This window comes from Nomascus leucogenys, chromosome 22a (genome assembly GCF_006542625.1).
Source record: "Nomascus leucogenys isolate Asia chromosome 22a, Asia_NLE_v1, whole genome shotgun sequence".
Lineage (NCBI taxonomy): Eukaryota > Metazoa > Chordata > Mammalia > Primates > Hylobatidae > Nomascus > Nomascus leucogenys.
In genome coordinates this window covers 27,815,721-27,944,080 of record NC_044402.1, presented here as the reverse complement: position 1 = coordinate 27,944,080, position 128,360 = coordinate 27,815,721, and the positions used below count along the sequence as shown (strand labels likewise).

The following is a 128,360-nucleotide window of genomic DNA, read 5'->3' as shown; positions in this document are numbered from 1 at the left end:
AAAATTATCTGGGTGTGGTGGTGCGTGCCTGTATTCCCAGCTACTCAGGAGGCTGATGCAGGAGAATGGCTTGAACCCGGGAGGTGGAGATTAAAGTGAGCCGAGATTGTGCCACTTCACTCTTGCCTGGGCAACAGAGCGAGGTTCCATCTCAAAAAAAAAAAAAAGAAAAAGAAAAAGAAAATTTTAGGGAAAGTGAACAGGATGAGTAGTGACCAAGAAGTAAAACAACCTCAAAGTAGGCAGACAGCATACCACTCCTGAGCAGAGTCCTAGAGGGAGAGTTCACTTCCTGCAGTCCCATAATGAGATTATAGCACTCAATATGTGCCATTTTATTTTCAAGCTATTTGTGTACCTGTTTGTGTTTGTTTTCTCATACACTAAGTAGGAACTAGTGAAACATGCTCAGTTATTACTGTGGGGTTATTTATGTATCTTTTATTTTCATGTATTAGGTTCATACAAAAGTATGTGCAGTCGTTGCCATTACTTTCAACTGCAAAAACCACAATTACGATTGCACGAACCTGATATTTGTATCCCAAGGAATCAGACCCGAAAATCTTGTGTTCAGGTTGTAGATGGTTCAATGTCTTCCTGCCTTTTGGTACTTCCCAGTTTTTTAAATGAGGTATCTATTTATAATTACAATAATTAAAAACCTCAAATTGACAGAGTGAGACTGTAGGTTGTTTTAATATCCAAAAACAATATGTCATCTTAATAGAATTAAGAATAAAAACTACACAGTCATTTAACAGACACGAAAAAGGCATTTGATAAAAAAATCTAACACTTCTTTGTGATAAAAGTCCTCAACACACTAGGAGTAGAAGAGGAGTTCCTCAACCTGACAAAGGACATTTACAAAACATGTACAGCTAACATTATTCTAAATGGTAAAAGACTGAATGCTTTCTTCTAAGATTAGGAAGAAGACAAGGATGATCACTTTCACCACTCCTATTCAACATTATACTAGGCTAGTAAGGAAGAAAGTAAAATAAGAAGCTTCCAGATTAAAAAAGAAGTGAAATGATCTCTACTCACAGATGACATAATCTTTTACATGGACTATCCCAAAGAATCTACTAAAAGAATGATTAGAACTAATAAACAATTTAAACAGGTTAAAGGATACAAGATTAATATACAAAAAGGAGTTATATTTATATTTTTTATTTTTATTTTATTTTAGTTTTTGAGATGGAGTTTTACTCTTGTTGCCCAGGCTGGAGTGCAATGGCACTATCTCAGCTCACTGCAACCTCCGCCTCCCGGGTTCAAGCAATTCTCCTGCCTCAGCCTCTGAGTAGCTGGGATTACACATGCACACCACCACACCCAGAAAATTTTTGTATTTTTAGTAGAGATGGGGGTTTCACCATGTTGGCCAGGCTGGTCTTGAACTCTAATCTCAGGTGATCCACCCGGCTTGGCCTCCAAAAGTGCTAGGATTATAGGCATGAGCCACAGTGCCCAGCCAAGAGTTATATTTTTATATACTAACAATAAACATTCTGAAAATGAAAGTAACAAAACAATCCAATTAACAATAGCATCAAACATAATAAAATAGGAAAAAATTAACAAAAGAGTGCAAGATTTGTGTACTGGAAAGTATAAAACATTGTTGAAAAATTAAAGGAGATCTAAGCTGGGCATGGTGGCTCATGCCTGTAATCCCAGCACTTTGGGGGGCCGAGGTGGGCGGATCATGAGGTCAGGAGATTGAGACCATCCTGACTTACACGGTGAAACCCTGTCTCTACTAAAAATACAAGAAAAATTAGCCGGGTGTGGTGGCAGGTGCCTGTAGTCCCAGCTACTTGGGAGGTTGAGGCAGGAGAATGGCGTGAACCTGGGAGGCGAAGCTTTCAGTGAGCCGAGATTGAGCCACTGCACTCCAGCCTGGGTGACAGAGCAAGACTCCATCTCAAAAAAAAAGAAAGAAAAATTAAAGGAGATCTAAATAATGGAAAAACATCCCATGTTCAGTGATTGGAAGACTTAATATTGTAAGATGGCAATACAACCCAAATTGATTTACAGACTCAATGAAATCTCTATCTAAACCAATCTGCCTTTTTTTGGAGACATTGCTGATCCTAAAATTTATATGGAAATGTGGGACCCAGAATAGCCAAAAGAATCTTGATAAAAAAAGGATAAAGTTAGAGAATTCACACTTTCCAATTTCAAAACTGACTATACAGCTGAAGTAATTAAGACAGTATGCTATTGGCATAAAGACAGACATATAGATCAATGTAATGAAATCGAGAATCCAGAAATAAACCCTAAGATTTATAATCAACTGGTTTTGGACAAGAATGCCAAGAAAATTAAAGGGGATGATGAATGATCTTAATTACAAATGGTGCTTGTAAAACTGGATCTCTACATGCAAAAGAATAAAGTTAGACCCCTACCTCACACCATATACAAAAAAATTAAGTCAAAATGGATCAAAGACCTAAATGTAAGAGCTAAAACTTTAAAATCCTTAAAAGAAAACATAAGTATGAATCTTCATGACTGTGGATTGGACAATAGTTTTGAGATATTTCACCAAAAGCATAAACATCCAAAGAAAAGATAGATAAATTGGACTTCATTAAAATGAAAAAAAAATTTGTTTTTCAAGGGATACCATCAGAAAATGAAACAATAACCCAGAGAATGGGAGAAAATTTTTGCAAATCACGTATCTGTTAAGAGTCTTGTATCCGGGGCCTGGTGCTAGGATTACGCCTGTAATCCTAGCACTTTGGAAGGCTGAGGTGGATGGATCATGAGATCAGGAGATCCAGACCATCCTGGCCAACATGGTGAAACCCAGTCTCTATTAAAAATACAAAAATTAGCCAGGCACGGTGGCAGGTGCCTGTAGTCCCAGCTACTCAGGAGACTGAGGCAGGAGAATGGCATGAACCCGGGAGACGGAGCTTGCAGTGAGCCGAGATCATGCCACTGCACTCCAGTCTGGGTGACAGAGGGAGACTCTGTCTCAAAAAAAAAGAGTCTTGTATCCAGGATACACAAAAACTCTTATAATACTCAATAATAAAAGGATAAATAACACCATTTTTAAATGGGCAAAAGAATTGAATAGACATTACACCGAAGAAGATATGCAAAAGGAATAGAAGGATGGAAGGAGGATGAAAAAGGAAGGCATTGATATGATTATGGTATTTTGGGGGTTCAAAAGGACCAAATAAATAACTCTTCCTTCCTCACCATGCTAGCAGCGGCAAATCCAAATGAGTCTGCAGCAACCTCAATTCTTGCCTCCTCCCAAGAAAGAATTTGAGCAAGGGGCATAAGGCAGAGGGAGAGACTGAGACATGTTTTAGGGCAGGAGTGAAAGTTTATTAAAAAGTTTTAGAGCAGGAATAAAAAGAAATAAAGTACACTTGGAAGAGGGCCAAGTGGGCAACTTGAGAGATTCAAGTGTGCGATTTGACCTTTGACTTGGAGTCTTATATGTTAGCATGCTTCCAGGGTTGAGTTACATCTCCCCTGATTCTTCCCTTGGGGTGAGCCATCCACATTGCAGTGGCCTGCTAGCACCTGGGAGGGGCCAAATGCGCAGTGTGTTTACTGAAGTTACATACATGCTCACTTGAGGTGTTCTTCTCTTACCAGTTGGGTGTTCCTAGAAGAAGGTCATATAGCAGTTAAAGTCTGCCATTTTGCCTCTTAGTGCAGAAGCTTGAGTCCACTTGCCCAACTCCTGAGATCTTATCAGGAAGGTGCTGATCACCAGTTTCAGGTGTTTCTATCTATTGGGAAACTCTTTCCCTGGTGCTGGCCTGCCACCACACTTGTCTAATTTTTTTTTTTTTTTTTTTTTTTTTTTTTTTTTTTTTTTTTGAGACAGAGTCTTGCTCTGTTGCCTAGGCTGGAGTGCAATGGTGTGATCTCAGCTCACTGCAACCTCTGCCTCCCAGGCTCAAGTGATTCTCCTGCCGCAGCCTCCCAAGTAGCTGGGATTACAGGCACCCACTACCACGCCCAGCTAATTTTTTTGTATTTTTAGTAGAGACGGGGTTTCACCATGGTCTCGATCTCCTGACCTCGTGATCCACCCGCCTCGGCCTCCCAAAGTGCTGGGATTACAGGCGTGAGCCACAGCGCCCGGCTGGGCTATTACTATTATTATCATTTTTTTGTAGAGCCAGGTTCTTTCTATGTTGCCTAGGCTGGTCTTGAACTCCTGGGCTCAAATAAGCCTCCTGCTTTGGCCTCCCCAAATGCTGGGATTACAGGTGTGAGCCACTGTGCCCAGCCCAGACTTATTAAGGAAACAACACGTGCTAGTGGTTCAAGTCACTATCATTTAGACTTTCTTACTTGTAGGCAAGTACATCTTAATTCATACAGACTATAACACATCCATTGTGAGTCTCAAGGGACCCAAGGGCAGCTCCTTCTGAAGATCAGGAGGCAGGAACTAGAAAGCCCTCATACCCCTAAGGAATTCCTCTTTCCTCCAGCCTCATCTCTGCTTCTGGGAATCTGGATCCTTTGCACTTTCTACAGACCAGTTTTCACCAATCCAATATTCACATGGCAAAGCCCTCCCTATCTACATTTCCTGCATCCAAGAGACCAACCAACTCAGGCTGCAGCCAGCTTCTCAAGCCTAATTCTAAAGTCCACAAAGGAGAATACGCTTGACCCAGTTGTGAGTCATGTACGCTCTGTCTCAGTTAATGCCATAGGGGCAAAGTCACACGCCCAAACATAGCTGCCTGGGGCCCACCCCTGCAGGGTATGCATCTGTGTGTAGGAAATTCTCAGAGAAAAGGCATGCATGGTCTAAAAGATAACCCTAAACTGTCTACTATATTTCATGAGGCAGAGAGGAAGGGAGATGAGTCAGGTTAGGAATGCTAGGGAGTGGGTGGGAAGGGGACATTAAGCTTGAGAAGAAGGAACAGATTCTTTTCCTTTTTTGAGATGGAGTCTTGCTCTGTCATCCAGGCTAGAGTGCAGTGGCATGATCTTGGCTCACTGCAACCTCCACCTCCCTGTCTCAAGCGATCCTCTTGCCTCAGCCTCCCAAGTAGCTGGGATTATAGGCGCATGCCACCATGCCTGACTAAATTTTGTATTTTTAGTAGGGATGGGTTTCATCATGTTGGCCAGGCTGGTCTCGAACTCCTAACCTCAAGTTATCCACCTGCCTTTGCCTCCCAAAGTGCTGGGATTACAGGGGTAATCCTTCTTGCCCCCGGCAAGAAGGAACAGATTCTAACAGCAGGTGGAAAGCTGAGAGAGGTAAGAGGTAGGTAGGAGGTAGCTGAGAAATTCCTCAGTTAAGAAGTCAAGATTCTGGAGGGTGTGGTGGCTCAAGCCTATAATCCCACCATTTGGGAGGCCAAGGTGGGCAGATTGCTTTAGTTCAGGAGTTTGAGACCAGTCTGGGCAACATAGTGAGACTCTTCTCTACAAAAAATAAAATACAAAAACAGTAGCTGCCTGGCACAGTGGCTCACGCCTGAAATCCCAGAGCTTCAGGAGGCCGAGGCAGGTGGGTCGTCTGTCAGGAGTTTGAGACCAGCCTGGCCAACATGATGAAACCCGTCTCTACTAAAAATACAAAATTAGCTGGATGTGGTGGTGCACACCTGTAGTCCAAGCTACTCAGGAGGCTGAGACAGGAGAATCGCTTGAACCTGGGAGGCGGTGGCTGCAGCAAGCCAACACTCCACCACTGCACTCTAGCCTGGGCTAGACAGAGCGAGACTACATCTCAAAAACAAAACCAAAAACAGTAGCCATAGGCTGGGCACGGTGGCTCACACCTGTAATCCCAGCACTTTGGGAGACCGAGGTGGGTGGATCGCTTGAGCTCAGGAGTTCGAGACCCGCCTGGCAACAGTGGAACCCCATCTCTACAAAAAATACATAAGTTAGCTGGGTGCGGTGGCACATGCCTGTGGTCCCAGCTACTCGGGAGGCTGAGGCAGGAGGATTGCTTGAGCCCGGGAAGGGGAGGTTGCAGTGAGCTGAGATCGCACTGAAACTGCCTTTGCAAAATTATGACTGAGATGGTGAAAGAGAATCTAACTTAACCGACTTCATCTTTCTTCTAATCTCCAAGCTATCCTTGTTCATTCCTGGGCAAACTAACTTTGGGAGAAACTTAGTTTATAGTTTAAACAAAGAGAGTAACAGCCTTTCCCAAAGCAGACCTCCTTCTTGCCTGGGGACTAGATTGCCTTTGTAGGACTAACGTTAGCCACAAGATTAGAAATTATGGTTTAGGCCGGGCATGGTGGCTCATGCCTGTAATCCCAGCACTTTGAGAGTCCAAGGTAGGTGGATTACCTGCAGTGAAGAGTTCAAGACTAGCCTGGCCAACATGGTGAAAGCCATCTTTACTAATAATACCAAAAAAAAAAAAAAAAAAAAAAAGTTAGCCGAGAGTGGTGACTCATACCTGTAATCCCAGCTACTCGGGAGGCTGAGGCAGGAGAATCGCCTGAACCCAGGAGTCAGAGTTTGCAATGAGCTGAGATGACAACACTGTACTCCAGCCTGGGCGACAAGAGCAAAACTCCATCTCAAAAAAAAAAAGAAAAGAAATTATGGTTTAGGAGTCATGCAGCTGAAAGCTACAAGATTCTGACCCTCCCTAAACTGCTCCTAAGATCAGTGCTTGAGATATTTTGCAGACCCTGCACTTAATGGATCAGCTGGCACCACCCAGATCAATAAACTGGCTCATCTCATCCTGTGGCCCCCCCACCTAGGAACTGACTCAGCCCAAGAAGACAGCTTCGAGTCTCTATGATTTCATCCCTGACCAATCAGCACTCCTGGCTCAGTGGCTTCCCGCCCCTCCCCGCTCCGCCCCGCTCCGTCCCCCAACACCAAGTTATCCTTAAAAACTCTGCTCCCCGAATGCTCCCGGAGACTGATTTGAGTAATAATAAAACTCTGGTCTCCCGCACAGCCGGCTCCGCATGAATTACTCTTTCTCTATTGCAATTCCCCTGTCTTGATGAATCGAACTCTGTCTAGTCAGCGGGCAAGGTGAACCCCTTGGACAGTTACAGCACCACTGCACTCCAGCCTGAGTGACAGAGTGAGACCCTGTCTGAAAAAGCAAAACAAACTAATAAACAAAACAGTAGCCAGGCGTGGTGGTGTGCGCCTTTGCTCCTACTTGGGAGGCTAAAGTGCGTGGATTGTCTGAGCCCGGGAGTTCTAGGCTGCAGTGAGCCGACATCGTGCCCCCGCACTCCAGCCTGGGCAACAGAGTGAGGCCCTAACTCATTACAAAAAAAAAGAAAAAAAGGTAAAGTCAATATCCTAAGGCCTTTTCTTGAATGAGGAATGAGGAAGTGGTGAGAAGAGAAATAAGGAAGGAAAGGAGTGGCCCTAGGGAAGAAAAGTTGTCACTGAGGAAACACTGGGTAGGATTAGACCATCCCCCATTCCTTCCTCTCCCCGCCCAAAGACTGAAAATCAGGCCGTCTGGTTATTTTAGGCTGAAGTCCCAAAGAGAACTGTGTTGGTGTGTGTTCCCGGCAATCGCTGGCAACAACCTTTCTCTCTAGAAAAAGGTCACTGAAACAGATTGGGGTCGGCCTTGATCCTGGTTCCCCACGGGGATCAGAAAACTGTACTGGAGGCCAGAACGTCGCCCTGAGGATGGCCGGGTTTCCAACGGGGCCGACTCTGATAAGGATCGCAAGAGGATCGCAGGGTGGTGAGGGTGGGCACGGAGTCATTCCGAGAAGGGCGAGCGGGAGCCGGGTCAGAGCGGGCAGAAGGGCGTGATTTCCACCCTCTTTCCCCGCTCCCCCGTGCTGGGAAGAGCCAAGGGCGGGGAGGATGCGCTGGCGAGAGGCTAGCCCGGGAAACTGAAGGATGTGTTTACAGAAAGCGCCGGAAGGAAGTCGGAAGCAAGATAGCGGGGGCTTTGGAGGAATAGCCGGACAATTCTGGGAACCCAGGAGCTGGGGTCTGTCTGGATCCAGCTTTCCCTCCCGCCCTCCGTCTTTCCCCGCGCTCCTGGGTGGTTCAGGCCGCAGCGCTGGGCGCAGGCACCTTCAGCCACTCCTGCGCCTGCGCCGTCTGCTGCGGAACATCCAGTCCTGGCCCAGCGCACCGGCGGCGCTCAACAAACGTTTCCATCATGAATAAGCGAATGAAATTTGGAACTGAAAGGACCCAAGACACAAACAAATGCACTGATGGTCAGGAAGGGGATGCTCAAGGAGGGCAATAACTTTTACATCTGTTTCACCTCTGCCCCATGAAATGTTATTGATGGAGGCAGGAAAAACGGTTGAACCCCGGACCAATTGGCAATTTCCCGAAAGTATTTGTAGGAAGAGTACTTTTTGTTTAAATGGAATTTTAAGGCTGGGAGCGGTGGCTCATGCTTATAATTGCAGCACTTTGGGAGGCCAAGGCTGGAAGATTGCTGGAGCCCAGAGCTGGAGACCAGCCTGGGCAACAAAGGGAGACCTCATCTCTACAAAAAAAATTAAAAAGTAGCCATGTGTGATGGTGTGCACCTGTAGTCCCAGCTACTCGGGAGGCTAAGGCAGGAGGATCACTTGAGCCCAGGAACTGGAGGCTGTAGTGAGCTATGATTGTGACACTGCACTCCAGCCTGGGCAACAGAGTGAGACCCTGTCTCAAATAAATAAATAAATAAATAAATAAATAAATAAATAAATAAATAAATAAATGTGTGTGTGTGTGTGTGTGTGTGTGTGTGTGTGTGTGTGTAGGAATGGAATTTTTGGCCAGGTGCGGTGGCTAACGCCTGTAATTCCAACACTTTGGGAGGCCGAGGTGGGCAGATCACCTAAGGTCAGGAGTTCAAGACCAGCCTGGCCAAAATGGTGAAACCCCATCTCTACTAAAAATACAAAAATTAGCCGGGAGTGGTGGTGGGTGCCTGTAATCCCAGCTACTCAGGAGGCTGAGGCAGGAGAATCGCTTGAACCCTGGAGGCGGAGGTTGCATTGAGCCAAGATCACGCCACTGCACTCTGGCCTGGGCAAAAAAGCGAGACTGTCTCAAAAAAAAAAAAAAAAAAAAAGAATAGATTGTTACCTGTAAGTCTAAACAGATAAAAGAGATGAAAAACAATAAAACTACAAAACCAACAGCTTCCCTCTTGTTCCTCCCTCCATCCCATTCTTACTGATGATCTGGTTTTGAAAAACACTCATCTACTGCCACTCCAGAGTTACTGGTAAAGAACTGAGGCCCAGAGAGGCTGAGTAACTTAGTGTCACACAGCAAAGAAGGAAAGAAAGAGGGGAACAAAACAAGACAGGAACTTGAGCAAAAGCCAACCGAAAACTATGACCTGCCAACCAAATCCTGCTTGCTGCCTGTTTTTGTACAGCCTGAGAGCCAATAATGGTCTTTACACTTTTGAATGGTTAAAGAGAAGTCAAAAGAATAGTAATAGTTCATGAAGTGTGAAAATTATATAAAATTCAAATGTCAGTGTCCAGCAATAAAGTTTCATTGGTACACGACCACATTCATTCATTAATGGCTGCTCCACACTGCAAAGGCAGAGTTGAGTAGTTGCAAGAGAAATTATAAGTGTCCTGGAAAACCCAAAATCTTTACTATCTGGCCCTCTACAGAAAAAGTTTGCTGATTTCTGGTCTGGAGTTTTCAGCAGTTCTTTTGGTTTTAAATGCTGGGGTCTGAGTCAGGTATGTGAGGGGTGAGTAGGGAGAGGAGACGGGACTCCGCAGATACTGGAGTCCTTTGGTTAAAGGCCCAGAAACTGGTGGGTGGTGGCTCACACTTGTAATCCCAGTGCTTTGGGAGGCCGAGGCGGGCGGATCACTTGAGGTCAGGAGTTCCAGACCAGCCTGGCCAAAATGGTGAAACCCCATCTCTACTAAAAATACAAAAATTAGCTAGGTGTGGTGGTGCACACTTGTAATCACAGCTACTTAGGAGGCTGAGGCCGTAGGATCATTTGAACACGGGAGGCAGAGGTTGCAGTGAGCCAAGATCGTGCCACTGCACTCCAGCCTGGGTGACAGAGCGAGATTCCATCTCAAAAACAAAGGCCCAGAAACTAAGGACAAGATCAGGGCCAGCTTTAAGCAGTATAGAAAAACAGGAGGCCTAATGTAAGGTATTCTGTGGTAATTACAAAATCAAGAACAAGCCAACTTTCTGAGGCTCTCCTATGTTCTAATCACTGTTCTGGGCATGGTAGGGGAATATAAACAAGTTTCTAGGATGCTACACAAGAGCTTACAATGCTGTACAATGCACACACCATAAATTATGAGAACAGTCCAGGAATTATGGTTGACACTGTCAGCTTCTCATAAGCCCCCGATCTTCCTCCTGTTATATTAGCTAACACTGAACACTTACTCTGTGTCAAGCACTATGCTAAGTATGTTTCAAGCACTATTTCCCCTACAGGATAGATTTTAATATTATCCTGACTTTGCAGATGAGGAAACTGAGGCTAGGAAATGGTTGGAGTCAGGATTCAAACTCCAGTCAGCCTACTTTTAGAATGAGTTTCATATGCAGCACACTGTATTACCAGTGACTAGAGCTAGATATATCATAGGGCACGTAATGTCTGCAAGAATTATATGGAGAATCATTCAGGGGTCAACCAGGAAAGGAGAAATCACTCTGAGCACTTGAAACAGAGAATGTTTAATGCAGATACTTAGTGATAGAAAAGCTGAGAAAGGCCAGGTGTGGTGGCTCATGCCTGTAATCCCAGCACTTTGGGAGGCCGAGGCGGGAGAATCACTTGAGCCCAGGAGTTCAAGACCAGCCTCTGCAACATAGTGAAACTCCATCTGTACAAAAAATACAAAAATTAGCTGGGCATGGTGATGTGCACCTGTGTTTCCAGCTACTCTTGAGGCTGAGGTGGGAGGATCCCTTGAGCCTGAGAGGTCAAGGCTACAGTGAGCCGTGATTGTGCCACTGCACTCCAGCCTGGACAAGAAAGAGAGACTCTGTCTCAAATAAACAAACAAAAAAATAAGTTCCCCAGCTCTATAAGTGACACCCATAGCTCAGGCTATCATTACTTATAGGCTATGTGGATTGACTACCAAGCACTCACAATGAGTTAAATTACATTTCTAAAATTGGCTGGGTGTGGTGGCTCATTCCTGTAATCCCAGCACTTTGGGAGGCCAAGGCGGGCGGATCACCTGGGGTCAGGAGTTCAAGACCAGCCTAGCCAACATGGTGAAACTCCATCTCTACTAAAAATACAAAAATTAGCCGGACGTGCTGGCAGGCACCTGTAATCCCAGCTACTTGGGAGGCTGAGGCAGGAGAATCCCTTGAACCTGGGAGGTGGAGGTTGTAGTGAGCCAAGATCGTGTCATTGCACTGCAGCCTGGGCGACAAGAGCGAGTCTCCATCTCAAAAAAAAAAAAAAAACAAAAAAAACAAAATTCAAGAAGGCAATGGCAGAGCATTAAATGAAACGCGCACAGTCCTTCTGAGTGGGGAGCCTGTGTGACTGTATCGGTAACACTCCCGTGAAACTGGCCCTGATAAGAAATTCCTCACATAATTACTTCTGAGAAGTGGCACTGCGGGTTAGGGAAGGGAGAGATAATTTACTTATCATGTATCTCTGGTATGCCTTTTTTTGCTATGTACATGTTTTACTGCAATAATTTTAAAATATTTCACTCACAGTGGATTTGAGCAGAGATACATATCTATGTTAAAGAGGTAGAATGGCTTCCAGATTTGCAGTACTTGACATAGTAGGTGGATCAACGCTATGGACCTACTTCAAGAAAGTTCATTGAAAAGGGGTTGACTGGCAACATATGCTTAGAAAAGGAGATACCAAAAAAGCCAACAGCGGCTGGGCGCGGTGGCTCACGCCTGTAATCTCAGCACTTTGGGAGGCCGAGGCGGGTGGATCACAAGGTCAGGAAATCGAGACCATCCTGGCTAACACGGTGAAACCCCGTCTGTACTAAAAAACAAAAAATTAGCCGGGCGTGGTGGCGGGTGCCTGTAGTCCCAGCTACTTGGGAAGCTGAGGCAGGAGAATGGCGTAAACCCGGGAGGCGGAGCTTGCAGTGAGCCGATATCGCGCCACCGCACTCCAGCCTGGGTGACAGAGCGAGACTCCGTCTCAAAAAAAAAAAAAAAAAGCCAACAGCTTTTTTGATTGACAGCTCTCATCTGAGCTTTGTCTTGGGGGGGGATCTGCCCCATAAACACCAGAATTTTGTCCTGAGAATTTCATGATTTTTACAAGCAGAACTTTGTTTTCAAAAATTTACAGAGACTGGCTGGGCGCAGTGGCTCATGCCTGTAATCCCAGTACTTTGGGAGGCTCAGGTGGGCGGATCATCTGAGGTTAGGAGTTCGAGATCAGCCTGGCCAACATGGTGAAAACCCGTCTCTACTAAAAATACAAAAAAAAAAAAAAAAAAAAAAAATTAGCTGGATGCAGTGGCACATGCCTGTAGTCCCAGCTACTCAGGAGGCTGAGGCTGGAGAGTCTCTTGCTCCTGGGAGGCGGTGGTTGTAGTGAGCTAAGATCGCACCACTGCACTCCAGCCTGGGTGACAGAGCGAGACTCTGTCTCAAAGAAAAAAAAATTTATAGAGACTGTATATATGTATATGTGTGTATACAGTAGTCCCCCCATATCTCCCAGGGTTACATTCCAAGACCCCCAGAGGATGCCTCATACTGCTTATGGTACCAAACTCTATATACACTACGGTTTTTCCTATACATACATAGCTCTGATAATGTTTAATTTTGAAATTAGATACAGTAAGAGATTAACAATAACTAATAATAAAATGGAACAATTATAACAATATACTAAAACGAATGTGATGTGAATGTGGTCTCTCTCCATCTCTCTCTCAAAATATCTTACTATACCGCACCCTGAGTAACTGAAACCATGGAAAGCAAAACTGTGCAAGGGGGGACTACTGTATATATATGTATGTATATATTATGTATCATATTGTATAGAGAATTTTATTAGTATATAATTATTTTATAAGTTTAAATTTACAACACTTCTCAATCAGTGAGAACAATTAGATCATGTTAATGAGTAGGGAAAAATGAAATTGGGTTTATTGCAATCTCCTGTCTTGTCAGCTTCAGCATCAGAGTTAATAGTTTTGGTTTGCTTGCATACATCTTGGTCAGGATAGGTTAGGTTATGCTGCTGTAACAATTGGTCCCAACATTTCAGTGCCATGTAACAACAAAGGTTTATTTCTCGCTCATGCCCTGTGTCCATCTGGGACAGCCACAGCTCTGCTACAGGTCGCCCTCCTGCCAGGGCCTGGCTGTCCTTGCTGTGCCAGAGGGAAGAGAGAACCATGTAAAACCACTGCTTGCTCTTAGAGCTCTGGCTCTAATGTTAACACACATCACTCTGCTCATATTTTTTGGCCCAAACAAATCACATGTTAAAAGCCTGATGTCAACAAGCAAGGAAATATGATCTTATTCCAGAAAAGAGACAAGAGGGCTGGGCATGGTGGCTCATGCCTGTAATCCCAGCACTTTGGGAGGCCAAGGCAGGAGGATCACTTGCCAAGGCAGGAGGATCACTTGAGGTCAAGTGATCAAGACAAGCCTGGCCAACACAGCAAAACCCCATCCCTACTAAAAATACAAAAATTAGCTGGGAGTGGTGGGGGCATGCCTGTAGTCCCAACTGCTCAGGAGGCTGAGGCAGGAGAATTGCTTGAACTCAGGTGGTGGAGGCTGCAGTGAGCCGAGATTGTGCCAATGTACTACAGCCTGGGCAACACAGCGAGACTTCGCATCAAAAAAAAAAAAAAAAAAAAGAAAGAAAGGATACTCATAAACAACAATAGAGTCCACCACAGCAAAATACCATAGAAATCTGCAGTAACAGAAAAGTTGTTAGAAATTATAAAAGCTAGCCTTGCAATCTTAAGAAGTCTCTGTTTAAATGAATTCCCAAGCTCAAAAGGAAAAGGAGAAAGTTTGTTTCAAAGTTGAATCCCTAAGCCCTGAGATTCTTACTTATCATAAGTTAGACTACAAGCATCTAATCTTTTTTTTTTTTTTGAGACGGAGTCTCGCTCTGTCACCCAGGCTGGAGTGCAGTGGCGCGATCTCAGCTCACTGCAAGCTTCGCCTCCCAGATTCACGCCATTCTCCTGCCTCAGCCTCTCCGAGTAGCTGGGACTACAGGCGCCCGCCACCACGCCCGGCTAATTTTTTGTATTTTTAGTAGAGACGGGGTTTCACCGTGGTCTCGATCTCCTGACCTCGTGATCTGCCCTCCTCGGCCTCCCAAAGTGCTGGGATTACAAGCGTGAGCCACCGAGGCCAGCCAAGCATCTAATCTTAAAATGAGTATTAAAACAACTTGCATGGCCGGGCGCGGTGGCTCACGCTTGTAATCCCAGCACTTTGGGAGGCCAAGGCGGGCGGATCACGAGGTCAGGAGATCGAGACCAAGGTGAAACCCCGTCTCTACTAAAAATGCAAAAAAATTAGCCGGGCGTGGTGGCGGGCGCCTGTAGTCCCAGCTACTCGGAGAGGCTGAGGCAGGAGAATGGCGTGAACCTGGGAGGCGGAGCTTGCAGTGAGCCGAGATCGCGCCACTGCACTCCAGCCTGGGTGACAGAGCGAGACTCCATCTCAAAAAAAATAAAATAAAATAAAACAACCTGTATTATTTATCACCATGTGATATGATAAGCATTCACTTTTTATTGCACAATTGACTCTTAATCTATGATAAGAGTGGGCCCCTAGGAGATACGCCTGAACTTTGATCAGCATTCAATTTAGGGCAGGGTGCATGCACTTCATTGTGCACCCACTTGGGTAATTTCTTATGAGCTGATGTGCCCAGGCATGGAATTTTTTAAAGGAACCAGAGCTACAGTCTTCCTAATCAGTGACACATTTCCAAGATGTCCAAATACACTCATAGACATGGCAGACAAATCCACCCCAAGGTCGTCTCCAAAGTCTAGCTGCACTGGTTATCATGTTGTGGTTCCAAGTAAAAAAGTAGAGGCCGGGAGCGGTGGCTCATGCCTGTAATCCCAGCACTTTGGGAGGCTGAGACAGGCAGATCGCTTGAGCTCAGGAGTTCAAGACCAGCCTGGGCAACATGGTGAGACACCATCTCTACTACAAATACAAAAATTAGCTGGGCGTGGTGGCACGCGCCTGTAGTCCCAGCTACTCAGGAGACTGAGGTGGGAGAATCGTTTGAACTTGGGAGGCAGAGGTTGCAGTGAGCTGAGATCATACCACTGTACTCCAGTGTGGGTGATAGAGTGAGGCCATGTCTTGAAAGAGAGAGAAAGAAAGAAAGGAAAGAAAGAAAAGGAAAGAGAGAAAGAAAGAAAGAAAGAAGGAAGGAAAGAAAGAGAAAGAGAGAGAGAGAGAGAGAGAAAGAAAGAAAGAAGAAAGAAAGAAAGAAAAAGAAAGAAAGAAAGAAAGAAAGAAAGAAAGAAAGAAAGAAAGAAAGAAAGAAAAAAGAGGGAGGAAGAAAAAGGGCTTGGGCTTGGAAATCCAAGAGTTCAGGCCAATAACTGGAAATCCAAGATCCAAGAGGTCAGGCCAATTACTTACATGGATTAGGAGGATGACAAAGAGCAAGTGACCCTCAGACACACAGTCCACAGACTATAGGGAAGGGAGGACAGTGATCCAGTGATTAACTGAAGCACCTGCCCCACTTCCAAGAGCAGTAACAGCCAAACAAAACACTTTCGTAGGCTGTGTTTGGAGTTATCAGTCTGTAATCTCTGAGATAGTAATGAGGGTAAAATTCTGGAGGAAGGAGGAGAAGTCTCAGATGAAGCAGAGGAAGAGTTCAAAAGGAAGGAATGGGCCAGGTGCAGTGTCTCACACCTATAATACCAGCACACTGGAAGGCCGAGGCAGGAGCATCACAGGAAGCCAGGAGTTCTAGACTAGCCTGGGCGACATGATGAAATCTTGTCTCTACTAAAAATACAAAAATTAGCCAGGTGCGGTGGCACAGGCCTGTAGTCCCTGCTACTCAGGAGGCTGGTGGGAGGATCGCTTGAGCCGAAGTGTTTGAGGGTGCCATAAGCTAGGATCACATCACTGTACTCCAGCCTGGGTGACAGAGCTAGACCTTGTCTTTAAAAAAAAAAAAAAGGAATGAGTGGGATGAAGTAGAGAGAAGGTAGAGGAAGGGCTTGTGGACAGCTGCTAGAAGAAGGAGGACTTTGGGGAAAAGATGTTGAAACAAAATGCTTAGGATGTTTTGTGATGTGTAACCTCTTGGCTCTTTCAGAAAACCTTTGGGAAAGTAGACTTTTGGCACAGAGGCTTTGGGAGTCAGATTTGTGCTTGGTTTGTGGTACATTGTTGTGTTGAGATGGGCTCCAAAAAGGCTCAGTTACGTCTGAGTTGCATTTAAGGATCTCCACTTAATTTAATGTCCCTTCTTCTGAGTCCAGATTACAATCTGGTTTCCCAGATGGGAAGAGTTACCATAAGTGAGCAATTCAGAGCTTGGGTCTTGGTGGCAGGCAGAACTGAGTTTGAATTCTGGGTCTCAACTTATTTGCCCTAAACATTTCTGAACCCCATCTGCAAAGTGGGGATAAAACAGTACCCACTCAGCCTGGCCAACACAGTGAAACCCTGTCTCTACCAACAAATACAAAAATTTGCTGGGTGTGGTGGCACACACCTGTAGTCCCAGCTACTTGGGAGGCTGAGGCAGGAGAATTGCTTGAACCTGGGAGACGGAGGTTGCAGTGAGCTGAGATTGTGCCAATGCATTCCAGCCTGGGTGACAGAGTGAGACCCCATCTCAAAAAAAAAAAAAAAAAAAAAAAAAAAGAAAAGAAAAAGAAAAGAAACAGTACCCACCACATAGTGTTGTAGAGAGATTTAGATGAGAAAATGAAGATAACAGGCTCAGCCCAGTACCTAGCACATAGTGTGCACTCAACGAAGAGTAACTCTTATTATTATCATTATATTATATACACTATTATTCTCATTTTTAATTATAAACCTATGGGAGAGAATATGATCAGTAAACAAAAGCAGCCAATCTTTTTTTTTCTTTTTTGAGACAAGGTCTCACTCTGTCATCTGGGCTGGAGTGCAGTGGTGCAATCATAGCTCACTGTAGCCTGGAGCCCCTGGGCTCAAGTGATCCTCCCACTCCAGCTTCCCAAGTAGCAGGGACTACAGGCACGCACCACCATGCCCAGCCAATTTTACAATTTTTTGTAGAGTTGGGGTCTCGCTATGTTGCCCAGGCTGGCCCACCACCAGCCTCAAGCGATCCTCCTGCCTTGGCCTCCCAAAATGCTGAGATTCCAGCTGTGAGGCACCATGCCTGGCCCATTTAAAAGTTGTATCTCCAGGCTGGGCATGGTGTCTCACACCTGTAATCCCAGCACTTTGGGAGGCCAAGGCGGGTGGATCACAAGGTCAAGAGATAGAGACCATCCTGGCCAACACAGTGAAACCCTGTCTCTACTAAAAATACAAAAATTAGCTGGGCTTGGTGGCAGGCACCTGTGATCCCAGCTGCTCAGAAGGCTGAGGCAGGAGAATCACTTGAACCTGGGAGGCGGAGGTTGTAGTAAGCTGAGATCATGCAACTGTACTCCAGGCCTGGTGACAGAGCCAGACTCCTTCTCAAAAAAAAAAAAAAAAAAAAAAAAAAAGTTGTATCTCTTGTTAGAAAACGATGTAACTGCTCTCCTGGTTTTTATGCATCAAGCTCTCATGAGTCCAGAAATGTGTCACAGTAATCATTGCTCTACCCATGTCTGGCATTTTACCTTCTATTGAGTACTTTACCCTTGATGCCGCTGGCACTCTGTGGAGAAGACGCATTATTCCCATAGCCTGTGAGCAGGAACCGCGATTATCATTGTTTCCTCAGCCAATGCTTGTGGAATGAATAAATGAACGTCTGCTAAAGTGAGTCCCAGCTGCCTCCCAGTACTCTGCCATCCTCTGCTTTGTCCTGAAGGGAAGCCAGCAAATTACCTGAGTGTGGTGATATTTTATTATTACAGGGGGAAAGGTGATGCCAACGGATCTCTTAGTTTTGGTAAATATGAGTAAACAGAAGTCTTGTTCTGGGGAAATGGTGTAAAAAGACTTTCCCATGGGTTAGAAAAGGCCATTTTATATGTGGAGTTTTCTTGTTTTTTTTTTTTTTGTTTTTTTTTTTTTTGAGACAGTCTTGCTCTGCCGCCCAGGCTGGAGTGCAATTGCACGATCTCAGCTCACTGCAACCTCCGCCTCCTGGGTTCAAGCGATTCTTGTGCCTCAGCCTCCTGAGTAGCTGGGATTACAGGCACCCACCACCATGCCTGGCTAATTTTTGTATTTTTAGTAGAGATGGGGTTTCACCATGTTGGTCAGGCTGGTCTCGAACTCCTGATCTCAGGTGATCCACCTGCCTTGGCCTCCCAAGTGCTGGGATTACAGGCGTGAGCCACCTCACCCAGCCTATATGTATCGCTTTTATGACTAGTGGCTCTAAGGACCTTAGGAGTCCACTGGAAGGAAACGTTCCAATACTCCCTTGTCTGATTCCTCCCCAACTGAAGCCAGAGCATTCTGTCGGAATCAATCTGGGTGGCTTTTGACCAAGACCTTGTAGCAGCATTGTGATTTCAACCTAGGGCTGCTGGAATAAAGAGAGACAGAGAGAGAGAGACAGATTTTCATTTATGATTCAAATTAAAGTAAAATGACAAACTAGGTTGGGCACGGTGGCTCACACCTGTAATCGCAGCACATTGGGAGGCTGAGGTAGATGGATCACTTGAGGTCGGGAGTTGGAGACCAGCCTGGCCAACATGGCAAAACCTGTCTCTACCAAAATACAAAAATTAGCCAGTCCTGGTGGTGCATGCCTGTAGTCCCAGCTACTTGGGAGGCTGAGGCAGGAGAATTGCGTGAACCTGGGAGGCAGAGGTTGCAGTGACCCGAGATCCTGCAACCACACTCCAGCCTGGGCAACATTGCAAGACTCTGTCTCCAAAAACAACAACAACAACAACAACAACAACGTAAAATGACAAACTCATGCACACACATGCTAATCTGGAATGCTATAAACCAAATTGAAAACACTGATTATCTTGTAGTGGGATGGCTGGCCACTTTCACTTCCTACTTTAAACATTTGTGGTTTTGTTTGTTTGTTTGTTTTTTGAGACAGAGCTTTGCTCTTGTAGCCAAGGCTGGAGTGCAACGTTGCAATCTCAGTTCACTGCAATCTCCCCCTCCCAGGTTCAAGCGATTCTCCTGCCTCAGCCTTCTGAGTAGCTGGGATTACAGGCATGGGCCACCATGCCCTGCTAATTTTATATTTTTAGTAGAGACTGGGTTTCTCCATGTTGGTCAGGCTGTTCTCAAACTCCTAACCTCAGGTGATCCGCCCGCCTCGGCCTCCCAAAGTCCTGGGATTATAGGCATGAGTCACCGCACCTGGCCTGTGTTTCGATTTTTTTTAAAAATATGTTAATTGTTTCTTTATCAAGACAAACTATTTCTAGGCCGGGCGCGGTGGCCCACGCTTGTAATCCCAGCACTTTGGGAGGCCGAGGCGGGCGGATCATGAGGTCAGGAGATCGAGACCACGGTGAAACCCTGTCTCTACTAAAAATACAAAAAAATTAGCCGGGCGTGGTGGCGGGCGCCTGTAGTCCCAGCTACTCGGAGAGGCTGAGGCAGGAGAATGGCGTGAACCCGGGAGGCGGAGCTTGCAGTGAGCCGAGATTGCGCCACTGCACTCCAGCCTGGGCGACAGAGCAAGACTCTGTCTCAAAAAAAAAAAAAAAAAAAAAAAAAAGAGAAACTGTTTCTTAGCCCACACATTCATGTTTCTAGTTCAAGAACACAAGTCAGTGACAAACTTCTAGGTAATTCAACCCAAATAAATTTTTTATATTCCCAAATCACTTTGCACTCTGAAAGATACCAGCCTTCCTCATCTCCTCAAAAATCTTTCACTGAACTCATAATTACTGTAGAAATCTGTGTATGTCTTTTTTCTTGGTTCAGCCACAGCAAACTTATAGAGAGCTGCAACCCCCACAGATACAATGAGTTCTCAAACAAGATGAAAGCACAGGTGCTTGGCCAGAAGTCCACGCATCTGGGGTTTCGTCAAAGCACCGGAAGCCATGGTAGTTACTGTCCTTGGTAGGTCTGCCAGCCTCAACAATGTCCTTCTTGGCTGATGGGAAAATGGACGGCTGTGTTTGAATTTTTTACAAGAAGACCGTAGTACTTTCATCATCAGGAAGAACAAAGAGACCTCGTGTTTCCACTTTGAAGAAAAGGAAGAAAAGGGCTGGGTGCAGTGGCTCATGCCTGTAATGTCAGCACTTTGAAGGCTGAGGCAGGTGGATTGCCGGAGGTCAGGAGTTCGAGACCAGCATGGCCAACATGGTGAAACCCCATCTCTACCAAAAATACAAAAATTAGCCAGGTGTGGTGGTGGGCGCCTCTAGTCCCAGCTACTCAGGAGGCTGAGGCAGGAGAATTGCCATGCGGAGTTCACACCACTGCATTCCAGCGTGGGCGACAGAGTGAGACGGAGACTCCATCTCAAAAAAAAAAAAAAAAAAAAAAAAAAAAAGGAGGAAACGGATGCAGCTTAGCAAATGAGCACTCCAGGTGAGCCAAAAAGGAGTTTATTTAATGCGTGTTGCCTAAATTAAAGTGAGTGAAGACAGAAGACAGGAAAGTGGCCAGAAAGGAAGTAAGGAGAGGGGGCAAAGGTAGGCTGCCCCCCCCCAGCCCCCAGCCAGTGGCAGGAGGAAGGGCAGCAGGGACGGGGCCCTGGGTCAGGGAGGCAGCCCTCTGGGACACGCTGGAGTCCTGAGGGAGCACCTGGGGATGAGCACCAACTCCTGGCCGGTTTGGGGCTAATTAGGTTAGAGGTGGGGAATGGAGGATCAGCTGTTTTAATAACTAGCCCCAATTTATACCCCGTCCTTACACTGCAAACTATGCCCACAGCTTCTGCCTTCATTTGCTAAGTATATCTGACTGGCTCGGTGCAGGGAAACAAGATTTTTTTGGCCACAGGTGGGAGATTTAGAATCAGGGTTCAGACCTAAAGGGCCTGAGAAAGATGGTAGTAGGCAGAGCTAGCCCTTCCTGCCTGCCATTCAATTCAGGAAATGCATGGTGGGTCTAGCAGGCTCCAAGCACAGGGCTATGGTGTTTCATGCTGGGCATTCAGAGGCAGAACAGGTCTCTCTCTGAAGGGGCTGTCAGCGGGCAGGAAGCAAGGGCGCCTGCTGAAGAGCGCTGGCCCAGGGAGCACGTGGGCACCACATAGCTCTTGCTCTCTGGGTCACCTCGGGCCCAGGATTTAGCCCCTCTCTTCTCCTTTGCTACATCTGTAAAACAAGGATGACAGCAGCGCCTGGCGTTGAGGGTTACTGTGAGACCACATGAGGTAATCCCTGTGGAACCTTCAGCTGGCGTTAAGGGCTCAATAGATGTTAGCGATTGTTCTGCACAAAAGTGCTTCAGGAACCAGCAAGGAGCCGCCGTTAACTCTCACAGGGGCTGGAGCAAGCCACAAAGAAGCTGTTACGTGAGTCTTTATGGAGGAGTCAAGGTTTATTGATGGACAAAGGTGGGTGGTTTATTGTCAGCAAAAGAGAGTCACAAGAATTGCTTGAACTCAGGAGGTGGAGGTTACAGTGAGCCAAGATTGTGCCAGTGCACTCCAGCCTGGGTGACACAGTGAGACTCTGCCTCAAAAAAAAAAAACAAAAAGGAGGCAGGGAATCTACGGTGTGTTCCGTGTGACAAACAGTGTGGCAGTGGAGGATGACAGTGTGTGTGTGTGTGCATGTGTGTGTGCAGCAGAGCGGGTGGGAGAGGGGTTGCAGAATTCAAACTTGTGTGTGTGTGCACTTTATGTAGCAGAGATGATGTGTATGTGTGTGCATAACAGGTGGTGGACAGAGGTCTGTGTGGAACAGGTGGTGGAGGAGGTGTGTGTGTGTGTGCATGTGTGCGTATGTGTGTAGCAGGTGGTAGAGGGAGGGGTGTGTGTGTGTTTACCAGGTGGTGGAGGGAGGGGTGTGTGTGTGTGTGTGTGTGTGTGTGTGTGTGTGTGTGTGTGTGTGCTGGAAGCTGGCTCTGAGCCGTCCTGGAGATATAGGCTGGCTTAAACCTGGAAGGGCCTCCTGGCTGGCCCTGGGATAACATAAAGCAGGCTAAGAGACTTGAAGGCATGTGGGAACGCAGGGAGCTTGGGAGGTTTTGCTTTTTGCTTTTGAGGTTTCTAAGCCAGGAACAACAGGATAAGATCTGTCTTCTGGAAAGCAGGCTCTGGAAGAGGTGCAGGAGAGTAGCAAAGAGCCTCTGGCTGTTGTCTCCTGACTGGTCACTAGAGGGAGGCCTGGGCTCAGAAGTGACACCACACCCACCTATTGTTGAGGGGCTGCTAGTCTTGGCCTGTGAAGAGGCATGCAGTCCCTGCGTACACTTGCTAGATTACAGATAAGAGGAGGAAGGAAAGGAACACCCCGATGTACTGTGGAGACCTAGACCTCCGTGCATCATCTCCTTTCCAGGAGGTGAGGCCTCCTTCTCCTCCTGCCCTGCCTCAGACCCACACCATGAGTGTGGACACTCCACAGCCCAGCCTGCAGGGGCAAGCTTTGGCCAATTCCCACCAAGAGCTGCCCTGGGCTTGGGGTGCGTTTTGTGGCCAAGAAATAAAACAAAAAGTAAATATGGAAGGTGAAATATCACTTTCATTAGTGATAAGAGGCCAAATTGCAGGATGTGGCTTAAGCCAATTGAGCCTGACAATCCCAAACCCCAGAATTTAGGTGGACACCCACACAGACCTAAGGAACACTGGGTGGAGCACAGACCTCCCCTTGCAGAGTAGAAGCATGAAGAAGGGGAGAAAACTTCTACTTAACAGGTGGAATCATGCCCAACAGAGACAGAAGTATGGATCTGAGCCAAAGATACCCAGGTATTCTTCTCAAAATTAACAGTGGAACAGGCTGGGCATGGTGGCTCACACCTGTAATCCTAGCACTTTGGGAGGCTGACATGGGCAGATCGCTTGAGCCCAGGAGTATGAGACCAGCCTGGGCAGCATGGTGAAATCCCATCACTACAATAGATAGAAAAATTAGCTGGGTGTGGTGGTGCATGCCTGTGGTCCCAGCTACTCGGGAGGCTGAGGTGGGAGGATCGCTTGAGCCCAGGAGGCAGAGGCTGCAGTGAGCCATGATCGTGCCACTGCACTGCAGCCTGGGCAACAAAGCAAGACCCTGTCTCAAACAAACAAACAAACAAACAACCTTCCTCCCCTCCCCACCAAAAAACCAGTGGAAACAGTCACTGCTCCTCCCCCATACCCACCAGGAGAGGAGGGAGCAGTGGGGCAGAGAGAGTTCCGGAAGTGCCACTCATTAACCTATGCAGGAAGGAAACATCAGAATTGAGGAAGACGGTTCCCCCGTCATATCCTTTCCTTACATCAGTGGTCCTGTCCTCTGCGCACGACATCTTTCTTCCTTGTGGCGTCAGTGCCCAGATGACTTCTGCAACCCTGGTGTTTTTCTGGTCGTCTTATTCTTCTGCCTGTCCCTACTGTGTCCTGGGAATTCTCTGTTAACTTCAGGCTTTCCACGGTGCTGCGTATAGACAAGGGCCTGACTCAGGACACAGGGAGAATCACGATGCTTCCAATGAAGTTGCTATTTTGAGAATAAGGTTTCATTTTCTTTTTTCCTGGCTGTCTTTGTCCAAGCCTTTGAGGCTATTGTTTTGTTAAATCATCCATGCCGATGGAACAAACCAACTTTGCAAGAATGTTGTATAAATGTGAAATCTTCACTTAAAAAAAAAAAAAAAAACAAATACTTTCTAAGGGAGGATCCTTTTGTTTTATGGGTGGGAATGTGGTTCTGGAATTTACTTAACGTCCAGCAAGAGGAGGCAGTGAGCCAGCAGAAAATGAAAAACCTACCATCCATTTTGATAGCTTGGTGATAATATATGCATCTTCTGCATATGTATAGCTATTTCAAAGGCTGATTACATTTATTTCCTGTAAAATGGGAATCCAGTGAAATAGCTATACTTTCTTCTTCTGCTCTTTAAAATTCATGCTTCTCACCCACTGAATCACTAGTCAATGTTGTCGCATCTCCAGCCTTGGATATTCCAATCTTCTCTTCTTCACAGTTGATTTAAAAAACAAAAAGCTTGCTATGAGTTAGTATTCAAGACTGGTAGCCTTTAGGTCATCTTTGATATTTCTATCTAAATTATGTGTCTACAAAGTCCTCATCGTTCTTCCTTATCTCTCTTAGATTCACTCTTCCACTTATTATTTTCTTCAAATTTACACAAGGAAAACCTGAACGCAAAGTACAGAATTGCATAGAGTAAAAAGTGAGAGGTGCCCACGACAGTTGTTTGTTTCATGGCTACAGATTCTCCCTATCCCAATCCATAGGCCCTTTGGCAACGTAGCTGTGCCATGCATGTCACCAAGAGTTTCAGTCTGTTTCCTCATCCCTTGAAACCGAGCTAACTTCTGACTTGCCTTGACCAGCAGAGCATGACAGACATGATATTGTTGAGTTCTAGAGCCTCGGCCTTCAGGACTCTTGCTGCTTCTGCTTTGGTGGTCTCAGAATGCTGTCCTGGGACCCCACGGAAGCCACTCTAGCCTCCTGGGTAATGAGAGGCCATGTGGGCACCTGGGGAAGCCCAGCTGGCAGCCAGCACTAGGTGAATGCAGCTGCATCTGTGAGTTCAGGGGAACCTAGTCGAGGAGCTACCAAGCCAACCCACAGAATCAGGAAAAATAACAAGTTATTATTGTTCTAAGCCTCTAAGTTTGTCATGCAGCAAAGGACAACTGAAACTGTCACCATCTCCCCTCTCCCGATCCCACTCTTCTTAGATCTTTTTCTTTTTTTAAATTTAATTAATTGTTTGGGGGGATAGGGTCTTTCTCTGTTGCCCAGGCTGGAGAGCCGTGGCACGATCATAGTTCACTGCAGACTCGACCTCCCAGGCTCAAGCAATCCTCCCACCTCAGCCTCCCAAGTAGCTGGGACTACAGGTGTATGTCACCACGCCTGGCTAATTTATTATTATTATTATTATTATTATTATTATTATTATTTTGTAGAGACAGGGTCTTGCTATGTTGCCCAGGCTGGTCTCAAACTCCTGGGCTCAAGCGATCCTCCCACCTGGGCCTCCCAAAGTGTTGGGATTACAGGTGTGAGCCACTGTGTCCAGCCTTCTCAGACTTTTTCTTCACATTATCAATATCCATTTGTATATACTAAAGTTAAAAAAATCTTAGGAGGCCGAGGCGGGCAGATTGCCTGAGCTCAGGAGTTCGCGACCAGCCTGGGCAATATGGTGAAACCCCGTCTCTAGTAAAATACAAAAAATTACCTGGGCGTGGCGGTGTGTGCCTGTAGTCCCAGCTACTTGGGAGGCTGAGGCAGGAGAATTGCTTGAACCCGGGAGGTGGAGGTTGCAGTGAGCTGAGATTGCGCCTCTGCACTCCAGCCTGGGCGACAGAGCGAGACTCCATCTCAGGAAAAAAAAAATTGGTGGGATCACACTTTACATACTGACATATTTTCACATGATACACATGGATTGCATAATTCTTTTAAACCCCATAGGGTCCATCATTATACAGATGAGCCACAGTGTATTTAGCTAGTTCCTGTTAACGGACATTTAGGCAATTTCTATTTTTTCACTACTATAAATAGTGTTGCAATAAATGATCTTGTGCTTTCAAGTCTCTCTTCTCTAATCCATCCTGTTTACCACTGCCTGGGTTAATGGAGGGGCAGAAACAGAATATCAGTAGGCATTGGGGGCTTCTGGGTAATTACTGCAGGAATTTGGTCCTTGTACCTGACCCCTAGAGGCTAACCTCTGCTCTCAAGAAAACAGAGATTTGTGCACCGCTGGCCACCACTGCTCCTCTCCCTCATTACCATCCTCTTGGGCATTATTAAAGGATTAGAGACGACACACAACGATTTGTAAAGGAAGACGGAGCTACAGTTGCATATTAGGGATGCTGAAGAAGCACAGGGACCGCAGCAGCCTTCATGGTGTGGGCCTATTTAAGGGGGTCTGCACTCACAGAGCACTCAAAATTCCCTGGAGTGGCCAGGCATGGTGGCTCACACCTGTAATCCCAGCACTTTGGAAGGCTGAGGTGGGTGGATTGCCTGAGGTCAGGAGTTCGAGACTAGCCTGGCCAACATGGTGAAACTCTACTAAAAAATACAAAAAAATTAGCCAGGTGTGGTTGCAGGTGCTACTTGGGAGGCTGAGGCAGGAGAATCGCTTGAACCCAGGAGGTGGAGGTTGTGGTGAGCCGAGATTGCACCATTGCACTCCAGCCTGGGCAACAAGAGTGAAACTCCGTCTCAAAAACAAAACAAAACAAAACAAAACAAAAAATTCCCTGGAGTGTTCTGTGCTGTCTGGAGGTGTTTTTGGAATCTGATTGGCTGAGGTGTTGTAGGAAAGGATATGAGGGAATGTGGGTGTCTATGATGAGAGGAGGGTGCAGGGAATGGGCTTTGCATCTTGCAGAGGGATTTCTACCAGAGGTGAATGTGTGCACATCACAGGGGCTGCTGACAGGGTGCTATATGTGCCTGAGTGTGGATGTGACCAAACTTGGGGATATGTTGCTGTTAAATGAAGCGAGGCATTGCCATGGCAACATAGCTGTCTGCTCCCAGACAGATGCCAAGCCCTTAAATTATATTTTTCTGGCTGAAAGCACCTCAATTGCCTCTGGTCTCCAAAGCAATGGGACCATGGGGGCACCAGATGCCTCACCCTTGTCTCCAACCTTTTGACAAAGCCCAAGAGGCAATAAGCAGGGGAGATGGCACAGGGGGCACGGGTAGATTTTGTTTGTTGGGGGTGGGTTGGGGCCTGGGAGTAGTGTCTGGTGAAGGGGGCTGGAGAGAGCCACCGACACACTCCACTTTTATCATCTCCTGGTCCAGTCACCTAGCACTTCATTCCAGAAGGAAAATGTGTATAACACCATTAGAGTTGCCAGTCATTTCTTCCACTAATTACTTCCTTTCCATCCATCCATTGTTCTTTGTTTGGTTTTGAAGAGTTAAGTCCTCTGTATCATCAGGGCCACAGGTAACTGATCTGGGGTAGACAACTAATCCAAAAAATGCCAAGCTGATTTTCTTCCAGCAATCTGGATTTAGGTCATCTATATGCAAGCAACCCGGAAAACTGGGGACTGAAGGTGCCATTTAGGGGCAGCCCTGTGCAAGTAAAATTAACAAAGAGGGTTGCAATAAGAAGAAAGCAGACAGGCAGAAAAAAACTGAGAGGGAGGGAGAGTCGGGGAGAGTGGGGAGAGTAGAATATGGCAGCTGCTGTGAGTCCTGATGTTTTTACCAATTCTAGTTCCCAGTGAGGCTTGGCTGCACTTCCCGCCCTTGGTTGTTTTTTGTAATTTAGTGGGTTTGTGTCTTGTAGTGGAATGATCCCTGATTAAGGCATTAGAGTATTTGGGTTAGGTTTGGCTGGTGATGCTAGCAGTGCCTTTTGGAGCCACATTCCCACTCAGGATAAACAGGGAATCCCTAGAAAGAAGGCTGCTTGCATATGTGTAAATGCTTAAAAAGATGCTGTCCCTCTTCTCCAGCCAACTATTTGCAAAGGACTTCTGTGATATACAATGTCACATTAAGAGTATGACAAAATGTTCTTCATTCAACAATATTTAATTGAGCAGCTACTACGTACCAATAACAATTCTAGGTGTCAGGGAAATAGCCCAGAACAAGACAGAAGAAAAAAAGAAAAAAGCCTGTTCTTTGGAGGACACAAATAATAAAGAGTAAACAAAAGATATAATAGCAGATAGTGCTAAGGGCTATGAACAAAATAAATGATTTTTATCATGTGGGTCATACAGAATCATAAACTATTAAGGCTAAAAAGGTCTTCAAAATTTTCCAGATGCTCTTATTCCCACAAGACCAATGAAACAAGAGAGGAGATAATAAACGGCCTTTAGCCAAATAGGAGGGTAGAGAAGCTAAGTCTAGCTCCTTCTTCGTCCGCTTTTATGTCACTTCCTACAGGAAGCCTGTCATTGCCATTTCTAGGTTAACTGCCCCTCCCACTGCACCTTGTACTTGGCCCACGGGAGCATACTTTTATGGCAACCCTACTTACGTAGGTGTTTTTCCCACTCATGGAAGGACCCGAGGGCAGAAACAATGCCTGTTACATTCACCTAACACAGTGACTCACTTCATAGATGCTCAGTAGTTGCTGGATGAATACCAAGGGCTTGATACCTAACTGACAGTAGCAATACTGATGTTTATTTCACTCCCTTAGGCAATTCTTACACTACGTGACCTTCCAAAGGCAAGAAGAGTTGGTTAATAACACAGACATAGCATCACTGTCTTCAAAGACAGAGAAAAATCTTCCATAGCCAGAAACACAGTTTGTTCACGATTTTCCTGTTGTTGAGCTTGGAGCACTTCTGCTGAGCACCTGTTAAAAATGAAGATATAAAGCCTGTAGGTCCAGTATCCAGTGGCTCTCAGGAAGTGCTTGATTACTGTGGATGAGAGCAGACGGAAGCAGACAGCCACTGGTGGCCACACTTGTAGGCCTACGCTCACTTTGGGGGATAGGACAATTAATACCTAACAAGAAAAGGGAATACACAGTGTACATGTGCACAAACACCCCTCAGTGTGCCAAAAACAGCAGTTTCCACCACTCCTCCCTTGTGCCATCGCCACAGAGAAAACAGAAATAATACACCATAGGGCCCTGTGGCTATCAATGCTATCTGCCCAGCTATGTCCCTAGGAGAATACAGTAATCTTTTTCAGAGGACTATAGCCCTCACAAGTGGCTCAACCTTAAGGTTGACTGTCTATTGCCTTAGCAACCAAAGCCTCCTATTTCTATTGGGGTTTCTGAGCACAGCAATGTACATGAATTTAGGATATAGAAAAACAAGGTAAGGGGCTGCTTCTCTTGCCTGAATAGGTACAACTGAACATTCTCTGGCTGGCCCATGGTGAATCCAACTCAGAGACCAGAACTAGTGTTTATGACAGCAGCCAAAATCAGCTGCTTTTCCCATGATTTAACATACTACCAGATCTTATTTATAACAACACAAAAACTTTCAGAGAGTTTGGAGAAAGACACATTTCCTCAATTTTTTTTATTACTGCATATGATTCTTTAAAGTTTGCTACATATAACTTAAATAATTAAAAAATATGTAAGTGGCTGGGTGCCGTGGCTCATGCCTGTAATCCCAGCACTTTGGGAGGCTGAGGCGGGCGGATCACTTGAGGTCAGGAGTTCGAGAGCAGCCTGGCCAAAATGGTGAAACCTTGTCTCTACTAAAAATACAAAAACAATTGCTGGGTGTGGTGGTGGGCCCCTGTAATCCCAGCCACTTGGGAGGCTGAGGCTGGAGAATCCCTTGAACCCAGGAGGTGGAGATTGCAGTGAGTGGAGATCGCGCTGTTGCACTGCAGCCAGGGCGACAAGAGCGAAACTCCTTTTCAAATAAGTAAATAAATAAATAAATAATAAAAATATATAAGTAACATGTGAATAATTCTCATAAAAAAACAAACAGCAGGCTGGGCATGGTGGCTCACACTTTTAATCATAGCACTTTGGGAAGCTGAGACAGGAGGATCGCGTGAGCCCAGGAGTTCGAGACCAGCCTGGGCAATGAAGTGAAACCCCGTCTCTACTAAAAACGCAAAAATTAGTTGGGCATGGTGGTGTGTGCCTGTAATTCCAGCTACTCGGGAGGCTGAGGCAAGAGAATCAGTTGAACCCAGGAGGCAGAGGTTGCAGTGAGCCGAGATCATACCACTGCATTTCAGCCTGGGCAAAGGAGTGAGACCCTGTCTCATAAATAAATAAATAAATAAATAAACGTAAATTTTAAAAAATTTAAAAAAATCTAAGGCCAAAAATCACATAGTAGAAAGTACCTTCTACAATCTTCTAATCTCTCTCCTCCCCACTCTTATCCTTGGACGTATCCTTTCCCCCTATGCATTTACAAACATATGTGCATATATAGATAAGACTTGTTTAGGCCAGGTACGGTGGCTCACGCCTGTAATCCCAGCACTTTAGGAGGCCGAGGCGGGTGGATCACTTGAGGTCAGGAGTTGGAGACCAAGCTGGCCAACATGGTGAAACCCTGTCTCTACTAAAAACACAAAAATTAGCTGGGTATGGTGGCTGGCGCCTGTAATCCCAGCTACTTGGGAGGCTGAGGCAGGAGAATCGCTTGAACCTGGGAGACGGAGGTTGCAGTGAGCCGAGACTGCGCCATTGCACTCCAACCTAAGCGATATGCGTGAAACTCCATCTCAAAAAAAAAAAAAAAAAAAAAAAACTTTAGTTTTTACATATTAGTTTATATATATATTTACATATATAATAGTTTTACATGTTTTTACACTGTATTTATTATTTTGCAACTTGTTTTTACTAACCAAAATATCCTGGAGCCCTGTTGATGTCAGTACATTCTTGTGAAGGAATACATATTCATACTATTCCATAGTGCATATGAACCATAATTTAATCTTTTTAGTACTGATTAACATTTGGGTTGTTTCCAGTTTTTCACTGTTATGAACAACACTGTGATAAATATCTTTTTACACATCTTGTGTCCATGTATTTCTATGGGGAAGATACTAAGGAAGTAGAATTGCTAGGTCAAAATTTATGTGAACACTGATAATTAGCCTCCAAAAGCTTTACCAATTTACATTCCCACGGTAGTACATGAGTGCCCATTTCCACACGTCCACACCTACAATGAATATCCATTCATTCAACATATACTGAGTAACTACTATGTGCCAGGAACTGTACTAGACACCAGGGCACGTCTCTGCCTTGTGGCACTTACAGTCTAGTGGAAGGTGACAATAATTAATTATCATTATTTCCTTAAAAGGATTATTTCCTTATTTAGTAAATTATGTAGAATATTATATCAGAAATGCTACGAAAAAACAGAGTATTTACCATACTATGTAAAGAAAACTAGGAATGGCAGCGGAATTGAAACTTTCAATGAGGGTAGTCAAGGAAGGTCTCACCAAGGTGATATTTGAGCTAAGATTGGAAGGCAGTGAAGGTGCAGATCTCTGGGAGAAGAGCATTCCAGGCAAAGGAAACAGTTCAGTGTGAAAGTCTCGAGGCAGGGATGTGCTTGGCATCTTCAGAAGTAAACCAAGGAGACCAGTGTGGCTGAGACAGAGTGGGTGAGAGGACCAAGAGGAAATGGGGGACCAGATGGGTAGGGGTTTGTAGGCAATTGACAGGACTTTGGCTTGTATTCAGAGGGAGGAGCAACATAAGAGTTTTGAGCACAAGAGTGACATGATCTGTCTCAGGTGTTAATAGCCTCACTCTGGCTGCTATGTTGAGGATAAAATATGGAGGATAAAAAGAGGGGGCCAAGCATGGAAGGAGGAGCTATTAGGACGCTATTGTAATAACCCAGTTGAGAGATGATAGTGGCTTGGGCCAGGGCAGTAACAGTGAGGTAAATACAAGTGGTTAGACTCTGGATACTTGAAAGGTAGAGCCAACATTTCCTGTGGGATTAGAAGTAGGATGTGAGTGGGCTGGGCACAATGGCTCACACCTGTAATCCCAGCACTTTGGGAGGCCGAGGTGGGTGGATCACTTGAGGTCAGGAGTCGGAGACCAGCCTGGCCATCATGGTGAAACCCCATCTCTACTAAAAATACAAAAATTAGCTGGGTGTGGTGGTGCATGCCTGTAATCCCAGCTACTTGAGGTGGAGGCAGGAGAATCGCTTGAACCCGGAAGGCGGAGGATGCAGTGAGCAGAGATAGCGCCACTGCACTTCAGTCTGGGTGACAGAACAAGAGTCCAAAAAAAAAAAAAAAAAAAAAAAAAAAGAACTAGAATGTGAGTGAAAGAGAGTCAAGAGATAATGTAATTAATTTTGCCAAATAAATGGGTACAAATGTACATCTATTGCTTTAACTTGCATTTCTGTCTGCTAGTGAGGTTAGCATCTTTTACATGTTTATTGGCTATTTGTATTGTTTTCTTCAGAAAAGTTCCAGTTTTGCTTTGTTCTCCTTTAGGTTTACTTGGTTAACACTTCATTTCCTTACCAAAAATCTTGCTGCTCATGAGGTAACTTTTGTTTGCTGTTTATCCAACTTCTGTGAGATTAACTTCTCATTTTAGAAATGTAGCATGGCAGAGGTGGTAGGTAACACAAGAATTACTTGGCAAGCTCCTTATAGATGAGATTAACTGGGGCTCAAAAAGGTTCACTGAGGCTCAGCTGAAGATTTAGTCAAGGTCACACAGCTAAGTGTTGGAATTTTTACTAGAATTAGCTTTTCTGGTAACCACTCAATGTTACTTTCCAGCTACTGTACCATCTTATCTTAATAAGAAGTCTGTTGTTTTTTTTTAAGACAGAGTTTCGCTCTTGTTGCCCAGGCTGGAGCGCAGTGGCCCAATCTCGGCTCACTGCAACCTCTGCCTCCCGGGTTCAAGCAATTCTCCTGCCTCAGCCTCCCGAGTAGCTGGGATTACAGGCGCGTGCCACCATGCCTGGCTAATTTTTGTATTTTCAGTACAGATGGGGTTTCACCATCTTGGCCACACTGGTCTTGAACTCCTGACCTTGTGATCCACCCGCTTCGAACTCCCAAAGTGCTGAGATTACAGGCATGAGCCACTGTGCCCGGCCAGAAATCTGTCTTACCAATAAAATTAGAGCCAACAAACCCATCTCCAGGAGGGCTCAAATTTGTATAGGTAGCTGATCAAAAGGAAAATCAGTAGAAATTTACCATTCAGGCTAAGACATTAGATTTGCATTGCTTCTACTGTGACCTTGGAAACAGGAGAAAACAGGTGAGGTGTCTTTTCTTCTAGGTCCTCCTGTTAATCACGTTGAGATCAAGTCACCCCAAGGGCTCCCTTCTGCCTAATTACCATTCTAATTTGCCTTACTGGATCCAGTAAGGTCTTTTTTTTTTTTTTTTTTTTTTTTTTTACCCTAATAAACCAAGATTTTAGATTAAGGGAAAAGAGAAATGGGGTAAGACCAGCTTATCTTAGTGACCAAAGAACTGAGAAAATGAGAACACTGGAAAGCCAAGTCTTGCTGAGTCTGTCCTGTTCAGCAGGACATCTATGTCTGAGGCCCTGGCACCCTTCCAGGAAAAACCAGACATGGGGTGCAAAAAAAGAGCAACAGGCAAGAGGCTCTACCAAAATAATAAGCAGAGAGTAGTGAGTGGATCCACCTTAGCCAGACATATTTTAAAATAAGAGGAAGTGCAGAGAAAATTCCTCTTCCAGCCTGGCCAACGTGGTGAAACCCCATCTCTACTAGAATACAAAATAATTAGCCAGGCATCATGGCACGTGCCTGTAGTCCCAGCTACTCAGGAGGCTGAGGCAGGAGAATCACTTGAACCCAGGAAGTGGAGGTTGCAGTGAGCTGAGATTGCGCCACTGCACTCCAGCCTGGACGACAAGAGCGACACTCCGTCTCAAAACAAGAAAAAAGTTTTTTGTTTTTGGCTGGGCGCAGTGGCTCACGCCTGTAATCCCAGCACTTTGAGAGGTCGAGGTGGGTGGATCACGAGGTCAGGAGTTCAAGACCAGCCTGGCCAACATGGTGAAACCCTGTCTCTACTAAAAATACAAAAATTAGCCAGGTGTGGTGGCGGGCGCCTGTAATCCCAGCTACTAGGGAGACTGAGGCAGGAGAATTGCTTGAACCCGGGAGGCAGAGGATGCAGTGTGCTGAGATCGTGCCATTGCACTCCAGCCTGGGCGACAAGAGCAAAACTCTGTCTCAAAAAAAAAAGTTTTTTTTTTTTTTTTTTTTTTTTTTTTTGAGACGTAGACTCGCTCTGTCACCCAAGCTGGAGTGGACTGCAGTGGCGTGATCTGTGCTCACTGCAACCTCCACCTCCCAGGTTCAAGCGATTCTCCTGCCTCAGCCTCCCGAGTAGCTGGGACTACAGGCACGTGCCATGATGCTTGGCTAATTATTTTGTATTCTAGTAGAGATGGGGTTTCACCATGATGGCCAGGCTGGTCTTGAACTCCTGAGCTCAGGCAATCCGCCCGCCTTGGCCTCCCAAAGTGGTAGGATTACAGGCATGAGCCACTGTGCCCGGTCTTAAAAAAATGTTTTAAAAAGATTTTTAATGTCAAAAATATCAGACAAGCCAGGCACGGTGGCTCATGCCTGTAATCCCAGAGCTTTGGGAGGCTCAGGCAGGTGGATCACTTGAGCTCAGGAGTTCAAGACCAGCCTGGGAAACATGGTGAAATCCTGTCATTACAAAAATATCAGAAAAGTTAGCCAGGCATGGTGGTGCCTGTAGTCCCAGCTACTTGGGAGGCTGAGGTGGGAAGGTTGTTTGAGCCCAGGAGATTGAAGCTGCAGTGAGCTATGATTGCACCACTGCACTCCAGCCTGGGCAACAGAGCCAGACTCTGTCTCAAAAAAAAAAAAAACAAACAAAAAAATCAAATAACTCTGGTGCCCAGTAGATGGGGCAGGGGGAGAGGGGGGTGCGCAGAAAGAGAAAAAAAAATTAAAAATCAGAAATACAGAAAAGCACAAATAAGTATCAACTGTAATTCCACCATCATTCATGTTTTGGTATTCACATCATTCCAGTTTAAAAAAATATGTAAACATTTCATCCCTGAGAGGTCTGAACAAAAAAATATAAAATAAAAATGTCAACATTCTATACAAAATTAGGTTACTATAGACAGCTTCATAATTGCATTTCTCACCTAAATATAGTATAAACATTTCCCCTCATCTCTAACTATTCTTGTAAAACATGGCCTTTAAAGGCTACATAGGGTTATGGCATATCCAGTATACAAGCTCCACAAAGGAAAGTACTTGTGCAGCCAAAGAACAGTGCTCAGTAGCCACGTGCTGAAAAGTACATGAATTTAACTCCCTGTTGCTGGATATTGAGTATATTTCATATTTTCTCTATTATAAATATTCTCACACAAAAATCTTTCTGGACAGCTCTGATTACTTTCCACAGACTCAATTCCTAGAAGTGAAATTTACTGGGACAAAGGGTACACATTTGAAAACATTATTAGGATGACCACATAAATTATCATGGAATGAGAGACCACTTCTGGGTAGAAAAGGAGATACAGGACTATCCTGGTCAAAGTAGGATAAAAAGTCACACATTACATGATGCCAAATCGTGCCTTAGGGGCTATAGCAATTTACATCCCTACTAACAGAGTATTAGAAAACCAATTTCTCAGGGCCTAACGTCTGTGACTTTACTTTTTTTTTTTTTTGAGACGGAGTTTTGCTCTTGTTGCCCAGGCTGGAATGCAATGGCGCGACTTGGCTCGCTGCAACTTCCGCCTCTCAGGTTCAAGTAATTCCCCTGCCTCAGCCTCCCAAGTAGCAGGGACTACAGGCGCCCGCCACCACGCCCAGCTAATTATAATTATGTATTTTTTTTTTTTAGATGAAGTCTTGCTGTTGTCACCCAGGCTGGAGTGCAATGGAACGATCTCAGTTCACTGCAACCTCTGCCTCCCAGGTTCAAGCGATTCTCCTGCACCAGCCTCCTGAGTAACTGGGATTGCAGGCGCCTGCCACCATGCCTGGCTAATTTTTGTATTTTTAGTAGAGATGGGGTTTCACCATGTTGGCCAGGCTGGTCTCAAATTCCTAACCTCAAGTGATCCACCCACTTCGGCCTCCCAAAGTGCTGGGATTACAGGTGTGAGCCACCCCATGCCCGGCCAATTTTGTATTTTTAGTAGAGACTGGGTTTCCCCATGTTGGTCAGGCCGGTCTCGAACTCCTGACCTCAGGTGATCCACCTGCCTTGGCCTCCTAAAGTGCTGGGATTACAGGCATGAGCCACAGCGCCAGGCCTGTTTTTAGAGGCAGGTTTTTGCTGTTGCCCAGGCTGGAGTGCAGTAGCACAATCATAACTCACTGTAACCTTGAACTTCTGGGCTCAAGTGATCCTCCCGTCTTAGCCTGCCAAAGTGCTGGGATTACAAACATGAGCCACTGCGCCTGGCCTACTTTTTTTTTTTTTTTTTTTTTCTGAGACAGAGTCTCACTCTGTTGCCCAGGCTGGAGTGCAGTGGGCGATCTCGGCTCACTGCAAGCTCTGCCTCCCAGGTTCACGCCATTCTCCTGCCTCAGCCTCCCGAGTAGCTGGGACTACAGGTGCCCACCACCACACCCGGCTGAGTTACATTATATACATCTTCAATTATATGTGCTTCACAAAAATATATAAATAAAAGTAGAGAGAGAGCCAGAGAAAGTGGGGAGGGCTAGAGGGAGGAGATGGGGTCGGGGAGAGAGAGAGCGTGAATATTTAACTGTACAAATTATCTGTTCACCATCCCAGGAGACAGGAATGTGCTATTCTCTTGGCTGGCCTGTTTCTACCTGCTTCTCATAGCATAAACATCTCACTTCATGGAGTGAGTCTACAATTTGGTTATGTGTTTTTTGTACATGGTTCCCATAAACAAACCAATGCCTTTATTTGACACACAAGTGAATAAAGAATAATCTGTCTTAATGGTAGACTGTCTCTGTTGGATTTACTAAATGACAGTATGTTGGTTTCTGTAGGTCACATTTAACATACATTGTAGAAAATTTAAGGTTACGGGGCCGGGCGTGGTGGCTCACGCCTGTAATCCCAGCACTTTGGGAGGCCGAGGCAGGCGGATCACGAGGTCAGGAGATCGAGACCATCCTGGCTAACACAGTGAAACCCCGTCTCTATGAAAAATACAACAAAAAAAATTAGCCAGGCGTGGTGGTGGGTGCCTATAGTCCCAGCTACTCGGGAGGCTGAGGCAGGAGAATGGCGTGAACCCGGGAGGCAGAGCTTGCAGTGAGCTGTGATCGCGCCACTGCACTCCAGCCTGGGCGACAAAGCAAGACTCCGTCTCCAAAAAGAAAATTTAAGGTTAACGGTGGTAATCTTATCCAGTGGTATTATTTAATTATATAAAGATTTCCTATGTATTAATTTTAGGACCTAGGTTGGGTGCAGTGGCTCATGCTTGTAATCCCAGCACTTTGGGAGGCCAAGGCGGGCGGATCACCTGAGGTCGGGAGTTCAAGACCAGCCTGACCAACATGGAGAAACCCTGTCTCTACTAAAAATACAGAATTAGCCAGGCATGGTGGCACATGCTGGTAATGCCAGCTACTCAGGAGGCTGAGGCAGGAGAATCGCTTGAACCCAGGAGGTGGAGGTTGCGGTGAGCTGAGATTGTGCCATTGCACTCCAGCCTGGGCAACAAGTGCGAAACTCTGACTCAAAAAAAAAAAAAAAAAAAAAAAAAAACAAAAAAAAAACAAAGAACCTAGCTTATACATGAGATAAATCCATAATTTTTATTCATTTAAAAAACCCTGCTATTACCATATGAACTCAATATTCAATCCAGTAATTTAAAAAAGGGGCAGAGCAGGACAGAGGAGACATGTAAATTTAATAACATGCATTGCAAACAGTAGGTACCAAATGGGCTTCCAGCCAGTCCTCCACACAAGGAAGTCAGGATGTGTCAAAGAGCCCATATAATAAACAATTGTGACACATCATGTTTCTAGAAAGGAGAACTTAATTCTCTTTCAAATACCAATATCCCTTTAGGAAGATGGTAGTCTATAGTATCTTCATCTTATGAATGAGGAAACCGAAGTCCAGAGAAATGTAAAGTAACCTGGACCATGATATAGTCAGTCAAATTGTTGGGGGTATAAAGATTAAAACTTGGTGTTGCTTACATTTTCCAAGCCGCCTACCCTCAGACAATACAGCAGTGACTGGAATATCAAGAAATGTTCTCTCTTCTGTGAGACAGCCACAAAGAATACTTAGGGCACAGCAGAATGGTATAAGGCAGAAACAGCTAGAGGGCTTCAATAGCATGAACAATACGGGAAAGGAAAACAAAAAAAACCTTAATCCCAGATAGATTAAACCCCAAAGACAGATATAGATCTTTAATTTAAAATCAAGTGAGTTTATTCACGGAGAAAACAGTAACAAAACACCCTTGGGACTTTTTTATTCCAACAATTAAAATTGCATTAAAAAGCCAACAGGGAGTTTGGAGACTGAAATGACATGTGGAGAAACTAAATTCCCCTTTCCTTGGGTTTACCTATATTTATCTTTTAGGCAAGAGAGATAGTTGTGATTAATTTCTTTTCTAAGAGACAAGATATTCCAGTTCCATTGTTTTCATGTGTAAAGGATTCTTCTGTGAGAGCCAGATAGGTGGAAGAGAAGATCAAAGAATTTGATGATGCCTGAGGGAGTTAAGAAGATGAGACTAATAGCTGGTTCACAGAACCACAATTTTACCATAAATTACCAGATAGAGTGGAAGGAAGGGTACTGTATTTCCCATTAATAAAATCTGAGGTATTTAAAAACTCTGCAAACATGGAAACTCACTTCTACCTTCCTCAAAGGAAACAGCAGAGGCTGAGAAGGCTGTTGTGGAAGAACATACCTCCTTGGACTGACTTCTGAACATACATTACAGCCAACACGTAACTAGGATCAGACCATGTCACACTTCTCTGAGCAAAGTGGCTGAGTTTACTTCTGCATGGGTTCCAAGGCAACAGTGTGATCAACAATGAGTTCTTCCCTGTCTCTGTTTTTGGCTTGTCTGGGTGCTGAACTCCATGGCAATACACAATAACATGGTCATTTATGGTAAGCAGGTACCTGAGTAAAAGGATGGGATCTCCAAGTCTCAGCTGTCAGGGTTTATCCTGGCCCGTTTTACTTCGCTATTCTGGTCATCTGGATGGCAGAAACCTTCTGTACTGATGTCTCTTTTTTTATCCTCGATGGGTTCTAAAGGGAAATTCTGGTCTGTGGCCAGGACCTGTCGGACGGTCATGTTAACACGAGCGGTCTTCAAGTAGCTGGCACACACCTGCCAGTCCTCCATAGAACAAGGCTCTATCATTGAATCTCTCGGGAGGACAGCAGGGAGAGGTGCCTCTAGGCAGTGAGGCAGGCCTTCCCCTTCTGGATTTGGAAGGACACGAGGGACTGCGTGGTTCAAGAGGCGGCTGAAACCCGACATTATCATGATGTCACCACTGTGCATAAACATGGCCGTGGGGGCCTCATCCCTTTGAAGACCACCAAGGAGAAAGATGGCAGACTGTCCAAAGCTACAAAAAATAAGTAAAAACAACACACAACAGTAAATTTTGTTTATTAATATGACTGGGAAAGTTACTGCCAACTGTGTTATTTTGTAATTTTAGCTTGATATTTATTGCTCCCAAATCCTCCTTTTTAAACTGTGCTAAGATCCTTCTCTTCTGGCTTGTGTCTATGACTGACCAACTCATGACCTTCTACCTATAGTTATGACAGCCCACAGAACTGCTGCAAAATAAAATTGGATGCAGTTAAGTAAGCAAATGGAGAACTTAGCTTTAACATTATCCATTTAAGTTTTATTGATGCTTTTTTTTTAAAGACAGAGTCTTATTTCGTCACCCAGGCTGGAGTGGCTGGAGTGCAGTGGCGCGATCTCAGCTCACTGCAACCTCAGCCTCCTGAGTTCAAGTGATTCTTGTGCCTCAGCCTCCAGAGTAGCTGGGATTACAGGCATGTGCCACCACACCTAATTTTTGTATTTTAGTAGAGATGGGGTTTTACCATGTTGGCCAGGCTGGTCTCAAACTCCTGACCTCAAGTGATCCACCGGCCTTGGCCTCCCAAAGTACTGGGATTACAGGTGTAAGCCACATGCCCAGCCTATTGATGTGTCTTTGAGTCTCTCAATAAAATCATTTGAGTTCTTTAGTGTGTTTACCACTCCTCATTTTAAAGATAAGGCAATTAATAAAAGGCACTTTCCTGAGATATAGGTGCAAAACTTGGCACAAATTTAAACTTACTTTTAGGGAGACAAGGAGAGTAAACTACTCAGGCTTTTGTGCTTTGCTCTATATTTTGCTCTTCTATACCAAAGGTCACTCACTTTGCTTTTATGGCCTTCCACTTGTCTATTATAAAAGGTAGGCTTTCATTATAAAAGGTAGGCTACGGCCAGGTGTGGTGGCTCATGCCTGTAATCTCAGCACTTTGGGAGGCCGAAGTGGGCGGATTGCCTGAGCTGAGGAGTTCAAAACCAGCCTGGGCAACACGGTGAAACCCCATCTCTACTAAAAGAAAAAAAAAAAAAATTAGCTAGGTGTGGCGGTGTGCACCTGTAGTTCCAGCTACTCAGGAGGCTAAGGCAGGAGAATCACTTGAAACTCGGAGGCGGAGGTTGAAGTGAGCTGAGATCACGCCACTGTACTCCAGCCTGGGCGACAGAGCGAGACTTTCTAATAAAAAATAAAAATAAAATAAAAGGTAGGCTCCATGTGTCTTAAACAGAGATACTAACTATAACTTGTTAAAATTCCCAGAAGTGGAAGATTATAGAGTCCAACCATTTTTTTAAAGTTAAATACCTGTATTTATTTTAGAGTAAAATGCCTTAGAAAAAAGAATTAAATGATAAAAAGTAATCCCAAATCCCTGGAACTAACTCACCTGAATGACAGCAAGGGTTTGGAGTGATCTAGCTCAGATCTGTCTACGTGGATTCCCAGTGTGGAGTCCAGGCGGTAGTAATTGAGGATCCCTGCTTCAGCTCGGAAATCCTCAAATCCACAGGCAGCGGCTACTTGCTCTGAGAGGAAAGCCAGGTCAGAAGGGAAAGGTGTGTAATGATCTGCTGAGTATTTCTTTGGTAAATGTGGAGAGAATAAGAAAAATAAACAATGATCTCAGGAATATAGGAAACTACAAGATTAATTACCACTTTAAAATAATCTTACTTACAAAGTCATATTAACACAGCATTATCTATCCATTCTTTTTTTTTTTTTTTTTTTTTTTTTTAAAGACAGGGCCTCAGTCTGTTGCCCAGTGGTGTGATCATGGCTCACTGTAGCCTAGACCTCCTGGGCTCAGTGATCCTCCTACCTCAGTCTCCCAAGTAGGTAGGAACACAGGTGCGTGCCACCATGCCTGGCTATTTTTTTTTTGGCAGGGATGGGGCCTCACTATGTTGCCTAGACTGGTCTCAAACGATCCTCCTGCCTCAGTCTCCCAAAGCATTGTGATTACAGACATGAGCCACTGTGTCTGGTCTATCCATCCATTCTTGGGGTATCCAATGATCTCATAATGAATCATTCAAAAACGCAAGCACCTGTTATATAACAGGCACTGTGCTATATACTGCATTGAGTCTATACACGAAGCAATTACTCCACCACCCTCTAGTTAGTATACTCTATCTGTAAATGAGACAGTTCTATTAGGGTAAAAAGGCAACTCAAAACTGTCATTGCCAAGAGGTGCCCAAGGAAACACAATGACTAAATATAACGTAGTATCCTGGATATTAGAAAATTAGATATAAGAACAAAGATATTAGTTAAAAACTAAGGAAATCTAAATGAAGTACAAATGCTATTACAGTAATGTATTACTATTGGGTAACTATTTGAGACAAAGGTACCATATTGAGGTAAGATGTTAATAATAGGGGGAGAGCATGAGCTCTCTCTGTACTATCTTCTCAACTTTTCTGCAAATCTAAAACTATCCTAAACTAAAAATTTAATTTATAAAAAGGCCAAATACTATAGCCAGTTTGGTTTTGGGACCTCTCAGCTTGCAACATGGCTTAGTGGCAATTTGACTGGTCAATCTGATGGGATGACATGCTCAAAATATCGGAACTAACTCTCATATATAGCATGGCCAAGATAGGCCTTTAAATTGGAAGTAATTTCCTGAACTTACTTCCCTGGGCTGTCTCTGTTTTTATACCTAAGGATCACAAATATCTTTTTATACTTAAATTCTCCTGCCTCAGCCTCTTGAGCAGCTGGGATTACAGGTGCCCGCCACCATGCCCGGCTAATTTTTGTATTTTTAGTAGGAACAGGGCTTCACCACGTTGGCCAGGGTGGTCTTGAACTTCTCACCTCAAGTGAACTGCCTGCCTCGGCCTCCCAAAGTGCTGGGAGTGCAGGGGTGAGCCACCATGCCTGGCCTGGCCATAATACTCTCTATAACATCTTTCTGCATGAGTGACACGGCTGCAGTTATGATTAAGACTTTCACTTACAGGTTCCTATATGGATGAATCTGAGGGCTATTTGGGCTACATGTACCTGACAGACTCTTCTTTTGTCTTGATGCTCCTCTGCTCTCACTTCTTTCTTTGCTAAATTAACCTCAAATCTGATCAGAAAATCTACTTTTGTCTCGTATCTCTACTAGTGTCTGGATGTATTCTAGCTGAAGCAGCAGAGTCACAGGTCTGGACAGCAAGTATTTACTTTGGCCAGAAGTGACCTTTAACTTCAGGTGTAAGGAAGACTCTTGATGAATGGCCTGGTCTCTTCAGTTGGAACTTTTCTTTTTTTTATTTTTTCTCCTTTTACTGAACTGCAAATTAGAAGAGTTCCTATTTATCAAAACTCAAAGTGTGGTTACGGAACTTTAAGTTTTCCTCTATCATTTTAAGCTTTAGTCCCTCTGATAATCAACCAGTCAAGGCTGTCATTCTAGCTGTAGATGGCCTCTGCTATAATGAAATAATCACCCTTTTAGGCTTTCAACCCTGTCCAAACTGTCTCTGCATTACTCACTACTTTTTCTTTTAAAGTTCTCTTTCACTTTTCTCTGACTACTCATTCAGTTTTTGGTCATTTTTACTATTTTTCTTAGTCAATGAGGTTAACTTTGAGGTCTTGGGGAATAACAGTATCAACAGTAAAAATATTATCACCAAAAAAAAAAAAAAGTTAACATTTATTGTGATAATGCATTTAACTGCTTAGAATAGCCAGACACCATTGAGATCACTTTACAGGCACTGATCACTTAATTTTCACAACTGCCTTATGAGGTAGGCACTATCATTACTGGAGGAAGGATTCAAACTCAGGCTGTCTAATCCAAAGAAAATCACATGGCATTTCCCTCCCAAAAATATCTAGTTTCCTACTGAGTCTATATCGCTGAAAGTAAAAATTATATCATAAATATTTTTAAAACAAATCTGTCATTTGGAGCAGTTAATGTATCTGTTAATAAGTTGGGTTGGTTGAAACTGTGGAGCCTTTAGAAAGTAACTGGTTACTGCGAGGCTGAGGTGTGAGGATAACCTGAGTCTGGGGAGGTCGAGGCTACAGTGATTGTGCCACTGCCCTCCAGCCTAGGTGACAGTGTAAGAACATTACAAAAAAAAGAAAAAAAAAAAAGATAGACAAAGAAAGTAACTGGTTAGTAGGCAAAGAAAATGGTCTATAACAATATTTTTTTCATTTTATTCTTATAATCAGTATATCCACTTGATGGCAAATGTCTAATTGAGACAAGAGGCACTGCACTGCTAGTTACGAGGCATTTTCTAAAACACAGAGGATGGGAAAGAAGAAATCGTAGCTCAAGAAAACACGAAACTGTCAATTGTAGGAAATTCTTTCCCACCTCCCTCCTTCCTAGACATTATAGAGCAGGCAAGTATCTTTTTTTTTTTTGAGACAGGGTCTTGCTCTGTTACCCAGTTGGACTGCAGTGGTGCGATCTTGGCTCACTGCAACCTCTGCCTCCCAAGCTCAAGCAATCCTCCCTCCCCAGCCTCCTGAGTAGCTGGAATCACAGGCATGCGCCACCACATCTGGCTAATTTTTCTATTTTTTGTAGAGATGCGGTTTCACTATGTTGCCCCAGGCTGGTCTGGAACTCCTGAGCTCAAGCGATCTTCCCACCTCAGCCACTCAAAGTGTTTGGATTACAGGCGTGAGCCACTGCGTGCGATCGGTATCCATATGTTGAAAGTTCTTTTGTGAGCTGACGAATGAACAATTGAAATACATGGAGCTTCTTTTACTCCAGGCAGATATTACATAGAAAAATAAGTGCTCTTGAATGTGGCTTTTGTTGCACAATAAAAATTAAAAAAAAAAAGAAAAAGAAAAATATATGCTTAACAAACTCTCACTAATAATGGAAATAAGGATGATGAGAACTGCTCTTGACAACAGTTCTATATTCCTGGAACCTACCGTGAGAAAGCACTGGTGACTTCTGATATAAAAAAATTCATTCCTCTTTAGATACCTGAAAGATTTTTTTTTTTTTTCTTTTTTGAGACAGAGTTTTGCTCTGTCACCCAGGCTGGAGTGCAGTGGTGCGATCTTGGCTCACTGCAACCTCCACCTCCTGGGTCCAAGTAATCCCACCTCAGCCTCTTGAGTAGCTGGGACTGCAGGCATGTGCCACCAGGCCCAGCAAACTTTTGCATTTTTTGTAGAGACAGGATTGTGCCATGTTGCCCAGGCTGGCAGCAAACACCTGACCTTAAGTGATCCGCCTACCTCAGCCTCCCAAAGTGCTGGGATTACAGATGTGAGCCACGGCACCTGGCCAAGTTGAGATTTTTTAAGGAATAAAAGAAAGGGATCCTCCCACAAATGTATAATCTTGATATCTTAAGCGTGGTTAGGAAGAAATATGGGCTAAAGAAGCCTATAAACAGAAAACAAAAGAATTAAGAAAACCTGAATACCTTACTGTCCCAGTTATAATGGTAGCCTACGGTCACCCAACGCAGTTTCTCCAGTAAACTTCGGGGTCTCCATTTAGTCACTTCTTTACACCTGCAAAGATTGGTGACAAAAGAGGAATTATTCATGTAAAATGGCAGCAATAGCCGTTTGTATGGACTCTGGAGTTAAATTTAGTATTACATGGTATAAGCTGTTAGCCAAGACTCAGTAGGAGAAATTAGAAGAGACAAATGAGTAGACCACAGATACATTAACAGAGAAAAACATGTTAGCACTTCTAATTTATAATCCTTTGTTCTAAATCCTCTGCTGAATGGGGTCAACTTTAAATCACAAGCCTCCAGCATCTTGGTAATGATAAAATAAATGACAACAATGACAAATGTCTTTACCTGTCCATGGGAAATGGTACCAAGAACACTATGGGCAATCAAAAATATGACTTACAGAACATTTTCAGTTTGGTTTGCTAAAAGCAGGGTACAGTTAATCACAATGATTTCTATGTCTATAATGATGGTGGCTTCCCAGAATTGCAGGTTGGGAAAAAAAAAGTTTTTGTTTTTTTTTTATAGTGTATAGTACAATAAAAAATAACTGGTTTAACATGACTTCTTTAACTCTGTATGACATAGCTTAGATAACCGAGGCTTAGCTAACAATTAAGGCACCACTGTAACTGATTTGGTTTCTGACATACCCTTTTTCAAACCACAGGAGGTTTCTGTAAAACCGAGAGGTGCTCTTTCTGCAATTACATATTGTCTGATCAAATCTATGTGATTAACTACTTTTTTTTTTTTTTGAGACAGAGTTTCGCTCTTGTTGCCCAGGCTGGAGCGCAATGGCGCGATCTCGGCTCACCACAGCCTCCGCCTCCTGGGTTCAAGCAATTCTCCTGCCTCAGCCTCCCAAGTAGCTGGGATTACAGGCATGCACCACCATGCCCAGCTAATTTTGTATTTTTAGTAGAGACAGGGTTTCTCCATGTTGAGGCTGGTCTCGAACTCCTGACCTCAGGTGATCCGCCTGCCTCGGCCTCCCAAAGTGCTGGGATTACAGGCGTGAGCCACCGCGACCGGCCCACTACTCTTCTTCTAAAGAGGAAGCTTGTTTGGCTCACCTCCAAATATCTAAAAATGTGAGAATGGTAGGCCTAATGATTTAATTTTTCTCTGTTATTTACATCATTGATCAATCAAAATTTTTTTTGTCCAAAACTATGGCTGTTTAAAAAAGAAAAAATCAGATTCCTTTAAGGAATCTGATTGTGACAGGAAATGGCAAATGTAATAGAAAGTCTAAGGAGAAATTAGAGGGAAACTGAACGCAGGATAAAGTCTACTACTAAAGTAAACAGCAGACTTTGAGGGGCACGAGAATTAAGAAAAAGGAGAGCTCAAAGTCAGCTGTCAAATCAGTTGGGGCTTCTTGGCAGAGTTGGGAGTTGAGCACGGCACTGAAGAATGGGCAGCATTTACATAGGGAGTGATGCAGTAGGCAATATGGGCACACAGCAAAAGCAAAAGCAAAGGATTTATTGATACCCACACTGTTCAGTGGCACTCATCTTGATGTCTGACAAAGACTTTACAGAATAGATGCTATCTGTCCTCACAGAGTTTACATTCTATCTAAGAAAGACATCATGACATATACATACATGAAGACCAGCAGATAAAAAGAAATGGACAAACACTGATTTTTTTAGGACAGATGTGCAGAAGAGACACAGCAGACTTGACTGATGGTCTGCTTACAAAGATGGTACTTGGCAAGGTTCACACAATTCTCTGAAGTGTTAAGAGTGGCTTACTGCACCTAACTGTGCAAACAATATGGTTTATGGTCAACACCTGCTTTGCTTCTGGGAGTTTGTGATTTTGGCATGTGTCAGGCAGAGGCTGCCTACACGACAAGCTCCTAGTAAAAATCTAGGCACTGAGTTTCTTTGGTAGACATTTCACAGATTTTGTCACAACCCATTGTCGTATCTGGTGTGACTTCTTGGGAGAGGACTTTTGGAGGCATGCACCTGATTTTTCCTGGACTTTGCTCCAGGCGCCTTTTCCCTTTGCTGATCTTGCTTTGTATGCTTTCACTGTGATAAATCTGTGAGTACAACCATATGCTGAGTCCTGTGAGTCTTCCTGGCGAATCATCAAATTTGGGTGTGGTTTTGGGGACTCCCTGACACAACAGGAGACAGACAACTAATAATTTAGGGAAAAATATAAGGCTTGGCCACTGACAGCAACTAGCTGATTTGAACAATTACAATATGGATAACAACCACACATTATTTAATATTTGTGCATAAAAGCTGAAAAATGAAAAAAATGTAATGTAGTTATTAACACAACTTGAGGTCTACCAATGTTTATTCAGCTAAAGGTACAAATAAAAGAACTCCCTGATGTTCTCCTCTAGAGAACATGTTCTATTTTAGTAGCCTGAGACAGAAAAATAAGTATGACTCATGTGGACTTTGTGGTTAATGGAAATATAAACGTAGTTCCAGAGTTACATAAGCACCCTACAGAGGTGATCCATTCTATTTCTCTTTCCAAGATATTACTTCGTAGCCAATTCCTTATTTTAAGATAATCTCTAGGATACAAGAAAATGCTGTTAAGAAAAGGATGATGATGATGATCTTATGAATATTGAAGCTATGTGTTTTTGAGGAGGGGGAAAAAGAGAGATGGTAGAAGTGGCAGTAAAAGATGAAAGAAGTTGGTCATCTAAGACTGGAATCCAGAACTCAAAATAGATGGCACCCTGAGTATCTAAATGGCAAAGAGTCTTTTCAAAAATTTTATTTTTTGGAGACGGTATCTCGTGTTGTAACCCGGGCTGGAGGGCAATGGCACGATCTTGGCTCACTGCAACCTCCGCCTCCCAGGTTGAAGTGATTCTCCTGCCTCAGCCACCCAAGTAGCTGTGATTACAGCATGCACCACCACACCTGGCTAATTTTTGTATTTTTAGTAGAGATGGGGTTTCACCATGTTGGCTAGACTCATCTTGAACTCCTGATCCCAGGTGATGCACCCACCTCAGCCTCCCGAAGTGCTGGGATTACAGGTGTGAGCCACTGCACCTGGCCTATTTTTACTGTTAAAACAAAAAAGAAAAATATAGAGATGTAGTCTCACCACGTTGTCCAGGATGATCTTGAACTCCTGACCTCAAGCAATCCTTCTGCCCTGACCTCCCAGACTGCCAAGTGAGCCACCGCACCAAGCTGCAAAGAGTCTTTTTTTTTTTTTTTTTTTTTTTACAAAGTCCAGGGGTATTTTAACACCTATTATGCTATGAATCCATAGAGAATAGGTTCCAGCAGCTCAGGCTCCCTCCCATTTGTTCTCACAAAGTGTGCTTCTCTGGGTGGGGCAGGCTGGCATTTCAGTTGAACTCAGGTACCTTTCTCTTTGGGTTCTTTTTCTGATTACTTTACTACACGTTTCAGGAAGCTATCTCGGCTCTTAAGAGTGCTTAATGTGCTCAATGCACACATTAATTCTCTTGGCAAGAATCTTGCCCTTAACTTACTTGTTCACAACAATGCCAACAGCATGCTGGGGAACACTGTAGACTCTTCCAGTTTTGCCATGGCAACATTTGTGGGCCATTCCTTTTTGAACAGTACCCATTCCCATTCCCTTAATGTCGACAATATCATCCTCCTTTTTTTTTTTTTGAGATGGAGTCTTGCTCTGTCGCCTAGGCTGGACTGCAGTGGTGCAATCTCGGCTCACCGCAGCCTCCACCTCCCAAGTTCCAGCGATTCTCCTGCCTCAGCCTCCCGAGTAGCTGGAATTACAGGCACGCATCACCACGCCCAGCTAATTTTTGTATTTTTAGTAGAGACAGGGTTTTCCCCTTGTTGCCCAGGCTGGTCTTGAACTCCTGACCTCAGGTGATCCAACCGCCTCAGCCTCCCAAAGTGCTGGGATTACAGGCATGAGCCACTGCGCCCAGCTGACAATATCATCTTTCTTATAGATGCGCATATACATGGCCAAAGGAACAACTTCGTTTTCTAAAAGGCCTAGAAAACATCTATCAGGTACCTCTCCTCTTTCCCTTTGTGTTCGTCATTTTGGCAAATTACTGGAAGATGGCAGTTCCAGCTGAAAGGTGCAAAGAGTCTTAAGAGCTCTACCGAAAGCCTTTATAGAACCTGTCTTAATTACAGAACCCACTTAATTTTTGCCGAGTGTTTCTCAAACTTTAATGTACATCAGAATCATCTAGAAGGCTTGTTGAAACTCACATGGCTGGGTCCAGGCCTAAAAATTCTTATTTAGCAGGTCTGGGGTGGGGCCTAAGAACTGCATTTCTAGTAAGTTCCCAAATGATACTTATGCTGCTGGTCCAGGAATTACACTTTGAAAACCACTATTCTAGCCCAAACTAAAAAACAAAACACAGTACCTTCCATTTCTTTCTAGCTCAATAACAGATTGTTTTATTCTTTTTCTTCTTTTTTTTTTTTTGAGACGGAGTTTTGCTTTTGTTGCCCAAGCTGGAGTGCAATGGCGTGGTCTTGGCTCACTGCAACCTCCGCCTCCCAGGTTCATGTGATTCTCCTGCCTCAGCCTCCCAAGGAGCTGGGATTACAGGCATGCACCACCACACCCGGCTAATTTTGTATTTTTAGTAGAGATAGGGTTTCACCATGTTGGCCAGGCTGGTTTCGAATTCTGGACCTCAGGTGATCCACCTGCCTCAGCCTCCTAACAGTCATAGCTTGCTGCAGGCTCAAGCAATCCTCCCCACGCTCAGCCTCTTGAGTAGCTAGAACTACAGGTGTGTGCTACCATGCCTGGCTAATTTTTAATTTTTTTGTAGAGACGGGGTCTCTCTATGTTGCCCAGGTGGGTCTTGAACTTCTAGCTTCAATCAATCCTTCTGCGTTGGCCTCCCAAAGTATCAGTATTACAGACATGAGCCACCGTGCCCAGCCTCATTTTACGAAGAATCCATACTATTATATCAATGTCAGACTGATCTGAAACAATAAATGTAACAATAATGCAGCTTTGGAAATAATTCAAAAGGTGACAGTACTTTAGACATTTGATATGGCCGCAACAAACTACTTTTCCACCAAAAGATTTAGTCTAATATTTAAGAACAGAGGATACATTACTATACATACAGGTTTATGTTATTAACAATAAAAACTATCGAAATTATAGTGACAGCATGAATAGAATCATCCTGTAATATACCTTTTCTAATTTAGTTCCTTTTCTAAGAAGCCAAAATAACATCTCGCACTGGGAGCAGTGGCTCACGCCTGCAATCCCAGCACTTTGGGAGGCTGAGGTGGGCAGATCACTTAAGGTTAGGAGTTCAAGACCAGCCTGGCCAACATGGTGAAATCCTGTCTCTACTAAAAAACCAAAAACTAGCCAGGCATGGTGGTGGGTGCCTATAATCCCAGCTACTCAGGAAGCTGAGGTATGAGAATTGCTTGAACCCAGGAGGCTGCAGTGGGCCAAGATCATGCCACTGCACTCCAGCCTGGGTGACAGAGTGAGACTCTGTCTTTAAAAAAAAAAAAAAAAAAGGACTCTAACTGTATGATTAAAAGAAAGGCTTGGAGCTGGGTGTGGTGGCTCACACTTGTAATCCTAGCACTTTGGGAGGTCAAGGTGGGCGGACTGCCTGAGCTCAGAAGTTGGAGACCAGCCTAGGCAACATGGTGAAACCTCGTCTCTACTAAAAATACAAAAAAGTAGCCAGGCATGGTGGTGCACGCCTGTAGTCCCAGCTACTTGGGAGGCTGAGGCGGGAGCCTGGGAGGAGAAGGTTGTAGTAGGCCAAGATTGTGCCACTGCACTCCAGCCTGGGCAACAGAGTGAGAACCTGTCTCAGGGGAAAAAAAAAAAAAAAAGGCTTTGAGTTTTTGCGTTATATTATAGAGGATGACTGGTCCAGGGATGTTAAACAAGCCAGAGTCAAGTCTTACTTTGAAAAGCATTAAGTTCAGTCCTCATAACAAAAAGAAAAAAAAGCATAGCTTAAAAACTTGCTTACTGCAAGGAAAGTTGTGATCTTTGAGTGTCTATGCCATTTTGGGGGCAATGACATACATATTTTTGTAACATATTAGACCTATGTAAGTGCATTAGACCCTCATTTTATATTCTCTTCTGAAAACCTCATTTCAATTCTTGCCTTTGTATTTTCTGAAAGGAAAGTAGCAACAACTCTTAATATCTGCCTTCAATATATTGAGAGCAGGACTGGCCAGCACTAAACATTTCTTGTCTTAGTACTATTTAAGGACCCTTCTGGTTAATCATGGGCCTCCTGGGTAACAAAAATTACAAGATTTGTTCTTGAACACTGTGAATAGTAAGGCCAAAACCATTTAACATGCTTCCGGATCATTTTTAAGCATAAAATACTGAATCACTGAACGGGGTGGGTTGTTCTCTTTTTAAACCTGACTTGTCCAAAAGGAGGTCAAGAAGGATCAGTACCAATACAACTCTCACCTTGAATAATGCAGGAAATATGTTGGCACCTAATACATCTTTATCCAACTATCCAAGAGAATGTGTTCAAGCAAACATGACCCTAATTATTAGGTCTCACTAAAAAAGAAACATGCTATGCTCCCTGCTGCCTTCTCTAGGCACTAGCAGGAGGATGATTTATGGGTGGGCTGGCCACCTTCTCCCCTGGTGAATGTGCTCATACAGCAGTTTGCTTGGTTTCTGTCATGGGTAAGTGCCTTACGTAAGCGTTGGCATTTCTCTTAGCAATCTTTTTTTCTTTTTTGAGACAGAGTCTCATTTTGTCACCAGGCTGGAGTGCAGTGGCGTGATTTCGGCTCACTGCAACCTCCACCTCCTGGGTTCAAGTGATTCTCCTGCCTCAGCTTCCCAAGTAGCTGGGACTATAAATGTGTGCCGCCACGCCCAGTTACTTTATATATATATATATATATTTTTTTTTTGTTTTTGTTTTTGTTTTTGAGACGGAGTCTCGCTCTTTCACCCAGGCTGGAGTGCAGTGGCGCCATCTCGGCTCACTGCAAGCTCCCCGCCTCCCGGGTTCACGCCATTCTCCTGCCTCAGCCTCTCTGAGTAGCTGGGACTACAGGCGCCCGCCACCACGCCCGGCTAATTTTTTGTATTTTTAGTAGAGATGGGGTTTCACCGTGGTCTCGATCTCCTGACCTCGTGATCTGCCCGCCTCGGCCTCCCAAAGTGCTGGGATTACAAGCGTGAGCCACCGCGCCCGGCCTACTTTTTATATTTTTAGTAGAGACAAGGTTTCACCACGTTGGCCAGGATGGTCTCGATTTCTTGACCTTGTGATCCACCCGCCTTCGCCTCCCAAAGTGCTGGGATTACAGGCGTAAGCCACTGCGCCCGGCCACCCCATTCTTTCAGTGTTTGAGTGCTTCCAGTTTTCTCTCCCTTCTCAACTTGACACTCCCAGTCACTCGCTGCAAATGGACATCCAATGCCACCTTAACTGCTAACATCCTTTTGCTATCTTGCAAATATTCAGTCTTATCTAACCGTCTTCTGTTCTAAACCTTTACCATTCATCTTAAGTCCTTAATTTTGTTCTCATTTCCTTCTATGTCAGTGAGAAAACAGAAGCCTGCTCAAATGATCCAGTGAACAATTTCAACTTTCCTCCCCGACACCACTAAACTTCTGTAAATTTTCACCTGATCCTCCTGGTTTCAGAAGTGGTCCTACTTCTTTCTTCCAAAGCTAATTCTCTACCTATACTATGTCCTATTTCCCTGACACAGCCTCTGAGGCCTTTCTCCATTAACAGAATGTTTCTTCTCATACTTTCAAGTCCTCTTCTGAACTTGTTTTTTCCTCTTGGCCTTCAAACATGTTTAATACTCCTACATACTTAAGAATAAACAACAAAAACATTTTCTCTGTCACTTATGCAAGCTACCCTGCTTATACCTCACCTCCTTCTACCCCCTATCTTTCCTTCCCTTTATAACTTTTAAAAAATTCAACATTTGCCTTTCTCACTCTCTCCCCTCACCATAATCTGACTTTTGTTTACGCCACTACTGAATCTAGTTTCTTAGTTTTCATTACACCAATTAATTGTCAAATCCTAGACCTATTTGACATGGCTGGCCCTTCTCTTGGAATATTTTCCTGTCTTAGCCTCTAACAGCATTTCTTCTGTTTTTCCTCATATCCTTCTGGCTGCTTGATGTCTTTTCCTGCTCTATTTTCTTCACCCTGTGCTGATGCTTTCTGGGGCCAACAGCCTTCTTTTCTACAGACGAGAAAGAAAAGTGAAAAGAAAAGAAGAAAGAAAATCACATCTATTTTCAGCGCTTCACTATGGCCTTTACGTGTAACTCCCTCATCTCATTTCCTTCTCTCCGCGTCCCTCTCACCCTTATGTTACTCCTAAGCTCAGTTCTGTATTTCCAAAATCATGCTGGACATCTCCACCTGGATACCCTACAGGCATTTCAAAAACAGTACGGCCCCAACTACACTAAGGATAGTCTCTGCTCATTCTTCTCTTCTTTCAATACTTATTTCCATTACAAGCCTCAGTATTACTCTCACTGCCATGTAAAAATCTGTAGATAATTGTTAACTTTCTTTTCTCTCACTTTTTATAATTGCTTGGTAACTAAGCTCTGTAGACAACATCTTTTTGAGGCCTTTATCATCTTTTGCATGGATTAAACTAAATTCATTTTTTTTTGGCCGGGTGCGGTGGCTCATGCCTGTAATCCCAGCACTTTTGGAGGCAGGGGCGGGCGGATCACGAGGTCAGGAGATCGAGACCATCCTGGCTAACACAGTGAAACCCCGTCTCTACTAAAAATACAAAAAATTAGCCGGGGGTGGTGGCGGGCGCCTGTAGTCCCAGCTACTCGGGAGGCTGAGGCAGGAGAATGGTGTGAATCTGGGAGGCAGAGCTTGCAGTGAGCCGAGATTGCACCACTGCACTCCAGCCTGGGTGACAGAGCAAGACTCCGTCTCAAAAAATAAATAAATAAAATAAAAAATTCTTCTTCTTCTTTTTTTTTTTTTTTTTTTTTTGAGACAGAGTCTCGATTGTTCTGCTTTTGCTCTGTTGCCAGGCTGGAGTGCAGTGGCGTGATCTCAGCTCACTGCAACCTCTCCTCCCAGGTTCAAGGGATTCTCCTGCCTCAGCCTCCCAAGTAGCTAGGACTACAGGTGCGTGCTGCCATGTCTGGATAATTTTTGTAGTTTTAGTAGAGACGGAGTTTCACCATGTTGGCCAGGATGGTCTTGATCTCTTGACCTCGTGATCCGTCCACCTCAGCCTCCTAGAGTGCTGGGATTACAGGTGTGAGCCACCGCGCCCAGCCTAATTCTCTTTTCTTTTTTTTTTTTTTTTTGAGACAGAGTCTCATTCTGTCGTGCAGGCTGGAGTAGAGTGGTGCGATCTTGGCTCACTGCAACCTCCACCTGCCGGGTTCAAGCGATTCTACCACGTTCAGGCGTTTCTCTCACCTCAGCTTCCCTAGTAGCTAGGATTACAGGCGGCTGCCACCATGCCTGGCTATTTTTTGTATTTTTAGTAGAGACGGGGTTTCACCATGTTGGCCAGGCTGGTCTTGAACTCCCAAACTCAGGTGATCCCCCCCCCCCCCCACCCACCTCAACCTCCTAAAGTGCTGGGATTATAGGCGTGAGCCACCACACCTGGCCTGAACTAAATTCTTAATTGTGCTTTTTGCAACCACTGCATTTTCAGTCAATTTCCTCCACTACCACAGAGTTATTTTTCTGAAGTGAAAAATCTGTTATTAATCCTGATAAATACCCACTGTTAATAGGACAAAGTCCACACTCTTAGATGGCACGTAGAGCCATTTATATTCTAGCTCTAACTAACCTTTCTAGTCTCATCTCCAATCATTTCCCACAAGGTATGCTATTCTCACGTTTTTCATGGCCGTGCCTCTGACTATACAGTTTTCTCTACTGAAATGCTCTACTCCACTCTCAGCCTAGCAGATTTTTCCAATTTGTTTTTTCATACAGTTTACACTCACTTCTTCTGGGAAGTCTTTCTCCCAGCCATTTCCTATATTGTGCCCCCAAAGCACCTTGTAACTTCTATTCAAGTATACATGCTTTGGTATTGTAAATTCCTTATTTAAGTACCTGGGTTCCTCCTTTAACAGTCCCTCCCTCACTGGCTTTTATTCTTCTTCACAGCTATCCTAGCATCACATATTTTCTAAGACACAAATGTACATTATTTAATAAATTAGTGAAAATAAGAAGAAAAGCTATATAGTCTCTAAATGATCCTTCTCAAATTTAGCACTGTTCTTATTGGACTAATAAAGAGGGAATATGAATTTAACTGAAATAATATTTACTGAGCACCTTCTAATATATACAAAGAACTGTGGTAAGAATCAAGGCTACAAAATTTTCAAGATGGGAGAGGAAGGCAATGGAAGGAGACAAGGATAGATGACTCAATTCACTAGAATAAATGCTATACTAGCATTATAAACAGTCTTAAAGAAGTAGAAAGAGGAGAGGATTAATTCTGCTTCCACAATGAGGGTAACAGTGGAAAAAAGCTTTCATAAAAATAGATAAGAGTATTTCATAAGCTAATTTACAGAATAAAGCTAAGTTGTTATTTGGCAACTATGTTGCACTTAATTAAAAAAAAAATCAAGCAAAAAAGTTTAGAAAACAAAAAATAGCGCCATCTTTAAAAAAAAGTGGCAATAAACAAACAAACCAAAGCAAGAAGATAAAGAATAAGGGGAAGTAGGAGATTCTTGTTGACTGAATGATAAGGGAAGACTTTCTTCTAAGATGATATTAGAACAAAGACTTCAAAGAAGCAAGACATTGTTGACCTAAGGGAAGAGCTTCCTAGGTATAACAGCCTGTACAAAACAAAAAAATCTTGAGCATGCCTAATGTGTTTAAGGATAGCACTGGAGGTCAATGTGGCAGAAAAGAACAAATGAAAACGAAATGAGGTAGGAATGGTAGGAAATGAGAGTAGAGAGGTAGCTGCGGGCCAGGTCATCTCGGCCTTACAGCCATGGTTAAGAATTCTGGATTTTTTCTAAATGTGATGATGTTATGTAACAAATAATTTGACTGGTCTTTGTCCCTGGCTCCTGGTAGGGAGCTTCTAAACCCTTGAAATTTCCTGAGTGATAAAAGTGTCACTGTTAATCAAGGTGGGCCCTTGGAAACACACCTGAGTTTGTGCTACGAAGGGAGGCTGGGTAGGAGGCTACTGCAGTGCTCTAGATAAGAAATGATGGCAGCTTAGACCAAGGCAGTTGTGATGGAGACGGTGAGAAATGACTGAATTTATTCTGCCTTGAAGTCTGGGATATATACTACTAGAGGGTTGCATTTAATGTTTATTTGAATCCTTGAACAGCGGCTGCATTCTGTGTCTGGGATATGCCATGTTAGATTTATCTGGTCTCCTGTTGATGAACTCTTAGGCTGTTTTGCATTTTTTTTTTTTTTTTTTTTTGAGACGGAGTCTCGCTGTGTTGCCCAGGCTGGAGTGCAGTGGCGCAATCTCGGCTCACTGCAAGCTCCGCCTCCTGGGTTCACGCCATTCTCCTGCCTCAGCCTCTCCGAGTAGCTGGGACTACAGGCGCCCACCACCACGCCCGGCTAATTTTTTTTGTATTTTTAGTAGAGACGGGGTTTCACCGTGGTCTCCATCTCCTGACCTCGTGATATGCCCGCCTCGGCCTCCCAAATGCTGGGATTACAAGCGTGAGCCACCACGCCCGGCCTGCATTTTTTTTTTCCTGTTACAAACAATGTCACAATGAAGATATTTACACATAACTTTTTTTTTTTTGAGACGGAGTTTCACTCTTGTTGCCCAGGCTGGAGTGCAATGGTGTGATCTCGGCTCACCGCAACCTCCGCCTCCCGGGTTCAAGTGATTCTCCGGCCTCTGCCTCCTGAGTAGCTGGGATTATAGGCATGTGCCACCATGCCTGGCTAATTTTGTATTTTTAGTAGAGACGGGGTTTCACCATGTTGGTCAGGCTGGTCTCGAACTCCTGACCTCAGGTGATCTGCCCAACTCGGCCTCCCAAAGTGCTGGGATTACAGGCGTGAGCTACCATGCCCGGCCTGCACATAACTCTTGTACATTTTTACAACAATCTCTAGCTATGCCATTCACTTTGAAAAAAAAACAGAACTGAGGTACTCTAATTTTTTGAACAGTCCTTAAGTTCAAGTATTTTTTTAAAATAATTTTTGCTTTTGCTTAAGTTCAAGTATTTCTTCTTCATTTCCTATTTAAAGTTTTTTCTTCCCTGACCATAGAATTCTAGAAAATTAAAACCAAAAGGATCTTAGAGGTCCTTTACTTCAATGGTTCTCAATGTCAGGGGATGTTACAATACCTAATCAAAATCTCCAGGGGAACTGTTTTGAACAACAAACTCTCTCCTGTCCTGAGAGACTCTGGCAAAGTTGGGAGAGCTGCCATGTACTGTCCACATGACCCTGACTGCCCATGATTCCATTACCCTGAATGGCTTATCCAGCTGAATACCTTCATTTCTCACATGAGGAAACTGAAGCACGTATCACATAGTGACACAATGAAAACTTGGCCTTAATCGATTTTCAATGCTGCCAGTACAATGTCTGAGCATATCAATTTCTTCCAACCCTTGACAACATATGGCATGACCATCAAATTTTTTATTTTTGCTAATTTATTAGACAAAAACAAGGGTATCTCACCATTGTTTACAGGATGATTTATTACAGAGATTCATCTGAGCTATCTTAAAAGACAGCTGGGATTTCTGCAGAGTCATATATCAGAAGGAAAAAAAATTACTTGAAAACACAGGCTGGTTTAATAGCAGTAGGTTCTCTTGGACTAATTTTACTGAACCACGATCTTCCTTTCCCTTACTCTCAGTTGTGAAGACACTACTAAAAGCTTGTGGACAGGGTTTTCCTCACTGCTCCTGTCGATACCATACCCTACAGACCAAGGTTTAAAGAAAAACCACTGAATTTTACTTCTCCTTTCCCCTTAAGAAAATCTTCTCTTTACTCTGTTAGAATCGGCATGACAGTTTCCGAAAACTACAACATTAAGGCCACGTAACACCAAACAGGACACAAAGTTGGTAAAATGGTTTTAACAGGCACTTTGAAGGACTTCTCACATATTATCTTGTTTAATTCTCATACTATTCAATAAGGAAAGAATTGTTATGAGACACAGAAAGGTGAAGGAACTTGCTCAAGGTTACACAGCTATTAAGTGGTGGAGCTGGGATCTGAACACAGTCAGTCTGACTCCAGAACTGGTGCTCTACATTAGTGGTTCCCAGCCTTTTTGGCACTGGGGACCAGTTTCATGGAAAAGAGTTTGTCCATGGATGGAGTGGGGATGGGGGGTGGTTTGGGGATGAAACTGTTCCACCTCAGATCATCAGGCATTAGATTCTCAATAAGGAGTGCGCAACCTAGATCCCTTGCAGGTACAGTTCACAACAGGGTTTGCGCTCCTATGAAAATCTAATGCTGCCGCTGATCTGACAGGGGGCGAAGCTCAGGTGGTAATGCTCGGCTGTCTAGGTCTGCGGCCCTGTGGTTGGGGACCCCCCTGCTCTACATCACTAAACCCTTTACTATCTGGCCCAAATCCACCTCTCCTCCTTCATGTTTTACCAATTCTGCCTACTCATGGCTTCCAGGAAGCATTTTCTATAATCTACCTCCAACCTAGCTACTTAAGGTGACCATTCCCATTACATCTTATAATGTCTATCCCTACATCTACCAAATTGTATTTACTTATTTATTTTTAGAGACAGTCTCTCCTCAGCCTGCTGAGTAGCTAGGACTACAGGCACACACCACTATGCCCAGCTAATTAAAAAAATTTTTTTCGGAGGCGGGCACAGTGCCTTACACCTGTAATCCCAGCACTTTGGGAGGCCGAGGTAGGCAGATCACCTGAGGTCGGGAGTTCGAGACCAGCCTGACCAACATGGAGAAACACCTACCTCTACTAAAAATACAAAATTAGCCGGGTGTGGTGGCACATGCCTGTAATCCCAGCTACTCTGGAAGCTGAGGCAGGAGAATTGCTTCAACCTGGGAGGTGGAGGTTGCAGTGAGCCAAGATCATGCCATTGCACTCCAGCCTGGGTGACAAGAGCAAAACTCTGTCTCAAAAAAAAAAAAAAAAAAAAAAAAAAAAAAAAAAAAAAAAATTTTTTTTTTCCATAGAGATGGGGTCTTGCTATGTTGCCCAGACTGGTAACTCCAGGCCTCAAGTGTTCTTCTCACCTTGGTCTCCCAAAGTGTTGAGATTACAGGCATGAGCCACCAAGCCCAGACCCAAATTGTATCTAATTATCTGTCTGTATGTTTTTGAACATAACTAAAGTACAAATTTCTTGAAGACAGGAACTGTTTTTTATCTGCCTTTGAATCTCTAACACTAAAGCACAGTGTCTGACACATAGCAGAAACTCAATAGGTATCTATTTAATAAACATAAGAAAGTACACATCCTATGCTCTTGTCTCGCAGGATGATTTATTCTGTCTTAAATATTGTATCTTTGCTCAGGCTGCTTTCTCTACTCAGTAGACTTTTTACTTTTCTGACTGGTAAACCCCTACTCATTTTTGAAGATTAGTTCAAATGGACAGTGAAAGGAGGATAACCCAATCAAAAAATCATTTTTTCAGGCTGGGCTTGGTGGCTCACACCTGTAGTCTCAGCACTTTGGGGGTCCAAGGTGGGGGGATCACTTGAGGTCAGGAGTTGAGACCAGCCTGGCCAACATGGCGAAACCCCATCTCTACTAAAAATACAAAAATTGGTGGGGCATGGTGGCGGACGCCTGTAATCCCAGCTACTCAGGAGATGAGGCAGGAGAATCATTTTAATCCAGGAGGCAGAGGTTGCAGTGAGCTGAGATCACGCCACTGCACTCCAGCCTGTGTGACAGAGTGAGACTCTGTCTCAAAAAACAAAAAACAAACAAAAAATCATTTTTTCTTCGTTCGCACTTCTACTCTGCCTGGAATAATTATTTCCTCCTCTATGCTCCCATAGTATTTTTCTAAACCCCATCATAACACTTTCCGAGCTCTACAGTAATTATTCCCACAGGTAATGCATTCTTGCCAGAGACTATGCACTGCTGAGTGCAGGGAGAGTGCCTTTATTTTTCTGTGTCCAATGCCTGGCATCGTGCCTGACACACTACTGACCCTCATTAAATATTTGTGGAATGAATGAATGAATGTTGAAGCATGAAGGTGAAAATATTAGTTCTTCTCATGAGGAACAACTGACCTATCATAAAACGGATAGTACCACTGAATCCATCTAGGAGGGTAGAAGCAAAGAGCTTTTGATGTTACCTTTCCTAGGATACCACAAGCCTTCAAAGGAACTCACTTTAAGTGCAAAAAAATGGCTGAAGCTAATGGAAATGGATCATGTGATGATTAATGAGGATGAACTCAATTATCTAAGCTATGATAAGCAAGTCTTTAAAATGGATCTCAATTTACTATAACTGTCAAAGCATCTGTCCAAATGTTCCTGGGGAAAGAATACAATTGTGCTGTTTTTGCTTGGAAACAATGAGGGGAAAAAAAAACCCAGCCAGTCACTTTTACTGCATTGTTACAGAACAGTTCCTTCAAAGACCTGTGATGATCTGAGTATTAACACTTCATTCTGATTGACAAGACTTACCTCAGGAACTCTTTGCTCTGTTCCCACAGATCTTGGGTCGCTTCTTTAGACATGTGTTTGTCCAGGTTACATACATTAGGTTTCTGGGAATATAACTTAAGGCACTGTTTCACCCAGTGCCACTGGTAACCTGGGAGGAAGGGGTTTGGGATAAAAATAAACCCTATACAAAAGATGGGTGGGAAAAAAAGAAGAGGGAGAAATTCTCCATCAGTTATCCAAATAATTTTGACATCTTTATACTCACTATTTTGTTATTTACTCCCCATATTTTTTTGGTCACACTTCAAGTTAATGAACAGGTAGGTTTTGATGAACATTAGACATCTACCACTATGCAAATGTGTCTGGCTTTCTGGGTATTCTCAAGAGAAATAAATATTCCACAATAACTGTGTTATCCCAAAGCAAACTTTAGAATTGGAAGTGGTAAAAGTACACCTCTAATTTTTATCAGGTCTTGACACTTAAGAGTCATCCAAGACTTCTTTACCTCCCTATTTCATTTATTATAGGCATGATTACATGAAATCTTTTAATGAATTTTAGCTAAAACATAGATTTGAAAGTCATCATCTAATGAATGGCGTGCTGATTATTGGTCTATTTTCTCTCAGTTTCAAATCCACTCTTCTATACTTAGCTTCATAATATGGGGCTGAGACCCTGCCAACTACATTTCTTATTTGCCAGCTGGCTGTCTGCTAACCTGTGCCTATAAGGGTCACTAATGGAAGACTGGAGGGCGGAAGTTGGTTCTAATGTAGTTTTTTCACATCACTAGAATCAGCCTCATTATGTCCTCTCCTCAGAAGTCTAAGCCCCAGTTCCATGTAGTCCCTTTTCCAAGCTTCTCAATGTAGTAATCCCAAGCTCTTTTGTTCTTCCTCTCAGTTGTAGGGGTGACAGTTGCTTCCTGCAGTTACTGTCTCTGTAATATCTCAGTGTTTGCAAATTCCTGCGGTTAGTGTCTCTGTATTATCTCAGTGTTTGTAAACAACTACAGCATGCGTGTTAAAGATCTTTGTGACCTTGACAGCAACATAACCTCATTTTTCTCTGTAAAAGATTAATAATAGGCCGGGTGCGGTGGCTCTCGCCTATAATCCCAGCACTTTGGGAGGCCGAGGTGGGCGGATCACATGAGGTCAGGAGTTTGAGACCAGCCTCGCCAACATGATGAAACTGTCTGTACTAAAACACAAAAATTAGTCGGGCGTGGTGGCAGGCACCTGTAATCCCGGCTACTCGGGAGGCTGGGGCAGGAGAATCACTTGAACCCAGGAGGTGGAGGTTGTAGTGAGCCAAGATCACGTCACTGCACTCCAGCTTGGGCGACAGAGCCAGATTCTGCCTCAAAAACAAAAGATAAACAATAATATTTAACTGGAATCCTATGCATGGTAAAGATTTATTCATTCATCAAACACACAATGTGTGCCAGACACTTTCTTTCTTTCTTTTTTTGAGATGGGGGTCTCTCTCACCCTGTCACCCAGGCTGGAGAACAGTGGTGTGATCTCGGTTCTCTGCAACCTCTGCCTCCCGGGTTCAAGTGATTCTCCTGCCTCAGTCTCCCAAGTAGCTGTGATTACAGGTGCCTGCCACTGTACCCAGCTAATTTTTTTTATTTTCAGTAGAGACGGGGTTTCACCATGTTGGCCAGGCTGGTCTGTACTAGGCACTTTCTTAAGAATTAGAGGTCAGTGCATGGCAGGTCTGGCATGCACAAGGTGAGCTGGGCCTGGTCTTGTCCTACCTGGGGCCTGCCTGGCCTGACCCTAGCCCTGGCCTTGCCCCAGCACCCGTCTCCCATGGGAGTGGCACTGCTGGCTGAGAGCATAGGCCTGGCCACGACTGACTTCAGATTGGACATCATATGGCTCAGCTCAGTGGCTGCGAGGGAGCCACCTGTGTAGCTGTACTAGCCAGGGACCTTACCCTCATGAGAGCTCTGTTCCTGTCTGTCACCAGTGGCTGTAGCTTCTGGTAGGAGAAGAGTAGTAGAGGCAGTATGCAGTCAGATAAAGACCAAATACACTGATAGATGAGCAAAGATATCCTGCTGGTGGAGAGATACCCCTCTGAGGTCCAAATGGAAGTAGATGCAGATGGAAATGGTACTAAGATATTCAGGTATGCTTTTGACAAGCACTGAGGAAGAGGATGGGGAAGACTCCTTCATGAGTTGCTGTGGGAGCACAGAAGAGGCATGACCCCTGGGTTCCAGGTGGCACATCTCAATGCCCTGACTGAGGACAATTGCCTGGACAACCTGTAGCTGGTGCTGTGGGGCTGGTGGCCCAAACCCAAAGAGACCTCCAGAAGAGGGAGCAAAGCTTGTACTGGCTTGCAATTCAGCAGCTTCCCATGGACCCCAAAGAAGAGCAGTGACCTGTCCTAACTGTGACCTGGTACTATAACACCAATGGAGATGTGGTGGAAGAGTTGAATTCTTACACCTACTATAGTAGCATTACCCTTCCTGCACAGTGATTGAGAAGTAGCTCCAGGAGTTCAACATCTGTGGGTGCTGCCAGGTGGCCCGGTACTGAGGCTCTGAGTGCCAGCAGGAGCGGGCTGGCCACCATGAAGCACTGTCAGGAGAGGAAGCACCCCTTCCAGCATGAGCTCAGCTGGAGCAATGACGGGCAATGGAGCTGCACATGCTCGCAGTCCCTGGGCTCTACCTTGGGCACAGCAGACAGACTCGTGGTTGAACCTGGAGGTGCTGAAAAAGCCAGCTGTGGGCCCAGAACAGCCACCAAGAGACTCTCGATGTCACTGGAAGTCTGTATGAAGATGGCGTCCCCTCCAGTCTTAATCTCCAGCAAAGACAACTGGGAGACTCTGGTCAGGATGTTTCTCATTATTTATATGTTAATAGGTTTGTAAATACACGTGCAGGTTTTTTGGGAGGAGGCACTGAGAGGGGTAGAAATTACAAATAAAATCATTTGCTGTAATAAAAAAATAAAAAAATAAAAAGAATTAGAAGCCGGGCACGGTGGCTTGGCTGATGCCTGTAATCCTAGCACTTGAAAGGCCAAGGCAGGCAGATAACTTGAGCTCAGGAGTTCCAGACCAGCCTGGGCAGCATGGTGAAACCCTGTCTCTACAAAAAATATAAAAATTAGCCAGGTGTGGTGGCATACACAGGTAGTCCCAGCTACTTGGGAGGCTAAGGTGGGAGGATTGCTTGAACCCAGGAGGCACAGGTTGCAGTGAGCCAAGACTGCACCACTGTACTCCAGCCTGGGTGACAACAACAGACTGCCTCAGAAGAAAAAAAAAGAATTAAAGAGATAAAAAACCTTGTCTGGAGAGGGGGCAATAAAGACAAGTTAAACTCCTTTTTGTAAGACCAGCTATGAAAGAAAATAAAAACTTAGGCATAGTCATAGAAAAATAAAGAGTTAAGAGGGTAGTTTTTGGTTTTTAAGGACTGGCAAGACCTAAGTACGCTTACAGATTGTGAAGAAAGAGCCAACAGGGAAGAGCCAGTTGGAAACAGAAGAGGGGAAAGAAATAGAGCAAGGTCTTGAAAGCTGGAAGAGGTTTAAGAAGGTGACATGGATCAAGAGGGTAGAGAGACTGGCTTTGAACTAAAGGAACTCCTCCTCCTCTATGACTGGATGGTGGAAATGAGAACATTTGCTTATAAGTGTGGCGGTCATTGAAGGCTCAAAAGGTTTGTGCCTGAAGGACTCAGTTTTCCCAATATGATAAATAGCAAGGTCATCTCAACAAAAGTGAGCATGGCTGGACAGGTCCTGAGGAACAAGAAGGAATCTAAGCAATGATATAAAAGCCAAGCATCATATATTAGTGTAATGTTCCTCTTGCAAAAGGATTTTAAAAACAGATGAACAGACTAAAGCTTAAGGATTTCTGAATTAAATGCTGGCAATAATTTGAAGGTCTTCAGTTCCTGGTTGAACTCCAGATCTAGTCTAGACCAGAGGTCAGCAAATGTTTTCTGTCAAGAACTAGATAGTAAAGACTTTAGGCTTTGACAGTTATTTGGTCTCTTTATTTTTTATTTTTTTGAGACGGAGTCTTGCTCTGTCACCCAGGCACAATCTTGGCTCACTGCCACCTCCACCTCCCAGGTTCAAGTGATTCTTCTGCCTCAGCCTCCTGAGTAGATGAGATTACAGGCTTGGACTACCACGCCTGGCTAATTTTTGTATTTTAATTTATTTTCTATTTTTATTTTTTAGTAGAGATGGCATTTCGCCATGTTGGCCAGGCTGGTCTTGAACTCCTGGCCTCAAGTGATCTGCCCGCCTCGGCCTCCCAAAGTGCTGGGATTACAGGCCTGAGCCACCGCGCTTGCCCTTATTCGGTCTCTTTAGCACTCAATTCTGTCACTGTAGCCAGAAAGTAGCCATACATAGTAAGTAAACAAAAAGGTGTGGCTGTATTCCAATAAAATGTATTTACAATAAAACTGCAGTTTGCCAACTCCTGGTGGAGACTATTAGCAATAACGACACATTTTATGGAAATATCCTTAGGGAGAATTACTATGGAAAGCAGACAGTAAAGACACTGAGCTGAGAGCCTAAAACAGAAACAACTTTGTCATTACTTAACTACTCTTCCTCTCTTCTCTTTGGCATATAATTTAGACCTAAATTAATGGAATAGCGATAAAGTTTAATAACAGCAATTAACAATAAATAAGTTTATTCCTAAGTCATTAATTATAGTAGCTGCTAAAAATAACTAGATGCCTACAAGTTTCAGACACTGTGCCAGCAACCTTATGCTAGCTCATTAATCTTCAGTAACTCTATGAGGAAGTTATTAATCCAGTTTTGCAGATAAGAGAACAGAAGTTCAGAGGGGTAACATGGCTTCACTGATTCATCCCCCTCTCCTGGTCTATCACAAGGCTAGCACACATTTGGGATAAGACAAACAAACAATCTGGGATACGACAAACAAAGTTGGGTTTGTGGACATGGAACAAGCAAAACCAGTAAGCCCACACAGGCAACAAACCTATGCTCTTTGCATTATAAATATCAGGTTCTGGCCGGGGGCAGTGGCTCACGCCTGTAATCCCAGCACTTTGGGAGGCCGAGGAGGGCGGATCATGAGGTCAGGAGATCAAGACCATCCTGGCTAACACAATGAAACCCCGTCTCTACTAAAAAATACAAAAAATTAGCTGGGCGTGATGGCGGGCGCCTGTAGTCCCAGCTACTCGGGAGGCTGAGGCAGGAGAATGGCATGAACCCGGGAGGCGGAGCTTGCAGTGAGCCGAGATCACGCCACTGCACTCTAGCCTGGGTGACAAGCAAGACTCCATCTCAAAAAATATATATAAATAAAAATAAAAAATAAATAAATACTGAACAATAACATCAATGGTCCACTATCAGAATTTCACAGAGATTTAAAACCACATGTGGTTCAGCTGAAAGGTGGTTATGCCATTGTAGAAATACATAGGAAATAACCTGAAGATTCCTCTACTGTACTAAATCTTACTAAAAGCACTTAAAATTCTATGTCTACATTCTTGCAGATATAGAAAAAAACTAGACAGCTTAGAGATATTCAATGTGGACAGGTTCCTCATTGCAGTTGATTAATCCTGTTCCACCATTTAATATTATCAATAGCATACACTCCAAACTAAACCTAATGACCAAAGTCAGTGAGCTTTTGGCATCAAGGAAACTTCACACACACAAAGATTTTTACCAGTAATCTGATTTTTCATATGTCTTCTAAAGTAGCTCCAAAATACATTTGGATTTTATGTTTCATTTATCAGTAAAATTCTCCAAATAGTTTGGGAGAATGATAGGATCATCAATATTATGGAAAGATAGGAAACCCCCCCCACAACCTACCATCTGCTATCATCACAATTTCATGAAATAAAGAATATTATAACATTCCCAAACATATTAGACTAAAGGAATAATACTTCTGGTTTAGTCCAAGCTTGAATGGTGACAGGAAATTTAGTATCTCTTTAGATACTAAATCAGTCCATTTCAGACAACTGTTGTTGTCTGCCTCCTAGCCAGGCACAGTGGTTCAGGTCTGTAATCCCAGCACTCTGGGAGGCCGAGGCAGGGGGATCACTTGAGTCCAGGAGTTCCGGACTAGCCTGAGCAACATAGTGAGACCCCTATCTCTACAAAAAATTAAAAAAAAAAAAATTAGCTGGGCATGGTGTTGCAAGCCAATGGTCCCAGCTACTAGGCAGGCTGAGGTGGGAGGAACGTTTAAGTCTGAGAGGTCAAGGCTGCAGTGAAGCATGACTGTGCTATGCTACTGCACTCCACTGGGTGACAGAATGAGACCCTGTCTCAAGAAAACAAACAAAACCAAAATCTGCCTATCTTGCATCTACATGTTTTCCAGATTAAAAAAAAAAAAATCTGCCTCTCTATAATTTTCAGTCATTGGTCTTGGGTTCTGACACCTAGAGCAACCCCAAATCATTTTTAAGTGCTTGATAAATGCACTGACCTAAGCAGTTAACATATACATTAACATTTAATCCTCATAAGAACCTTATGAAGTAGGTACTATTTTTATATACATTTTACATATGATGAAACTGAGGGCAAGAGAATTTAAAAACTTGCCCAAAGTCTTACAGTTAGTAGACGGCAAAGCCAGGATATGAACCCAGGTAACCTGGCACCAGAACCTATGCCTTAACCACTGGTGTGCACTGCTTCCCACCACTTCTTGTGCAGGACAATTTTTCAATGTTTAATGCTGTCATGTTCCCCCATAAGTCTTTTCTTCCCTAGATTCTGTTTCTGGTTTCCAGGCCTATTATCCTCTTGTTCAAGAGGATGTGTCCTCACACAAGTGTGAGGACAGGTTGTAGTACACTCAGCTTCCTTCGGATTAAGTCAGATCCAGAAGTAAACACAATCCTTTTGATCAACTCAGAGTAAGAAGAGACTGTTCTCTCCTGTATTTTGGACATTATATTTCTATTAAATACAGCTTATAGGGGAAAGTAAGTAAAAAATAAATAAATAAATAAAATAAACACAGCTTATAATGGCAGGAGAGACAGAATAAACTCTCCAAGGATATAATGAGACACCCACCCAAAAGATGTGGCTTAATTAAGCAGTAAATCCTAGAAAGCCTCAGAAAGCAAGTACAGCAGTTTAGACAATTTAAAACTCAAGTGGGGTTAAGTCTATGGCATGAACAATCTGTTAAGGGGAGAAAGCCTAGAGCAACAGAGAATCATGGCCTTAAAAATAGGTATTAGAGGCTGGGCGTTGTGGCTCACGCCTGTAATCACAGCACTCTGGGAGGTCAAGGCAGGTGGATCACCTGAGGTCAGGAGTTCAAGACCAGCCTGACCAACATGGTGAAACCCCATCTCTACTAAAAACACAAAAAAGTTAGCTGGGCGTGGTGGCGGGCGCCTGCAGTCCCAGCTACTTGGGAGGCTGAGACAGGAGAATTGCTTGAACCTGGGAGGCAGAGGCTGCAGTGAGCCGAGATCACACCACTGCACTCCAGCCTAGGCGACAGAGCAAGACTCTGTCTCAAAAAAAAAAATAAATAAATAAATAAAAATAAGTGCTAGAGCTGAAAGGTGAAGAGCGGCCTCCAAGAACAAGACTATTGGTGATGCATGCTCTACATTTACCCAAACTCAAGAGGAGCCAGGCTGTTATATCTTCCCATGCTATTAACAAGTATTTCAGTGGTCATAATGTACTAAGAGCTGTACCATAGAGTCCTGGCCACTGGCACAATGAAAACTAACATTTCTTTTTAAAGATTTCTCTTACTTTTTTTTTTTTTTTTTTTTTTTTTTTTGAGACGGAGTCTTGCTCTGTCGCCCAGGCTGGAGTGCAGTGGTGCAATCTCGGCTCACTGCAAGCTCCGCCTCCTGGGTTCACGCCATTCTCCTGCCTCAGCCTCTCCGAGTAGCTGGGACTACAGGCGCCCGCCACCACGCCTGGCTGTTTTTTGTATTTTTTTAGTAGACACGGGGTTTCACCGTGGTCTCGATCTCCTGACCTCGTGATCCGCCCGCCTTGGCCTCCCGAAGTGCTGGGATTACAAAGCATGAGCCACTGCGCCCAGCTAGATTTCTCTTACTTTTAACCCATATTTGAAATCACAAGTGCAATGTTAACTTTTACAATGGCCCCAGGAGCCTAGAAAAAAGGTTAACAACATTACCTATTCTTCATTATTTTAATTTCATTCTCTGTAAAACCAGCTACCCAACATTACTAAATTAAAAATTGCAGACAAATCTATTAGAATTGCTTGAGACAAGTCTCATTTTGTCACCCAGGCTGGAGTGCAGTGGCACGATCTCGGCTCACTGCACCCCAAGCAATCCTCCTACCTCAGTCTCCTGAGTAGCTGAGACTACAGAGGCATGCCACCACACTTGGCTAATTAAAAACTTCTTTTTTGGCCACGTAAGTTGTCTCACGCCTGTAATCCTAGCACTTTGGGAGACTGAGGCGGGTGGATCACTTGTCAGGAGTTCGAAACCAGCTTGGCCAACATGAAACCCTGTCTCTACTAAAAATACAAAAATTAGCTGGGCATGGTGGCGTATACCTGTAGTCTCAGCTACTCGGGAGGCAGGAGAATCACTCGAACCTGGGAGGCGGAGGTTGCAGTGAGCTGAGACTGTGCCACTGTACTCCAGCCTGGGCGACAGAGTGAGACTGTCTGGGGAAAAAAAAAATTTGTTTTGTAGAGACAGGCTCTTACTATGTTACCCACGCTGGTCGTAACTTCCTGGGCTCAAATGATCCTCCCACCTTGGCCTTCTAAAGTGTTGGGATTATAAGTGTGAGCCACCTCGCCTGGTCCCTATTAGGACTTTCTTTTTTTTTTTTTTTTTTTGGAGACGGAGTCTTGCTCTGTCGCCCAGGCTGGAGTGCAGTGGCACAATCTCGGCTCAACAAGCTCTACCTCCCGGGTTCATGCCATTCTCCCCCCTCAGCCTGCCGAGTAGCTGGGACTACAGGGGCCCGCCACCATGTCTGGCTAATTTTGTTTTTGTATTTTCAGTAGAGACGGGGTTTCACTTTGTTAGCCAGGATGGTCTCAATCTCCTGACCTCGTGATCCGCCCGCCTCGGCCTCCCAAAGTGTTGGGATTACAGGCGTGAGCCACTGTGTCCAGCCTTTTTTTTTTTTTTGAGACAGAGTTTCCCCCTTATTGCCTAGGCTGGAGTGCAATGGCGCGATCTTGGTTCACTGAAACCTCCGCCTCCTGGGTTCAAGCGATTCTCCTGTCTCAGCCTCCCAAGTAGCTGGCATTACAGGCACGCACCACCACGCCTGGCTAATTTTTGTATTTTTGGTAGAGACGGGATTTCACCATGCTGGCCAGGCTGGTCTTGATCTCCTGACCTCAGGTGATCCACTCACTTTGGCATCTCAAAGTTCTGGGATTACAGGCATGAGCCACCGTGCCTGGCAAGGACTTTTGATGTCATTAATTGTAATTCTTTATTAAATATGTTCAGCCTTGAAAGCAACAAGTTTTAAGTTGTTATGCCATTTGAGAACGTGACTAGAGGGACAATTATGAATTATTCATAACTATTATATGACATTTATTACAATGATAAGGATAAATTATTCTTCACAGCACTTCTGCCAAATCAGATGTTCAGAGTTGTGGCAGGGAGCCCAGAGGCAATGTCCTTATTTTTGCAATGGTCATGTCACTTTCAGCCACATTTGCAGGCACTGCTGACTCCTGTTCTATCCTTTGAAAACGGACGTCTTAGACAAGGTACAGTCTAGAATGGGTTTGGAAATGAAACATTTATCTGTTTATTATGTGTATCCTTTGTCTATTTACTTGCTTACAGTACCTTCTTTGAAGACATGAACATATAAATGATTGAGTGATATTGCCTTTCCAGTTACACTCACCAGGATAGCCTTTGAGTCCATAGGCTTGCCACTTGCTGACGGGCTGAAGACCTGCTCTATATGCATTGTGCTCACTGACAGAAGACATATTTAGCTGAGATTTGATCACCTGGCAGGAAGGAAACAGAAGTTAAAGGACTAAATCTATTCTGCAGGTCAACCCTGGGAACCTCAAACCTCCAAAGACATTTCTTGTATGAGGCAAAGCTAGGATTCTTGGTTTTTTTTAAGATACAGAACCTTGCTCTATTGTTCAGGCCAGAGTGCAGTGGCATGATCATAGTTCACTGCAGCCTCAAGCTCCTGAACTCAAGTGATCCTCCTGTGTTGGCCTCCCAAAGCAATGGAATTAGAGGTATAAGCCACTGTGCCTGGCCAAAGCAAGGAGTATTAAGTCTGGGGTTAATCTTAATTGTACTGCTTACTTGATCTGGGCATTTTAGATGAGTCATTTAATGTCTTAGAGCCTCAGTTTCTCATCTATACAGTAACAGTAGAGTTACCCCAAATTAAGGCAAAATGGTAATAAGAAATTTAAGCAGAAATTTTGGCTTTAATGGTAATAAGGCATTACCATTAAGGCAAAATGGTAATAAGAAATTTTGGCTTTCAAAACTACTTTTTCCTATGACATCATACCTTTGCAACTTCTTATGGGGCTGAATCATGAAAGGTGCTTGGTGTACTGAAATATCTTGAGTCACAAAGCTATTTACTTCAGTTAGGGCTAACAGTAATGCTTTTGAGACACTTGTATAGAGTTGGTATTTAAACAGAGCTATAAGGAACACCAAGCTAGACAGGGTGAGAAAATGAAAAGAGAAGGCCAGTTGCAGTGGCTCACGCCTGTAATCCCAGCACTCTGGGAGGCTGAGGCAGGCGGATCACGAGGTCAGGAGTCTGAGACCAACCTGGCCAACATGGTGAAACCCTGTCTCTACTAAAAATACAAAAATTAGTTGGGTGTGGTGGCGGGTGCCTGAAATCCCAGCTACAAGAGGCTGGGGCACCAGAATTGCTTCAACCTAGGAGGTGGAGGTTGCAGTGAGCTGAGATTGTGCCACTGTACTCCAGCCTAGGAACAGAGCAAGACTCCGTCTGAGAAAAAAAAAAAGAGAATGAAAAGAGAGTGCTGTAAACAGAAAAAATGTTTCAGTGAGACACTGGGAATCCTGTTTGCTAAAAGTAAAAGCTAAAAAATCCTGTTTGCCCTCTTCTAGATGAAATGTCCAAGTGACGCTACAACTTCTGCTTCTATTAATTACTTAGAAATGAATTTAGTATTTCAGGGGCTGAAGTTTTCTTTGTATATGAGTATCTAATGGATGGCTCATTACATTGATTAAGAGACCCACTATGCAGTCATTGAAGTCAAAACATTAAAGGAAAAAACCTTTATTCTTTCCTGAATAATAAACCTAGGGTCTACCTTGCCTTAAAATACATGAAACAGGCCGACCGGTGGCTCACGCCTGTAATTCCAACACTTTGGGAGGCCAAGGCAGGTAGATCACCTGAGGTCAGGAGTTTGGGGCCAGACTGGCCAACATAGCGAAACCCCGTCTCTACTAAAAATACAAAAATTAGCCAGGCATGGTGGCACGTGCCTGTAGTCCCAGCTACTTGGGAGGCTGAAGCAGAAGAATCATTTGAACCTAGGAGACGGAGGTTGCAGTGAGCCGAGATCACGCCACTGCATTTCAGCCTGGGTGACACAGTGAGACGCTGTCTCAGTAAAAAAAAAAAGTATATATATTATATATACACATACATATATATACATATATATATATATATATGAAACATTCTCTTTGAAAGAGAATGATCTTTTATCTTATCAACTTCTCCAAGTGTGGAGATTCCTGGACAAAATACCGAAAGTTGGCTGATGTATAACCAGTCTCTATAATAAAAGGGCTATCTGAAACCCTCTGAGAGTACTATCAGCTGAGTTTTCCAGGTACCTAGGCGCTGGTAAAACACTTTTAAGCATTTTGTCATGATTTCTTAAATAGGCTACATACTTAATACTGCACTATAATTCAACACACTCTCGGAGGTGATGTTAGTGGACCTATTCTATCATATGCTAAACTGAACCACACCACTGAGCTTTTATAAAAGGTTTTCTGCTTCCTCCCTTGCCAGACTGTTAACCACTTTCCCCACTAGTCTCATCAGCTGGCTTGTAATAGTAACGTCTCTTAATTACTGCTTTAATCTGCTTTGAGCTGGGGAACTAAACACCCAAGCTTTCATGTACTCAACACATACTGTACTTATTCAGTACTCTTTTAGGTCCCGTACTAGACACATAATGGCTCATTCCCTGATGGCTGACATTCTAAAAAGCATGTACATATTATGGTAAAATGTAGGTAAAAGGAGCTGAATGAGAGTCTGAAGGGCTCCGGAGAGAAAAAGTATATTATTCTTGGGTTGTGGTCTTTCTGTATTTTGACAATTCTAAGACCACTTTTTTTCCTAACAAATGAAGGTGCTGAAAAGCTGAGCTCAAGTATACAATCATTAACACTTAATACTGTAGCATCCCAATTTTATTAGAGCTGTTAGGAAGCTTGGAAAGAACGCCTCATCTAGACATCTGTGGACAACACCGAGAGCAAATTAAGGGGCTGCATATCCTCAACGTTAAAGTGGATTGTAAAGAAAGAAAATGTAAATTGGACTACGGTTTTGGTTCCCCGTTTTCCCTCTTGCCTATTATGTTCCCTTAATTTTTTTTTTTTTTATCTATTTACTTGAGAGCAGGTTATAAGACTGGCTAATTTTTTTGTATTTTTGGCGGAGACGGGGGTCTTGCCATGTTTCCCAGGCTGGTCTCGAACCCCTGGGTTCAAGCGATCCACCCGCCTCGGCCTCCAAAGTGCTGGGATTACAGGCTTGAGCCACCGCTCCCGGCCTGTGTTCCCCTTCTTAATCTCCATGGGGAAACGTAGAGAGAAAAAACGGTGCCTGTATTCCATATATACTTGTTTGCCATTTATTTTCAACACGGAGGGATTCTCAGAATCCTTCAATGACCTCCTTCTAAAAGGCCCAGAGGAGAAGACGGGAGTTTTACGCACAGCGGCTTAACAGCGCCAGATCCCTGTCAGTTCTGGGATTCCTCGGGAGTGGTTTTTTCAAGCTGCAGAAGTCTACCCTACCGTCTACGAAGGCGTTCTATGGGGTTTTACAAAAACCCAAACAGAAATGTGAGGAGACAGTTACAGTAAGAAATAAACATGGATTCCCAGGCTCTTTTGACTGAGCCCCCCGCCAAGAATGGCCGCCTAAAGAAACGGGCATCTCAACGCTTTATTGCTAGTGTGACGGTTAGTGGGGAGTTCGACTCTGCCGCCAAAGGAGGGCAGGAATCGTTCAATAACAATCGGTCTGGAGGTGAAAAGAGGCGAAGAAGACACGAAGTCCCTCCAAGACGCGGGGCAAAGCGACTCCCCTCTGTACCTTTTGGGCACCAGGACCCGTGCCACGGGCTGCGTGGGCCGCCGAGAAGTCGATGACCCCTTCCAGGTCTGCGGTCCCGGGCCAACTCTGACGGTAGAAGCGGAAAAGTTTCCGAAAGGCGTCCTCCCCGGGCTCAGTTGCCAAAGTCGCCACAGAGCCCACGGCCGCTGCCATCTTCCGCATCTCGCGGCCTGTACCCTCTGATCCGGAAGCAGATTCTCCGTGTTCCGGATCCGGAAATTTTTTCCGGGGCCGCGGCCTCAGCTCGAGGAGGTGCTTTAGTCTAAAGATGGCTGCTTCAGCAGCGAGAGGTGTTGTGGCGCTGCGTAGAAATATCAATCGGCCGGTTGTTTTTGTGAGAAGAATTCCTTGGACTGCGGCGTCGAGTGAGTGATGGAGATGTGGAAGTAGTGGAATTTTTAGGTCCAAGTGATCCTCAAAGCTTCTGGTTTTTGCAGGGTACTTAAGTCAGCATGGTGGCTTAATTAGGAGACTGCTCCTGAGCATGCAAGTGAGCAGAAAGAAATTTTGTTTGCAGTTAACCGTTTAGAGATGTCCGTTGAGCTTTTGGGGTCACGAATGCACCGGCTCTTGCCTTTAGGAGTGATTTGGTGTAAAGATTTATTACTTGATAATCAAGATTTACAATTTAGAAGGGATAATTTTGACTGTAGTGTGGAGGATGGATTCAAGGTGGCAAGATTGTAGGCGTGCAGAGGAGCTAAAAAGCAATTTCATTAACTTACTTAAAACGTGAGGACCTGAATTAGGGCGATGGTAGAAGGATGGTGGTCAGATGCATTGTTTTAAAAGCAAATTAGATGCCGTTTCGTGATGGCTTAAGTGGGAGAAGTGTACGGAATAAATGAAAGGGAGGAATGATTTCTGGGTTTTTAGTATTGGTGAATTGCTTGTTTAGAAGTTAGGAGCAGGCCAAGAGAAGATGAGTAAAGTTTGAATGTGTTGACTTTGAGAAACTTGTGAGGTTTCCGTCAGGCAATTGGACAAAGGTTGTATATCATTGTGGCTGAGAAGTGGACTCCGAAGCTAGACCGTTGGGATTAGAATTCCAACTTGGCCATTTAATCGTTGTATCACTTGAATAACTGAAGTTAGTATGGGAAAAGGGCTCACAACTGGGCCTCAGTTTACTCATCGATAAAATGGAATCAATACCCAACTCATAGGATTGTTGAGAGGATTGAGGTTATATGCAAACTTCTTAGACTTGTGTTAGATACAGTGTAAGTACTCAGCAAATGATAGTTATTTTCACGATAACTAAAATTGAAACTTATGGGAGAGGCCTAGTCTAGAGATAAAGGTTGGAATAATTAGTTCTGAAATCTTTCACCATCTTCGATTTTTGTCAGCTGCAGTTTTGAGATGAGGTTTTTATATTTGCTTACCAACATGTAAACATTCGTGGTCACTCTTTTTGTAGATATTCATGTTTCAGGTCAGCCCCTTTAAACAATGGAGCAAGATTTAGTTTCTTCTTAGTTTTTTGTGGCTCAGATGTGAGTAGTAGAATGGGAAATAGGTTGGTTTGTGCCCCATCTTTTTTAAACATGTGGTTGTTGAAGACCAAGCCCAGTAAAGTCTCCCGTAGGCCCTGTGAAACTTTATGGAAAGGCTGAGGAGTTTTCATTAGCATCTTGCGGATGCAAGTTTCCAGACAATAAAGGGCTAGTTTAAAACCCTTAAAAAGAGTCAGCATTATGTACAACTTGGAAACAGTTTCTCTTGGTTGTTCCATTGATTCAGCAAATATTTATTTGAGTGTCTATTCTGTGGTAGGCATTGTTTTTGGTGCTTGCAGCTGTTTTTCCTTCACCATTTTAGGCAATTTAGGAAGAGGGTTACCTTCCAGAGCTGGTTTGTTTTGAAATCAGTGTCTTCTAGGACTTTAATTATCTGGTATAAAACATATGTTTAACATTATTTTGTTCTCCAGTATCATATTCTGTGAGACCTTGATCTTGCCAGTTGGTTTGACTTAGCCATTAGAGCCCTTCAAAATTTAGTCTCTGTGGATTATTGGAAGGATTAGTGGACTTTTACTTATTCATTTAGCCAATATTGAGCCCCTACTCTTTATTGGTCACTGTAAACATAGTGGTTTATATGCTGAGGGAGCTTACAGTGTAGTGGTGGGGATGAAGAGACTTAGAACAAATTTAGGCAGTTGTCGAACCAGTGAGGTTTTGGTGAACTAGGAGAACTAAATAGATATTATAAAAAGTAAATCAGTGAAGTACAAGCACTGTAGTTCAGAAGAGAAACAGATCGTGTAATTTTTGGTCTTTAAGATTATATACTTTAAATCTTTGAAGTCTCACAGGGCTAGTACATTGTCTTGTATTGTGATAGGAGCCCAATAAAATAATACTCAGTGGATGTATTTGGTTTGGGTCTTGAAGGATAGTTATAGTTATAAGTTAGCCAGGGGGAGATAGGATTACCAACATATGGAGGGGGAGAGAACAACATATGCAAAGAGGGTAATCCGCAGGACAGATGCAGATAATTCAGTTTGTTGTACTAGAGAGTAACTAGGGGCCAGCAGTGAGAAATAAGGCAGGAAGGGTAGGGTAGGTGAGGTCAACTCAACACATTTTACTAAATTGTGAAAGACCAGTAAGTTGGGATTTTATTTGGAAATCTTCAGTATACCTGGAAACACACTGGATTATAATTTGTCTTTTTCTTCATTGTGATCTGCTCACAGGGATCATAGTCCACATAGCACAGTAACTGACATGATGAAAACACTCGATATTTGCTGAGGATGGAGACTGCAGCCAACTCAACAACTTCTCTGTCCATCTCCCCTCCTCACCACCAAGTCTGGTACATTATGGCTTTATAGTCAGTACCATAGCTGCTTCCTAAATCTTAAAGCCTTTAAGGAAATGCAAAGTAGTTCCTGTCCACAAGAAATCTGGTGACCCTGGGACCACTTTCAGTTTCTTTCTGCAGTCTAAGATAGAGAATCCAAAATATAGTAACTACTTTTAATGTTTTCTTCTGCCACACAGGTCAGCTGAAAGAACACTTTGCACAGTTCGGCCATGTCAGAAGGTGCATTCTGCATTTTGTAAGTATTAAGGAAAAGTAGGTGGGAGGTGGGGATGGCTAATGGGTACAAAAAAAAATAGAATGAATAAGACCTATTTGATAGTACAACAGGGTGAGTATGGTCAATAATAATTGTACATTTTAAAATAACTCGGAGTGTAATTGGATTATTTGTAACTCAAAGGATAAATGCCTGAGGGGATGGATACCCCATAAGTCAAAGGATAAATGCTTGAGGGGATAGATACCCCATGCTCCATGATGTGCTTAATTTACATTGCATGCCTATATCAAAACACCTCATGTACTCCATAAATATATACACTTACTATACAAAATATACACTATACCTCACAAAATTGTTAAAAAAAAAAAAAAGCTTAAAGTGTTTTAAAAAATTCTTATTTATCTATCTTGCAACAGGGTCTCGCTCTGTCCCCCTGCAGGGGTGCAGTGGCCCAATCTCACGCAGCCTCTGCCTCCCAGGCTTAAGTGATCCTCCTACCTCAGCCTCCTGAGTAGCTGGGACTACAGACATGTGCCACCATGCCCATTTAACTTTTTTGGTATTTTTTAGTGGAGACAGGGTTTCGCCATACTGCCCAGACTGGAAAATTTTTTTAATTTTCATTTTCTTTTTTTTAAGAGACAGGGTCTTGCTCTATCACTCCAGGTGGAGTGCAGTGATGCAATCATGGCTCACTGTAACTTCTGCCTCCCAGGCTTAGGTGATCCTCCCACCTCAGCCTCCTGAGTAGCTGGGACTACAGGCATGTACCACCACACCTGCGTAATTTTTGTATTTTTTGTAGAGCTAGAGTTTCGCCATGTTGCTTACGCTGGTCTCGTTAAACTCCTGGGCTCAAGCTATCTGCCCACCTCGGCCTCCCAAAATGTTGAGATTACAGGTGTGAGCCACTGCTGGCTTATTTTTATGGAGATGGGGGTCTTCCCATGTTACTCAGGCTGATCTTGAACTCCTGGCTTCAAGCAATCCTGCATTGGCCTCCCAAAGTGCTGGGATTACAGGCGTGAGCCACCATGCCCAGCCTACAGTCTTTATTGATAATATTTTGAGTGATACTGATTAAAAAGTGAAAAAGCTTTATCATAGGTATTTGTGTTCGTTTTTTTATTGTTGTATAACAAAATACCACAAGCATAATGGCTCAGAACAACACATATCTCACAGCTGAGCACAGTTTAGCTGGGTCCTCTCCTTAGGGTCTCACATAGCTATATTCCAGGTGTCAGCTGGGGCTGTGGTGTGTCTCATCAAAGGGTCAACTGGGGAAAAAGACTGACTTGCAAGCTCCCTCATGTGGTTGGCAAAATTCCTTTTTTTTTTTTTTTTGAGATGGAGTCTTGCTCTGTTGCCTAAGCTGGAGTGCATTGGCACAGTCTCAGCTTACTGCAATCTCTGCCTCCTGGGTTCAAGCCATTCTCCTGCCTCAGCCTCCTGAGTAGCTGGGACTACAGGCACGTGCCACCACGACGGGCTAATTTTTTTTGAGACGGAGTCTTGCTCTGTCGCCCAGGCTGGAGTGCAGTGGTGCGATCTCGGCTCACCACAAGCTCCGCCTCCCGGGTTCATGCCATTCTCCTGCCTCAGCCTCCTGAGTAGCTGGGACTACAGGCGCCCACCACTATGCCCGGCTAATTTTTTGTATTTTTAGTAGAGATGGAGTTTCGCTATGTTGGCCAGGCTGGTCTCGAACTCCTGACCTCAAGTGACCTGCCCGCCTGGGCTTCCCAAAATGCTGGGATTACAGGTGTGAGCCTCCACACCCGGCTAGAATTCATCTTTAACTGTAGGACTGAGGTCTTTTTTCTTGCTGACCTTTGGCTCTGAGTTGGGAGCTGCTGTCACCTAGGAACTCCCTGCAGTTCCTTGTTACCTGGTTTATCTGTAGGCTGTCTTACAATATGGCAGCTTGCTTCTTTAAAGCCAGCAAGGGCTTCTCCAGTCTGCTTAAGATGGCATCTTATATAGAACGTAATCACAGGAGTGACATCCCATTAGTTTCGCTGTATTCTTTTGGTTAGAAGCAAGTCAGCCGGGTGCGGTGGCTCACGCTTGTAATCCCAGCACTTTGGGAGGCCGAGGCAGGCGGATCACGAGGTCAGGAGATCGAGACCACGGTGAAATCCCGTCTCTACTAAAAATACAAAAAAATTAGCCGGGCGTGGTGGCAGCCCCTGCAGTCCCAGCTACTCAGAGAGGCTGAGGCAGGAGAATGGCGTGAACCCGGGAGGCGGAGCTTGCAGTGAGCCGAGATTGTGCCACTGCGCTCCAGCCTGGGCGACACAGCGAGACTCCGTCTCAAAAAAAAAAAAAAACAAAAAAACAAGTCAGGTTTCGCCTACACTCAAGGGGAGGGGATTATATAGGGTGATAGGGTGTAACATGGGGAATGCGTGGAGATCATGGGGCCCATCTTAGAATTCTGCCTACTACAGTATTCTAATAAGGACTTGAGATTTCTAATAATTGGCAGAGGATATTTTAAGTTTTATGTTCATTGAGTACCATTTTCTTTTTTAGATTTATAACTAATAAAACTTTTTATATTAATTATATTTGCTTTCTTGTGAGGGTCTAGAAATCAGCGTATAAATTTATCCTGGGCTGTATTTTTCTGTGGGCTTTTTTAGGGTATGATCTGAGTACATAGAGTTTACACACACTTCACTGAAACCCTTTTTTCCTTGTAACACTGTAAGGGCTGTGGTAACATAACAACATAAAGGAACTTAAATTCTTAATTCTTGGTTTAATGTTACTTGACTCCCAAAGACTAATAGATTAGTTATATATAGTGCCAGTGAAGTTGTAGGGAATCTGGCACTCATGTTGAGAAGTTCAACTGGTACCTTCAGTTCTGTTGTGTAGTTGGCAAAATACCAAAGTTAAGAATTTATATTTGCTTTGATCTAGCAGTTACTTTTCTAAGAATTTATCCTACAGAACTGTGTGGTCAAGAATATTCCAAAGCAGCATTGCTTAATGTCAAGTAAGAAGAAAAAACCTAAATGTTCATCACTGGGATTGATTAGATATTAAGTCACTGATGCAATGGAACTTTATATAGTTGAATAGAAAAGTTAGGCACATGTATTATGGACATGAAATATTTTCTGTAAGTATGAAAACTTCAATTTTTTCAAGAGCATTTAAATAAATTTCCTTGCAAAAAAAATGAATAGATTTTTCTTGGTCCATAAATAAAATAGGACCTGCAAAGAATAGATCTTAGATTTAAATAAAAGAAGGCTTTGATGTTGGTAAAACAAAATAAAATATGACAAAAAAAATTTTTTGTTCCATTCATTGTACTCCAGTTGGAAATCCTGGTTCCTTTTTTTGACAGGGTCTCACTCTCACTCAGGCTAGAGTGCAGTGGCACAATCACGTTCACCGCAGCCTTGACCTCCTGGGTTCAAGGGATCTTTCTGCCTCTGCCTCCTGAGTAGCTGGGACTAGTCGTGTGCCACCACACCTTTTTTGTATACTCCTTGTAGAAATGAGGCTTCACCATATTGCCCAGGCTGGTCTCGAACTCCTGGACTCAAGCAGTCTACTCACCTCGGCTCCCAAAGTGCTGTGATTACAGGCATGAGCCACCACACCTGGACTGAGTTATTTTTTTTTGAGACAGCCTTGCTCTGTCGCCCAGGCTGGAGTGCAGTGGCGCGATCTCAGCTCACTGCAGTCTCTGCCTCCCGGGTTCAAGTGATCCCCCTTCCTCAGTCACCCAGATAGCTGGGACTACAGGCATGTGCCACCACACCCGGCTAATTTTTGTGTTTTTAGTAGAGATGGAGTTTCACCATGTTGGCCAGGCTGGTCTCGAACTCCTGACCTCAAGCCATCCACCCACCTCAGCCTCCCAAAGTGCTTGGATTGAGCCACTGCACCTGGCCTATGTTTTAATATAAACAAATTTCTTAATGCCTTTGACTGTGGAAGTGGTCACATGACAATAAAGGAATGCTTTAGAAATTGTCGTATCTACAATGAATGGATCATTGGGACATCACCAGAAACTTCCCCTATATTCTAGGTTAATCCTTATAAAGTTACCCTTGAAGTAAAGGAGCAATTGTAAGATTTTGGTTTTTTTGGCAAAGCACAGCGTAACTTGAATGAGACTAATGAGGACCAGTTTGTCATCTACAGGGACTAGACATCTTAATTTCTGTTGAAGGGCTGGAGGGGCAGGGTACATCCAGGCACTCTAGAATCTGCTTTCCGTATGTGATGTATAGGTTGAAACTTTTGCACAAGTAGCAAAATTGTTTAAATTAACCAGAAGTCTGTAACTAGGTTGAGTAAGGGCTAAATATTATCTTTTCTTGTTTTTTATTAGGAACATGTGATGATAGTCGTGGTGGTGGTGAGGGTGACTGGATTCAGAAATGAGTGCAACAAGGCTTTGAGGCTTAATCTAGTTTCTAGAAACGAGGCTTAGAACAAGAGTACTGATCAAAATTTCCCTTAGCTATTACTGTTAGTATGGTTTGCATCTAGAATGACACAGAAAGCTCATGACCCGTATCTTCTCTAATGGCAGCAAGGAAAACAGGAAGTTTAACAACACAGGGATTTAGCCTTGGGTAATCAGGAAGGGTGTAAAGCAAGGTTACTGACACTTATAAATGTCTGTGATCCTATTTTTGGCTGGGCATGGTGGCTTACGTGTGTAATTCCAGCACTTTCGGAGGGAGGCCCAGGAGTTTGAGACCGGCCTGGGTAAGATGGCAAGACCCCATCTCTGCAAAAAATATAAAAAATAAGGCAGACATGGTAGTATGTACCTGTGATCCCAGCTACTGAAGAGGCTGAGGTGGGAGGATTGCTTGAACCCAGGAAGTTGAGGCTGCAGTGAGTTGGGTTCATACCACTGCACTCCAGCCTGGGTGACAGAGCAAGACTCTGCCTAAAAAAAAAAAAAACTAAAATTAAAAAGTCCGATTTTTGGCAGATGAAAAAGTTGGTAGTTTGATTTGGAACTCATGGAAACTTTCTCAAGTTCATGATTAATCTTTTCCTGTATTTTGAATTTTTAGGACAAGACGACTGGCTTTCACAGAGGTTTGGGTTGGGTTCAGTTTTCTTCAGAAGAAGAAGTTCGGAATGTACTACAACAGGAAAATCATATTATAGATGGAGTAAAGGTAAATTTATTTCTATACCAGATACATATATACATGTAGGTAATATTTAATTATGTATCAATTAAATAGATCATAAATGTGGAATGATGGGGACTTTGAGAGATTTGTAACTGAAGCTGCCTTAATGCTTGTTAAGAATGGTGGGGTGGTAGGCCAGGCGCGGTGGTTCATGCCTGTAATCCCAGCACTTTGGGAGGCCGAGGCGGGGGGATCACCAGAGGTCAGGAGTTCGAGACCAGCCTGACCAACATGGAGAAACCCCGTCTCTACTAAAAATACAAAAAAAATTAGACGGGCGTGGTGGCACATGCCTGTAGTCCCAGCTACTCAGGAGACTGAGGCAGGAGAACCCAGGAGACAGAGGTTGCAGTGAGCTAAGATCGCACCATTGCACTCTAGCCTGGGCAACAAGAACGAAACTCCTATCTCAAAAAAAAGGGGGGGGGGGGGCGTTGGTAGAGTGCCCAGTTTTAAAAGGTCCAGGAAAGTACTAGATGACCCTTTAATGGGTAGCATGATATATAACACAGTGGACATAGCAGTCTACTTTTCTTTTTGTTTGAGACAGTCTCGCTCTTGTTGTCCAGGCTAGAGTGCAATGGTGCGATCTCGGCTCACTGCAACCTCTGCCTCCTGGGTTCAAGCGATTTTCCTGCCTCAACCTCCCAAGTAGCTGGGATTACAGGCATGCGCCACCACGCACGGCTAATATTTTTTTGTATTTTTAGTAGAGATTGGGTTTCACCATGTTGGTCAGGCTGGTCTCGAACTCCTGACCTCAGGCGATCTGCCTGCCTTGTGCTGGGATTACAGGCGTGAGCCACAGTGCCTGGCCAGCAGTCTGCTTTTCACATCAGGCAAGCTGGGGCTGAAATCTTGGCTTACCCACCATGTGATCTTGGGCCAAATTGATGTACTATTTTAGTTTTAAATTTATTTTTAATGACACAGGGCCTTGCTGTGTTGCAGGGTGGTCTTGAACTCCTGGCCTCAAGCAATCCTCTTGCCTCAGCCTGCCAAAATGCTGGGATTACAGGCCTGAGCCACTGCCCCGGCCTGATTTACAATTTTTAATTGAGGGTTAGGGAGTCATAATATCAACAAAGATGGTAAAAGGAATTTGAGGAGAAAACAAAAGAACAATGGACAAATAAAAACTGCCTGGGTTATTCATACTGACTCCCTAATAAAGTGATTTTCAGTTTGAATGTTTTTACAGACATTGCCTTTCCTTCCTTACAGTGCTTATTTATTTTTTTTTAGCTCCAGGTTCACACTCAAAGGCCAAAACTTTCGCAAACATCTGATGACGAAGAGAAAGATTTTTGAGACTGCAGCCTATTAATAAAGTTAACATAACTGAGAATTTTGTCTAAATGTTTTTATTTGAAACAAATAGTTGCACCAAGCAAGAGATTACTTTGCCCACTCCAAATTAAAACAGAGCACAATAGGGGCAAAATTTATGTGGCAGGACAGTTCCAGTATGTGAAAATCTTCCTCCTCACTGTAGTTGGGGTAACTTTACTCATATGCAGCTGTTCTTACACTAAATATTAACCCCAAACTACTAGTGTCACACAAAAGGAAGTGGTCTTGACTTTGTATGTGGGGCAGCATGTTCTATAAATGCTGAAAGGTGGGAGAAGCACAAACACAACCCACTCTTTAAAAAAAAACTAAATAATTCAAAGTAGAATTTTCTATCCCCCCCATTCTCCGGTAATAAAAAGTAGTGCTGGGATCTGGCACCCAGATTTGGTTTTTATCTTGACCATTTACAAAGTGTTCCCCCATATGACTTGCATCATTAGGGTTATGGGTAAGAGTTCATTCACTTTGAAGAGACCTGTGCCTATTCCTTCCTCCTCTTCTTGCCTTCATGCTCATGTTCCTTGGGGCGGCTGCTATCTGAGGGTCTTTTAGAGCCACCATGCTGTTTGGCTTCTTCCAAAAACTTGTCCAAACCAAAAGGATCTTCCTCAAACTGAACTGGTCCTTCTCGGCCTCTCTGTCTACGGTCTGAACCAGAAAACTCCTTGTCAGGAACAAATCTAAGGAAAAAGAGAAAAGACTGTGAAGTACTTTGCTTTCACCAGTGTAAACACTGAAATTGAGTTGTATGGCTTGGCACCTGTTGGTCTTTATTCTGGCTTCTAGGTCATCACCATACATGTCCTTGTCCAGATTTTTACTGGGCCTATAAATACTCTGGGCCATATCTTTGCCACCTCTCCAGGCTTGATCATAAACGTTATAAATTTCATCTTCTCCACCTGCAAATCCACTGTCCATACCCTGTGGAAAAATGGATGACATTAAATAAAAGTGTAAACATTATCAAAAGCTGAATCATAACATGTTTACAGTAAACCCTTGCTAATGTATAGCTCACATTTTCAACAATCTGAACTGCAAATTAAAAAGTCTTCATTAAAAAACTGGTAGCACATAAACTGTTCATAACGACTTTGGATTCTTTTTTTTTTTCTTCAGACAGAGTCTTGCTCTGTCACCCAGGCTGGAGTGCAGTGGTGTGATCTTGGCTCACTGCAGCCACCGCCTCCCAGTTCCAGCGATTCTCCTGCCTCAGCCTCCCAGGTAGCTGGGATTACAGGCACGTGCCACCACACCCAGCTAATTTTTGTATTTTTAGTAGAGACAGTTTCACCACGTTGGCCAGGCTGGTCCTGAACCCCTGACCTCAGGTGATTGCCTGCCTTGGTCTCACAAAGTGCTATATAGCTCACTGGAGCTGTGACCTCCCTGGGCTCAGGTATTCCTCCCACCTCAGCCTCCCAAGTAGCTGGGAGTACAGGTGTGTGCCACCATGTCCAGCTAATTTTTTGTAGACAGGGTTTTGTCATACTGCCCAGGCTGATCTTAAACTGGGTTCAAGCGATCTGTCTGCCTAGGTCTCACAAAGTGCTAGGATTACAGGTGTGAGCCACAGTGCCCAGCCAGAAATATTTTCATCACAATTTTTTTTTTTTTTTTTTTGAGACAGAGTCTCACTCTGTTGCCCAGGCTGGAGTGCAGTGGCGCGATCTCGGCTCATTGCAACCTCCGCCTCCTAGGTTTAAGCGAGTCTCCTGCCTCAGCCTCCCGAGTAGCTGGGACTACAGGCATGCGCCACCACTCCTGGCTAATTTTTGTATTTTTAGTAGAGACAGGGTTTCACTATATTGGCCAGGCTGGTCTCGAACTCCTGACCTCGTGATCTGCCCGCCTCAGCCTCCCAAAGTGCTGGAATTACAGACTTGAGCCACCACACCCGGCCTCATCACAATTTTTAAATATTTTAAGCTTAAGCTTCTAACAGGTGATTATCTTGAAAATATTTACTTATGTGGAATTTCACCCCTAGATCCCTTTGCTCAGCTGGTAAGTTGCCATTGTATAGTGGTTAAGAAAGCTTTGAAATCGGCTGGGCACAGTGGCTCACGCCTGTAATCCCAGCACTTTGGGAGGCCAAAGCAGGAGGATCACGAGGTTAGGAGTTCGAGACCCGCTTGACCCAACGTGATGAAACCCTGTCTCTACTAAGGATACAAAAATTAGCTGGGCATGGTGGCACATGCCCTGTGATAATCCCAGCTACTCAGGAGGCTGAGGCAGGAGAATCCCTTGAACCTGGGAGGTGGAGGTTGCAGTGACCCGAGATGGCACCACTGCACTCCAGCCTGGGTGACAGAGTGGGACTCCATATCAAAAAAAAAAAAAAAGCTTTGAAATCAAGACACCCAGTTTGAATCTTAATTCCATCAGTCACAAGCTAAACCTGTGTTTCAATTTCCTCATCTATAACATAAGAGATAATAGTATTATTTCATAGGACTTTTGTAAGGATTGAGATAATAATAATACTTAGAACAATGCCAAGAATATAAAATGCACCTAGTAAATTATCACTTAGAAGAGCTTACTTAAAACCTCCAAGTCATAATTAAGTTTCCCACTCTACTTTCCAGTAGAACTTACACTTCTGTATTCTTGTGTGTGTGTGCGTGTGCCTGCATGTGTTTTCCCAGGCTTAAAGTGTCCTAGTTAGCTAATGGCAATTGGTACTAGAAATCAGATTTCCTGACAGCCAGCCCAGTACTTTAATCCCGTTTTACAGCTTCATTTTTAAAAGAATCCCAAATTGACATATTTCTATAGCATTAAAAAAAAAAAAATCCAAAAATCAAGAACAACAACAAAAAAAACCCAAGAGGCACTTTTGAAGGATACTGGCTCTATTTTGTTTTTTTGAGATAGAGTCTCAGTCATCCAGGCTAGAGTGCAGTGGCACAATCTTGGCTCACCACAAGCTGAAGCAATTCTCATGCCTCAGCCTCCCAAGTAGTGGGGATTACAGGCGTGTACCACCACACCTGGCTAGTTTTCGTATTTTTAGTAGAGATGGGGTTTCACCATATTGACCAGGCTGGTCTCGAACTCCTAACCTCAGGTGATCTGCCTGCTTTGGCCTCCAATGTGTTGGGATTACAGGCAAAAGCCACCATGCCTGGCCTCCCTAGTTCTATTTTAGAAACAAAAGGTTGACATACCACAACACCAACTTTTTAATCACCTAATTTCTTTCTTCTCCTAGTGTCTCAAATCTCAGCCCACTATAAGAAGTTAAAATCAGAACTGTTTCATCTTGTCTCAAGTTTCAACATACAACTTCCAATTTTTTTGTCATGCTGGCCTTTACATCCAAATGTAAAGTATGTTAATTTCCGTTTCTCTGAGGATAGGTATTCACATCAACACACACAATATGCTGTTCCTAAACTTGTACCTTGGATTGGTTGAAGAGCCTTTGGTCATACTGAACTTCATTGGAAGTCCGAGGATTAGGAACACCGAGAGCAATGACTTCACTGATATCCCGATTTTCATTTCTCTGAAGTTTCGACCTATTTTGAGATACGACATCACTAACTGAAAACTCTTTATAGACAAGCTGAATATGTTCAATAGAAATACAACCAATCTCAGAAGCAAAGGATGTGAATATGTCACATTCACATCTTGTGAACATATATTCCTTGATGATACATAATCAAGCTGGCAGCCCTTATAAAGTATTTCAGATTAGAGGCAGAGTTTTACAATTAGGACATACTGTTAGCTCAAAAGAACATCTAACAGATTTGTTGACATGGAATTCTTTAATATAAGCAATCACCTTACAACCATGCTGAGATATAAAATTGCTATGGTCTATATTTACTATCATTATATGATGGTTTGGGGGTTGGGGAAGTGGATACAATTTAGATGTAGCACACGAATCATTTTAAATAAGCTAGAATCAGCTCTTTTATCTAACCACATTTAGTAATTTTATCCCACTAGAATTTTGAGGAAAACATGTCAATGACTGAATTAGTTAGTATGATTTTTGACATTCAGATTAATTTGGTTTCCTGGCTGTTTCATTATATATGCAATCTACATCCCGATGAAACCATGGTAACTGTCATTACTTGTTTTACTAAAAATTCAGGTCACAAAATGATTTCTATAGGCTATTTGACTTTCATCCAGTTACAATTTTACAGTTTTTCTATGTTGTCAATTCTGCTGCCACTTTACTGGTTTTGAGGGCCCAATTTATCCACAGAGCCATTGTAACTTTTACAACTTAGGAATTACTAACCAAGACTGTCATTAATTAAACACTTTCACACTTTGCTCCTCCTTCTACATGTACTTTACCCTCAACTCTCAACTTAAGAGTAAGAGTCTTTGCTTCTCCATGACATCATTTATCCAGGGAGATGAAATATGCCAACTAATACCAGCAGGAATCTTTTTTATGCTTATTTATTTATTTTTATTTTTTATTTTTTTGAGATGGAGTCTCGCTCTGTTGCCCAGGCTGGAGTGCAGTGGCATGATCTTGGCTCCCTGAAACCTCCGCCTCCAGGGTTCAAGTGATTCTCCCACTTCGGCCTCTCGAGTAGCTGGGACTACAGGCACGTGCCACCACACCCAGCTAATTTTTGTATTTTTAGTAGAGATGGGGGTTTCCCCATGTTGGCCAGGCTGGTCTTGAACTCCTGACCTCAAGTGATTCGCCCGCTTTGGCCTGCCAAAGTGCTGGGATTACAGGTGTGAGCCACTGTGCCCGGCCTCTTTTTTGTGTTTAAAATACGACTTGAAAAATGTATTACACTCATGGGATGATCAGAGCATAGAAAACTGTGCATTTGGGAAGAAAATATTTTATATTTGCATTTAATCCTCACTCAGACTTCCACCTTTGTATTGCAGCATTTCCTCTACTTTTCAGAACTTTTAGTCCTCAGCCTTTGGTGAGCCATAAACTTCCCCAATTCCTACTTTACTCTATGCCCTCATATATATATTTAGTTCTATACATTTATACTTACTAAGAGTGCTTTCCAAATTTTCTCAAGTTATTTTATGGATAGCTCTGTCTTTCTGAACCGTAAGTTAAACTCCTAAAAATGAGCTGATTTTCTACTTCTTTCAAAACTGCTCTTCTCAATTGTACTAGATGCAGCACTATGCATATAAAATGATCTCAATAAAAGCATGAAAGCTTATTTCCTGTCTAAAGAGGCACATAATCCATTTATCTCACCATTTAAGGTAGGAAAAGAACGGACTATAACAGTCCAAATTTACTACTACGTTCTTTTCAAAAATCTGATCTCAATTCCGTTTTCTATATTCCCATCATTCTCAATTCTGACTTAAGTGATGGAAGAAAAGATTAATTCCAAAGACAGTCAACTAGAGCTAAGACAAAGTAGTTAAGCACAAGAAAATTAAGTGCTAATTTATTAAGTTACCAAACTAAAGAAGAGAGAAGCAAAACTGATCTTAGTGGACTAAAACTCTGCTCTAAAAGGTACAAAAAGGCCACTCTTCATGACTGGTACATTTTTGTGTGTGTGTGTGTGTGTGTGTGTGTGTGTGAGATGGAGTCTCACTCTGTCGCCCAGGCTGGAGTGCAGTGGCGCGATCTCGGCTCACTGCAAGCAAGCTCCGCCTGCCGGGTTCACGCCATTCTCCTGCCTCAGCCTCGCAAGTAGCTGGGACTACAGGCGCCACACCCAGCTAATTTTTTGTACTTTTAGTAAACACGGGGTTTCACCGTGTTAGCCAGGATGGTCTCGATCTCCTGACCTCATGATCCGCCCGCATCAGCCTCCCAAAGTGCTGGGATTACAGGAGTGAGCCACCGCGCCCGGCTGCCATGATTGGTATATATCTTAAATAACACCTACCTCTTATCAGGAGCTGCCCTGGAAAGATTCCGGTCATGCTGTCTCTCTTTTCGCCTGTCATGCCGGATTTCATCCCTCTCACGTGCCTCCCCATCCTCTGTGTGAACAGTTGAAAAGTACTTCACTGTAATGTGTATTATACGTGTGCATATGTGTATGCATGTGTGTATATAATTTTTTTAAAAGAAACAGGGTCTCACTCTGTCACCCAGGCTGGAGTGCAGTAGCATGAGCATGGTTCACTGCAGCCACTACCTCCTGGATTCAAGTGATCCTCCTGCCGCATCCTCCCGAGTACCTGGGACCACAGGTGTGTGCCACCATGCCTGGCTAATTTTTTAATTTTTTGTAAAGATGGGGTCCCACTATGTTGTGGAAGCTGGTCTCCAACTCCAGGCTCTAGTGATCTTCCCATCTAGGCCTCCCAAAGTGCTGGAGTCACAGGTGTAAGCCACTGCACTCAGCCCCATTAGTATTTTGTTTGTTTTGAGACGGAGTTTCGCTCTTGTTGCCCAGGCTGGAATGCAGTGGCACGATCTCAGCTCACTGCAACCTCCGCCTCCCGGTTCAAGCGATTCTCCTGCCTCAGCCTCCCAAGTAGCTGGGATTACAGGCGTGCACCACCATGCCGGGCTAATTTTTTATTTTTAGTAGAAATGGAGTTTCACCAAGTTAGTCTCAAACTCCTGACCTCAAGTGATCCACCGCGCCCAGCCAATATTATGAAGAGAATATTCTTTAACATTAGACAGAAAATTCCAAGCTTCTTTGTAGTCACATTCAGCCTTTTAAACCTTACTTGCAATTAATTTAAGTCTAATAAATGGGCTGGGCGCGTTGGCTCACGCTTGTAATCCCAGCAACTTTGGGAGGCCGAGGCAGGCGAATCACAAGGTCAGGAGATCGAGACCACAGTGAAACCCCGTCTCTACTAAAAATACAAAAAGTTAGCCGGGCGTGGTGGTGGGCGCCTGTAGTCTCAGCTACTCGCAGAGGCTGAGGCAGGAGAATGGCGTGAACCCGGGAGGCGGAGCTTGCAGTGAGCCGAGATCTCACCACTGCACTCCAGCCTGGGTGACAGAGCGAGACTCCGTCTCAAAAAAAAAAAAAAAAAAAAAAGTCTAATAAATGATATTAGTTGAATTTTTGAATGTGAATTCTAGAATCAAGCATGCAGCTAAAATATTTAAGGGTAAAATGTACTGCTGTCTTCAACTTACTTTGAAATGCAATGCAGTAAATCGGACAGATAGATGGATAGAAAGATGGGCAAATATGTGATAAAGCAAATTTATCAATGTTAAAATTTATTTTTGATATATAATTATACATATTTATGGGGTATATATGATATTTGATACATGAACAAAATGTGTAATAATCAAATCAGGGTAACTAGGATATCCATCACCTCAAACATTTGTTTGTGTTGGGAACAATATAAATCTTCTAGCTATTTTGCAATATACAATAAGTTATCATTAACTATTCTTCTAGCTATTTTGCAATATACAATAAATTATCATTAAATATTCTTCTCTTCTGGCTATTTTGCAATATACAATAAATTATCATTAACTATTCACCCCACTGTACTAGGAACATTAGAACTTACTCTTTCTCACTGTATTTCTGTACCATCAACCAATCTCTCTTCATTTCCTGTCCCCAACATCCTTCCCAACCACCGGTAACCACCATTCTACTCTCTGCTTCCTTGAGACCAACGTTTTTAGCTCCCACATACAAGTGGGAAGATTCAGTATTGGTCTTTCTGTGCCGGGCTTATTCACTTAATAACCTTCAGTTCCATCCGTATTGTTGCAAATTACATGATTTCATTCTTTTTCATGGCTGAGTAATATCCCATTGTGTATATAGACCACATTTTCTTTATCCATTCACCCACTGGACACAACTTGATTCCGTATCTTGGTTATTGTAAAGAACACTGCAATAAACATGGAAGTGCAGATATCCCTTATTGATTTCATATACTGATTTCCTTTTGGATATATACCCAGCAGTGGATTGCTGGGTCATGTAGTGGCTCTATTTTCAGTTTTTTGAAGAACTGCCATACTGTTTTCCGTAGTGGCTGTACTAATTTACATTCTTACTAAAAATGTACTAGTGTTCCCCCCCTTCTGTATCCTCGCCAGCATCTGTTATTGCCTTTTTAATGACAGCCATTTTAACTGGGGTGACATAATATCTCACTGTGGTTTTGCTTTGAATTTCCCTGATGATTAGTGATGCTGAACATTTTTTCATACACCTGTTGGCCTGAAGTATGTCTTCTTTTGAGACTGTCTATTCAGATCACTTGCCCATTTTAAAATCAGATTATCTGGTTTCTTTGCTATTAAGTTCTTGTACATTCTGGTTATTAATTCTTTCTTAAATGGATAGTTTGCAACCATTTTCTTCCATTCTCTAGGTGGCCTCTTCAGTCTGTTGACTGTTTGCTGTGCAGAAGCTTTTCAGCTTGAAGCAGTCCCATTTGTCTATATTTGCTTTTGCTGTCTGTGCTTTTGAGATTTTACCCAAAAAATCTTTGCCCAGACCAATGTCCTGAGGCATGTCCCCAGTGTTTTCATCTAGTAGTTTCATAGTTCAGGCCTACATTTAAGTCTTTAATCCATTTTGATTTGATTCTTGTATGTGATAAGAAATAGAGGTCTATTTTCATTCTTTTGCATGTGAATATTCGATTTTCACAGCATTATTTATTGAAGAGACTATCCTTTCCCCAATGTATGCTTTGGGCATCAGTGTTAAAAATCCATGCATTGGCTGGGCATGGTGGTGGTTCATGCCTGTAATGCACTTTGGGAGGCTGAGGCGGGTGGATCACTTGAGGCCAGGAGGTTGAGACCACCCCTGGGTGTAATGGCAACACCCTGTCTCTACAAATAATACAAAAATTAGCCAGGCATGGTGGTGCACGCCTTAGTCCCAGTTACTTGGAAGGCCAAGGCAGGAGGATAGCTTGAGCCTGAGAGGCGGAGGTTGCAGTGAGCTAAGATTACACCACTGCACTCCAGGCTGGATGACAGAGTGAGACCTTGTCTCCACACAATCAAAAATTCCATGCGTTTACAGCCAATCCATTTATTTCTGGGTTCTCTATTCTGTTCCACTGGTCTATGTGTCTGTTTTTATGGCAGTACCATACTGCTTTGGTTACTATAGCCTTGTAGTATATTTTGAAGCCAGGCAGTGTGATGCCTCGTTTTTTTTTTTTTTTATTCAGGATTGCTTTGGTTATTTGGGGTCTTTTGTAGTTCCATACAAATTTTAGTATTGTTTTTTCTATTTCTGTGAAGAATGTCATTGGTATTTTGATAGAGACTGCACTGTGTCTAGAGCTAGCTTTGCATAGTATGAACATTTTAACAATACTAATTTTTCCAATTCATGAGCATGGGCTATCTTTCCATTTTTAGTGTGTCTTCTACAATTTCTGTTTCTAAAATTTAATTTTATTTTTTTAAAAAAGAGATAGGGTCTCACTTGTTGCCCAGGGTGGTCTTGAACCCCTGACCTCAAGTAATTCTTCTGCCTTGGCCTCCGAAAGTGTTGGGATTACAGGTGTGAGCCACCATGCCCAGCCTCCTCTTCAATTACTTTCATCAGTCTTTTATCATTTTCTTTGTGGCGATCTTTCACTTCTTTGGTTAAGTTTATTCCTAGGAGGCTACGTGCAGTGATTCATGCCTGTAATACCAGCACTTTGGGAGGCTGAGGCAGGCAGATCACCTGAGGTCTGAGACCAGCCTGGCCAACATGGTGAAACCCCATCTCTACTAAAAATAAAAAAAATTAGCCACGTGTGGTGGTGTGCGCCTGTTGTCCCAGCTACTTGGGAGGTGGAGACGCAAGGATTGCTTGAGCCTGGGAAGCAGAGGTTGCAGTGTGCTGAGATCATGCCACTGCACTCCAGCCTGGGCGACAGAGTGAGGCTCTGTCTCAAAAAAAAAAAAAAAAAAAAAAACCTTTATTCCTAGGTAGTTTTTTGTAGCTATTATAAATGGGACTGCCTTCTTGTTTTTCAGCTTGGGTATGCTATTTGTATATAGAAATGCTACAGACTTCTGTATGTTGGTTTTGTATCTTGTAATGTTACTGAATTCGTTTATCGGTTTTAAGTTTTTTGGTGGCGTCATTAGGTTTTTCTAAATATAGGATCGTATTGTCTCTGACAAAGTATAATCTGATGTCTTGTTTTTTTTTTTGTTTTTTGTTTTTTTTTTTTTTAGATGGAGTCTTGCTTTGTTGCCCAGGCTGGAGTGCAGTGGCATGATCTCAGCTCGCTATAACCTCTGCCTCCTGGGCTCAAGCAATTCTTGTGACTCAGCGTCCTGAGTAGCTGGGATTACAAGTGAATGCCACCATACCCAGCTAATTTTTGTATTTTTAGTATAGACAGGGTTTCACCATGTTGGCCAGGCTGGTCTCGAACTCCTGACCTCAAGTGATTTGCCCAGCTCAGCCTCCCAAAGTGCTGGGATTACAGGTGTGAGCCACTGTGCCTGGCCTTCCTTTCCAATCTGGATGCCCTTTATTTCCTTCTCTTGCCTAAATTTCTCTGGCAAGGACTTCCAGTCCCATGTTGAATTACAGTGGTGAAAGTGGGCATCCTTGCCTTGTTCCAGATCTCCAAGTAAAGACTTTCAATGTTTCTCCATTCAGTATAATGTCAGCTGTGGGTTTGTCATATATGGCCTTAAATATTTTTAGTTATGTTCCTTCTAAGCCCACTTTGTTGAGAGTTTTTATCATGAAGGGATGTTGAATTTTTCAAATGCTTTTTCAGTTTCTATTGAAATGATGCTATGGTTCTTATTCTTGGTTCTATTAATGTGATGTATCACAATTACTGATTTGCATATACTGAACCATCCTTGCATCCTTGGGATGAAGGATAGTTCAGTTGATTATGATGAATGATATTTTTTAATGTGTTGAATTCTGTTTGTTAGAATTTTGTTAAGGATTTTTGCATCTAAGACTATCGGGATGTTAGCCTGTGGTTTTCTTTTTTGTTGTATATTTGTCTAGTTTTGGTGTCAGGATAATAATGACCTTGTAGAATGAATTTGGAAGCATTCCTTCTCTTCAATTTTTTGGAATAGTTTGAGTAGAACTGGTATTTAGTTCTTTAAATGTTTGGAAGAATTCAGCAGTGAAGCTGTCAAGTCCTGAGCTTTTCTTTCATGGGAGCAATGTTAATTGTTTAAAAAAAAAATTAAGTGTAGAATCTAGGTGGTAGGAGATACGGGTGTTCATCATATAATTCTTTCAGCTTTTCTATATGTTTGAAAATGTTCATAATAAAATGTCAGAAAAGGCTGGGTGTGGTGGCTTAGGCCTGTAATCCCAGCACTTTGAGAGGCTGAGGCAGGTGGATCACCTGGGTCAGGAGTTTGAGACCAGCCTGGCCAATATGGGAAAACCCCATCTCTACTAATAATACAAAAAATTAGCTGGGCATGGTGATGGACACCTTTAATCCCAGCTACTCGGAAGGCTTAGGCAGGGGAATTGCTTGAACCCAGGAGGCAGAGGTTGCAGTCAGCTGAGATTGCATCATTGCACTTCAACCTGGGCAACAAGAGCGAAACTCTGTCTCAAAAAAACCAAATAATAGTAATAATAAAAAAGTCAGAAAAAAGAATTATGCATGTTTCCCTTATATTTTCAAAGATTCTATTGAATAAAGAACTGTCTGCTTATTTCCCTTAGGGGCTGGCTGGATCTTGATTTCCACTGCATTTATATCTATCTTCACTTTTTTCTACCCTCGCCAGTCTGAGGGAATGGAGTACAGTTAAGAGCATAAGATTTGGAGCAAGCCTGTCTGGATTCAAATCCTGTTTCTATAGCCAATTAACCATGTGACCTGGGCAGATTACTTAATCACTATAAGCCTTAGTTTCCTGCTCTGTAAAACAGTCACAATAATAGTACCACTACATAGGGTTACCTCGGGATTATGAGATAATGCAAATAAAGTACTCAGAGTGGTGCCCACTATAATAAGCACCTGATAAATGTTAGTTTTTACTACTATCTGGCAAGAGATTCGTTAAAATTTTTAATTTCTTGAGAACCATTCTGTTGTCTTTTTCTTATTAGTTTAGAGAACTCAGATGCAGTAAGTTTTACTTCTAATTATCTTCTATGGTTAGGTATACAACCAGGTAGGTATTTATATCTCACCTTATTAAGTCATTCATCTATAACTGAGGGAAGTGGATCACTACTTAAAACCCTGGTTATTTCCCTATGGTTGAACTCTAGACTCCTGTAACCAATTACCTGGCACCGCCATCTTAAACTTAACATATCCTTAACTATAATAAATTCTTCATCTTTCCCTCCCAAACTGTTCCTCCTGCAGTCTTCCCAATATTAGTAAATAAAAGTAGTATTTACTTTTATCCCGAGCAGTTGGCAATTTAATCCTTCCCAACTGCTTAGGATAAAAGTTCTGGAGTCATCCTTAACTCCTACTTTTTTTTCGTATCTCCACGTAATCCACAAACAAATTTTGTCAACTCTACCACCAAAATACATCCAATATGGGACCATGTTTTTGCTACCTCTTGTTACCATCTCTCTTACAGTTTATTTGGAAGGCATTAGCCCATGCCCATTCCACAGTATTCTATTTTTAACACAGCAGCCAGGGAGGTCTTTTAAAAATATATGTTAGGGGAAATGGTCATATGGTACAGTCTCATTTATGCAGGATGAGTAAGTTCTGGAGATCTAATATACTGTATGTTAACTATAGTTAACAGTACTGCATTGTGTATTTGAAATTCGCTAAGAGAGTAGATCTTAAGTGTTCTCACCAAAAAATGTAAAAAGTAACTATAAGAGATGACTGGTAAGTTAATTAGCTTGACAGTGGTGAATATTTCACAGTGTATATTAAAACATCATGTTGTATGTTTTATACAATTTTTATTTGCCAATTATACCTCCATAAAGCTGGAAAACAATATGTCAGGTCACGTCATTCTGCTCAAAACCCTGCAATTGCTTCCCTTTTCAATTGTAGTAAAAGCTTTATCTTTAGGTTAAAAGGCCATACATGATCTGGCCACTACTCTTCGCACCTGCCCTAACTATTCTGACACCTCATCTCCTACTTATCCCCTTCTTTCTCATACAATCCAGTCATATTGGACTGTCTGCTCTTCTTTGAGCCACACTAGGCATACTCTCAACTCAGAGCCATGTACTTGCTGGCCCTTCTGTGTGGGATGCTCTTCCCCCAGAAATCCACATGGTTTGCTTCCTTACTTTCTTCAAGTATTTCTGTTAACAGCACCATCTCAGAAGTGAGGGCTATTTGACCACTCTCACCTTCTGGCAATTTTATATCCTCTTTCCCTGTATTATTTTTCCTCCATAGCAATTATTACCTTTTACTATACTACATGATTAACTTCTGTCTGTCTACACTCACTAGAATGTTGACTGTTATATCCCATCCCCCTACCCACTGTCTAGCAAAAGCACTTTGTGTCTAAAAGAGAACCTTACACACCAGCAGATGCTCAATATGAACTAAATAAATGAAAGAATGAATAAATGTACCAGGTAAGAATTTAGTAATGGAAAAAAAAAATAACCACCCTCACAAAATTTCTTGAATTATACTTAGGACTCGACTTCCCACTCTAATTGAATTAATACACCAATGTAGACCACTAAGTAAAGTCAGAGAGAAAACACTGGCAGATTTAATGATGAGAAATGCATCAGAGCTTACAAGATAGAAAAACTCTGGATTATTTCACCGTATGAGGGAGCTGAATTATTCCATTAGATACCTAATTTCTCTTAAGTTTTGAGATTAAAGTAAGAGAAAATCAAGCCTATCATTTGAGTAATAATGCAATTTTGAAAAGTACACTGCTCAGAAGTTTAAAAATTTCTGGTACAGTCCCAAACTGAAGACCTGCTTTTTTCTTATCTTCTGTTGCTTCAGCTTACTAAGGCAGAGATTACTCTCCATTTCTACACTATATCTGATGTATCTAAATTTTGTTTATATTTTATATTTATATTTATAAAGTACCTACTTTATATGCAGTAGGAAAACAAAGATTTTCTAAAATGAGATATATTTTGTTCACCAAGTAAAATTCAATTCAGTAATGAGAATGTCATACCTTTTTCCACATGAGTTTTGATCCCAGCTCTTCTCTCCCTGGCTTTCTGGGCCATTTCTCTAAGTTTCTCTTCATGTTTTTCCTTTTCTTTCTGAGCCATTTTTCTCTCTACTTGGGCACGCATTTCCACAGCTTCACGAGCCTGTTGGTAAAGTCACATGTTAAACAGGACACTATCATGGGATAAATATTTATGGCTATCATCCAACTCCCTAACATCTGGCTGGTAAGAGCAATTATACAGAATTCAGATTTGTTATTGCTAATTAAAACAAAGAATCTTGTCCACTAAAAGATATCCTGCCTGAAAGACACTGCAGGGTCAGCTTTTTTCTCTAGGAATATTTTAGTGATTGAAACTATCGTGACCCCAATTAATCTTGTAAGTCAAGCATTTCACTAATGCTTTCTTAGAAACAAGCTAAAGAACAAAATTAAAGCCAGGCGTAGTGGCTCTCTCCTGCAATCCTAGCACTTTGGGAGGCCAGGGTGGAAGGACTGCTTGAGCTCAGGAGCTTGGGACCAGCCTAGGCAACATAGTAAGATCCATCTCAAAAAAATAACATTTTCAAAATTAATAACATTTTCAAAATTAATAACATTTTCAAAATTAATCAAGTCAACTCAAGATAAATCTTAACTTACATCTGCTAGATAATTTTTATAAGGGTACTCACTGTGATACAGAAGACACATTTTTTTATGTTCCAAACACATGCTATGATGCGTGTGAACTTCAGTATCACATATTAATTCCATAATATTTATATTTATATATATTTTTTGAGATGAAGTGTCTTACTCTGTTACCCAGGCTGGAGTGCAGTGGTGCGTTCTTGGCTCACTGCAACCTTTGCCTCCTGGGTTCAAGAGATTCTCCTGCCTTAGCCTCCCAAGTAGCTAGGATTACAGGTGCGTGCCACACCCAGCTAAATGTTTGTATTTTTAGTAGAGATGCAGTTTCACCACATTGGCCAGGCTGGTCTTGAACTCTCAACCTCAATCCACCAGTCTTTGCCTCCCAAAGTGCTGGGATTATACGCATGAGCCATTGTGCCCAGCCTAATTCCATAATATTTAATACATTATGTAATATTAATAGATGGCCAATGCTGTGAACGTCATTTTATGTAGCATTCAATTCATTAGAATGTTTATCTGCCTTTTCCTGCAACTGCCCTTTTGGGGGACATCTACATCTAAAACAGAGGAAAATTTGAAATCAAGAATTATGAAACCTAGCAATCTTCATAAAATGGGATCATCCTAGCAAACCATTATTCTGACATGTTGTGAGGGAGCCGGATCACCACTGTGGGGTGTATGTACACATCTACAAAGGCTGGGAGCATGCAGAGAGCTGCCAACTAGCAGCTGCCATTTCTGACACACGTACCGTGGGTGAGACTCTCTCTGGGGTGCTCAGTACTATAGTTAAATTATCAGTACCTTAGGTAACCAAGAATGGATTTAAAAAGTAACAAGAGCATTAAACAAATTATAACAAACCAACCTTCCGATCAGCAATGTAGAGGGCTTCTGCCAATTTGGCGAAATTTTCATTTATGTGTACTGTCTGTAGTCCTCTTCCATCAGCAGCCAGACGTTTGTCTAATGGAATTGTATAACCCTAGAGTGAAAGCAGACAGAAAACCCAGTCACAGAAGTGCTTCAATTAATTATTTGAAGTTAAATTAATTTTATTTTTTTCGAGCTGGAGTCTTGCTCTGTCACCCTGGCTGGAGGGCAGGGGTGCCATCTCGGCTCACTGCAACCTCTGCCTCCTGGGTTCAAGCAAGAATCCTACCTCAGCCTCCGGAGTAGCTGGGACCACAGTCGTGCGCCACCACACTCAGCTAGTTTTTGTATTTTTAGTAGAGACAGAGTTTCACCATGTTGGCCAGGATGGTTTTGAATTCCTGACCTTGGGTGATCCGCCCTTGGCCTCCCAAAGTGCTGGGATTACAGGCATGAGCCGTCGAGCCTGGCTAAAATTAAATTTAAATATGCCCACATTTTGAGAACCACTTAACTGGAGGTTCTTTTTCCTTGTATCTTTCTTGACAATGATGCAAAACAACATCAGCTATCAATGAGTGCTTTATGTAGAAGATTAAGCACTTACACCTATGGTCTCATTTAACCTTCACGATAACTCTATAAAGCTTCTAACATTATTGTGTCCATTTCACTGATGTTTTGGTAACATCCCCAAGGTCATACAGTTAGTAAGTGGACGACTAGGATTTAAACTCAGACAGCAGGATTTCAGAACCCAAGCTCTGGAAAAATAGATACTTGTGTTAATAATTGTGGATTTTAATAAAAGGAAATCACTGTCAAACAGTTCAACAGTTGCTCCTCAAGTAAATGTAACAGTCAAACAAAGGTAGAATCACTATAATCTTAGCATCTATAGGAAGTTAAATCTGCTTTACTGTCTTAATGATCTGTTATATTCTTAGAATCCTGAAGTTTTAGTAAATAGAAAAAAAAAGGCTGGGTGCAGTAGCTCAAGCCTGTAATCCCAACACTTTGGGAGGCCAAGGCAGGTGGATTGCTTGAGCTCAGGAGTTCAAGACCAGCCTGGCAACATGGTGAAACCCCGTCTCTACCAAAAATACAAAAAAGTAGCCAGGCATGGTGGGGCACACTTGTGGTCCCAACTACTCGGGAGGCTGAGGTGGGAGGATCGCCTGAGCCTGGGAGGTTGAGGCTGCAGTAAGCCATGATCACACCACTGTACTCTAGCCTGGGCAACAGAGCGAGACCCTGTCTCAAAAAAAAAAAAAAAATGTTTGCTAAACAACTGACATTCTACATTCTAAAACTTTGCATCCCATTTCAATAACTCAAGAACTGTACTTGAATATCTATGTAACTTTCAGGCTTAGCTTTATTTTCCAGATATCTGACTAGTCTCTCAAATGTTGACTTTTAGTCCATGGTCTTATAATAAAATGAAGCGTTACAGAACCAGCTCAAGATACCATCCAGTTACATAATATTAATCAACTCAAATCAGACCAGTCGACAACCTCTTTGTTTAGGGTGAGTATATAAATTCTCTTAAGAAACCTGAAATGGCCTTCTTTATCCATCAAAAATAAAATCATGAACTATGATGCAAGGAAGACGAAACAATAATTAGCAAATCTATCCTACAATCTATAGATTCTTAACAACTCCTAGAAACTTTGGCGATTATTAGAGATATATAGCTTAAGCCTTCACTACTACAGAGACAAGTAGTTGAATATTAAAGCACTTAAAGTATCCATTTACTCTGTTCTCTTTTACACCAGTTCACTTTCTTTTAGAAGTAATTTTTAGATATAAATTTGAGTTTTCTAAATACCATCTTGTATTTATATGACAATTTATTCTACTTATTCCTTCTCTATGTGCTTCTGCTAGCTACAATTCACTAAAAGAACTGATAAGGGGCTGGGTGCGGTGGCTCACACCTGCAATCCCAGCCCTTTGAGTGGCCGAGGACGGCGGATCACAAGGTCAGGAGATCAAGACCATCCTGGCCAACAGGGTGAAACCCCGTTTCTACTAAAATACAAAAAATTAGCCAAGCGTGGTGGCATGCGCCTGTAGTCCCAGCTACTCAGGAGCCTGAGGCAGGGCAATCACTTCAACCTGGGAGGTGGAGGCTGCAGTGAGCCGAGATCACGCCACTGTACTCCAGCCTAGTGACAGAGCAACACTCCGTCTCAATAAAAAAAAAAAAAAAAAAAAAAAAAAAGAACTGACACAGTATTCACGTGCCTGGCATACTAACATTTCTATTACATTAAAAAAGTCACCAAATTGGGCATTCCTTTTTGAAAATACTCAGTTAAACCACATGTTGTTTCAACTACAGTTATGCAGGCTGTAGTTGTTTTATTGGTGTTTTCCAGTAGGTTATATTAATAGAGACTGATTTGACAACTTAATTACCTTTGCATTTTTCCAGTTAGAAATACAAGGAGGAATCTTCCACTCCTGCTGCTCCTTTACAGTCATCTGAGAGAAGAGGGAAAGAAGAGACAGGTTTAGATTTATAGTCTACAAAGTAAATCTAAGTATAATCTTTATCTTCAAAGACAGCTCCATATACACTGACATATGCACAGACATAGTAAAAGGCCAGCAGTCCATTTGTTTGCTAGCACTAGTTTACCATATAATTCTAGTAGTAACTTTGAACTAGTGTGAAAAATAGAAAATAATCTAGAGATTATTCTTGACAGTTATAAATGTTGGCTAGTATTTTTCCATATTTAAAGTGATGCGACTTCTATTTTTTTTTTTTTTTTTTTAATTGAGACGGAGTTTCGCTTTTGTTGCCCAGGCTGGAGTACAATGGTGCGATCTTGGCTCACTGCAACCTCCGCCTCCTGGGTTCAAGTGATTCTCCTGCCTCAGCCTCCCAAGTAGCTGGGATTCTAGGCATGCGCCACCATGCCTGGCTAAATTTTTTTTTTAAGTAGAGATAGGGTTTCTCTATGTTGGTCAGGCTGGTCTTGAACTCCCGACCTCAGGTGATCTGCCCGCCTTGGCCTCCCAAAATGCTGGGATTACAGGCGTGAGCCACCACGCCCGGCCGATGTGACTTCTTTTGGATGAAAAATTGTTCTTTTGATTAACAAAACGTATCTTAAAAAGTCACTCAAATTACCAGGGACCTAATGAACCCATATATTCACTTCCTATAACATCCTTAAACTGAAACAGCAGACCCTGTCCATTCCATTAAAAGTAGGGTTTGGGTTACTAATAACAAAACTTATAGCTAACATGTTATATACATTCTCATAAGCATTCTTGAAACTTCATCTTGAAAAATAAAAAAAGAAACTACAAGTCAGTGTGGTGACATGCATCTGTATATAGGCATAGGGAGGTTATCTATAAAATTAATAACCATGAGTAGAAAAATATTTTGGACTACAGCAAAGAATACCTTTCGGCTAGGAGAATGCATGACAGGTGCAGGAGGAGACGGTGGTCCCCGGGGAATTTTCTTATTAATCCTGAAGTATAAAAACACAACCAGAGAGTGATATAGTTTCCTCCCTTTTAGTCATCATATCAAGTCTCTCCTCCTTTCTCTTGCATAAACGTTTCAAACATAGACAAAAACAGAGACTGTATAATGATATACATTTACCACTCCACTTCGACAATGAATAAAACATGGCCAACTTTGAAACTATTACTCACCCCATCTCCACAACATTATTGTCATTTTGCAGAGTAATATACTTTTTTCCATTTTAAAAAGCAGCTTTAGGCTGGGTGCGGTGGCTCATGCCTGTAATCCCAGCACTTTGGGAGGGCAAGGTGGGCAGATCACCTGACGTCAGGAGATCAAGACCATCCCGGCTAACATGGTGAAACCCTGTCTCTACTAAAAATACAAAAACTTAGCTGGGCATTGTGGCACACACCTGTAATCCCAGCTACTCAGGAGGCTGAGACGAGAGAATCGCTTGAACCAGGAGGCAGAGGTTGCAGTGAGCTGAGATCATGCCACTGCACTCCAGCCTGGGTGACAGAGCGAGACTGTCTCAAAAAAAAAAAAAAAGGCAGCTTTATTGAGATAATTGACATTTATTAGCTATACATATTTAAAGCATACAATTTGATTAAATTTTGACACAAATACGCACCTGTGATATCATCATCACAAGCAAGATAGTGAACATGTCTATCATCCCCAAAAGTTTCTGCTTGCCCCTTGCCTATTCCTCTTGCCCCTCCCATCTCCTCTGTGTCCCTACCTCCTTCCCCAGAGGTAACCACCGATCTACTTTCTGTAACTACAGGTTAGTTTGCATTTCCTGGAGTTTTAGATAAATGGAATCATACTGTATGCACTTGTTTTTGTCTGGCTTCTTTCACTCAGCATAATTGTTTTGAGATTCATCCATGTTATTGTGTATATTAGTAGCCTATTCCTTTTTACTTACTTGAACCTTGGAGGCTCCATTGGATCTTTCTGCATTTCTACCATCCGAATAACCCTCTGTTTAGCTCCAGAGTTGAATGCCACTCCTTGCTGAGATGGTGTGTATCTGAAGAAAGCAGATAAAAACTAAAGGTGTAATTAGTTCAAGCTTTCAGTAGGTATTTTCCTTCTATTACAATCTTAAACTAGACTACATTTTCAATTCCTTTCGCAAAGTATTAACAGAAAATTAACAAAATATTTAGACAAAGCAGACAGCAAGAGGGATAAAAGAACATAAATTATGAGTTACAGTCAAAATATAAACTTGAGTGGTATTAGTTTGCAAATAACCCATCCTCATATGTTTTCCGACACGGAAGGTGCTGTGTTCAGTTTCCCAGATAGGCAGTCTAGAAAACAGTACCTATTTGGTATGCCTGCATCTGAGGAAAAAACACTTATAATAATCCCAGCAGGCAACTTACAGTTAGCAGTTTTTGATTAATCATAGGTTATAAAACAGAGAAAAGAATAATGACAGCAGCCCTACCAGCTCTGAATTTTCCCTCAATATCTGTATGTGATTCAACTCTCTATGCAGATTTAGTCAAGTGAAGCGCCTCAAAATTTAGAAGTATTATAAAGATATTTATTACCTATAAATGGAAAACTATAAATAGTAATTGTGATTTAGGTCATATACCACAAGTAATTGTTAATTTCTAAAACCAAAAAATATAATTTGAAAATAGCATAAGGCCAGGCCAGGTGACTCATGCCTGTAATCCCAGCACATTGGGAGGCAGAGGTGGGTGGGTCATCTGAGGTCAGGAGTTTGAGACCAGCCTGGCTAACGTGGTAAAACCTTGTCTCTACTAAAAATACAAAAATTAGCTGAGCATGGTGGTGCAAGCCTTCCCAGCTACTCAGGAGGCTGAGGCAGGAGAATCGCTTGAACTCAGGAGGCAGAGGTTGCAGTGAGCCAAGATCGTGCCACTGCATTCCAGCCTGGGTGACAGAGTGAGACTCCATCTCAAAAAAAAAAAGAAAGAAAAAAGAAAATAGCATAGGCTGGGCACAGTGGCTCATGCCTGTAATCCCGGCACTTTGGGAAGCTGAGGAGGATGGGTCATTTGAGGTCAGGAGTTCGAGACCAGCCTGGCCAACATGGTGAAACCCTGTCTCTACTAAAAAAAAAAATACAAAAATTAGCCAGGTATGGTGGCGGGCACCTGTAATCCCAGCTACTCAGGAGGCTGAGGCAGAAGAATCTCTTGGGAGGCAGAGGTTACAGTGAGCCAAGATCACAGCACTGCACTCCAGCCTGGGCAACAGAGCAAGATTCTGTCTCAAAAAAAAAAAAAAAAAAAAAAAAAAAAAGCATAAAAAGAGGCCAAGTGTGGTGGCTCAAGTCTGTAATCTCAGTACTTTGGGATGACAAGGCAGGAGGACTGCTTGAGCCCAGGAGTTCGAAAACAGCCTAAGCATCACAGCGAGATCCTGTCTCTACAAAAAATTAAAATATTATCCAGGCATGGTGGCATCAAGGCAGGAGGATCACCTGAGCCCAGGAGGTGGGGGCTGCAGTGAGCTGTGTTGGTGTCACTGTACTCCAACCTGGGCAACAGAGAAACCTTATCTCAGAAAACAAACAAAAACCAAAGTGGACACCTTAAAAAACTGTGCTTTCAATTGTCTGCAAAGAGAGTAGACAGGCTTCGAGTCATTATTCAAAACAATGCATTTATAATGGTTGCTAAGTGGGTTAGTGAAAGAATACCATGACCCCCCCAAGCTGAATCAAGTTCAGAATGAAACTAAGTCTTCTAGGCATGATTCATACCGGATATACTGAGCAGGAGCCAGTTTGTCAGCTGCCCGAACTGGCATGGCTGCGGCGACCTTCTGTGATACAGATTTTTCTAAGGCTACTCTTGTCTTTTCTGTTATCTGAAATAGGAAATATCACATTGAGAGTTTGGAAGTTAATCAGGATGTAAATAGTCATCGAATATATCAATTCCCAGTTACCTCTTTAATAGCTTCTTCATCGGGCCTTTGCAGGTCTGGATCATCTGCATTCATAACCTCCTTTGGAACCAGGTCAGTGTATTTGCTATAAATGACCTAAAATGTTCAAACACAAGCAGGCTTAAGAAAAGCAAACAACGAAAAGAAACCTCATTAGCCATTTCAGATGTCAACATGTCCTCTCAGCACACTTAAAAATTTAGGACACTTAGATTTTCTCTTTTAGATTTTAAAACCAAGGAAGCTTAAAATATATAACCAAATTGCTACCCTGGCTGTAAGTTAGTAATTCTCCCTTGACCTCATGCATTTAAATTATTTGAGATCTTCTAATCAAGTCAGTATCCAAATAAACCATGCCAACAAAATCATGCATCGATGATCACTATTTTTGAGGCCCACTAGAACTTGAAATTAATGATAATATAAATTGCCTATAGCACCATTATCCTGGATTACAAACTCATCAGAATTTAAGTCAGGTTACCAAATAATTTCCAAATTCACTGGGCCTGGAAAATTTTATTGACCTCATCCTACTTATAATGCTTCTCTTTTCTGCCATCAACTCTATTCATAGACTAAGAAAATAAACATGTGCCATAGTTAAAAAACCCAGAATGCTTTCTTCCATGAAAAGACGAAAGAAAAAAAAAGAAAAAGAAAAATATATTCTATATATGCAACTTATTTTATACCCATTATCCAAATTGAGGCCTGTTATATGACTTCTACTAGGCCCAACATGGTTTCTGTTAGGCTGACACTGATGTGGCAGGCTCTTAACAAATAGAATATTGGTTACTTTCAGGTCCATCTGTACTTCTTAAATATTTTCTTTTTCTTTTTTATAATTTATTTTTTTATTTTATTTTTTGAATCAGAGTCTCACTCTGTCACCCAAGCTGGAGTGTAGTGGCGAGCCCTTGGCTCACTGCAACGTCCGCCTCCCAGGTTCACGCCATTCTCCTGCCTCAGCCTCCCAAGTAGCTGGGACTACAGGCGCCCACCACCACGCCCGGCTAATTTTTTTTGTATTTTTAGTAGAGACAGGGTTTCACCATGTCGGCCAGGCTAGTCTTGAACTCCTGACCTCATGATCCACCCGTCTCGGCCTCCCAAAGTGCTGGAATTACAGGCATGAGCCACCGCGCCCAGCCTACTTCTTAAATATTTTCATAAAGTTACGCGGCATATTTTAAAGTAAAAAAGAGATACAGAGGGGCCAGACGCGGTGGCTCACGCCTGTAATCCCAGCACTTTGGGAGGCTGAGGCGGGTGGATCATGTGGTCAGGAGATTGAAACCATCCTAGCTAACATGGCGAAACTCCGTCTCTACTAAAAATACAAAAAAAATTAGCTGGGTGTGGTGGCAGGAGCCTGTAGTCCCAGCTACTCAGGAGGCTGAGGCAGGAGAATGGCTTTAAACTGCGAGGCAGAGCTTGCAGTAAGCCAAGATCGCGTCACTGCACTCCAGCCTGGGTGACAGAGCAAGACACCATATAAAAAGAAAAAAAAAAAGAGATACAGAAAATTCAATAAATAATAGGCATTCTACCTTTAATGCTTTAGTCAGAAATTCTTTGAGGTATATAAAAAGAAAGGACAACTTATGAATATCAAAATCAAATTCCTAGGCACTTGAGATCTTCAGAATATTTTTTGTAGAATTGTTTACCACTACAAGCCGAAGTCTTATATTAATAAGTCTATCATACATCATTCATTAAAACAGTTTAAAGGAAATGCATGCTATTTCTAATTTTCTACTCCAAACAGAGCAAAAAAAGTGTGAGCCACTTTATGGCTTATGCAACTTGACCTGACTTTGCCTATGTCTTCAATCTCCTCTTACAACTCTCACTCATTATGCTTCAGTCACACTAGCTCATCTTCTGTTTCTTGAACATAACATACTTTTCCCCAATTCTAGGCCTTTACAGAGTTCTGTTTATCATTCTTCAAGTAAGCTCTCAATCTGTGTGTCTCAGATCAAAAGTCTCCATTATTGAGGCTTCTTCTGATTGCCTTAGTAGTAACCCCTCCCCACCCAATCATTTGCTCCATAGCACTGTTTACTGTGATCAAGACTGTTCACAGCACGTAATTATCTACTTTACATGGTTATTATCTGTCTCCCCTATTAAAACAATAAAAACAGGGCTGGGCGTGGTGGCTCACACCTGTAATCCCAGCACTTTGGGAGGCCGAGGCGGGTGGATCACCTGAGGTCAGGATTTCAAGACCAGCCTGACCAACATGGTGAAACCCCGTCTCTCCCCAAAATAGAAAAACTAGCCGGGTATGGTGGTGGGTGCCTGTAATCCCAGCTACATGAGAGGCTGAGGCAGGAGAATCGCTTGAACCCAGGAGGCGGAGGTTGCAGTGAGCCGAGATCATGCCATGGCACTCCAGCCTGAGCGACAAGAGCGAAACTCTGTCTTAAAAAAAAAAAAAAAAAAAAAAAAAAGTATCTCCTGTGCTTTATAATTATGACTGGAGATATTTGATCAGTATTTTTTGTACAAATGAATAAATAAATGAATTTTAGAGATATTCTGTTACATGCTAAAGGTGTTTATAGGCCGGGAACAATGACTCATGCCTGTAATCATAGCATTTTGGAAGGCCAAGGTTGGAGGATAGCTTGAGCTCAGGAATTCAAGACCAGCCAGGGCAACACGGCAAGACCTATCTCTATTTTAAAGAATGGATGGATGAATGAATAAATAAATAAGTTTACATTTTAGGCCCTACAGAACTTTCTATAAGCTACTGATTTCCCAGAAAAAAACTATCTCATGGCTATACACTAAAATCTCCAGCTTGTTTTTCTCAGGAGTGGGAAGAGGGATCAGGTAAGAAAGCCTAAGATGATTTAGCACAAAACACATACTACTGATATGTGAGTTATTAGTGTCACCATACTCTAGGAGTGTTGATTTTGGAAGGGACTATAAACCTCACTCTACTGAAAAGAGTGAGGTTCAGTACATTCAGATCATACAGCTACTATCTGACCTCAAAAGTCTTATTTCCTCTCAGCATGGAAAAACCTATACAACCCTAAGCTGAAAATTATATAACAACACTAGAAAAAAATACCAATTCTATGAAGAGTTAATCATGAAGAGTTTATCACTTCTCCATAGCAACTGTTATAAGGAAAGGATTATAAGTAAATGGCTCCCTGGTAGTCATGTATGTTCAACATAAAGTGTCAATACTAATTTAGCATACAAGAGTCATTTGCTGCTCCTTATTTGGGCATTCCAAAGTTAATAATCCTTTAAATGAGCATCAATAAGATTCTAGCATCTCACAAGGCTGAGTAAAGGACATCTGAAGAGCAAGATTCCTCCATAGTAATTAATTATAAAAACCCCCATTTTTTTTTTTTTTTGAGACAAAGTCTTGCTCTTGTTGCCCAGGCTGGAGTGCGATGGCCTGATCTCAGCTCACCGCAACCTCTGCCTCCCAGGTTAAAGCCATTCTCCTGCCTCAGCCTCCCAAGTTGCTGGGATTACAGGCGCATGATACCATGTCCAGCTAATTTTTGTATTTTTATTAGAGATGGGGTTTCACCATGTTGGCCAGGCTGGTCTCGAACTCCTGACCTCAGGTGATCCACCTGCCTTGGCCTCCCAAAGTGCTGGGATTACAGGCATGAGCCACAGCATCTGGCCAAAACCCCAAATTTTTATAGTCTGAGAATTAAATGTGCTGAGGAAACTGAGTACCAGGAGGCAAATGGGCTGTGGAGTGTTATCTGAAAAATACAATATACTCTTGAAAGTATCAGAAGCACAAATAAGCTTTGTGAACAAAATAAAGTAGTAACTCATCTGTGAAACAGATATTTTATTACAGAAAACTGGCAAAGAACTGGACTGACTAAAAGGATAAGCCTGTCAAAACATTCACTATGTGAGGCAGAAAGAAAACGCTAATCTAGCTTAGCTAGTGTGTGAAATCATACAAACAAGATAACATGTAATTTATCATGGGGTCAGTTTAAAGTTGTTACGGTTTTTTTAGGGGAAATACGCTGAAGGCATTCTTTTGGGTATAGTATGGGTGTAACATTTCTTTTCTTTAAGAGATAGGGTTTCATTATATTGCCCAAGCTAGTCTCAAACTCCTGGCCTCAAATGATCCTCCCACCTCAAGCTTCCCAAAGTGCTGGGATTACAGGCATGAGCCAATGCACTTGGCCTGTATGTAATATTTCTTACATAAACTATTTCAGAGGGAAAAATACATACACCAAGCCCTTTATTTCAAGATTTATCACTTGGCTGGGTGCGGTGGCTCATGCCTGTAATCCCAGCACTTTGGGAGGCCGAGGTGGGCAGATCACCTGAGGTTGGGAGTTGGAGACCAGCCTGACCAACATGGAGAAACCCCGTCTCTACCAAAAATACAAAATTAGTCAGGCGTGGTGGCGCATGCCTGTAATCCCAGCTACTTGGGAGGCTGAGGCAGGAGAATCACTTGAACCCAGGAGGCGGAGGTTGCGGTGAGCTGAGATCGCGCCATTGCACCCCAGCCTGGGCAACAAGAGCAAAACTCCGTTTCAAAAAAAAAAAAAAAAAAAAAAGAGATTTATCACTTTCATAATTAGGAAAAAAAAGCATTTGGTTGTATCAAGATTTACACTAAAAAAACTTTTTCATTTCCAATTTTGTATGACTAGGAAGTCGTATACACAGTACTTACTTCACATGTAGAGATCAATTGCCTTAGACTTGTCCTAGAATATTACGTCTTAGAATCTTCCCTGATTCTTCTCACCTCTTATACCTAACACCTAGCATTTTCCATTCTTACTCATTCACTATTAATATTTCAGTGCGAACTCCCTGGTTTCTGAAGAATACCAGACCTCTCGGAAGCAAATCAGAAATCTTAGTCCAAATTCATAAATCCAATAACCTGTTCAGTCTCTGGAATAACACATTTTTTAAATCCTATTTTATGTATTATGCAGTCCATTTCTATTTCTTCTAAAACAGGAAAATCAGTGATTGTCAAACAGGGCATCACTGCCACCTCTAACTCCTCTCACCCAGTGCCTTTGTAAATGTGTGAGGTGTTTCTAGTTAAGACAACGGGGGTAGGATTGGGACACTACTGGGATTTACAGGTAGTGCCACTTATGCTAAACATTGTACAATGCTGAAGACGGTCCTAAACAAAGTGCTCCCCCAATGCCAATGGCATGTAATAGTTACTTGATTAATGTTGAATTACTCAATGCACTCCAAACTTCATGCATGAATCTATCCGCTTCTAGAAAACAAACAAACAAAAAGATATAAACCTGAGAGTGGTCCCAGTTTGGGGTTCGTTTCTAGTGGCTGCATTATAGACAAAAGGAACGATCTGGCCAGGCGTAGTCGCTCATGCCTGTAATCCCGACACTTTGGGAGGCCAAGGTGAGGGGGGATCACCTGAGGTTAGGAGTTTAAGACCAGCCTGGCCAACATGGTGAAACCCTGTTTCTACTAAAAGTACAAAAAAATTAGCTGGGTGTGGTGGTGTGCGCCTGTAATCCCAGCTACATGGGATGGTGAGGCAGAAGAATCACTTAAATCCGGGAGGCAGAGGTTGCAGTGAGCCAAGATTGCACTCCAGCCTGGGCAACAGAGCAAGACTCCATCTCAAAAAAAAAAAAAGAAAAGAAAAAAAGAAAAAATAAGGAACAATGCTTTGGAGACCTTATTTGGCCAAGATACTAAACTCCAAAAATAGATAGTTCAGTCTGAACAGTTCTACTCTATTTTGAATACAAAATAATCACCAATACAGACAGTGATTTAAACATCATTCCCTAGAAATCAGATAAAACTCTTTGTTTCCACTCTTGAAATATAATGCAAAATGGACCAAAGCTGTATTTCATTCAAAATAACACAACCTACCAATGCCAAATTGTTGCCCTTAGATGTTGTTTTTTTCCTACCAAATGGGACTGGAGAAGAAGCACATACCAATAAAGAAGAGTGATTACCCCCAGGGAGAGATGCACCAAAACAAAGGCAACTGAAGTCAAGTGAAGGCCTCCATGGTATACAGTAAATTTCCAGTATATGTTCTCCATGTATAGGGGCCTAATTTTCCTTTTGCAGGGTGGACTATACTTCCTCACTGGCTTCAGAAGTGGTTTTGTGTTATACAATGAAAACCACTATTATTCGCTGAACAAACACTGGTGGATGCCTTATGTGTCAAACTTTCAGGCAGTAAGTAAGGCACCAAAGACGAAAATATAAATATATAATCCCTGCCCTTAAAAACATTATAGTCAGATGATATAGATTATGAGTGAACAGATAATTACAACAAAAGGTGAAGACTGCTATGACAAACATTAGGAGTAGAGAAGAGGGACACTTAGTCTAGCCAGGGAAGGTCCAGGACAACACCCTGGAATAGTGAAGAGTGAGCTGAGAATGGAAAGCAATAGAATTAAGCCAGAGAATGAATAAGGGTAGAACTTTCTAGGAAAAAGAATATCCATGGGAAGTCTCAAGAGAGAATGTGTCATATTATGGGAACTACAAGTAGTTCCCCATGGCAAATATTTATAGGGAATGCTTGAATGTTTTTTCTTCTTGGCTGGGCACGGTGTCTCATGCCTGTAATCCCAGCACTTTGGGAGGCCAAGGCAGGTGGACTGCTTGAGGTCAGGAGTTCAAGACCAGCCTAACCAACATGGTGAAACCCATCTCTACTAAAAAGACAAAAACGAGCTGGGCCTGGTGGCGGGCGCCTGTAATCCCAGCTACTGAGAAGGCTGAGGCAGGAGAACTGCTTGAACTGGGAAGGCTGAGGTTGCAGTGAGTTGAGATTGCCCTACTGCACTCCAGCCTGGGTGACAAAGTGAGATTCGGTCTCAGAAAAAAAGTTTTTTTCTTCTTAACAACCACCTTGGCTGGCGGCAGTGGCACACAACTGTAATCCCAACACTCTGGGAGGCCAAAGCAGGCAGATCACCTGAGCTCAGGAGTTTGAGACCAGCCTGGGCAACAAGGTGAAACCCTGTCATTACAAAAAATTAGCCGGGCGTGGTGGTGTGCACCTGTAGTCCCAACTACTTAGAAGGCTGGGGTGAAAGGATCACGTGAGCTCAGGAGTTCAAGGCTGCAGCAAGCTGTTATTGTGCCACTGCACTCCAGCCTGGGTGACAGAGCAAGACTCCTCTCGAAAACAAACAAGAACACCTATAATAGTATTTATTTTATAGTGAAAACAAACAGAATGGCTAAAACTGAACTGTTTATTTTTGGATTTCAGTATTCTGATCATGAGAGTCGAAGCTAGCCCAGAAAAGTGAGTAAGGGGCAAGCATACCATAGCAGCTTAGTCCTTACCTTAAAGACCATGGAAGCCATAGAAAGATTCTAATTGTGCACACTTGCGTGTATGTGTATATACATGATGAGAGAGAAAGACAGACAAACATGGATGAATTTGTTTGTTCATGCCAGCAAGACAAATGGCAACGAGATGGTTGCAGGCTTGGCTGCAGTAAATCAAGCAAGAAATGAAAACGGCCTGAACTAAGTAGCAGAGAGGGGAATATACTTGGGAAGTATTAAGGAAATAAGATCGTTCACAGAGACTAAATAGATGGAAGGTCTGAGGGAAACAAGAAATAGAATGATTGCTAAGCAGAGAGAACATATGGGCAGTATGTGTCACATGTGAAATCTGAATAGCCTCCGAGCCAGTAAGTCCACATCTAAGAATTTATTTTAAACAAATACTCATGTTCAACAAGATGTTTGTATGTAGATCTTGAATACATTTGTTTGTAAAACTAAAAACCACCAATGCTTAAGAAAACTAGCAGATAACCACGCCATGGAATCCTATATAGATTAATTTTAAAAAAATGAAATAGACCTATATGTACTAACAAAAATTGTCAAATGTGTTAAGTAAAAAAAAAAAAAGCAAGTCAAAGGAAGTTATGGGCATTAAAATTCCATTCATGTAAACAAAAGTTTCTAAGTTTGTATGTATATGTAAAATGAGGATATACATAAATATCTAAATCCATAATAAAAATTTGGAATTATATACATCACTGTAGTAACAGCAGTTACCTCTGGGAAGTAAAGTAGGAGAAAAGCGGGCAGGACTGTATATACTTGTGATATATACTTATGGTATCTTTTACCATAATATATTATTTGTATAATTTTTTTTTTTTTTTTTTTGAGACAGTCTTGCTCTGTTGCCCAGGCTGGAGTGCGGTGGTGCCATCTTAGCTCACTGCAAGCTCTGCCTCCCAGGTTCACACCATTCTCCTGCCTCAGCCTCCCGAGTAGCTGGGACTACAGGCACCCACCACCATGCCCAGCTAAATTTTTGTGTTTTTAATAGAGACGGGGTTTCACTGTGTTAGCCAGGATGCTCTCAATCTCCTGACCTCGTGATCCACCCGCCTCAGCCTCCCAAAGTGCTAGGATTACAGGCATGAGCCACCACGCCCAGCCTATTTGTGTAATTTAAAAAAAAAAAATCAATATAATAGTAAGAAAAAAATGACTCCCAGGCTTTCAGCATAAACAATTAGGAAAATATCACTATCACTTACTGAGTTAGACAAATAGCAGGTAGATTAAGTGGAAAATTATGTATTTAGGTTTGGATTTAAGTAGCACTTTAGGGAAATCTAGATACACTTGCCCTTGTAGACAGTAAGATATAAGGACCTACAGCCAAGCAGAGAATGAAACACAGACTGAACAGTCATCAGCATATGAGTGGCAAATAAATTACATTAGTTAAAGAGAATGTGCTGTGTTTTTTGGTTACAGTCACAGAATGATTAAAAGAAAAAATATATATAAAGAGAATGTGCTGTAAAAAAATGTGTTGAGACTTTTGCCAGAGAGCACCTCATCAAACTGGTTTAGGTGAGGCCATTTTGTAGTGAATTGAAGAGTGAAAGGAAAGTGAAAAAATAGAGAGGGCAAAAACAACTCCTGAAAAAAGTGAAGAAAATTAGGTGGTAGCTAGACGGAACATTGAGAGTAGGTACTCAGGGAAAAGCCTATCTTTCAAAAGATAAGAAAGGCCAGGCGGCCTCACGCCTGTAATCCCAGCACTTTGGGAGGCCGACGCGGGTGGATCACGAGGTCAGGAGATTGAGACAAGCCTGGCTAACACGGTGAAACCCCATCTCTACTAAAAATACAAAAAATTAGCCGGGCATGGTGGCAGGCGCCTGTAGTCCCAGCTACTCGGGGGGCTGAGGTAGGATGATCGCCTGAGCCCAATAGTTCAAGGTTGCAATGAACTATGAGGGTGCCATGGCACTACAATCTAAAAAAGAATACACAAACAAACAAATGACAAGAAAAACAAGCACATGCCGGGCGCGGTGGCTCACGCTTGTAATCCCAGCACTTTGGGAGGCCGAGGCAGGCGGATCACGAGGTCAGGAGATCGAGACCATGGTGAAACCCTGTCTCTACTAAAAATACAAAAAAATTAGCCGGGCGTGGTGGCGGGCGCCTGTAGTCCCAGCTACTCGGAGAGGCTGAGGCAGGAGAATGGCGTGAACCCGGGAGGCGGAGCTTGCAGTGAGCGGAGATTGCGCCACTGCACTCCAGCCTGGGCGACAGAGCGAGACTCCGTCTCAAAAAAAAAAAAAAAAAAAAGAAAAACAAGCACATTCAAATGCTAGCAAGAAAGAGCCATTAGAAGAGGAGGGGTGAAGAACTGTTGAGAAGATTAACTAGTAGGTAAGGTTCATAGAGGAAGAGGGAAGGGATTGAGATCCAGAATACATATGGCAAGATCAGGTGTAGATCCAGGTGCAGTGGCTCACGCCTGTGATCCCAGCACTTTGGGTGGCGGAAGCAGGAGGATTGCTTGAGCCCAAAAGTTCAAGACCAGCTTGAGTAACATAGGGATATCCCACCTCTACAAAAAAATAATAAATTAGCCGGGCATGGTGATGCACACCTGTGGTCTCAGCCACTCGAGAGGCTGAGGTGGGAGGATTGCTTGAGCCCAGGAGGTCGAGGCTTCAGTGAGCCATGATCGTGCCACTGCACTCCAGCCTGGGCAACAGAACAAGACCCTGTCTCAAAAAAAACAAAAAATAAAATAAAAAAAGATCAGGCTTAGACAGAAGAAGGCATTTTGTGCAAAAACAAAAGTCAAGGAAAAAAGACAAGTACAGGATGAAGAAAATTGACAATTTTCTTCCAATAGTCTTTATATGCAAATAGATGGGGGAGTCACCTGCTAAGGATGAGATGGGATGAAAGGAGTAGGAATTAAAGTTTGGCGGGAGTACCAAGGGAGCTGAGCTGAAATAGGAGATATAAATCTGCATGATTGCATAATTGTCTTCCCCCAAAGCTCAGCAGCCATGATGCAGAAGCAAAGGATGGGCTGTTAGTGCTATTTTAGAGGGTAAATTGAAAAAGTGTGGGGGGGAGAGAGAGGCAAATGACAGGTACTGAAAGCTCTCAAGTATTTTTCCAAACATCATCAGTTCTAAAGAAATCTTTCACTTCTATCTTGAGTATTTATTTACAAGAAAAAAAAACTAGGTCTTCTTAAAAATAGTTCCTTGGCCCTGAGTGTAGCTGTTCTGTGATGAGATTATTTTAAGCAAATTTTATTTTTGGCCTATGGATTACTTCGTAGCAGGGCCATCCTAAATCTGGATAGCAAATGCTAGTTTTGTACTTAATCTAGGGCAAAAGAAGTTTGTGTAATTTATTATATTCAAATGAACTATTAAATACCTAAGTACTCTAAGTACATGGAGGAAATCAGTCAAGACGATAGGAAAAACTAGAAGAAACTACAGGAGAAATTAAAAGTTGATGGTAAGGCTCTGGGGTTGCAGATTTAAAAAAATTTACTGGCAGTTTTAGAATGTTAGTAATATAAAGTAACTGTTTTAAAATGTACTTTTTTCCCCCTTTAAAACAAGGTATTGCCACCCAAGCAAGAGTGCAGTGGCTCGCTGTATCCTCAAACTCTTGGGCTCAATCAAACCTCCTGCCTCTGCCTCCCAAATAGCTGAGAATATAGGTACGAGCCACCATGCCCAGGCATTGCTACTTTTAACATAATTCAAACAGCAAGAGATGTTATTGTGTCCACAAAATTTAAAATGTTTCCTAAAATATTTATCATTGAGGGAAAACACGAGAGGATTACCTTGTCTTTTGACTGTCCTTGTCGAGCAATTGCATCATATTTAATTTTTCCTTCAGAATCCACCTGAATGGCCAGCGCATTCGACATTTTTTTCTTTCGTCCCATATCCAGTGGATACTGGGCCACATGGATCTCTGGAAAAGCACCTCCATCTCCAAAATCCTACACATTAGAAGTAGTCAAATAAAATAGTTAATCATCATTTGACATTCATGATATATGCATTCATTCAACAAGTAATTGTTGAGTCCTTAGTATGCTAGATGCTAGAGATACAGCAGAGGTCCCTGCCTCTTGTGGAGTTTACATCCTAGTAGGTGAAGATATAAAAAAACACATTCTTTGGCTTGTGCTAAGTACCATGAAGGTAATACAAAAGAAAAAGACTGGGAAAAGGGGCTACTTTTGATAGGGTGGGTGGGGACAGCGTTTGTGAAGAAGTAACATGTGAGCTGAAGCCTGAATGATTAGAAAGCACTCATGGGAATATATATATATATATATATATATATATATATGTACACACACACACACACACACACACACACACACACACACGGGAAGCATTTTCTAGATGGATCAAATAGCCAATGCGAAGGCCCTGCTGCAAGAATGAGCTTGGCATATTTTAGGAAATGAGAATTCAGTGGGGCTAACAGCTTAATAAGGACAGCAGAGCTTGAGGCACAAGTTACATGAGTAAAAAACACCAGATCATGAAGGGACTTACAGGCTACAGCAAGAAAATGTGGATTTCATATATGCAGGACGAAACTAAGCAAAATGGCTAGGACAACACAAAATATATGTGTATATATTTTAGCATATAAATACATATTTTAGTGAGGAACAGGTAAAGCTATACTTGGGGCAGAAATATAAAAGATTTTTTCTTGGAATCAGATTTTATTAACATATTATTTATTCATTGTTATGTGAGAAGCAAATCAATACAATAGGAAAGATCCAGAAATGAGTTTACTACATTTCTAGTAGTGATTATACATAATTATTTAGGAGAGAGAACTGAGACTGCTAAAGTAGAACAAGCTAAATAAAGTTTGCTGATGAAATGTAGTATTTTTAAAAGGTTTATCAAATAAACATGAGGATCAAGTATAATTTTTAAGTAGTTTAAAAAAATTTAGTAGTATTTGCTTAGTATATTTTAAACATGATTCACACATGTATTATCTCATTTAATCCTTGTAACTCTTTAACATCCTTTTATTTTAAATGGAAACATTCAGGTTTAGAAAAATTAAGCGGTGTTCCTGAGATCTCACAGGTATTATATGCAGCACCTGAACCCAGATCTTTTGAGACTCCGAAAAGCTTTGTATTTTCTAATACTATGAAATACCTTTCTTTTAGCTCAAAACAGCCAAATGAGTACTATTAAGAAATGATAGAAAACACAAATTAAAATTAATCATTTAGAGGGGGTTTGATGAAAAAAAAGAAAATATTCACTTTTACAAGACCTCTTTAATACTCCATTAGATCTAAGATATATGAGTTCCTAAGTACAATATGCTTATTTGCTACAGAGATGAAGTTTTTGAAAACCAAGAGAATAAAGCTGAGAGACATTTTCTTGTAAATGAGAAAGAGTTAAAGCACTCCTAAGAAAAGTGCTTCCCATACCCAAGCCATCAATCTGACACATGCTTGGATTTGCTAGAGTTTTTCAACTATAATAAGTACTTCAGAACTGTAGCTGTAGCATTATGTGGTCATTAAGCTTGCCAGAAAATCATAGCTTTTATTTTGAAAACTAGAACAAAATGCCTTCTTCCACAGAACATTCACTCCCCTCAAGCAGCATCCATAGCATTTCCAGATTAGCTGGCCATTTCTACTTGATTTTCAAATAAACTGTTCTGTTTCACCAGGATATATGAAACCACTGATAGTCAAGTAAGAATCTAAAAATCTTAACAGCAACCAAGTATCCTAATGCTGAAATGCATGGATGAGATTTATTCTATGTAAGGTGATGCCTGTCACCCTCATTGTGCAATGTACTGACAGACCAAACAATATTTATAATGCCTCAACAGAGACACTCAACTGCTCTATTAGATGATGCCAATCACTACTTTTTTGCCCCAGGTAAGACTCTTTGATAATCTTTCATCTTACTCTGCTTCCCACAAATTACACTATCAGAGAGAACAAAAGCAACAAAAATCTCTTAATAATTGCAATATGACTGGCCTTCACACACCAGCATTCATAAGGACCAGAGGAAAACTGACAAAAAAGCAACAAAAAAACCTACATGTGGGTTTTTTGGAATACATAGGACAAGATATGATCTAGTTGGGTGTTCCTCTTATAAACTCTATTAAAGAGTGTGGGCCAGGCGCGGTGGCTCACACCTGTAATCCCAGCACTTTGGGAGGCCGAGGTAGGTGGATCACGAGGTCAGGAGTTCAAGACCAGCCTGGCCAAGATGGTGAAACCCCATCTTTATTAAAAACACAAAAAAATTAGCTGGGCATGGTGGCAGGTGCCCGTAATCCCAGCTACTCGGGAGGCTGAGGCAGAGAACTGCTTGAACCCGGGAGGTGAGGTTGCAGTGAGCCGAGATCACGCCACTGTACTCCAGCATGGTGAAAAAGCAAGACCCTGTCTCAAAGAAACAAAACAAAACAAAACAAAAAACAAAATGCTGGTAGCCAGGGTGATGAGACATGGAAGAGACTGAGAATACAGATGGCTTCTGGTAGGGCTCTAAGCTACAACTATCAATTCAATGAATACTATGATCACTACTTGAAGGTATGTGAAAAAAGGCATGAGCCCTTCATACTTGTGAAGTAAAAATCATAACCAGTAAGGACAGAAAAAAGAAAAGTGATGGGATGATGGCTGGGTGTGGTGGCTCACACCTGCAATCCCAGCACGTTGGGAGGCCAAGGCAGGTGGATTGCTTGAGGTCAGGAGCTCAAGACCAGCCCGGCCAACATGGCGAAACTCTGTCTCTACTAAAAACACAAAAATTAGCCAGGTATGGTGACACGTGCCTATAATCCCAGCTACTTAAGAGGCTGAGGCAGACGTTGTGGTGAGCTGAGATCGCACTCCTACACTCTAGCCTGGGTGACAGGGTGAGAGTTTGTCTCAAAAAAAAAAAAAAAGTGATAAAAATGAAAATAACTGGGAATGATACAGGCACTTCAGATTTTTAATAGGGCAGATACAGTCCTTGGGACATGAAGAATCAAAATATGCAGGAATCAGAAAGACTACTGGGAGAGAGAGAAGAAAAAGGCTTGATAAAAGTGGAGGAGGTCTTGAGGAGGAAATATATGTCTCAAATGTTTGCTTTTCTCCCTAGTGAAGAAAGTGGTCAAGCATGGGAAGGCTGCCCTAGAATCAGGGAAAGAAATATATATTAAATTAATGTAGGCCAGGTGCGGTGGCTCACGCCTGTAATCCTAGCACTTTGGGAAGCCGAGGCAGGCGGATCACCTGAAGTCAGGAGTTCAAGACCAGCCTAGCAAACATGGTGAAACCCTGTCTTTACTAAAAACACAAAAAATTAGCTGGGCGTGGTGGTGTATGCCTGTAATCCTGGCTACTTGGGAGGCTGAAGCAGGAGAATCGATTGAACCTAGGAGGCGAAGGTTGCAGTGAGCCAAGATCGCACCACTGCACTCCAGCCTGGGAAACGGAGCGAGATTCCATCCCAAAAATAAAAATAAAAAATAAAATTAATTAATTAATGTAAAGGATCCTGAGTAATTAGAATAGGTGCTGCCAAGGAAGCTTGTTCTTTTTATTTTTATTTTTTATTTTTTTTGAGATGGAGTTTTGCTGTTGTTGCCCAGGCTGGAGTGCAATGGTTCAATCCTGGCTCACCGCAACCTCCGCCTCCCATGTTCAAGGGATTCTCCTGCCTCAGCCTCCGGAGTAGCTGGGATTACAGGCATGCGCCACCACGCCTGGCTAATTTTGTATTTTTAGTAGAGATGGGGTTGCTCCATGTTGGTCAGGCTGGTCTCGAACTCCTGGCCTCAGGTGATCCGCCCGCCTCAGCCTCCCAAAGTGCTGGGATTACGGGTGTGAACCACTGTGCCCGACCAGAAGCTTGTTCTTTGGCAACAAGCTAGAGATAGAAAGAGCTATTCCAAATGGTTCCTTCTCCCTCACTGCCTTCAAATCAACCAAATTTTGTCTCTTATACCCGCAAAAATATATTTAATCTATATATCAGATATATATTAACATTCTCAAATTAAAGATAAGAAAACAGGTGAAGAGAAAGAAATCAGCAAAGGAAGTGCTACTGGAGTTTTCCCTGAAGGAAAGTTGTCTCTTCAGGGTTATGTGGTATTATTGGGGGGGAGGAGGAGGAGGAGGAGCTCAAACATGAAATCCACTTTCATCTCTCTTATCTTTTACTTTCCCATTATTTTCCATAATTCCTGGATTTATAAAATGTTAGTTTTCTTGTAAATATTTAATAGTTTGATATAGGAATAGACAAATGGTACAGTTCTCTAGTGACCACAAAGCGGTGATAGATAATGAGCAAAAAGAAAATGATACATCTTCTGAGGGAAATATACATCTTGAGAGCGCATAACCAGAATTTCTATCACACTGACATTCATAATCAGAGGTTCTAACATTTATGTTATAGTGTGCTATAATCAATTTCAGCACAATTTAATAAATCTAAACTTAAGATCCATACATACCTCTAATAACCGAGGTATCCAGCCTTTCCGGTATCCGTACGGGGGAGGTTCTCTTCGGGAGGAGACCAGTGAGGTCTGCCGTGATCTCTGGGATCTTGCCTTTTCTTCAGCCTCAAGCTGGTCCTGAGATAGCTGAGTAGGTGCGGGTAAAAAGCTATAAGCAAAGATAATAGAAGTCAGAAATTTTAAAAACTCTTATGTTTAATTTGACCACTGCAACTTGGCCACAGAGACAATTTTTCCTAAAATGCTTTTACTTTTCAGCAAAAGAGCAGATTTTTCAATGATTTATGGTAGTACTCAATACTAGTCATTTTATAATATGTGGAAGACGCAAGTACTCAAAGATACACAGTAAAAACATTTGACTAGGACAACAGCAAATGATGTCCAGAATAAAAAATTAACAGATATTTCACATAATAGACAAACTCTTAAGCATTTATGCTTCCATATTTCCTTTTTTTTTTTTTTATTTGAGAAAGAGTCTCACTCTGTTGCCCAGGCTAGAGTACAGTGGTGCCATCTCCACTCACTGCAACCTCTGCCTCCTGGGTTCAAGTGATTCTCCTCCCTCAGCCTCCCAAGTAGCTGGGATTACAAGCATGCGCCACCACACTAGGCTAATTTTTGCAATTTTAGTAGAGATGGGGTTTCACCATGTTGGCCAGACTGGTCTTGAACTCGACCTCAAGTGATCTGCTGACCTTGGCCTCCCAAAGTGCTGGAATTACAGGCGTGTGCCACCACACCTGGCCATGCTTCCATATTTCCATATTTCTTTCCTTTTTTTTTTGAGACAGAGTCTCTCTGTGTCACCCAGGCTGGAGTGCAGTGGCACCATCTCGGCTCACTGCAGCCTCCACCTCCTGGGTTCAAGTGATTTTCCTGCCTCACCCTCCCAAGTAGCTGGGATTACAGATGTGCAGCACCACACCCACCTAATTTTTGCATTTTTAGTAGACACAGGGTTTCGCCATGTTGGCCAGGCTGGTCTCGAACTCCTGACCGCAGGTGATCTGCCCGCTCTGGCCTCCCAAAGTGCTAGGATTACAGGTGCGAACCACTACACCCAGCCTGTTTCCATATTTCTTATGACAAACAAGTAAACATTCCTAATACTTCAGGGATAAACTGTCCAGTATATACTTGCTATTCTTATACTCCTTTTTTTTTTTTTTTTTTTGAGACAGAGTCTCGTTCTGTCGCCCAGCCTTGAGTGCGGTGGCGCAACCTCGGCTCACTGAAACCTCTGTCTCCTGGATTCATGTGATTCTCATGCCTCAGCCTCCAGAGTAGCTGGGATTACAGGTGCATGCCACCACATCCCTATTTTTTGTATTTTTAGTAGAGACTGGTTTTTGCCATGTTGGCCCACGTTGGTCAGGCTGGTCTCGAACTCCTGACCTCAAGTGATCCATCAGCCTCAGTCTCCCAAAGTACTGGGATTACTGGCATGAGCCACCATGCCTGGCTACTCCTTGTTTTTAACATTTTTACCCTTATGCTCCTTAAACTAATTCAGTGTAGATACAAAAGAACTAGGATTAAAACTGAATGTAACAAAGAGGTGGACAAAACAAACACAAGTTACATATTTAAGTGCCAAGGGTATCTACAATGAAATTTAAAACTTAGAGGCCATACCAGCCATGGTGGCTCACACCTGTAATCCCAGCACTATGCGAGGCTGAGGTGGGTGGATCACTTGAGGTCAGGAGATCAAGACCAGCCTGACCAACATGGTGAAACCCTGTCCTTACTAAAAATACAAAATTAGCCAGGAGTGCTGGTGTGCGCCTGTAATCCCAGCCACTCGGGAGGCTGAGGCAGGAGAATCACTTGAACCCGGTAGGTGGAGGGTACAGTGAGCCAAGATTGCTCCATTGCACTCCAGCCTGGGCAACAACAGCAAAATTCCATCTCAAACAAACAACAACAACAAAAAACTTAGAGGCCAAAGAATCAAAGCAGAAGCCCTGAAGATGCAGCTTATTCTTTAGTCAAGGTAACCTTTCTACTAAACTGTTCTTAATAACTTTTAAGTATTAAAGTATTATAGTGATACTCCAAAATATTACAAAAGGATTGTGATGGATGAATATGGAGAAAATAACCTTAGTTCCTTTGTGATTCTTGGATAGTAAGCATACCTAAGTAGCAGCGCTTATTAATTATTCAAAAATATTTATTATTTGGGTACAAGCACTATGCTAGGCATGAGACTATAAATGGAGAAAGACAGCTTACAGTCTTGCAGAGATAGACACCAAAAAAAATCACACAAATCTATAATTATACATTATATTAAGTTATGATGGAAAAATACAGATGCTATGACAGTCTACATGAGAGGGATCTAATCCAGTCTGGGGAGGTAAGTGATGGCTAGGCTCAGAATTCAGATCTGACCTATGCCATTTATTAACCTGGATAAGCTACTTACCTCTCTGAATCTGTTTTCTCATCTGTAATAATAGTTCATAAGAGCATCTACTTCATAAGGTTCTTATAAGTATTAAATGAGAAATCCATGAACCAGTTGGTATAGTATGTAGACACTTTCAATACAGGTTCTGTATGTTTGATTATTTTAGGGCTGTTCCATGACTCTTCCAGTTTGGGTTAACTGCCTGTCTCTATGCTCCCCTAAAACGCTCTATATACCACTACTACTACATTATCTTACTGTATTGCAATCATCTACTCATTTAACTATTCTGTTTTCATGAGACTGTGAGCAGCTCTGCAGGAATCACGTCTTATGCTTCTTTCATCCCTAATGCTCCAAGACTTCTAGCTCACAGCTGGAGCTCCTTAAATGTAGGAGAAATAAATACACTCTTCCCCGGCATTCACCATCTTCATTTCACTACAGCCTTCTTATCTTTCCTTAAACAAGCCATCCCAGGATCTTTACATTGGCTATTCCTTCTGCCATAAAATCAATCAATCAATCAATCTATCTATCTATCATCTATCTATCTATCTATCTACCTACCTACCTACCTATCTAATCTATCTATCGCAATCAATCAATCACCTACCTACCTACCTACCTATCTATCTATCTAATCTATCTATCGCAATCAATCAATCACAATTTTTCCGGCTGGGCGAGGTGGCTCACACCTGTAATTCCAACACTTCGGGAGGCCAAGGCAGGTGGATTACTTCAGGCCAGGAGTTTGAGACCAGCCATGCCAACATAGTGAAACCCTGTCTCTACTGAAAATACGAAAATTAGCTGGGCGTGGTGGCGGACGCCTGTAATCCCAGCTGAGACAGGAAAATCACTTGAACCTGGGAGGTGGAGTTTGTAGTGAGCTGAGATTGCTCCACTGCACTCCAGCCTGGGTGAGAGTGAGACTCTGCCTCAAAAAAAGAATAAATTTTCATATGCTTTTATAGAAACTTCTTCTCCAGATATTTTCTTTTTTGACTGCTCCTTGCGGAGCAGGGCTATCCCATAGGCAGTATGCCTAGAGTAGCCCCAGATCTTTCAACAGCTTGCATCTTAGCACTCATGTCTCTGCTCAGTTACCTCTCTCTAGAGCTGTTTTCTGACCACCTTACCCAAAATAGCCACTTGACCCCAAACTTTTGAGTCACTCTCTAACCCTGTCTTTATTTTATTCCTAGCATGTATTACCTGAAATTGCATTATGATTTTACTCATTCTGTCCCATTAGAATGTAAGCTAATTAGAATTCTGTCCCATTAGAATTCTGTCCCATTAAAATGTAAGCTCCATGCGGATAGAGTATAAAATTAAAACAAACTCAGTTTCTTCTATTATTTCACTCAACAATTAACAACACACAACACTTCTGATACCAGATGTGTGACGGTTTTTCCCCACATATCAAGCAAGCTATCAACTGTCTACTGGACCCCAGTCAAGTGTCCTCTAATTCAATTTTGATGTTATCTGCCTGGAGATACTGTCAGATGTTACAGGTTGAGGGCTCAGTCCCACAAGACTGCCCTTACTTCAGATGCCAATAGTAGGTCCAGGCCACTGGCCAACTGACTACAAACCAGGGTTCCCATGACCTCATCCTCAGGTTCAACTAATTTGCTAGGGCAGCTCACAGAACTCAGGGAAATGTGTTTACTGACTTAAAGGATATTATAAAGAATACTGAGGAACACCAGATGGTAGGTATGGAAAGCTCTGGAGTCCTCAAGACTGGCCATTTAAAGACCGCATTCTGCCACTGCAATTTTAAGCACACAATACCCATGACAGGCCAGATGATGTGGTGGCTCATGCCAGTAATGCCAGCACTGTGGGAGGCTGAGATGGGTAGATCAGATCAGTTAAGCCCAGTTCAAGACCAGGCGGGGCAACATGGCAAAACCCCACCTTTACTAAAAAAAAAACAAAAATTAACTGGGCATCATGGCAAGCGTCTAGAGTCCCAGCTATTCTCCGGCACTGAGGCAGGAGGATCACCTGAGCTTTGGGAGGTTGAAGCTGCAGTGGGCTGTGATTGGGCCACTGCACTCTAGCCTGGGCAAGAGTGAGACCTTGTATCAGAAAATAAAATTAAATAAATAAAAAATACCCATGACATCTCTAGAAATTTTTCTTGTGTGTGCATTTCAAATTCCACCTTTTCCACAGTCTCCTCTCATAACTTTACTAGTCTATGACACAGTGTCTCACACCTGGGGAGCACTCAAATGTTTGCTGCCTGTAACATTTACTAAAGAAAACTCTTGGCTGGGCATGGTAGCTCATGCCTGCAATCCTAGCACTTTGGGAGGCCTAGGTGAGAAGACTGATGGAGGCCAAGAGTTGGAGACCACCCTGGCCAACGTAGTAACACCCCGTTTCTAGTTTTTTTTTTAAAAATTTCAGATGCCGGGCATGGTGGCTCATGCCTGTAATCCTAGCACTTTCGGAGGCTGAGACAGGAGGACTGCTTGAGGCCAAGAGTTCAAGACCAACCTGGCCAACACAGCGAGACCCCATCTCAAAAAATAAAGTTTAAAAAAAAAAAAAAGCAAAAAAACTTTTAGAAAGGAGGGGGGGGAAGAAAACTCTCCAGCCCACATAACTTATTCCATCTAATTCTTTTTGCACTAAGGTTAGTATTACACAAATGCACATTTTGTGTTCTGTAATTGTTTTATGTCTGTATACCTTGGACCTCCATCTTCCCTGTTGCCAAAGACAGATTTTCTTCTGTGTACACAATCCCCATGACAGAGCAAGGCACCAACAATAATTCCCAAAATAATTTTTTGATTAAAACTTTTGGATTCATACTGTCATCAGCCAGAAAAAAAAACATGCGTGAAGAGAATGAAGGGTGTTAAGAGAACTCAAGCTGATGTCCTAAAAGGATTACTTTCTCTACAACCTTCCTGAACACTAACCTTTTCCTGTTGAGTTCGCATGGAAAGTTTTTCCACTTAAGATGGGGCAGCAAGGTTGGAGACTAGTATGAGTAGCGTAACTTCTGGGGCTCTCCCACTGAAAAGCATCTTTTTCTTAAAGGCGTGGAGCACTTTACAGACGGTTACTAAGGTAACCGGAAACAGCAAAACTCTGAGGTGGTTCTATCTACGGAAGAAATTCTAAGCTCCGAAGTTAAAATGAGGAGCAGTGGCGCATATCAGCAGACGGCGGCCACTACTGTGGCTCATTTAAATCTCTGTTCAGCTCCGGGCCTCTTTTTTCAGGAATCCTTGTTTCGGGACACCCAGTGGACAGCGAAAGGAGAGAGGCCACCACAGGCAAACGGCCGGAAAGCCGCGCAGTCGCAGCCCGCGCGCTTCACTCCGCCCAAATAAGCCACTACCGTCACCAGCCCCATCTCGTTCGCCCGAGCCGCGGACCTGAGGGAGCGCTGTCAGCTCTCCGCAAGATGCTTACGCGAAAAACGCACTCTTCGGTGTCTGAGGCCACGCCGCGGCTTTCGGCCTTGGTGAGCGGGTGAACTAAACCCGGGAAACTGCTGAAAGACCCCAGCTTCCACTAGGCCTAGTCGTAGTGGCGGCCAGCGGGAGGGCGTAGCGGTAGTCTTGGCCCACGTCATTCTGTGCCCCGGGTCAGGTCACCGCCCAGAGGGTATGGGAAGAGAAATGAAAAAGATTGGTACTCCCAGACCCTTCCGTATCGAGGACCCCAATCAACAACCCACCTGGTGAGCGCCATCTTCTTCCGCTTCTTCCAGCGCGAGCGACAGCACCGCTGGGCGGGTCTTTCCAGATGATGAGGAGCGGAAAGGAAGGAGCGCGCGATGCGCAGGCGCTCTGGCCGAAAGGCCTTCTGGGATTTGTAGTTCTTTGAACAGGAGTACCCGTTCGTTTCTATTCTGACAAGACCAAGCGGTTATCAAGGAATAATCTCTTCAGCTAGCAACGAATGCATCACTCGATCGCTTATATGCGACATGATAGGGCGTTCCCTAGGCAAAATATCAAAGATACAAGGAGATGCCTTTTAGGCCGCTTTATTACATTCCTTACTCAGCCCCATTCCCCAAGAAGGGGTACAAAATACAAAAGCTTCCCGGGGACAGCTACTTTAAGTGAAAGAGTGATAGGGCGTTTAAAACGATAGGTAATAGTGAGACTAGCTAATGGAGAGTTCTTGGACTCTCTGAAAACATTCACACTCAAAACTTTTCTTCTTCACCCCCGCAAAACACTCTCCTGGGGAGATATTTTGTAATCCTTGGTAATTTACCGAGTGTCTGGGTTCTCTGCCCAGGGTATGACAAGACTGAAATCTCATAGGAGGCTCTGGAGAAAAATCCATCTCCTAACTCATTCTTGTTGG

The 128,360-nt window shown here is 42.8% G+C and overlaps 3 protein-coding genes and 1 pseudogene across 5 annotated transcripts; 2 read left to right on the top strand and 2 right to left on the bottom strand.

Annotated features, from left to right (window-relative positions):
• Positions 1-37,555: 37,555 nt before the first annotated feature.
• On the bottom strand, positions 37,556-74,174 carry ALKBH1 (alkB homolog 1, histone H2A dioxygenase). The gene is made up of 6 exons (XM_030802662.1): positions 73,971-74,174; positions 70,500-70,608; positions 60,577-60,739; positions 44,806-44,896; positions 40,764-40,957; positions 37,556-39,382 (listed from the first exon to the last, which is right to left on the bottom strand). Exons 1-6 carry the CDS (start codon positions 74,151-74,153, stop codon positions 38,953-38,955), a joined length of 1,170 nt encoding a protein of 389 aa, XP_030658522.1. The 5' UTR covers positions 74,154-74,174; the 3' UTR covers positions 37,556-38,952.
• LOC115832470 lies at positions 62,620-63,471 on the top strand (annotated as a pseudogene).
• A 37-nt stretch (positions 74,175-74,211) lies between the features above and the next one.
• On the top strand, positions 74,212-83,595 carry SLIRP (SRA stem-loop interacting RNA binding protein). Its single transcript, XM_004091863.3, has 4 exons — positions 74,212-74,356; positions 77,012-77,070; positions 82,122-82,229; positions 83,493-83,595. Exons 1-4 carry the CDS (start codon positions 74,260-74,262, stop codon positions 83,556-83,558), a joined length of 330 nt encoding a protein of 109 aa, XP_004091911.1. The 5' UTR covers positions 74,212-74,259; the 3' UTR covers positions 83,559-83,595.
• Positions 83,596-127,786, bottom strand: SNW1 (SNW domain containing 1). 3 transcript variants are annotated; one of them, XM_003260812.4, is made up of 14 exons: positions 127,720-127,786; positions 121,565-121,718; positions 116,853-117,014; positions 105,653-105,748; positions 105,465-105,571; positions 103,641-103,745; positions 102,632-102,701; positions 101,626-101,691; positions 99,188-99,304; positions 97,675-97,816; positions 89,483-89,579; positions 87,019-87,136; positions 84,364-84,527; positions 83,596-84,283 (listed from the first exon to the last, which is right to left on the bottom strand). In XM_003260812.4, exons 1-14 carry the CDS (start codon positions 127,731-127,733, stop codon positions 84,085-84,087), a joined length of 1,611 nt encoding a protein of 536 aa, XP_003260860.1. In that variant the 5' UTR covers positions 127,734-127,786; the 3' UTR covers positions 83,596-84,084. The 3 variants fall into 3 exon arrangements, with proteins under 3 accessions (XP_003260860.1, XP_012353593.1, XP_030658521.1); XM_012498139.2 differs by having other exon boundaries at positions 83,596-84,527; XM_030802661.1 differs by lacking the exon at positions 89,483-89,579.
• Between the last annotated feature and the right edge of the window lie 574 nt (positions 127,787-128,360).

Excerpts from the sequence above, each read along its gene's own strand:
- ALKBH1 (XM_030802662.1), bottom strand. The coding sequence starts at position 74,153 with ATGCGGAAGATGGCAGCGGCCGTGGGCTCTGTGGCGACTTTGGCAACT. Across the intron at positions 44,897-60,576 it reads CAGAGCAAAGAGTTCCTGAG|GTGTAAAGAAGTGACTAAAT; the intron begins GTAAGTCTTGTC and ends CAATCTTTGCAG. Across the intron at positions 40,958-44,805 it reads ATTATAACTGGGACAGTAAG|AAATACTCAGCAGATCATTA; the intron begins GTATTCAGGTTT and ends CATTTACCAAAG.
- SLIRP (XM_004091863.3), top strand. The coding sequence starts at position 74,260 with ATGGCTGCTTCAGCAGCGAGAGGTGTTGTGGCGCTGCGTAGAAATATC. Across the intron at positions 74,357-77,011 it reads TCCTTGGACTGCGGCGTCGA|GTCAGCTGAAAGAACACTTT; the intron begins GTGAGTGATGGA and ends TCTGCCACACAG. Across the intron at positions 82,230-83,492 it reads ATATTATAGATGGAGTAAAG|CTCCAGGTTCACACTCAAAG; the intron begins GTAAATTTATTT and ends ATTTTTTTTTAG.
- SNW1 (XM_012498139.2), bottom strand. Across the intron at positions 101,692-102,631 it reads TGCATTCTCCTAGCCGAAAG|ATGACTGTAAAGGAGCAGCA; the intron begins GTATTCTTTGCT and ends CTCTTCTCTCAG. Across the intron at positions 97,817-99,187 it reads TCTACATTGCTGATCGGAAG|GCTCGTGAAGCTGTGGAAAT; the intron begins GTTGGTTTGTTA and ends CTTTACCAACAG.